The sequence below is a fragment of the Artemia franciscana genome, chromosome 5 (assembly GCF_032884065.1).
Source record: "Artemia franciscana chromosome 5, ASM3288406v1, whole genome shotgun sequence".
Classification (NCBI taxonomy): Eukaryota; Metazoa; Arthropoda; class Branchiopoda; order Anostraca; family Artemiidae; genus Artemia; species Artemia franciscana.
The window spans coordinates 40,482,596-40,626,774 of NC_088867.1; the positions used below are offsets into that span (position 1 = coordinate 40,482,596).

The 144,179-nt window shown below is 35.2% G+C and overlaps 2 protein-coding genes across 3 annotated transcripts; one reads left to right on the top strand and one right to left on the bottom strand.

Moving 5' to 3' along the window:
- Nucleotides 1-6,287: 6,287 nt before the first annotated feature.
- On the top strand, nt 6,288-60,256 carry LOC136027405 (uncharacterized). 2 transcript variants are annotated; one of them, XM_065704644.1, is made up of 4 exons: nt 6,288-6,380; nt 24,906-25,039; nt 26,812-26,982; nt 60,118-60,256. In XM_065704644.1, the coding sequence occupies exons 2-4, from the start codon at nt 24,997-24,999 to the stop codon at nt 60,216-60,218; spliced, it is 315 nt and encodes a 104-aa protein (XP_065560716.1). In that variant the 5' UTR covers nt 6,288-6,380; nt 24,906-24,996; the 3' UTR covers nt 60,219-60,256. The 2 variants fall into 2 exon arrangements, with proteins under 2 accessions (XP_065560716.1, XP_065560715.1); XM_065704643.1 differs by lacking the exon at nt 60,118-60,256 and adding an exon at nt 44,948-46,202.
- LOC136027403 (uncharacterized) lies at nt 50,502-116,089 on the bottom strand. The gene is made up of 14 exons (XM_065704633.1): nt 115,971-116,089; nt 109,760-110,346; nt 107,267-107,407; nt 105,418-105,574; nt 91,558-91,743; nt 85,111-85,298; nt 81,649-81,832; nt 79,988-80,065; nt 69,727-69,821; nt 64,893-65,055; nt 63,036-63,174; nt 59,480-59,657; nt 56,455-57,006; nt 50,502-51,056 (listed from the first exon to the last, which is right to left on the bottom strand). Exons 2-14 carry the CDS (start codon nt 110,333-110,335, stop codon nt 50,637-50,639), a joined length of 3,057 nt encoding a protein of 1,018 aa, XP_065560705.1. The 5' UTR covers nt 110,336-110,346; nt 115,971-116,089; the 3' UTR covers nt 50,502-50,636.
- Nucleotides 116,090-144,179: the final 28,090 nt, after the last annotated feature.

The following is a 144,179-nucleotide window of genomic DNA, read 5'->3' on the forward strand; positions in this document are numbered from 1 at the left end:
GGCCTCCCTATTCTCTGTTTCTCTTATTTTGCAGAATAGAGTTCCTCCCCTATTCTCTGATTTGGCAGACATGGTCTCGTCACTTAAACAGTTCCAATCATTGATAACCCTTTGGCTAAAAAATCTTGTCTAATTCTGTAGCTAATTCTGGACTTATGAAGCTTCATATAGTCACATCATATTTTTCTTTCTTTAGTTAACTGAATAAAAGGCTTGTTTATGGATTGGTTCACATATTTTTGTGTCAGTAGCATGTCACTGCGCCTGTGTCAGAAGGTCAAAGATTATAGTTTCAGTGTGGATAGCCTTCCACTATATGGCTTCTCGCCAAGTCCAGAAATAAATTTGATGGCCCTCCTTTGCACACCTTCAATCAGCTGCATACCACTTATCTAAAAAGAACCAAGAATGCAAGCTTCGAAAATAAAGACTCTTCGTGATCGGCTAGTAATATTTCCTTAAGTCCAGGGCTTAACTTTGGCCTGGAGAAAGTTTGTGCAGTGTTCGTGGAACGTTAGAAGGTTAACGGTAGTGACTCCTAGGTCTTTGCCACTGTTCGAAATTAGGAATGGAACGGGGGATGATGCCTGGTTATCATTCATAGTGCATTGATGCCGGGGATTATAGTGACCAAAATGAGTGGTAACACATTTGGATATATTTAAATAGAGAAGTTACCTCTTCGCCCATATCTGTATCCGACCAAGGTCGGATTGTATTGAGGGTTTGTCGAATGCACCGAATCATCGGTGCAGAAGGTCAAGTGGTTGCTGACATGTGGTACCATGTCAATAATATAAATAAGAAACAGTGTGAGTCCGAAAACTCTACCAAGGAGAAGTGGACTTTGCAAGATTACGAGTAGGTGCATTTGCCATCTCTTGCAGAGAATCACAATCTGAGATCTGCAAGCCAGAATTCATTAGTCAATCTACTAATTCTTGGTGGATTCCCGCTGCTATTAACTTAGAACGGAGCTGATAATGTGGGACCTTGTCAAATACTTTGGCTAGCCAGAAGACAGGAAGGTCTTTGTCCAGCAGCTGGACAGCCTGTTCGGAAGTATATAGAAGGTTGGTTTAAATTGTAGGTTGAAGATTTTTCTGGGACACAGCGTGTTGCTTGTTTTAGATGATACCGTTGTTAACAAGATGTTGAGGGGGTGCGTCATCAAAGTCTTCTCAGGAGTTTCCATGATAGGAGATTTGAGACTGATATGTCTATAATTTTTCTGAATGTATCCCCTTTTATAAAGATAGGCGTGATGTAAGCTAGTTTTCATTGAGAGAGGACATTCTTATGATCAAGGTAATGTTGAAAAATTGTAGCATTACAGTGTCAATTTCATCAGCAGCTTCTCTTGCCAGGTAGGGATCGACGTCGTCGGGACAAGTAGTCATATTAATCTCCTGGCTTTTGAGTTGTTTTTTGACAATAGATGCAGTAACATTAATACAACTCATTTCTTGGATGATGTGCTTTATGTTTGGGGGGGGGGGCATCCGGTTCAGTAAAAACTGATATGAATTGCTTATTTAGAAGATCAGCTTTACTTTAATTGATTGTCACTTTGCTTCCGACACTCCAGGATAGAATCAATGAGCAGTGAAAGAAACTATGGGTTATAGTCATAGAAATTAGGCAACGGAATACGACAGAAATATTTCTCCTCATACTTAAGACATTACCATATATGACGGCTAGCGCAAGACGGCAAAAAAATTTAAAGAAACGTCATTTGGGAAAAAAGGATAAGCCTGTTGACTATGAAAAATATGTCAACGCCCGGTAAAAATCAAAAAACCTCATCAAACAACTGCACCTTAGTCTCGAGACAAGACTCGCTGAACAAAGTAAGTTGAACTCCACGAAATTCTGGAACCGTGTATCTAATAGAGATCCCAACTGGAGATCCATAAAAGGTTACAATCCTCATTTCGGCCTTAATCACCTCAAAGTCCGTACATATTTCTTTTTTTCATGCCAGTTCCTTGCTTCGTGCCGATGAGTAACTAGCTCAACAGCAAGGTGATCATTTTTACCAGTAGATGGGAGATAATTTATCCTTTGCATCATTTCGCTATTATTGACACAGACTTGGTCAAGTCATATTGGTCGCTGGTGGGCTGAAAACTCGTGGGTTAATTGATTGCTAGGCAAGAAGGGAGATCATGAATGCAATCAATAAAGGGATTAATGGTGGGTGAACAACAAGTCAAAGGGTTATACAGGAGCTCTTCCTTCTACAAAAATTAAAGGTAACTGCAATAAGAAGGTTGCGTTTAAAATTTTCTGTGGCTGTGTGAAACATATTGAGAGTGTATACTCGGTATCTAAACAAAACGGAGCTGAGGGACTACGTTAAACACATCCACGTCTGTTTTGGCGTTGGTCCCCGGTATGAAACCAAATATTCTCTACAGATGGTGAGCTAAATTCTACATTCGTTTTCTGGACAGTATATGTAGCTTTTTCATGAGCCAGGTCCCTGCGCTTAAATTTTTTTTGACGAGAGGTTAAAGACGATTTCCTAGCGGTGCATTTGATTGTGCGCATCTTCTAATCTGCTCTTAGTATCCTTAAGGCATACTTCAGTAAATAGAACCAGATCATAATTTTATACCCTAAATTAAATTTTTGAGTTCACTTATTTTGTTATTAAGTTGACCTACGTTGGTAAGATAGAACCCAAACCAGCCCAAAAGACTCGACTTATTTGTAAGCAGTCATTGGTACCTGGTCCCTGTTCCTCATGTTCTGTATGGGTAGAATATGTGGCTTGGCAAAGAGACTCGTCATTGGTACAGGACATACTACTCCAATTTTTTGACACATCACACGGGATCTTTGTCCCCATCGGTAGTTTTGGCTTTGAATTCTTCTACAAGTGCCTTATGGCTAGTTCTTTCTTCTCTCAACATATTATTATAGAAACAGATTTCTGACTTCAGCCCGGTCGAATTTTTGATGATGGCATGTTTTCTGAGGACTTTAGATACAGTAAAAATGGCGGGGGAGGTCTTTGAATCGATTCACTGTTGATAGGGAGCCTGGAAGGTAGGTATTTCACATTTGAGATGGGAACATATGGTAGGCCATACTGAGACTCCCAATATTTACGAACCTATGTGTTGTCGTCCTTATTTTTAAGAATAACATAGGCGACTAGTTTTTTTTCTGTTGCTTTCTGTTTCTTTAATTGCGCACTAATTTAATCAAGTCCGATTGCACTTGATGGCTGATAGTTGTTCCAGCCCTTTACTGAGGATACAGAACCATTGCCCAATCTATATTGGACGTCATTTTATTGAGTAGGTCATATTCCTCAGCACTTAGTTTTGGAGAGGTAGCACACAGTCATATACCATACTCATCACATTTATTATCTAACAAGGAAACAACATCATTTTTATGAAGAAAAGAACTTCATAATTTAAAAATGAAAGAATATAAAATTTAATATTTTTTTTAATGAAATACAATTTAAAAATATTAAACATTTTAATGATAAAGGACTTAATAATAACACTAAAGAAACTAAATAATAATTTGTGATCAATCATGCAACTATTGATAACCTTCAATTGACTAATGGTGTCCATGATGTTTAGTTTTGTAAATCTCGCACAAATGGGTTGTTTTTGTGCTTTTATCCTTTGTCCAATGAGCTGCTAAAATCGGTACCCGAAAAAAAAACACGTGTGTAAAGCGCTTAAAGGCAATGAATGAACGCGAGCAAGTTCATAAAAGGAAGCGGAAAACTGCTGCTTGTAGTATCGGTCTTGATAATAACGCAGATGCAATCCTAAAAAAGGCTTATGCCAGATTTGCCTATGACCCGGACTATCTGTCTTGGCTTTTTCTACAATTTGTCATGGCTTGATGCCCGCAACTACTTGATTATAATTTTAATTACAATTACAGCACAGTTGTCCGTTTCCTTGTATGAACTTGCTCGCGTTCATTTATTGACTTTAAACGCTTGATACACGTAGCTTGTTTATGAGCACCGATTTCAGCAGCTCAGTGGATAAATGATAGCAGTACAAAAACAATCCATTTGCGCAAGATTTCCAAACTAAAGATCATGAACACCATTAGTCCATTGAAGGCTATGAATAGTTGCATGATTGATCTCAACTTATCATTTAGTTCCAGTACTGTTATTGTTAAGTCTTTTTATCATTAATATTGTTAGTTGTGTTTCATTAAAAATTTTAATTAAATGTTTATATTCTTTCATTATTATATTATGAAGTTCTATTCTTATTCAATATTTAATTATTATTGTTATTATTTAGTTCTTTTGATTTTCCAGTTGAAGAAAGGGAAATGAATTCATTTTACTTTTGGATGATCACGATGAAATTCTGCGCCTTTTTTGTAAATCGACACCGAAAACTCGAACATTTTTAAAGTTCAAATCGGTGCCGTTTTCATTGCAAATCGGCGCCGATTTGGTAAACCCGATGAGTTTCATGGGAATTCTAAGGCGAAGTATTCAAAGCTGGGCTGTCAAATTGACACATTTTGTGTCAAAATGACACAATTGGACACAATGACACATTCAGTCGAAATGATGACACAATCAACCAAAATGACACATTTAAAAAAAAAAATGACAAAATCGACAAAAATGACACATTTTTCAAAAAAATAGCACATTTTTTTCATCCAAGTCTTGTTTTTTAAATGGTAATAAAAGAAAAGCAAAATTTCAATTTTCTACCTCCAGAAAAGCTACAAATTAATGGAAAGGAATAGCGCTACCTAACTGTGACATAGCACTCCCTTCAGAAAGTGGTATCATTTGCTATCAGAAAGTGGCCTAGAAGACCTTGAAACAAGAAGAAGTACTACAGTATTAAAATATATCAAGAAAATATGGGCAGCTGACAGAACACATCCAGTAAAATCAAGAATAGTAAAACCAGGTATCTTTATCACAGATAACAGCCAAAAGAAACGCAATCAGAAAAATATTTTTGAGAAAGCCATTGAACTCTGCTCTCAATTTGATTACTGTTTAAAAATAACAGATATGCTAAAGGTCCCAGAAAACAGGCCATTACCTCCTTGGGAACAGAGTCATCTTGAGTGTGTAAATAATATTGGTGAAGTATCCTGGTTCAATCTTGCAATCAGCTTTAGATTACACATGGCCAACTTATATAGCGACTTTGTACATATATATACAGATGGATCAAAAATTCAACATGACACACCAGTTGGGGCTGCATTTGTAATCCCTAAGCTGCAAATTACAAATCAATTTAAGTTACCAGTTGAAACATCTGTATTCCAAGCAGAAGTTATTGCCATTAAGAAAGCCTTGGAATATATAGGAACCAATCTTCAAAACTATCCAAAGATAGTTATATGTTCAGATTCTAAAGCCTCTATTGATGCCATTAGTAATGCAAATAGAAATAGGATGTCCATAATGGAAGTAATTGCTTGTTACTCTATGTTTACATCTGTCTGCAAAAAACACAAAGTAATTCTACAATGGGTACCAGCTCATGTTGGGATTGATGGTAATGAAAGAGCAGACAGAGCTGCAAAGCAGGCCACAAAAATGACAGGCCCCTTTACTGAATGTGATTCTCCCATGGAAGTTAAGATGATTGACAAAGTAATAAAGAATCTAGATAAATTTTCTTTTGAGGAAAACCGGAATTTGTCAGGCAACTATTTTGTCACCAGCAAAACCACAAGGAGGCATGAATTAAAAATATACGACAAATTAACAAGAAAAGAGGGAGTTATTTTGTTTCGGCTAAGATCCCAACATGCAGGGGTTCAATCCTATCGTGCAAGATTTTTTGGAGAGGATGAAAATTGCAGATGTTGTAACAACGAAGAGACAATTGCACATGTTCTTCTAGATTGTGATAATTATCAACATCAAAGACAATATTTTGTAAAGTTCCTTACTCAGAATTCTATGCAATGTAATATAAATCTTCTTTTGGGTGGAGTGGCTGACGAAAAACTTAGTATACAAATCTTTCGACTAGTAGTTCAGTTTCTACAAAATATAGGAGTAGACAAGAAGATATAAACTAGTGTGTTACTTAAACCTGTTAAATGATGTGTATCAAGGCGAGACAATATTAGTGAAATGTTTAATTACTGTTGACCAATCTTAGCTTTGGGAGGCAAATCCGCCTTCCCTTGTATTTTCAACCTTCCAGGATGATTTATTTAGAACCATTGAATGAGGACCTAAGTGACATCTGCAGTCAAGAAAGGTCCGAAATCTGCTGCTGCTGCTGCTGCATAGGTGGAAATTTCAAATCAAAATGCACGTTGAATACCCGAACTTAGTTGGATGCTTGATTGAGTATGTGATGTAGCCAACTAGCACGTACTTAATGGTAAAAAGTAAACAGCATGCAGTTTACCGAAGCTGTATGCATAAGCAGCGACTCCCATTTTTAGGAGTACAGAATTTCAGGGCTCTAGTGGGCTCTGAAATTCATCTACATGACAGGTCTATACCTATTGAAATTTTGACAAAACAACATTGTATCTTAATTTTTAGCTACCAGTTGCTTTTTCTCTGCCTTTAGTTCTGAAAATGCAATTCCTGTTATTTGAGTAGAATTCTGAGCCATAGGCTATCAATGTTTTTTTTTTCAAAATTAGGAAATATATTTGCATATATTTAAAACCTTATAAATTGGGATTGAGCAAAGTTGTGAAGCTGAAAACAATTTTGTTGTACTTCATTCAAGCAGAAGGTCTATTTTGCAAGGTTTCACTTTTATAACACACATATTTTTAAAGGTCATCAAAGGTCAGGACCCTCTAGAGGGAGAGGGAGTAGAGGTAGGTACTTCAAAATACCTTCCCAGGACATACTTTAGCCTGTAGACCCATCCCTGAAAGTTTCATTTTTCTAACCTAACCCCTTTCTGAGATAGCCTAGTAAGAAGTCACTAAACTAGAATTTTATTGCTTATGGTTATTATTAAAACTATTCAAGATTATATATTTGAGACTATTAGTTTATTAACTGTCACATGAAAATCTTTCCAGGATTACCAACAATCCTATCTTTATTTATTAAATAAATAAAAAACAAGTTTTTGTAACGGAAAGTAAGGAGCAACATTAAAACTTAAAACAAACAGAAATTACTCAGTATATGAAAGGGGCTTTTCCTCCTCAATGCCTTGCTCTTCACGCTAAAGTTTGACCCTTTCTCCTAACTTTACTTTTTAAAACAGTAAGAAACTTTAGTGTAAAGAGTGGGCATTGAGGAGGAAAAGCCCCTTTCATATACTGAGTAACTTCTGTTTATTTTAAGTTTTAATGTTGCTCCTTACTTTCCATTACAAAAACTTGTTTGTTTTTTTATTTAATTTCTGGATGTTTTTGAATTAATGCATGTTTTGATCTTGGCTCTGCATATAAATAATTAAAACAAAATTTGCATATTAATTAATTGCAATTAATTGGAAGATTTTGGGAAAAAAGAAGCAAAGGAGGAGGCCTAGTTGCCCTCCAAGTTTTTGATTACTTAAAAAAGCAACTAGAACTTTTAATTTTTTACAAATTTTTTCATTGGTAAAAAATACATGTAACTTACAAATTAACTTAAATAACAAACTTCTATATTTGTATGTGTTTATTGTGTATATGAGGGGGTTCAACCCTCATCAATACTTGCTCTTTACACTAAAGCTTAGATTGTGTCCCAATTCCTTAAGAATGACCTCTGAATCACAAAGGCTGTAGAATAAATAGTTGAAATTACTAAAAATACTTTAGTGTAAAGAGTAAGGTATAACAAGGAGGTAAACCCCTAATATGCGTAATAATTTTTGTTTGTTATAAGTTTTAATGCTGCTCCTTACTTTCAGTAGTAAAAACTTCATATTTATTTTTTCATTGTTTTTTTTTTTCAAATAAAGCTAGAAAACCCTGCTAATTCTCTTCCCCCATGAGAAGTCCTTCCATGGAAATATCCTCCCACATACCCCCCCCCTCAATTTTCCCCCCTAAACCAAAAAAATCCCCCTGAAAACGTCTGTACACTTCCCAGTAACCATTACCATATGGAAACACAGGTCAAAGTTTTCAACTTGCAGCCCCTCCCGTGGGGACTGCAGGGGAGTAAGTCGTCCCTAAAGACATAGATATTAGGTTTTTTGACTATGGTGAATAAAATGGCTATTTCAGAATTTTGATCTGGTGACTTTGGGGAAAAATGAGCATGGGAGGGGGCCTAGGTGCCCTCTATTTTTTTGGTAACTTAAAAGGGCACTAGAACTTTTAATTTCCGTTAGAATGAGCCCTTTCGCGACATTCTAGGACCACTCAGTCAATATGATCACCCCTGGGGAAAAAACAACAACAAATAAACATGCATCTGTGATTTGTCTTCTAGCAAAAAATGCGAAATTCCACATTTTTGTAGATAGAAAAGGTTCTCTGATATGCTGAATTTGATGGTGTGATTTTCGTTAAGATTGTATGACTCTTAGGGGGTGTTTCCCCCTATTTTCTAAAATGAAGCAAATTTTCTCAGGCTCGTAACTTTTGATGGGTATAACTGATCTTGATGAAACTTGTATATTTAAAATCAGCATTAAAATGCAATTCTTTTGATGTAACTATTGGTATCAAAATTCCATTTTTTAGAGTTTTGGTTACTATTGAGCTTGGTTGCTCCTTACTACAGTTTGTTACCATGAACTGTTTGATATATCCTTTCAGTTTTATTCACATAGGCTGATTACCTTATGCTTACAGAAAATTAATCATTTTCCTATTTCAAAAATTTCACTTTTATTGCTTGTTATCTCTTCTATAAATCACATTTCAATTATTAGCCTACTTTAAAATGACTACAAAAGACAGCCCAGAAAAATCCATAGGCTTGTTCTGAAAGATGAACGACTATTACCCACTGAGTGAGATTGTGGGTGGTTTTTGGATCTGCCCTGAAATAATACAAAAAATGTGTTATTGACAGCAAGTAAATCAGTTTGACTTTAATCTCTCAAGAAGTATATGATTCATTTCATTCACAATAATCAAGAGAATGGCTACACAATATATATATATATATATATATATATATATGTATATATATATATATATATATATATATATATATATATATATATATATATATATATATATATATATATATATATATATATATATATATATATATATATATATATATATATATATATATATCAACATCAGGGGGGGGGAGCAATCTTTTCATTGTTCTATGGAAATAGTTTAAAAAATGCATTCTTCAATAGAAAAAAACAAATTAAACGTAGGTAAGGGGTGGGGGCAAAAAAATTTAAGCAGTACCATGGGAAATTCTTTTGGGGGAGCTTAGGGTACCCTACCTAGAATTTGAAAATAATTTTAGAGTATTTTCATTGAAAAATATCCAATATTGGTAATTATACTGAAAAAATTGAATAAAAACCAACAAATTTGCTTCCAAACAAATTTAGCCTATAAAAACTTTTCTTCCCTCATGCATTTCAGCTGAGCCAAAAAAGTTTTTTTTAATTAGATCCCAAAACTGTGTTGGTTCATTGACAGTACACTGTCAATGAAAGATGTGCCAGCACAAAGAAAAATATTTGCAGCATGCCATTAAAATTTTTCCCCTTTAAGGATTTGATAGATTGAAGACATTTCTAAGTGTTGTTGCTTGTGTTGTGTTTTCCTCAAATTTATGTGTGTCATTATATAGTACACGCCCTAGCAGATCTAAAGGATTTTAACAGACTTGTCTTGTTTTTTTTTTTGTTTTTTTTTTATTTGAACAATATGTACAAATATTTACTAAAAAAAACTTAGGTTTTTTTTAGTAAATTTGAAACTCCTCCCTAATAAGAAAAATTGGCATCAGCCAATGGTTCTCTGCTGGAGAAAAATTTTGGAACACCACCAGAAAACTGAAGCACATTTTAGTGTAATATATTTTACTCTAAATGGTATTTTCAAATTATATGAGGAGGCAAAAACAAGGTTTGAGTAGAGGTGCCTCTGTTCTCTCCCAAAGGGTTGCTTATGACAGTCCTAAAATTATAGAATTGAATTATAATTTTGAAGTAGATTAATATATCTCATTTGTTTTAAATTCAAAAATGAAGATTCATAGCTGTTGCATTAAGAGCTTCTACCCCTTTAGCATGTGAGATTTAGATAAAAGATTAGCTTGAAGGTTTCTCACTGGTAGGTCATGACACTTCTTATTGCAATACTGTAGGTCAGAGTCATGATGACAGGATTCAGACTATGGCATACTTTTGGAAAATTAAATTTAGTATTCAGTCCTAACTGGTGCAATATAACATAGTAAATTAGCAGAAACAAACAGCTTGAGTTCAATCTGTAAGTAAAAAGCAGTTTGACTCAATAGTAACCAAGACTGAGTAACCAAGACCAATAACTGAGTTTCGATACAAATTGTAGAGTACGCAGACATTCTTTTCTTGGGAGGGGGGAGCTCCATAGAGAGAGAAGTTTCTGGGGGCAAGCTTTCTAAGGAATTTACAGTTGTGGAATATGCTAGAATTTTTATTCAAAATTATTTTTATTTGTCTTAGTCTTAGCTGACTAAATTTAATATGTGGAAATGTTCCAGAGGAAACGTTTGATAGGTTTACAATAGTCTGAAGGATTCTTGAAGTTTCAATTGGAGAAATTCTCCATAAAGAAATTTTCTGCTGAGAGATAACTATGAAACTTGTTTTCAGGCATTTGTAAAATAGTTGCTGTTTTTCATATGGTATTTTAAAGAATTTTTGGTATGTAGTAGTTATATAATAAACACTTAAAAACTTTGACACAAGAAACTGGTCAAGTAACTTCTTTACACTCTCAATCATTTGGATGGCAAAGATCAAATAGGATAATAACCGGTTAGTTTGCTTTGACTAGTAATAGAATATAGTGTCTCACCATAGATGTTAAGTTAAAATTTGAGATTTGCCAGGGACCAAAGAACAGGCATTTATATTTTTTTCCAGTATAAGAGGTTGTTGCCCAAAACAAAAAAAAAAATGCGTCAATGGACACACCATGACTTTGTACTCCTATGAGAAGATACACTATTGGCAGTGTACCACTAGGCCATGTTTGAAAACTGTCAATTTGCATGTCAATTGTTTTCATCATATTTTGTTTTGTTTCATTAGCTTTATCAAAAGTTCACTTTTTGAGTGTTTATTATATAACTGATAAGTATCAATTTTTTTTTATCAGAAGGTCTCCCCCAAATTTGTCTATAAATACAAGATATATACAACAGTATAAGTATAATTTCTGTAAATGCAGTTCATCACTCATAAGGTCGAATCATTAGGTTCATGCTCTAAAATCTCCATAGATACAATTAAATCATTGTCATCTCTCTGGTCCATTATTGTTATTGAGTTTAGCCTTTCATCCATTTCAAATTACAGCTGATAGCCTATAATTAACTTGTTATATCAATTTTTAGTGCACACACTTTGCCTAATTGGCCTACTGTCCACAAATGTATGTCACTGTGCAAATGCAAAAAGTTTGATTTGGTATGAGGGGGAGGGTAACTAAGAACAACAAAATATACTAATTAAACTTTTTGGTAAGTTTGTATTAAGCACAGAAACATCCAGATACCAATTAGCCATTGATGTCCAAGAATCAGCCCTAGGACAAGCCATAACATCCACCCTTGCATTGGTGTGGTTTGAATGACTATTTTTTGCATAAAAAAAAATGTTAATAAACTATTCCAGGGTTAGGTCTCTGAGATTTTGGACCCAGAGAACAGCTCTTCTTTCATTTTGGAAGTTGGGACAATCCCCATTAACATATATGGCTCAGGATGGATGTACAGATATAGACATGTCAGAGCCCAGGGCAAAAATTTCATTGGTGCCCCTGGTCAAATTACTCATTATAGATACCAGATTGTGGTTATTTTTCTTCTCTAAAGAATATATTTATTTGGTATGTTTATGTTATTGTTTTACTATCATTCAAGACTGTATCTAGGATTTTTGTTCAAGGGAGGGGGGGCCCAAACCCCATTCCTGGGTAAAATGTTGCTATCATGGATATATTTTGTTATGTTAATCCTAAAATTTACAATAATGTTCAACAAAAACTCAAAGGTTCAAGATTACAACATTTATTGACAGTACCGAATATATACAATTTAGCTTCTATAGAATTCATCTTGCCCTGTAGATTAAACTTAACTTTCTTTCTTCGAGGAAATCTTACAAGTCAGACAAAAATTTTGGAGAGGGGAAGGCACAAACCCCCTAACCCTCCCTGGATATGGCCTTTAGCCATATCAATTTCTATGTGAATTGTACTCAAGTTTGTTAACTGCTACTTGGACATCAGGTTTCTAAGATAGTTTTTAATTAACTTTAATTGTGAAACCTCTTTCAAACAGTTTGTGGTAACAAACTGTAAGTAAAAGCAACTTGACCCAATAGTATTAAAGCTATAAAAAAAAAAAAAAAAAAAAAAAAAAAAAAAGAAAAAAAAAAAAAAAAAAAAAAAAAAAAAAAAATTGTAACAATATATGTAGTCTATCCGAAGAATTGACTTTTTTATGCATATTCCAAATATATAAAATTTCTTAATCATGTATCAAAAGCTACAAGCCTGAAAATCGCCTGATTTTCAAAAAGGAGGAAAACTCCTCTATAAAGTGAAGAGATCTTAATGAAAATTACACTGTCAAATTTAATATATTGGAAAACCCTACTATGTGGGTTTCATCTGCAAAAATGTAGAAGAAAGGTAAGAAATGTGAGTTTTTTTTCTTCTGAGGAGAGATTGTATTGACAAATGATTCTATTTGATTGGGAGAGGGCTCATTAAACATAAATTCAAAATTCTAATGTTTTTTTTTTCAAGTGACCAAAAAGATTGGCAGGCGAATTGCCCCCCCTCTCACGCCCCTTGTTATCTAATCAAATTTTTGTGATAGCCAATTTGTTCAACACTGTTGAAAGATCCAATAACTATGTCTCTGAGGATGATATGACCACCCACAGCCCTTGTGAAAAGGGCTGTAAGTAATGAAACTTGCCCATTGCTTATGAAAAATATTTTTAATTGAGCAGTATACAAACATTTTATGGAGTAGAGAGGAGAAAATTTTCTGTAGTGTCATGGGAGGTTTCTCACATGGATAACTTTACATGGGGCGGATAGCTTCCATTGGTGAATTTCCTAAGGGAAATTATGCATAGAGAGATTTGCCATAATCCCTCTTCAATTTTCTTTTTATTTTTCTTACTTTCTCTAAGGTGACTCAATTTTATATGTGAAAATGTTCCAGGGAAATATTCTGCAAGGTCTGAATTGTTTGGGAAATTTTTGGTGTGGGTGGGAATTTTGCACAGAATGAATTCTCTACATGGGAACTTCCTGGAGGAGAAACTGTCCATCAGAGGAGGGATGGATATGTGGATAAATTTGTCCTTAGAGAGGGGAGATGACTTCTAGTATGATTGAGAGAGTATCAAAATTAAATATAAACAATTCTTGTTTTCAAATGGAATTCATTAGAATTTTCAAGGCAAAATTGTCTGCAGAACATTTTCACAGACAAAAGGAATTCCAGAGCGAGGAGTTTTATGTTTAGGACTTTTATATAGACAAATTTTTCATGGATGTGGAGGGAATCTTTTTATAGAGGACAAAGGATGATTTTCTGGGATTATTTGAAAAACAATTGGAAATTAAATAAAAAAAAAGTCTGTTCACCTGAATATAAGGAGCATCATTAAAAGTTAAATAAAACAGAAATTATTTCCAATATAAAGGGGACTGCCCTTTCATCAATACCTTGTTCTTTGCACAAAAGTTTTGCTTTGGCCCAATTCCTTAAGAACAACTCCAGAAACAAAAGGGCTATATAATTGTGATAAAAAGGTTTTTTTTACAAAAAAGCTAAAATATTAGCATAAAGAGCAAGGGATTGAGGATGGGGCAGCCCCCTTCTTATGCAGATAATTTTTGTTTGTTCTAAGTCTTAATGTTGTTGCTTCTATTCAGTTGAAAAGAAATTGTTTCTTTTAATTTAATCATTAGAAGGAATGAATACAAGTATAGTTAAATATATTTTTAAGGTAGCTAATGGCTCACTCCAGAGCTCGAAAATTAGGGTTCAAGTTTCGTATGATCACATCAAAAGTGCATTACAATCCAGCACCCCTTACAAGCAGTGTCCAAGACAAGTTACCCTTTCCCCCCTAGATATGTCCCTATCACAGTGTACATGTCTGCATATTAGAAGAATATTAGGGGGTGGATTATAGTATTTGTATCTATTGTCCTTGTACTTTTGGTGAATTGCTGGTTTTTTTTAGCAAAAGCAATCCCATATTTAGCTCATTAGAAGAACATTCTTTCTGTCAATGATTGTTATTTCTCTGAAAACACTGTTGAAATTATAAATCAAAACAAAAATGGATACAAGCTCAATTTTGCTTTTGGTATGACAGGTGCAGCTAACCTTCATTATTTGTGTACATTGCCAATTATCCATATTTATTTTTATTGCCAATTATATTAATAGGCTATTTCTGTACAGATTTTGTTTCATTGAATGACAAGTTTCTCCAAGAAAGGTGTAAACCTGTTACTCTACTCGTATTAAATCGTGCTGCTTAAGGGTTTGTAGTAACATAGGGCAGTCTGAAAACTCATCTCTGTTTTTCTTGAATGCAGTCTTTTTCCTGACAAAGCAGTCTTTCCCAAAAAGATGTTTTTACCATATATAATAAAGTATATGATTAGTCCAAAACAAAGGGGCACTGATATCCTGCTACCTAGTCTACTTCTCGGTATTCCATGTGCACTGCACACTTCTACCATGCTTTGCGCAGTTCCCAAAATTCTTGGCACTCTTCCACCAAACAGCACACACCACCTGGTGTACATGGTTTTCAAGAGAGCAATCACATAAATAAAGCAATGAAGTTATTACTTTATAATATGCAGCATGTTTCTTTTAATCAGATTATCATGTTCCCTTCCATTGCCATCAACTTTTTAAAATCCTTTCAAATAATATGTATATTTACAATTATACTGCTCTTATTCAGGCAAAACTAAATTTCATCCAGTTGAAACTGCAGTTGCATTTTGCAGTTGAAACTGCAAAAAGCCTATTTCATGAAAGAATAAATGGCATATCATGAGATCAATTAAACAGGATGTGTATTATTAGGGTGATATCTAAGATCTTCAGGGGGGGGGGAATTCTCAATGCTATTTCTGAATAGTATAAATTAGGGAAGCTAATGGAACTACTTTTATTTGTATAGCAAGTTTTAGAAAACTCTTATAGAAATTGTAGCCTGATTTGGGCTATATATTTGAGCATTAGGGAGGAGTTGGGCTCTTAAAATAAAGTGATATAATTTTAGGAATGATAAAAAAAATATTTGTAAATAGTCTTCATAATTGACAGTGTTTCTTTCTGGAGAGGTCAACCATGATTAGATGTATATCTGACTGCAATAGAATATCAGATATGTTGGATATTGAAAATTATTTTAAAATGATTTATGAATCCAGATAATAATGAAAGTATACATAATAAGGAATTACTAAAAATATGCTGCATTTTACAGAGTAAACATTTTGTTGATTGAGTGTTTTTTTTTTGTTTTTTTTTAGAGTTATATATGGGATCATCAAGAGATATGGGGCATTCTTCCCCACCACTTTATAAAAATGTGGCATACCAAACAACATGTTATCAGTTTCAAAGTTACAGTGAAAGCGATTCCCAACTTGATCCTTCAGTTCTAATCAAGTCAAGAATTTCAGATGAGCTTTGATTTTCCCTCCTTGTCAAATGCTTTTCCTATGTTCAAAGCCCAACTCCCAGTGTTAGTTCTGTTTTAAATATTATGTTAGTCCAGTCAACCAGATTTAGAGCTACCATGTCTGTATATAGTCCTTTTCTGAGACTAAATTCGGATTTTCTTAGCTTGTTCTTCTTTTCAGTATAATGAACTGAGCACGAATTATTATCTTTTACCTTCTTGATTTTCCTATCCTTTATAAAAAGAAGTTATTTTAGCAATATTTATTGGTTATGGGAGATTATAAGGCTGAGGGATACACCAATAAGAAAGAGGTAAGAATTCTTTTTCACTTAAAAAAATACTGAATCAGTTAAACTATTTTTATGGCACTTGGTATTAACCAGTGCTGTCACTTACTTGAAGTACTTTTACTTGAAGTACTACTTAAGTAAAATTTTCCATTACTTGTACTTAAGTAAAAACTCTAGGGTGTACTTATTACTTAAGATACTTTTAATGTACTTGTTTTTCAAATACTTTTCAAATACTTTTGTGTGCGTGTGCTTTGGCAATGTACAAAAAAACACTGCGTAATAGACACATCTATTATCAACAAGAGCTAAGAGCTCATATGGCACTTGTGACGAGGTCGGAAGAGCCGAGAGCTCATATGGTACGAGGTCGGAAGAGCCAAGAGCTCATTTGGACGAGGTCGGAAGAGCCAAGAGCCAAGAGCTCATTTGGCACTTGTGAGAAGGTCAGAACCTAAAGTTAAACTTTATAGCACAAGATCCTTCTAAATATCAAATTTCATTAAGATCTGGTCACCCTTTCGTAAGTTACAAATACCTCAATTTTCAAAATTACCTCCCCCCTCCCAATTCCACCAAAGAGAGCAGATCCGGTCCAGTTATGTCAGTCACGTAGACAGGTTTCTATTCTTCCCATCCAGTTTCATCCTGATCTCACCGCTTTAAGTATTTTCTAAGATTTCCGGTCCCCCCAACTGCCCCCCCCCCAATTACGTTTGATCCGGTTGAGATTTAAAATAAGATATCAGAGTTACGAGGTCCTTCTAAATATGAAGTTTCATGAAGATCCGATCACTCCTTCGTAAGTCACTCCTCCCCCCCCCCGCAATTGAGCGGATCCGTTCCAATTATGTAAATTACGTATGCAAGACTTTTGCTTATTTTTCCAACCAAGTTTCATCCCAATCCTTCCAATCTAAGGGTTTCCCATCATTTTAGGTCTCCCCACCCCAAACTTCCCCCAATGTCACCAGATCCGGTCAGGATTTAAAATAAGAGCTTTGAGCCACGATATCCTTCTAAAAATCAAATTTCATGGAGATCCAATCACCCATTCGTAAGTTAAAAATACCTCATTTTTTCTAATTTTTCAGGATTAACCCCCCCCCCCCCCCCAACTACCCAAAAGAGAGCGGATCCGTTCCGTTTATGTCAATCATCTATCTAGGACTTGTGTTTATTTTTCCCACCATGTTTCATCCCGATCCCTCCACTCTAAGTGTTTTCCAAGTTTTAGGTTTCCCCCTCCCAACTCACCGCCCCCATCACCAGATCCGGTCGGGATTTAAAATAAGAGCTCTAAGACACGATATCCTTCTAAACATCAAATTTCATTGAGATCCGATCACCCGTTCGTAAGTTGAAAATGCCTCATTTTTCTAATTTTTAAGACTTACTCCCCCCTCCCAACTACCCCAAAGAGAGCAAATAAGTTCCGATTATGTCAATCATGTATCTGGGACTTGCGCTTATTTTTCCCATCAAGTTTCATCCCGATCCCTCTACTCTAAGTGTTTTCCAAGATTTTAGGTTTCCCCCCTCCAACTCCCCCCAATGTCATCAGACCCAGTCGGGATTTAAAATAAGAGCTCTGAGACACAATATCATTCCAAACATCAAATTTCATTAAGATCCAATCACCCGCTCATAAGTTAAAAATACTTCATTTTTTCTATTTTTCCGAATTAACCGGCCCCTTCTCCCCCCCCAGATGGTCAAATCGGGAAAACGACTATTTCTAATTTAATCTGGTGTCCCTGATACGCTTGCCAAATTTCATCGTCCTAGCTTACCTGGAAGTGCCTAAAGTAGCAGAACCGGGACTTTAGGTTTTCCCCCTCCAACTCCCCCCAATGTCATCAGATCCGGTCGGGATTTAAAATAAAAGCTCTAAGACACAATATCATTCCAAACATTAAATTTCATTAAGATCCAAATACCCGCTGATAAGTTAAAAATACTTCATTTTTTCTATTTTTTGCGAATTAACCGGGCCCCCACTCCCCCCCAGATGGTCAAATCGGGAAAACGACTAGTTCTAATTTAATCTGGTCCGGTCCCTGATACGCTTGCCAAATTTCATCGTCCTAGCTTACCTGGAAGTGCCTAAAGTAGCAAAACCGGGACCGACAGACAGACCGACAGACAGACCGACAGAATTGGCGACTGCTATATGTCACTTGGTTAATACCAAGTGCCATAAAAACCGTTTTTCACGGTTTTTGATAATGAAAAAATGAGTTTTTCATATAATTCAGTGCAACTTGCGAATGGAATGATGGATATCAATGAAAATTGAACCAAAGATGCCCAAAACCATGAGACGCATCAAGTTTTGAGATGAAAACCCTAGCGCAAATAAAACGAGGGTGAGTGGTTTTTAAGTTCTGAAAAATTGAGGTTTTTGTTTAATTTAGTATAACTTGCAAATGGAGCAACGGAGCCAAATGAAAGCTAGACCAGAGATGCCTAAGATTAGGGATTATACCGAATTATGATATCACAAACCCTATTTCAAACAGGGCGAGGGCGGTGGTCTCAAGTTTTAAGAAAGTTGACTTTGCCTTCAATTTAGTAGGGCCTATAACTTATGGATGGAGTGACGAATCTGAAGTCAGGTTCGTCTGAATACCTGAATTTGCAGGAATGACTTTGACACACTACCATCGCATTGGATCCCACTAGAATTCACCAGACCTGTTGTTCTTGCTCTATAGAATCTTTTATTTTCAGGCAGGTCATCCCACCGCATACACTGAGTTTAAAGCTACAAATTCAAGAAAATCAGGGAAGCGAAAACAAAGTGAAATTCGGGAAAATGTATCAGATGAAACTGAAAATGAAACTGTAAAAGGGGAATTCTTTGGAAAGAAGCTAAGATGCACGAAAGAACAAGCTAACCAGTTGATCATGGACTATGTTGTGACGGATATGCGACCATTAAGCACTGTGAATAGTGAAGCTTTCAAAAGCATGATTTTAGGCCTCAATCCGTATGTTGGCCCAATAATGTCTAGAGAGACGTTAGCAAAAAAGATCGACCAATCGCTGTTCGATACAAAGAAAAGAATTACTGAGATTTTGGAGAAAACCGATTACGTCACAATGACTTGCGATATCTGGTCTAGCAGCAACCGGAGTTTCATGGGTGTTACTGCTCATGTCTTAGATGATAACAATCATTTTTTGCCAATGATTCTTGCTGTTAGAAGATTTACAGGTTCACATACGTTTGACAGAATAACTGAAATGATCTTCAGCATTTTTCGAGAGTACGGTTTGGACACCAATTTAGAAAAAGTGAGAGCTATTGTGACGGACAATGCATCAATTTTGTGAAACCATTCAAACAAAATGCAAAGCTTACCATTGAGCCACAGATTGAAGAAGGTGACTCGGATACAGACATTGATTTTCAAGAGGGAGAGCCATATAATATCGAGACAAATGATTTGCACAAAATTTTAGATGGTGACACTAAACCAACACAGTATGTGTTGGTTTAGTGTCACCATCAGTCAACATAAGTGAATTTGCTACCACAACTTTTTCCCTTGTATGTGAAGATAGTGGCATTGTGAATCACGCTTTAGCTTCTGAAAATAAAACAGGAACGGAAACTATGAGTGACAACAGTGACCATGCTCATAAGTTTCCAGGTGAAGGGTCTGAGTACGAGCTGGAGATGTATTTGCCACAGTATTTTTTCTGTTGCAGCCGCACGCTGAACCTGTTGCCAACAACTGATGCAAAGCACGCCTTAGAAAAAGACCTTGACTTCAGGAGAGCACTGTTAAACGTCAGAGCAAAGTTTCAATCAGTGTGGAATTCATTAAGCCACAGCTCAAAGATAACGGTCTTGTCATGGATGTTTTTGAGAAAAAGTTGATTCGCCCTAATACTACAAGATGGAACTCTGAATATGATGCACTGAAAAGAATTCCTGAATACCAACAAGCTGGAAAACTGACCGCAGTTTGCGACGTACTAAAGAAACCAAGATTTAAGCAAAACGAGATAGACTTTCTAATCGAATATGTCTCTGTACTGGAACCTATAACAATAGCCCTTGACATGCTCCAGGTAGAAGACAAAGCTTTCTTCGGGATAATTTTCCCTACCGTTCGGTCACTAGAAAGAAAGCTGCAAAAGCTCCAGCTATCTGTCAAGTATACAAAGGCACTGGTTGGGACCCTGTTAGAAGGACTTAAGCAAAGGTTTCCATTCCTCGGTGGACCTCCATCTCTTTATGCTGACTACCACCTGGCCACCAGTTCTCATCCCTATTTTAAAGATAAATTTGTAAGAGATGAAGACAAGGAGACTGTTGTGAGAATGCTTGTGAACGAGGCAAAGGCATTAGGAAATAAACAGAGTACCAGCAAAGACATAGTTGGATTTGAGTTACTGAGATTTTCACAGAATTTCTTTGAAATGTTTGACGAAAAAGAAGCCACCATTCAGTCGGATGAAATGAAAACGACAAGAGTTGAAGTCTTGCGTTATCTAAGTGACTCTAAGATGTGTCAGTTTTGTGACACTATCCTATGGTGGAGTTGGTTTTTCGGAAGTTCAACTGCATACCACCTACATCAGCGCCAGTGGAGCGTCTTTTTTTGAAGGGGGGAGTGATTCTCTGTCCAAGGCGTAGCTTCTTGGAAGATCACAGGTTCGAAAGCCTGGTTCTTCTCAAAGCTAATAGGAGCCTAAAAATTTGAATGTTATGTGCCAACTTTTTATTCCTTCTGCATTAAAATTCTTCAGTGTTAAAGATTTCTCAGTTGACAGAGGGGCTATTGTGGTATTGGCCTCTTACGTTCGTTTATACAAATAGGCGGGGGTTAAACGTGAAGAAGAGCTCCTGATTCGCTTGGCTCAAGTATTAACCACGGGGTTGTGTTTAGTTTCTGAAAAACAGATACATGAACTAAAGAAATACCTGCATGCCGGCTTTCAATAAAGACCTGGCACTACTAGAAAACAGGGGATTACCTGGGATGTGTCAATAAAATTAGACTGTCTTAGTCAGGAAAGATTCAGTCAGTAGATTCCCAATTTCTAGAACAAGGCTTATTATCTTACATACAGTTTACCCATAATCTGGAAAATCAGAAGCAAAAAATATCCCTTTTTCAGAATTGAAAAGCTGTAGTGGAGCTGTAAGATTTTTTAGTCTGGGTCTCATAATTTCATGATTTTTAATTCTACCCATGGCTTGCCCAAAGCCTAGAAATAATCTTTTTCCAAAATGAGCCATACTGAAGCCAACCTTCAACCGAATATTCCATCCCCAGAGAAAAACTACTTTTTTATTTCTTTTTTCTCGGGAGATTTTCGACTTAATTTCATGGTTTTTGCCACTTCGTGGTGTGAAAACTGCTCCTAGAAATAGATAAGTTGCAACTTCTGCAGTTTGACCAACCGTATGGAATGCGTCTGAATCAGTGGGCTTGCTGCAGGCCAGTGATTTACCAATATACGTTTGTAGGGAGTTTTACTGACCATCTGAATTGACTACGCAGCATGCGGCTTGCTTGATTGAAAACCAGACATGTAGCATGTAGATGCCATACATTTTCATTGCGCGTCTGAAATGTAACTTGAAAACTTGAGGCAGTTTCCTTGCAAAGGCGCCGAGGGTGATAAATGCCACAGAAGTAGTAGTAGTAGTAGGCAGGTTCAATAGCAAAACTTGACAGCTACCGATGATTTGCGTTTCTTTAAAACATATTCAAAATTAAGCTACACTTGTAAATATAAATCAAACCATAAACATTGACTCTTATTGCACATATCGACGAAAACCGAGACGAAAGAATTATCATATCAGTTTGTTCTTGCTTTAACGGGAGCTAACTTATTTGCTTTCTCGTTCTTGATGGTAGAGGTTGATCAAGTAGAATGTCATGGTGCTAAGAATTAGAAAGCAAGAACTTTCCAAAACTCATTATCAGTGTTTCATACCGATTTTGGAGTGACGACAGTCCAAGCACTTTCAGAACCTTTTCGTAGGGAACCTTTTTGTCACGGCGGCCCAAGATGATCGATACCACTCACTTCTGAACCAATTTAAGCTCCTGACAAAGATACACTGTTCCAAGTGCTGAGGGCGCCCAAACAGGGCAAGTATATTCCAGAATGGGGCGGACGTACTTTATGTATGCATACTTGATACTCTCTGTGTTCGCACTGAACCTAAGCATACCGTTTAAAGTCAGTAGACTAGCATTTGCACTTTTAATCACGTTTTCGATATGTGCAGCAAAGCTGAAGTCGTATGAATCAAGACTTCATTTTCGTACTGTTCTTTTCTTTCAGCACGCTGACAGCCAGTGACCTTCAGCTAGCTGCCAAAAGTGTGAATTTTTGCTGCTCTTTTTTATTGAGCTTTGATTTCTCTAATTAAAATAGTCTGCAACTGATTCAATTGACTCCTTACTTTTAAATTTGTGTTTTTTTTTGCTAAGGTTTTTGCTTATTGAAGAATGGACTACGTTATTACCTTTTATCTGTTTTAAAGCCAATCCTAAGTTTGTTTTTCTATTTTCCCGATTTTTTCAACCACTCCCAAACGTTTCAAAATAACCCTGTATTTCTTCAAACGCGCCAGATTTGACTGAACACTAATCACCAGAAGTTTAACTCTACATGCACTCTGGTAATCCTGTCATGTGATCTGTCTGATCCAATCAGGAGTTTTTTTGACTGCACTTAATTGTTTTGACAGTCTTTTGCCTTTCAAGCCGTTGTGTTGAAAATCGGTTCAGATTATTTTTGGACTTTGTTGGGTGTGTTGCCAAACGAAGAAAATGGTTAAAAACGACAAAATTGAAAGTCTGGTTCTTGATTAAGATTTCCAGGAGAGGAATGGCGGGGGGGACATGTTATAGGCAAGGGAAAGGGCTAAGAAGCCTTCAGAATGGCTTTAACAAAAAGGTAGCATCGGCTTGATTTCAAATATATATATATATATATATATATATATATATATATATATAATATATAAGCTATGTCAAAATACATAGAGTAAGTACTTGAAGTACTACTTAAGTAAAATTTTGGCATGTACTTGATACTTGATACTTAAGTAAGAATTGGGAGAGTACTTATTACTTGATACTTAAGTAAAAAAAACAATGAGTACTTAATACTTGATACTTAAGTAAAAATTTGGAGTACTTGTTGCAGCACTGGTATTAACTAAGTGACATATGGTAATCACATTGCTAGTTTGGGCACTTCCAGATAAGCTAGGATGATGAAATTCGGCAGGTATCAGGCACCAGACCAGATTAAATTAAAAATAGTTGTTTCTCCGATTCCACCATCTAGGGGGGGGGGGGGGGTGGGGGATGGTTAATAAAATTTTTTTTGAAAAAATGAGGTATTTTTAACTTACCAACGGGTGGTCAGATCTTCATGAAATTTAATATCTAGAAGGATATTGTGTCTCAAAGGTCTTGTTTTAAATCCCGACCGGATCTGGTGACATTGGGGGGAGTTGGAGGGGGAAACCTAAAATCTTGGAAAACACTTAGAGTGGAGGAATCGGGATGAAACTTGGTAGGAAAAATAAGAACAAGTCCTAGGTAGGTGATTGGCATAACTGGAACGGAACCACTCTCTTTGGGAGAGTTGGGGGGGAAGGGTTAATTCTGAAAAATTAGAGAAAATGAGGTATTTTTAATTTACGAAGGAGTTAATGGATCTTAATGAAATTTCATATTTAGAAGGACCTCGTAACTCGGATCTCTAACTTTAAATCCCGACTGGATCCAGTGTCATTAGGGGGAGTTGGGGCAGGGGGAACCAGAAATCTTGGAAAAGGCTTAGAGTGGAGAGATCAGGATGAAACTAGGTGGAAAGAATAAGCACAAGTCCAAGATACATGGCTGACATAGCTGGACTGGATCCGTTCTCTTTCAGGGAGTTGGATCCAGTCCAACTGTCTCTACTCTTTTCACCAACCCAGACAAGTCGGTTTGAAGACTTTAATTCACCTGTCTTTGCATTTTTTGTCCGAGGGACGAGGGTTTGAATTTTACTGTATCCGAGCATTTGGTTTAGGATGGGGTTCAGTGGCATGACTCTCTAAGCTCAACCTGAGTCGACCCAGCTCTAAATGGGTACCTAGAGAAATCTTGGGGAGGTAAGCAGGAAGGGTGTGCAAAGGCACAGGATGACTGCCCCCTCATTGCACTTCCTGGCTGAAGGGCCTTGAGACGGAGATCAGCACAACCAGTTTGGACTTTATGGGTCTAGTGCTGTAAACTTTACTTGTTTTTCTTCCCATTCCTTTCGCCATGAAACATCAAGTTCACATAATTGTAATGTTTGGTCCAATCTGTTTCAATTTGGAAGAGTTCATTCCGTTGTTAAGGGCAAAGCTAATTCCATTTTCTAAAATTGTAGCTTCTGACACAGTGTAAAATTCTACTAATAAAAGGAAATATACAAGGAAAATTATAAAAGACAAGCAAAAGTAAAAAAGTATAAAAGTAAAATATAAAGTATATATGAAGTAAAGTATAAAAGCATATATAAAGTAAAAAAGTGTAAAAGGAAAGCCAAGTAATCTACACAGGAGAATGCAGGTAATCTACCCAGGAGAATAACACAGCATTGAGAATGCTGGGGAGGTAAAGGAATGAAGTTACAGGACATGCTAGGAACAGTAAGGGACTGGTCAGAAATATTTCATATGTCAAAATGACTTGCCTAGTCAGCGGTTGTATTTCCAATAGGAAAATTGCCTTTTTTATTCTTTGTTTTCTAGGACAGAGAATCTTAAAACTTTGTGGTACAATCACCATGAGAAGTTACATACCTACAAGATTGAATGAACTATTCCTCTTGGATGTGAAACAATGGGTACACCTGACCTTTTTGATGCAGCCATTGTTAAGCAAGGTAATTAGTATTTCTAAGAATTTACCAAGGTTATCATGAGAAGAAATAACATTACACGCTGGCTTTCTTTTAGAAAAAAATGTAAATGATTCATACATTATCAATTTCACCAAAAAATACAGGAATAGACTTGCTTTATTTGTGAGTGGGCTTATTGCCAAAACATAGAAACAGGGTCGAAGTTTTTTTTTAAGGAGGGGGTATAAACACAAAAATAATGCAGGTTGTTCTAAAATTTTTGAGGGAAAGCAGGATTCTTGGAACCTAGTTTATAACTGTAGGGCATATCTGTTGAAGGTAGTGGAAACTCATGAATGTACTCGAGGAGAGTTTTGGAAAGTATTCTTTGTCTCTTTTAAGTTTTTAAAACTTTAATTGGGTATAAGTAACCAGAGTGGCCAAGTTTTTTCTTCTTTTTTAGTCGGAATTTCTTGTATAATGGTTGAAATGGTTGCATTTGGAATCGTTCCAAGCGGGACAAGAGTGCATTATGGAACATGTCTGCAGGCATTTCTTGCCTGCAGGTATGATTAATTAGTGGGATTCTTCAGTAGAGTTTTGAAGTCCTACTTTTAAGTTAATCTATCTAAAGATTCAGTCTTAGAAACATAGATATTCCTATGAATGAAGGCATCAAATCTGAACAGAGCATAATTTAGATTGATTGATAATTAGGATATATTTAAGTTGGGTATTTAGTTTTAATTGATTTAATTTACAAAAAAAAAAAAAATCTAGAAATATGGAAAATTAGAACCTAGGGAGATTTAGTATTTTATTTGCTAGTATTTTTCAAAAAGTGTTTCCAATTAAATGCAAACGGTCAATTCCTTTTTTTTGAAAGAATGACTGAAAGATCTTGTATTCATCCCTAAGCTCTGTACAAATAATTTTTCTGTTATTTTTACTTATATGATTATATTTGCAAATCTCTGGCCTATATTGATTTCAAATCACCTACGGCTAACAAAAATCGCCCAGGGAGGTGGAGAGATAATTCTAAGAATCATTTTTCCTTGAAATTGGTAGCTAAAAAGGCCATTTAAGCCAAAGGGCACAAACGTTTTCATTGCTAATTTAAATTTTAAATCTTGTAGTTTTGAAAAGAAGCAGATTTGTTTTCATAGGTCGATTCTTATTATACCAATTTATTTTGCAATTTTCTTTCAAAAATTTAACTTATTTCCATGTGAAGATGAGCTTATTTTAGGGATTACCTAAGCAGGAGGGTAGCACTTTGATCATTTCACCCAGCATAAATACGCAATTTTAAAAGGATTTCTACTCTCCTAAATTAGATTTCGCTACTATCAAGAACAAAGGTAAACAACCAACAGACATCTATATAATGAAAGTCATGTGTCCGTGTGCGCGTCTTTACACTTTTAATGTGCATTGAAAGCAAAATACTAATCCAGATAGGAACATACAAATTTATAATGTTTCAATGCTAGCGTGTCATTGACATGCTCATTTAAACTTAAATCATGCAGTTTTAGAGGAGTAGCAAACTCGTTTCCTTACATTGGTCTGAGTGTAAATTTGTCTGCAACCTCATTTCAGAAGTCGAAGACTTATTTCCAAATGAAGATGAGCAAGTTTTAGGGATTACAAATTGCGATGTATAATCTAATCAGGATGACAATGCTTTGATCATTCTACCCAGTATTTCTACAAAACTTGAAATCGATTGCCATTCTCCTAAATTTGATGTAACTGCTTGCATGAACGAAGTTAAAAGCTAATACAATTTAAGTGTACTTTTCTTTCAGAAATTGAGAATTCTTTTCCAAATGAAGATGACCAGGTTTTAGGGATTACTTATTGTGATGTATCACCTAAGAAGGAGGATAATGCTTTGATGTTTCCACCCAGTATTTCTACAAAACTTGAACCTGATTTTCACTTTCTTCAATTGGATTTAACTAATTGCAAATGTGAAGGTATGTTTTCAAAATTAAGAGTTTAAGGTATGTTTTCAAATATATATATAATATATATTATATTATACAAATATATATTATATTATACAAATATATATTATACAATTATATAATTACAATTATACACATATATACAATTATAATATATATTATATTATACAAATATATATATATATATATATATATATATATATATATATATATATATATATATATATATATATATATATATATATATATATATATATATATATATATATATATATATATATATATATATACCCTTTAAAGGCGGGTCAGTTCAAAGTTCAAAGAGTGAAGAGCTAAACCAGTTTTCAATTGAATTGGATATAGTCCTTGCTAAGAATTTGATGAACTTGCGTGAATAACCAAGCACATATTACAAACGTGAGTACTTTTGGGGCGGCAAATTGGAACATTCTGTTCTTGAAATTTGTTACCTGTAGTGTTCACCCCCCCCCCCCCATTGTGACTGAAGATTGTAAAATGGCAAAATATAAACCGTTTGATCTTGTCCTAGCTTCATTTCAAGGATATCCCTTATGGCCATCAGTAGTTATTAAAACCACCAAAGACCAGAAAAATCAAGCGAGATATCTAGTCTTTTGCTATGGCACCCACTCGGAGCATAATATAGCTGAAGCACACATCCGCAACTGGAATGACCATTTTAAAGAAGCTTGTGCGAGGACAGATAAAGATGTAAATAAGGCTTTTGAAGAGCAGCGCTTATCCCCTGATATTTTCAAGACTCTAAGTAAGTCCTACTTATCACTACCCGCTAAAACTAAAGGAAAATCCAGCCTAGCACCATTAACTCCAACTTCTGCAGCAGCATCAAATTTAAAAGAAATAATAAATGAAACTCAAGAGGAACTAATGAGCACTAAGTCTAACCTAATGAATGATATTTCTCGTGTCGTATCAAATACAATGAAAGATCGCCGAGCTTCGGAAATTATAAGTGAAGATATTGTGAACGAAGTTTATAATTCGATTTCCCTTGAATATAATGCCAAATTTGAAAAAATTGAAACAACCCTTCGAAAACTTTATAATGCCGTGAACTTGCTTGAAAATAAAATCTCTAACTTAGAAGACAAGTTTGACCAACTAGAGCAGGATGCCTTACTTGATAGCCTAATTTTCTACGGTGTGAAACCAAACCCCAATGTGGAACTGAGAGAAAATCTTAATGGAGTGATAACACAGATAATGGGCTTGCAAGATTTTAAAGAAATGGACCTCTTAAAGGTTAATCGATTCCGCATGCCTGCTAATCAAACTGAGAATGTGAAAATCGCCCCAGTTCTAGTAAAATTTTCAAGCTTAGATACTGCTCGTAAAGTGTTTGCAGCAAAAAGTAAGTTGGCAAAGTCAGGTGTATTTGTTTTAGAAAACCTAACTAAAAAGCGTCGGGATCTATTCAACGCGGCGCGTAGCACCTTTGGCCCAAGAAATCTTTGGTCTGATCATGGTCAAATTCTAGACAAAGTTCCTGGTGAAACTCGTATACACAAAATAAATTATTTGCATGAATGTATTAATATGTGACTGGTTATTATTTTCTTGATGCGTATCCTTTCCTAAGTCATTCTTTTTTACAGTTTCTTTTTATTTCGTTTCATTTTTTTTTCCATGCTTATGGTTCATCCCGATAGTACCTTCTGTGCTATTAATTATTTATGTGTTTATAATCCTTTGACAGGTTTTTCTTTCGTAATAGATTTAGGTAAAGATTTCTTTTTTGTTCATCTGGTGATTTAAATGGACTCCAAGTAAAACCTGCTTTTGTCAATATTTTAAGTCGTGAAAGACGCCTTTGCGAGCTTGAAAATAATCCTTTTGATCTAATTAGTATTGTGAATAATTCTGTGGGTCAGGTTAATCAAAACCTGACTAATATAAACCCTGTTTGTAATAGTAAATATGTTTCGGAATTGGGGGGAGAGGAGGTTACCAAAGGAAATTATTCTCTGACTGCACTTCAGCTTAACATTCAGGGTCTTTCCTCGTCAATAGATAATTTAAGACAAATAGTTTCGGATGGACAGCCTGATGTTGTTGGTTTGTGCGAGACATTTTTGGATTCTGGCAATGAAATGCTATTGGATATCCATGGCTACAAAATGGAACATATAAACCGCTGCAAGATGGCTAAAGGAGGTCTTGCCATGTATATATCTAGTAATTTGCATTATTGCTTACGGGATGACTTATCAAGGAATTTTGAAGGTATTTTTGAGTCACAATTTATAGAAATTAGAGTTAATGGTATTGATCTAATCATAGGCAATATTTATCGTTCTCCTAGTGGCGCGGTTTCGTTGTTTCTTCGGAATCTTGAGGAAATACTTGATTTAATATTGAAACGTCCGTGTCAGTTAATCATAATGGGTGACTTTAATATAAATTTGATGGATTCAAATTCTTCGGCTTCAGTTGATTTTCTTTCAACCATGCTTGCCGCAGGAACTCTACCAACTACATCCATCCCCACACGAGTAACTAATGTTACAGCTTCTTTGATTGACAATATCTTCTCTACGCTTTGCTTGAAGAAAAACTCAATTTTAGTTACTGATATCTCCGATCATTTTCCCATATATTCTCGGTTCAGTTTTAATCGGGGAAGGAATAACCGGGCTCAAGTGTTTGATTCCTATTCTATTAGGTTTGGTAAAAATGAGTTATCTCTTCTTGGTTCTAAATTAGCGAAAAATTCGTGGAGCTTATTTGATAATAACAAGGATTTTTCTTGTTTATTTGAGTCGTTTTATGGAACCATAAAAGTGGCTATTCTTAACATTTGTAAAGTACCACCTTCTAATCGCAAGTCTAAAAGGATTTCCTCTAAACCCATGGATGACATCCGGACTTCTCAAAAGCTGGAGAAGGAAAAATAATCTCTGGAGGTATTATAAATGCGCTACACTTTCAACGAGTGCTATTCGTCTTTGTCAATTCAAGATTTACCGGAATATATATAATTCCTTGTGTAGGAAAGCCAAATCTCTCTATTATCTAAATAATTTTGCTGCGTGTAATAAGGATATTCGTAAAACTTGGAAGGTAATAAATTCTGTGCTTAAACCTGGTTCTCAATATAGCTCTTTACCTATGAGTCTGGTCATTGGTGATGAGACTGTAGAGGGTGAGCTTAATGTCCAAGAAGCATTTACTTCATTTTTCGCTAGTATTGGTAATAATATCGCTTCCACAGCTACTTTTTCTCGGTCTAAGTCGGACTTTAGATCTTACCTCGGGCCGTCTTGTGTTAAGTCTATGTTTCTAGAGCCAGTAACAGAAATTGAAATTACTAAAATTGTTAATGGCTTGAAAGACTCATCTTCATCTGGGCCAGATTCTATTCCTACTAAGGTAGTTAAATCTATTCTTCCATCAATAGTTGTGCCTCTTACAAAACTTGTTAATCTTTCATTTAAATATGGGGTTTTTACAGATCCTCTCAAGCGTGCTCGGATTATTGTTCTGTATAAAGGTGGACCAAGAAATGATCCAGCAAATTATCGACCAATTTCAATTTTATCAGTATTTAGTAAAATCTTCGAAAAGGCTATGCTTTCTCGCCTGCTTAAATTTCTTAAATCTAAAGAGTTTCTTCATGATTTTCAATTTGGTTTCCGAATGAAGCACTCCACTGAGCATGCCTGTATGACCCTTTTGAATTTTATACATTCTGAATTGGATTTGGGATTAATTCCGGCTGCTATATTCCTGGATATTCGCAAGGCATTCGATTCCTTAACCCATGAAATTCTTCTATCGAAGATGTCTCATTTTGGCATTAGGGGTAATGTATTTTCTTGGTTTCAATCTTATTTTAATGATAGGTTAATTTCTGTCAATCCACAATTTAATTTCTGTCAATCACAAGTGAATTTTGGCGTCCCTCAGGGATCAGTTTTAGGGCCAGTGCTATTTTTGATTTATATAAATGATCTTTTTTACGCAGTAAAAAAGCAGAAACCTATTCATTGCTGTAGACTCTGTCATCCTAAACCTTCCCTTGCCCATAGTGCCAGCTATAGTTCACCATCTTCTGATGTCCTTGTTTGTTTTGCTGATGATAGCACGCTCGGTACTTCGGGGAACTGTGAATCCGAGCTTCGATTAAACTTGGAATACTTGTTTGAGAGAGTAATTTCATGGCTTGATGCTAATTTTCTTACCCTAAATTATTCAAAATCCAATTTTTTGATATTTTCGCATGTTTCTCAGATTTATCCCAAGTTATCAGAAATTCATCAGCCAAATGGGATAATTCACAGATCTAAAGATCGATATGTTCGTTTTTTGGGCATTCTTTTTGATGAAAATTTGTCTTTCAAGCGTCACATTGATTTGATTAAAATGAAGATATGCAGGAGTCTCGGTATTTTAAGGAAACTCAAACATATTTTCCCTGGATCAATTTTGGAAATCCCTTTTCACTCCTTGATCCGATCTTACGTTTCCTACTGTCCAATAGTATGGATGTCAACCTTTCCTTCACTGTTAAAACCACTTTCTAAGGTTTATAATAAAGCTAGAAACCTCATTAAGGAAACTAACCGTTCAAGAGTTATCCCATTACTTGATCTCGAGTCACTGTATATTCTTTCGTGTGCATGTTTTACTTTTTCTCAGCTTCATGGTGACCTCCCCCGTCCCCTAAGTGTTCAGCCATCTTTCACCTCTGATCAGAATAATTATAATCTTCGCAATACCGAAAATCATATTCAAGTTCCTTTTACTCCTTGTGTAAGGTCAGACTTTAATCCTTTAATTGCGAGTTACATTGTATGGAATAAGTTGCCCGAATCAGCTCGAAGGTGCCACTCATTCGGTTTGTTCAAAAAAATTATTAAAAATTCATTGGCTTCTTAGAAATTATTTTATCTCTTTTTATATGTGTATATGCGTGTATGTTTGCATATATATTTCCTGATTATTTCATTGGAGTCTATTTTATCTACAGATCTACTTAATTAATTTAGTCTGTTCAATCTATTAGTCTATTTAGTTTTGTTTTCTATAGTTTTTCATTTTATTTATACTTTCCTCTCTTCTCCTTTTTGCTCTTCTCTCTGTGAGTAAGTGATTATTTTTTTCTTCTCTGAGTAAGTGGCTCGTTCATTTTCCCCTTTTTTACAGGCCAAAGAGCCTTTGGGGAAATAGTAAAATGTAATATTGTATGCGTGTTTCGTGATGAATAAATCTTATCTTATCTTGTCACTGCCTTTAAAGGCGGGTCATCCCCTTTTAAAGGGGATCACCTCATAAGAAGCAAAGTTGGCTCTAGTAGAGTTCCTGATAGCCTTTTGAAAGCGAATATCATCTTATCCCTTATCAATGTGAACAAAATCAAGTTATTTATTTGCAAAAATTATGTGAGTGTGTTCCTGGATCTGTACCAGCGACGTAAAGCCCTACAATCAGTAAAAGTTTATGCTGCTTGAAGTGAAAATTGTCGTTTTTGCAACCCGATTTCGAAATAATGTAAAAACCTCTTTTTCCTTGAAGTATTGGTTACGTTACCCAATAATTATGACAAAAAAATAGCTTGTTAAGGACCAACCGCTTCGTGATTAAATAAAATTGGTGACTTGTTTCACAAACAGATGTTTGTTGCATTACAGATGTTAGATATATGTTCCATAAATTTCATCAGAAGACATCTTATAAGTAAGATAAAAAGAATTCGTGACATGGTGAAACCGCGAATTCGTGACATCCTCATTTAGAGGGAGGTCAAACGACTCAGAGGGAGAGAGGGAGAGGGAGGATAACAGCGAAATATATACGAGAGGACAGAAGGATTTTTAATCAGTCCAGAGTTAGCATTCAGGACGAACTTACGCTATTTTTCATACAAGGCCTATTTAAGTGCATTTGTCTATCAGATTGTATTTAAGCACCGAAATAAAATTATTGTTTATAGTATTATTTTTGTTTATGATTAGGTGTAATACCCGGCGTGTATCACATATACAATATACCAGGTGTAATTCTCGTGACCTCTTGGAGCTCTAAAGAAAATCCATGCCCTAAAATAACATAATAAGACCCATCTATCTCTAAAATGATTTTCCTGTCGAACATATTGGATGTTATCTACATATGACTACTACATTAATCATTGCAAAACAAACCCCATACTATTATTCTTACAAAGCGAATCCCCCCGTAATGTCTGGCACGGCCTGTTTTAAAAATAGAGGCGATCACGGGAAATTTGAACATCCAGATACCTGGTGACGTAAACAAGTACAATCGCTTTTCAGTCTATTTGCTCTTCAATGTATGTTTAAGTGCCATGTATTATTTATTTATGTTCACCTTGTTCTAAAGAAATCCAATTCTTTCAAAAATAAATCCCCTGAAAACTTCTACATTTATTTTGTGATTTTATTGTTACCTTTTAATTTTTTCAGAAGAAGGGGTGAAATTAAAATTTTAAAATGGATCAAGATCAAAAAGAACTCCTACAGGCTTAACTATTAGTTGCAACTTCAGTAGAAATTGCAAAATCTTTGCCAGAATATGAAGGAGATATAGACGTTGATCAATTCAATATCAACTTAGCCCAATTTGTCCCGATGACGAAAATTGATTTAAAAGTCTTAGACAAAATGTTACTTTTAAGATTGAAAGGTTAAGCATTGACATTTTTTAAACAAATGGAAGGCACGATATGGACAGAAGCCACCTTCACAATAAATTCAATAGAGCTACTCCAACAGGCATTTCCAAAAAGATTAATGGATACCAGGCTATTGAACAAATTGAAACACGGGGCGGCTACGTTTGAACAAACGCAAAACAAGAGAGAGTATTTACATAAAATTAGAATCTCAACGGAAGCGCGATACGGTCTGGGCGAGGGTCCAGACTGTATTATTTTGCAACATCAAAAACTATCAGTCAATAATGTAAAAACAAAACCCCTAAAACCTCAAGAGATACTTCTCTGTGATTTTTTTTTCACGGGAGCCCTCGCCAAAACCAAACCTAAGTCGAAGTCAAACCCCGACAAGACCAAGACTAGTACGTTTAGCCCTCCCCAATAACCAACTAACAACAGCAACTAGTAATAAACCCATAAGATGTTACGCATGTAACCGCTTAGGTCATATAGCTAAAACCTGTTTCTCAAACAACAATTACCGGCCCAATTTTCGCGGGACAAACAATCGTTTGTCCAGGGGGCAAACTATTGTGGGTATGGCACAAGAGGTAATCAAGGGAACACCTCCATAACAAGAGGTAACTACCGAAACACGAATCGAAATTTTCAACGCAATACATTGCCGCATCGTGGGAAAAAAATTCACCCTGTGAGCACTTGGAATACCAGAGTTGACTACGCGAACTGACGGGATCAGTATAACAATTCCAACTGGAATAATTGTCAAACAAATGAAAGTAGAACGAACAAACGCTCTACACCAAACAGCTGGGGAAACGATACAAGTCTCCAGAGCCCGTAGGACACAATTTTGGCGGTAGAATTTTTTGTAAGTCCCAACCAGTGATTATACCATTTTTAAGTGCAGCCAATAACAAAATATTACAAATATTCAATGATTTTAGTATAGCCAATGTTTATTTTACCTCTCTAGATCCGGGAGCAAGCAGCAGTAAATGTAATAAATGTTCAACAAATTGCCAATTTATATTAAACAACGACAAAGAATCATGCGCCCTATCTTATCAACTATAACAGGACATAATTTAGACGCTATAGGTTCCATATATCTAACGCCACGCAAAGAAAATAGAAAACTTCCCTACTCGGTTCATTATTTGCAAAGACTTCCATTATAAGGCAATAATAGGTTCCAATTTTTTAAAGACCGATAAAATATTATTAGATGTCGCCAATACGAAATTCATCCACCCTTCGGAAAAAAGAAAAAAACGTGAATACTATACAAAATAACTCAGTGAAGGTAAATTTAGGCAATATAAAGGAATATAGGGAAAAACAAATTTAGGAAGTTACCAAATTTTGTAAAGAGACAGTACATGTAGAACCCACTGGTAAAGAACAAAATGATATTGTTTTAAGTTCAATAGATAATAACCCTGATAAAAAAAATACTATGGATTTTTAGCACGCAAAACCGAAATCCTCCCAAAGTCAATGCAAAGGGTTCAAATATCGCAAATGCTTGAACCAACTACAGAAATGAAATTTGAGTGACCTCACCATTAGAATCCCAAAAACTTGGCATGTGAAGAACAGATTATAAATTACGAAAAGGGAGAAGGTTACATTTGTATAACCAATACCCATGAAAAAAAAGGTTACCTTGAAAAAGGGACATGCTTAGTTGAGATACAGTAGTATCAGAAATGGACATAAATAATTCGAAGAAATCGGGGGAAAACTTAGTAAATAATATAAATCCCCAAAACAACGAGTATCCCCCTATCCAAGACTCAATTTCTTCAAAAATTTGACTTAAGCCATATCACCGATATCCCATTAAAACAAAAAATTATGCGAGCTACTCTGGGAATTTAAAGATGTTTTTTCCAAATCGGAATATGACCTAGCCCTAATCCTATTCTACGAACACGCAATCCAAACTACAGGGATACCTTTGGCGAAACAGCTTTGTCCTATCCCATACAAACATTAGGACTGGCTAATAACTAAAATCCAGGAATTTGAAAGGAATGAAATAATAAGACCTGGGATAAGTCCCTATTTCACATCCATAATTCTAGTGCCTAAGAAAAATAACGACCTTAGATTAGTTGTAGATTATAGAGCATTGAACAAAAAAGTGGTTAGCGATAAATTTCCGCTTCCCAGAATAGACGAAATCTTGGACTCGATTTCAAACAAAAATGAAATATGTATCTCCCTCGACTTAACTCAGGGTAGCATCAGGTAAAAATAGCTGAAAAAGATATATATAAAACAGCGTTCTCTACAACAGAATGTGGTCTTATGAATATTTAATTGTGCCTTTGGACTCGAGACGAGTTCAAGCGTATTATGTAGGCCCTTACTTCACTTATTAAGAGACCTAAATAACATAATTCAATTCGTTGATGACGTAATTTGTATGGATAAAAATGCCGAGGACCACCTAATTACCTTGGCTAAGGTATTTGAAAAATTCAAAGAAGGAAATTTGAAATGTAGACCAGAAAAAGTAAATTTGTTACAACCTGAAATTAAACTTTTGGGAGAAGTAATAACATAAGGCCAATTATCACCAGACCCCAAGAAAGTAAGATCATTCAAAAATCCTGAACCCCCTCAAACCATTAAACAATTAAGAGGAATTTTGGGACTAATGGGCCATTTCCGTAAATTCATTTCAAATTACGCCCAGGTGGCGAAGCCCCTGACTGGCATTACACGAGGAAACCCCAAAAAAATAACTTGGTCAAAAGAAGCTAAAGATTCGTTAGACTACCTAAAAAAAGCACTTATTTCGGAACCCATCTTGTCATTACTGGATTTTCAAACTGGACAACTTGTTGTTACCACAGATGCGTAAACAAAGGGAATGGGAGCTTTTCTTTCCCAAGTTATAAACGGGAAGAAAAGTTTATAGCGTACGCTAGTCGTACCCTAACGCCAGGAGAAAGCAATGATTTAGCCACGCAACTTGAATTATGGCAATAGTTCATCACCTGCACAAATAAAGGTGATAAAATCACCTGCACAAATGCAACAGTATGAGAGAAATATTTGTTAAAGCAAATAACCCCCACACTCTGAGGGAGCTGTTGGTTTTGGGTGCAAGTTCTATGCACAGGTATCTAGAAAATAATTGCATCTATCTAGTAATTGAATCAAAGCATAAACTCCGAAGTATGTTACTATATCATGTAAGCTTACAAAGGGAGTGATATTGTCCTTTCCAATTAAGAATTTATTTCGGAAGTGTCTACCATCCGATAGACGAAGAATAGTGTGCCCTACCAGAATACATAAGGAATTTATTATTATTAAATCCTAGCGTTCAAAACAAACACACGGATCCAGTGGTCATGATAAGAAAAACAATTAAAACATTTAAAGTAGTTGTAAGGTCATAACTAAAATCTGCCTATATGTCAATTGTTCACTTATATTGCGTAACTTCAATAATATAAAAATCCCTCATCTAAAGAAAAACCGACATTCTTACTGTGGCAACTGGACCCTCTCAAAATTCTAATGGATCAGGGGTTATAACTATCGAAATTAAATCAGAGAACTCAATGGGATATATTCGATCTTCTGTCAAATCTAAAATCAGCAAACCCGACATACCAGAAATAATGTCCATTAAAATCCACTACTATAATATCTTTAAATTGCTAATACAAAAATTATATAATGAAAAATAAAAATGTCCCTATCTAGTCAAGCACAGTAAAGTCATAACCTACGAAGAAGACACTAACGAGCATTCGGTAGCCCTTAAAGTCATACAAGACCAATTGGTCTTGGATAAAGAAGGGTCAAAACCCTATCCGAATTATGCCGGAATAAAATTAGGATGTGCGTGAATCATTCTAATCTAAATGAGACTAAAAGAATTGCCCTTGCCCTCGAGTGTCAAAAATATCTGGTTTATTTAAGAACAAATCTTTTTGAGTCTCCCGATAATGTTGAAACCGTGAAGTTTCAAACTAACCTAGAGGACCATCTATATCCAATATCTGATTTTGAAAGCAAACGGAAATTTGAGAATTAAGAAAAAACCACAATCCCATAATACAAAATTAGTGCAAATTATCAGTTCCATACATCTAAGTACATCCTAGAATGTCGCGAGGGGGCTCATTCTAACGGAAATTAAAATTCTAGTGCCCTTTTTAAGTGACCAAAAAAAATGGAGGGCCCCTAGGCCCCTATCACGCTCATTTGTTCCCCAAAGTCACCGGATCAAAATTCTGAGATAGCCATTTTGTTCACCATAGCCGAAAAACATAATAGCTATGTCTTTAGGGACGATTTACTCCCCCGCAGTCCCCGTGGGAGGGGCTGCAAGTTACGAACTTTGACATGTGTTTACATATAGTAATGGCTACTGGGAAGTGTACAGACGTTTTCAGGGTGATTTTTTGGTTAAGGGGGGAGAGTTGGGGGGGGTAGGTGGGAGGATATTTCCATGGAGAAACTTCTCATGGGGGAAGAGAATTTCAATGAAGGGGGCGCAGAATTTTTCTAGCATTATTTGAAAAAACAATGAAAAGTTTTTTCTACTGAAAATAAGGAGCAGCATTAAAACTTAAAACCAACAAAAATTATTACGCATATGAGGGGTTTACCTCCTGGTTATACCTCACTCTTTACGCTAAAGTATTTTTAGTAATTTCAACTATTTATTCTACGGTCTTTGTGATTCAGAGGTCATTCTTAAGGAATTGGGAAAAAAATTTAAGCTTTAGTGTAAAGAGCGAGGTATCGACGAGGGTTGAACCCCCTCATATACACAATAAAAACATACGAATATAGAAGTTCGTTACGTAAGTTAATTCGTATGTTACGTATATTTTTTACCAACGAAAACGTTTGTAAAAAATCAAAAGTTCTAGTTGCTTTTTTAAGTAATCAAAAAATTTGAGGGCAACTAGGCCTCCTCCCTCGCTCATTTTTTCTCAAAATCTTCCGATTAATAGCAATTAATTAATATGCAAATTTCGTTTTAATTATTTATGTGTGGAGAGCCAAGATCAAAACATGCATTAATTCAAAAACGTCCAGAAATTAAATAAAAAAAACAAGTTTGTTGTTAAATGAAAGTAAGGAGCAACATTAAAATTGAAACGAACGGAAATTACTCCGTATATGAAAGTTTTTTACTGTTTCAAAAATATAGTTAAGAGAAAGATTCGCCAAAAATTCGAAAGAAAGCCGAAAATTCGTTAATGACGTCAGAAATCGTAAAACATTTGGTGTGTCTATCCAGTAGGGACGAAAACACAATAGTTTGGGCACTAAAATTTCTATCGATATTAGTGGATCAAGGTCATAACTTGTTAGAACTAGAAGATTTGCCCAAAATTTTATTTAAAAATTACCAAGGCAACCCATCATATTTTCAAAATGATCAAAATCAAGCAGCCCCTGGAACAAGGCAACTAATCTGTGATGTTGACACCAATACATATGAAGATCTGAGAAATGTTGCACTAAATCTTTACCGAAATTTGCAATAATTTGGTCAGTATAATGGCTATGATGTGCCGAATAACTAATTCCATTCAAGGTAGGACTCAAAACCCTCGGCCAATTTTGAGGTCGACCATTTTTTTCGTATCTTAATATACTTAAGATGCTCTTAAATCCATTGGAAGCACTCCTGCGAGAGCGGTTACTACATGCGTTTGAGCTGTATTGAACGATTTAGAAATCATGATCATAGAAGATCTTTGCGCCGACCGCAACATTCGCTGAATATTCTTTTTTCTCAGTGCAGAGATCCAAATAGGACACGCGTATAAAATATGGCTTTCGATTACTGATTTATATAGCATCCTCAATGCATGTGGATTCAGGTTCCAAGTACTCTTGGCAACCGTTAAAAGACGAGCAGAATATTGTTTTGCAGAGTTAATTTTATGTCTAACATGGTCAGTCCATAATAACTTTCTATCAAGAATAACACCCAAATATTTAACCTTATTTTTAACAGGTATCTCAATTCCATCATACATTAGCTTTACAGTCGGAAGCTGATGCTTCCTTGAAAATAAAATTGCTTCAGTCTTGGATTTGTCAAACACGAGCTTGTTATCTACTGACCAGATTCGGAAATACGAAAATACCCTTGATGCCAAGGATTCTAAAGTTGATATTTTACTTGATGTGATAATTGCACAAACATCATCAGCATGTGCCTGAATTTTTACATTAGGAATATTTATTTCTAGAAGATCATTTATATTAACCGACCATAGCAGGGGGGATAATATTCCACCTTGAGGACATGATCGCTCTAAAATGCATGAATATTCACCCTTATACGTAACAACTCTATCAGAAAAGTAACTATGAATTAAATTTAAAAGCCCATCAGGGCACGATTTAGCCTTTAACTTTTTCAGTATTCCAGGGTGCCACGCGGAGTCAAATGCGCCTTTTATATAAAAAAATATGCATAAAGTAAAGATTTTTTCTGCATATTCTCCTCCGCCGTGGCAACAATACCATCAATTGCATCAATAGTACTTTTCCCACTACGGAAGCCAAACTGCAGGGGCGAAAGCCAACTATATTCAGTGCTAATCGCAGTCATTCTATTCGCAATGGCACGCTCATATATTTTACCAAGAAATGATAGTAGGCTAATCGGACGATACGATGCTGGATTACCATCATTCTTTTTACCATTTTTTTTAAAAACCATTATATTTGCATTTTTCCAACTTTTCGGGAAATATGAAATTTTTAAGCAAATATTCACTAACTTTACTAAACTAGGAGCAAGGACATTGATGTTTTTAATTAGGGTTAAATTTAGAATTCCATCTGGGCCTGGTGCCTTTGATGGCTTTGAACCTTTAATTATTTCTTTTAATTCATTCAAGGAGACTTCGGTAACACCTGATGTGCTATTAATAAAAAAAATCTGTAAGTTCTGCTCTAACGTCACCATGGTAATTACTGTCAGTTGAATGATCGTCCTTTAAGAACCACTTATTTAGCAATACCTCCCCGGCTTCCGTTACAGAGTTAGTCTTACTGCCGTCATCTTTTGTTACATGTAGTGGCTGAACAATGGCATTACTATTTTTACAAATTTTGTGGATTGTATTCCATGGATCCAAATTCGGTTTATCTGCACAGAATTTATTCCAGTCACTTTTTTTAGCATTTAAAATACCCAGTTTATAATTCTTTTTTGCATTCCTTAAATTAACCTCATTTTCGAGAGAATTGCAGGATTTAAATATCCGTAGCAATCGTCTATACCCTTTCCTAAAGTCCGATAATTCTGAAGTCCACCACCGTGAATACTTTTTGGGAGAGCCACGACTCACTGGAGTTGATTCATTGGTAGCTTTTTGTATTAAGAATGTTAAAGCATCTACAACTTTATCTATTTCTTCAGCATCCGTAGTAGGGAGGGAATATAAACTATCTATTTCATTTAAAATAATGTTGCTAAAAACATTCCAGTTAGTTTTCCTGTAATCATACTTGATTTTATTACAAATTTCCACGATATCTGCCTCAAAAACTAGGTTGAACTTGATATACAAGTGATCAGATAAGGATGGGGGGTCATTTGTCACTTCGCGGCTGTCAACAAATTTTAGTAAATTTATACTTACTGCTGTGACGTCGGGACTCGAATATGAAAATTCATAAGTTGGCATATCTGGGTCATTCAGTACTACTAATGATTTCCTGGCAACAAAATCCTCAATGGATTTACCTTTCAAATCGGAATAAGTGTTATTAAGCCACAGTGAGCTTTTGGCATTAAAATCTGCCCCCAAAACATAATTTGAATAATTTTTAAGACTATCTATACTTTCTAAATAACTATCTACTGAGCACAGAGATGGAGGGCAATACATGGATGAAACTAGAATAGTTCTACTTTTAAAGATAAACAGACACTGTAACACATTCATTGGTCGAGATTTCGTAGTGTATATCATATTTTAGGGATTTATGGACAAGTATAGCAGCACTATAGAATCTTTTCTCAAATGTTGTCTTTGAGAAGGTATTGTACAAATTCAGCACACACGAAAGTTTACCAGATTTATTAATGTAAGACTCTTTGATAAGCACGACATCTGGGCTCAAGTCAACCAGTGTTTTTTCTATTAATGTGACTGATAAGCACGACATCTGCTCAAGCAACCAGTGTTTTTTCTAATTGTGCAGCATAACAATGTTGTAGGTTAATTTGTAGAAACTGTAAGTTATTCTTATACGTATTTACATGGGACGTGTTCTGCATTCATGCTACATAATCAATATTCTTTTTTAATTGTTGGGTTATTTCTCTAGCTGTTGGACAATTTTTGTAATCGTACGATGCGTGTGGCTCACAATTGAGCTGTCGCTTATTGCAAGAACGGCAACTAGGGCGACTACTGAAGGATTTAGTACATTCATTATAGTCATGATTACCCATACACCAAGAGCAGGTTAAATCGCCCTTACACTCAGACTTCTTATGGCCGAAAAGACAACAGTTGGTGCATCGTATAAGGTTAATGTAATCTTCGCATTGTAGGCGAAGAAATCCAAAATTGAGGCCTCCTCTTTTTAAAATTTCTCCTCTGATTTTTGGACTCATTTCTAATATGACGCTGCAATTTTTTCCTTTTTCAATAATAGTTACCACTTCCAAGGTTTCTCCAGCAATAACAAGTTTTTCCATATCTGGATTACTGTGTTCTATAAATTATTTGCACTCTGATTTATTTTTGATTATAGGAGCACCGTTCACAAGCATTCGTGGCAGGCATTTTTTTAATCCCTCGAAGTATATTTTAGTGCTACTGAATTTTTTTGAAAGCACAAAGAGCATTGTTCAAATCTTGTTTTGAGTTAAATTCAACAATGATTTTGCCTTCTCGCCCATGTTTGATATCTTTAGCAGAAAATTTGGTGGAATCTTCTCTGATTATTTTACTAATGTCTTGCACTATTTGTGCCGGTGGTTCTCTCTTTTTTTTTATGATCTTTTGCTTCATTGCTGCTTGGCTTAAGAATAATACTAAAGGTTTCAGGACCTTTAACAACACTAGAGTACGGTCTACAATTTTTAATAGAGGATGGGGCCATTGTATCTTTATTTTCCAATTTTTCGTGTAATTTGATTATATTTTGAAGGTTATCGTTCTCGTTGCGCAAAAGTTTTGCATTTTCTTCTAAATGGTAATGATATAAAATTTGAATTCGCTCACAAATATCGAATGCGTAATCCCTTCCTCCTGGGATTTTCTTTACCTTGGCAAGAATTCCGTTTAAGGCACCGATTAGAGTGCTAAAACGCGTTGCGTCTTCTGTGCTTAACTGCAAAAGAGTCTCTTCAGCACCTTCGGAGTATTGCTTAACAGAGCCCCCGAAATTGCTTACCTCTTAATCACAACCCTAATTGGTGAAAATCTATGGCATACCTACAACAAAGAAGGTTTACCATCACGTGGCCCTTAAAATTTGTGTCAATATAAGTGGAAAGGATTTACAATCTGTTAGGAGAAGAAAATTTGCTCCTTATTTTGTATAAAAAGTGTAAGCAAAAAACGTGTAGAATCAATCAGATCAAGCAATTTAATATTTTTATGGACACTATTAAAAGGAACTAAAGAAAATAACAATTAGCTTGTATCAAAATTATGAGAATTTCGGTTCAAAAATAATACAAGGTGATATAATCGTTTACGAAAAAGGGATTGAAAGTGCGAATTCCTTATTTTACCATAGACAACTACTCTTTAACACAGTACTTGTTAGCGCATTATACCTTTGAATAGTGTAGGCCAAAGCTGAATAATAATAATGGCAGTAATGAATAAAATCATTTAAGTTAAAATAGTTTGTTAAGCATCAAAACATGTCTTAGAGAGAATTGCTAAAAACGAAGAAAGTTATATTTGTAACAATACTTTTTGCGTGGTAGGGAAAAGTAGGGGCGTGTACAAGCATTTTTTGAGTGATAGATCATGTGAGAATAAGAGGAAAGGATGGAAAGTAGAGAAGGTATGAAACTAAGAATTAAGTAAATGTGAATTGGACACTATGTAAAACATTCTCAAGGATTTGGAAGACATAGTGAAACATGGTAAATTATTGTATTGGCATTTTCAGAAATTGACAGAAAGTAGTCAGTCTGGACTTGACCCCGTTAAAGACAGGGGAAATCCTCAATTTATAACCAGAGATGGGCATAATTTTCTTGGAATATGGCAAATCATCTTAATGTTGTATCGATTAAATTTCCAAGGATACAAGGGCTATTTGAGGGGGGGGGGGATGAAGCCAATCATTTCAATGGTGAACCTTATTTATAAATCTTGAGTAGTCTTGTGATGTTATTTCCTTCTTGTATTTTTGTGACACATAAAAGCGAAAAACTTTAAATCGGGTTGGAACATTAATTAATGGATAATTTTGAACAAAACAATACTCAAAGGATCTGATATTAGAAGGAGGTTCGTAGGTCGCACAACGGGCCATTTACCCTACAACTCTTTCAAACTTTCGGATGGGCGCCATAAGTTTTAATTTTTATTTTCCTAGCACACTCCTAAGCTTTTACGACCATCCCCTCCATATGGAACTATTGCGAAAAATAGTTGATAGGATGCATAGGGCTTATCACTTTGGCTGCATGGGGAAATGGCTCTGATTTTATAATCTCATTTTATTTTTATCCTCAACAATATTCTATCAAGTCAATCTTAGGTTTCAATTTGATAGATTTTTTTATGAAACCTGACAACTTGAGAAATTTTTTTTCAAGAATAGACTACAATATTAAAAAATATACAAAATCCTTTCCTAACACAAATTTTTCAATTCTTCCTTTTTTAATTTATCCTGTGGTATTTGGTCGATATTGAAAAATCCTGGAGTTAGCACCTTTCCTCGTTTCCTCTTTCTTTTCATTTTCTAGAAAATAAATTTATTACCTTCATATATTTCTCACATATGTTTCCTACATTCCTTTCACTACTCTTTCTTTTCTAATATTAAGCTACTCTTTCTTTTCTATTATTAAGCTACTCATGTGAAATCTCAGCTTAAAAACATAAAATAAGACATTCCTACCACTATCAAATACATCACCTCTGAGTTCCATAGTCACCATATCCTTTTATTTTTTTTCCCTCTAACCTTTTACCCTATCCTTTTTTATATGACATTTTCTTTGAGAAATATTTGTTAACGAGCTATTGCCTCTTTATGATAATATGTTCAAATTTCAAAAATTTTAACTACTTTCTGTTTTAGGAGCTGAATTCTCCCCGCCATTTTACCATAATGAGTCTTTTGAAGCACAAACCTCTAATATAAGATCAGAACTGGAAACAGGGTCAGCTTACCAGCATAAAGTGGGAAGTAGTACTGAATTAAGTAGAAGTTCTAACAATAAAAATGCTGCATATTCAAATAAGAGAGGGTACACACACTCCTTTTCTGCTATAAGACAACAAACTTGTAAGGAAAAAGTTGGGGTCATTCTAAGTTGAAAACACGTCAACGGACTCCCACCCAAGACAATGTTTTTAAGTGTTTAATTTGCAATAAAATTTTTACTCGGGCTTATAATTTAAAGGCTCATCAGAGAATCCATACTGGACATAAGCCTTATGAGTGTGGTATATGTGAGAAAAATTTCTCTACCAGCTCTAGTATGATTGCACATCGAAGAATCCATACTGGACATAAGCCGTACGAGTGTGCTATATGTGAGAAAAAGTTTTCTTGCAGTTCCAATTTGACTGTACATAGAAGAATTCATTCTAGAGAGAAACCATTTGAGTGTAACATTTGTAAGAAGAAGTTTTCTCACAACTCTGATTTGATTACACATGGAAGAATTCACACGGGACATAAACCGTTTCAGTGTCCTATATGTGAAAAAAAATTCTCTACCAGCTCTAATATGATTGCACATAGGAGAATCCATACTGGACATGCTCCATCCATGCTCCAATCCATACTCCAACCGTATGAGTGTGGTATATGTGAGAAAAAGTTTTCTAGCAGCTCTTATTTGATTGTGCATAGACGATTCCACTCTGGAGAAAAACCCTATGAGTGTGATATATGTAAGAAAAAGTTTTTTAGCAACTCTCATTTGATTGTACATAAAACAACTCATTCTGGAGAGAAATCATATGAGTGTGGTATATGTAACAAAAAGCTTTCAAGTAGTCATAATCTGAGCAGACATAGTAAAATGCATATTAATCCATAATAAAATGCAATTTAGACGCTAAAAACCTATTGAAACGTGTCCCATGCGAGAAAAAACTTTCTTTTACATTATAGAAATTTTCTTAATGGCTTTCATCTGAGTTTTCCACCAACAATATACAAATGCAAAACACTACAAAAAAAACGTGAACAGTGATACTAGCGATTACTAGGGATACTACTGATAGTGTTTTTAAATCTGTGAGACTTGCGTCTATGCGTAATCCAGATGTCAGGTGTCAAAGTTTTTGGTAAATCTCATTTGATTATATATAGAAGAATTCAATCTGACTTGTGATATATGTAAGAAAAAGTTTTTAAGCAGTTATAATCTGAGTAGACATAATAAAATGCATACTAACACATAATGAAATACAAATAAACATGTTTGAATGCTTAATCTAAGTAAGTAAGTAAGTAAATTTATACCCTGCAATATTAAAAAAAATGAATGAGGAGTAAAGAGTGTATATTGATTACAAATCGGGGGAATAAAACCGAGAGGATTAATGGTGCTCATCTTTTTCGGAGCATCAGCCATCAAATCTTAGGTGATGTCGTCAAGAAGCATAAGCGAGTCGCCAAGTCCAAAAGGAAAAATAATATTTAGGTTTCTATACTATCTTCGTACAGAAAATTTATTGTATTTAAAATAAACTCTTCTTAACTTATTCCTTATTAAAGGATTGAAACCACAAAGAAACAAAATTGTTTGAGAGTAAAAACAGGTAAAATTTAAAGTTTCTCAAAGTTTGCACCAGTTTTGGCAAAGTTTACATAAACATCGGTGGCTATCCATTTGGAAAGATTTTACCATACGAGATACGGATACATGATAAAAAGTAATACCAAGCCATTTCATCTTTGAAACACAGTCGAGTAGTGTTGTATCCACACGTAAGTGAGGAGCAAGGTTAGAAAAATTAAAACAAAGAAACTTGCATTTAGAAGTATTTTTAGAAAATCTAACCTTACTCAGAGTGTGAGTGCAGATTATCTTCAAGGTTAGGATGCACTAGTCCTTTATTTAGAAGAATAAGAATAAAGACTTTAGGGGTACAATTGGAAATAGTATGCTTAATCAGCCCCATGGCTAAGCTAGCCCTAGCAGCAGACCTCTTTGCATGAGTGCTGAATTTTAGTTCATTGTTAATAGTGACACCAAGATCCTGGTCATTATTTACAGAGGGAAGTGGGCTGCCTAAGAAAAAACAAGAGGGGCAAGGATTCTGTTTACCAAAGTGAATGATATGGCACTTGGCAACATTGAATTCAAGAAGCCAGGCCTCACCCCATTGATCCAGCAGATAAAGATTACTTTGTAGCAGGGCATGGTCTTCTCAGGACAAAGCTGGTTCAAGGAGCTTCAGGTCATCTGCTCAAAGAATTGGTTTACTGCTGATAGTGGAAAGAGTATCATTGATGAAGATATTAAATAGTGTAGGACCCAAAACACTTCCCTCAGGAACTCCACTTAGAAAAAATGTAGTGGAAAAAAGAATAAGATTACCATAGTCATCAAATAACTGCACATATTGAGATCACACAGGAAGAAAATCAAGGATCCAAAGCAGGGATTCCTCTTCAAGCTTGACTGAATGTAATTTAATTGTAGGTTGCTTATTATACACTTTGTCAAATAGCAACAATGTAACAATTACTTTGGAGTGAATCTAAAGATTTCCATCCTTGTAATGCTCCATTATGGCTTCTGTAGCGTTGTTTGATGCAGTTGCTTGCTATATTTGGATTGAGGACTCAACATCTTCCCAGTTGTACAGGAGCTCTTGCTGTAGCCATTCCTTGTCACAAACAATCTCACAACCAACTCGTTTCAGGGAAGGTCAAGTCTCCAACATTCTTGATCTGGTTATTCTCAGTAGCCCTGACGTTCTTATTAAGAATGTAATAACCACACCTGTTGACAATAGCAACAATGTAGTAATTATTTTGGAGTTATGTCTGTCTACCAAACAACCCTCTTCTAAGCAACAAAAATATGTAAACTACAAATCAGTCTCTAAAAAACTTGCTAATGTCAACTGGATAAGGCTTATTACTGATGAGATTTAGTCAAATGTAAAAAAGAAAATTCTGCATATTGAAAAGTCTTGCACTAGAATTTTTTAGGCAAAACATGCAAAAAGTTTACCTTTTTTAACAACTAAAGTAAGCAAGCAAATCAACAGAAAACACCAAGCATGGAGTTGCTATAGATAAAATACGACTACAGAAAATTATCAAAATCTTCAAATCTTTTCATAATCAAACAACCAGCCAAATAAAGGAGATGAAGTGAAGGTTTGAGGGAAAATTGGCTGAGGAAGTTAAGGATAACCCTAAATCTTTCTGGTGTCGTGCCACTCAAAGATCTAGCAGCACATGCACTGTCCCACATATCCTGCACAATAGTCAATGAGTTGCTGATCCTGAGCTGCAAGTTTAAATTTTCAACCAATATTTCTCATCTGTTTTTTTTCTTCCAATTCTAGTATTATTCATATCACACCTCCTTTATATGCTGTATCACATAAGATGGAACCAATACTGATTACTCATAAATTGGTTCTAAAGGAACTACCTCTTTCCCTGCTGTTCAAGCTATCATTTAATCTTTCCTGACTATCTCTGGATTAAAAAACTGCACATATTATTCATAAATTAAAAAAAAATAGAAAGGACCTTGCTGAAATTTATTAAATTTTCATTATAATGAAAAATATTAGCATGACATCAGTAGTTGTTAAGGTTCTTGAAAGAATAATCAACCATGCAGCTGTTAGACACCTTGAAGCAAATAATTTTATTCTGATAATTTTATTCTGATAATTTTAGTCACCATTTTAGTTTGAATCTTTTTACTCACTGAGCTTACGTTTAGCACTAGCTGCTCAAGAATTTTGAGCTGGCTACGAAGAGGCGCTAGTCCTCTTTTCTTCATGCTGCCATCTGTGACAACAATCACTATGCTGTGGTTAGTCACTTTATTCGGTAGGCGGGAACACGACCTTTGAATTCACCAAGAAACGATGTAGCCTCAGAAAAGCAGCATTCTATATCTCACTTGCAGACGCAGGGTCTGATGTTGAAGTGAGAAAAAAAGTAGAAAAACATCGAACAGCTACATTCAGTTTAATAGTGGTAAGCACGCAAATAACGAGGATTATCAGTCTTTTCAGTAAAAAAAAATCGCAAACTTTCAATACATTTAAATCGACTAATTTTACCTCTTTTCGTCAAATGAAGATCAACGCTAGTTGTGTCAAGGTTCACCTTATCTATAAGCTATGCATGTTGTCAAAAATACCCAAGGCTTTAAGCTGTTTTAATTATCTTACTAATCTCTTAACAGGTACTTGCTGGATTAAAATTATTTTCGTTGGTCATGGATGTTGTATATATAGCCTTAAAACTCCTTGGCAACTGTTTTGATCCCTGTTTTTGTAGAAAGCTGTTTCTGCTCCCTATTTCCCCTTGTTTTTTTACTCCAGCCCCCTTAATACTTTTTCTTAACTATCTACTGACTGAAATTAGGGACCTGAAGGTTGAAACCCTTGAGTATAAAAAGGAGGAGTTTTAAAACGCAATTTATTCGTTCCTACTTCTTTAATGATGAAGTAGTTTTAGCCTTGTTGTCAGTCTCAAAACTCTGGTGTTTTTATTTTTTCTCAAGTGTTTTCAATTCCATATTCACTGCTATTCCAACGGTTATCTTTTTTTTGTATTATTTGAACCTCCTGCCCTATTTTTTTGTAAATTGTCTACTGACTAAAATTAGGACCCAACAGGTAGAAATCCTTGAGCACATGTAGGAGGAGTTTAAAAAAAGTAGTTTATTTGTTTCTTCTTCTGCAATGGCAAGGCCAGCATCCTTAATATTTCTTATAGATTATCTATTGACTGAAATTAAAAGTCTGAAAGCCTTCAGCATTAGTACAAGGAGTTCCAAAAATAAATTTATTTGTTTCTTTGTCTGCAATGTTTCAGTGGAGTTTTCTTTATTATTAGGTGAGATCCAGGCGTTTTTTTTCTTTTTTTTGAATGTTTTTGATTCTAGGCTCACTACTATTTTGAAAGTAATGCTCGCATTTATTGTTTGCTCTGAAGTATAAAATAAATGAATTAACAAGTCAGAGGTCAATTCGATGCATCCATAGAGGAAATGTTGTGTGTTAGACAAAAAAAGATTCATTGCTGGTTTCGATTTTAATGCATTCGATCTCAACGCATCGATTATCAGGTAGTAAAGATTTGACTATTTGTTCTTAGTTTTTCTTATTCGCTTTAGTATATAGAATCCTACTAAGTGCGTAATGGGAAGGACTTGGTTAAGTTGGCTTCTAAAATGAATCACTTAGTGTTATCCTTACGTGTTTATATTTATATTTAAGGAATGTTGGACTTGGTAATATTGGTTTCAGATATTTTTAAATATCCAAAGAGCAGAGTAAGCACCCTCTGTTACAAATAGGATTGGAAAATGTCTAAACGGTTGAACAGTTTCGCCAGTTTCAGACTTAATCAAACTCAATTTTCTCTTTCCCAAAGCAATACTTATTTCCAAAATTCGAAGATTAGTATAATATAAGAATATTACAAATATATATTAAAAAATAATAACTTCTTACAAATAAAAACTTGTCGAAACAATAACTAACTCAATGAGGTAAATATCACTGGGATATTCACTGGTGTAGGTAACGCGGTTTGTAATCACTTCTTAACCATATGAGGAAATAAAATCACTTAATTGTCCACTACTTTTTAAACTTGAATATACACTTTGAAGGCTGTCAGATGGCAGGTTTCGAGCAAATGCTTGGAAGTGTGGTGGCAGCTGCTCCAGCACCGTCATAATTTCTTCTGGCGTTTCTTCTTGTGTTGGCTTGGGTATTACTGCTGTTTGTGGCACATTAGATGCTAAAGGGCTGAGATTGATTGCTCCAAATTTTGGTGTAGATGACTTTTCACTCTGGTGAACTTTGCCGTAATACATGTTCATAGGGGGAGAATAGCCGCTTTGTTTAGCAAGTGCGATATGATCCAATGAGTTGGGTAAATTTGAAGTTGCAATAATTGGTTTAATTTCAGCTTGTGCTTGACTAGATTTACTTTCAAAAAGCTGTGGTTGAACAGGTTCCTAGAATGAAACAAAATTATAGAAGTGTTTCTGCGCTCCCGAAAAAAATTATAAGCCACATTTCTTATTAACATAGGTTCCCATGATCTCACTGAACAAAACCACTATAAAAATTGGAAATTTTGCTTGATAACACTCTTAGTAGATTTCAGGTGAGTTAACGTGGACTAGACTTTCAACGCAGGTTTTATTTTTAACTTTGCACCAAACCTTATGTTTCAAGAAGCTATTTGTTTTTCATATAAACATTTTTTTTTCTGTGAAATAAAAAAACCCTTTTAGCAGCAAATTGGACGGTGGGGACTGGCCTCATATAAGTGATTATCCGCTTAAGTCTGACAAAACATGCTATTATAAAATGAGGTCGGACTTAGAAGTAGAGTTTTAGAACCAAATACTACATTCAGAACAAAGTTCTTTGATTTAAAAGCCGACCATATTTAATTTTCAAAACCTGCATTAATTGGGGCCATTATCAGAACAATAAAAAGAAGAGTTTGACAAAATTCTTAATGGATTTCGAGTAACTTAGAATGAAGACACGACTTTCAACGTAGGCTCCATTTTTAACTTTGCACCAAACCTTGTGTCTCAAGAAGGTAATTTTTCAAATCAGCACTATTTTTCTGTGAAGTAAAAGAACACTTTTAACAACAATTTTGACGGTGGGAACTGGCCTTACATAAGTAATAATGCGCTTAAGTCTGGTAAAAACACGTGATCATAAAATGAGTCAGATTTAGAAGTGGATTTTTAGAACCAAATAATATTTTCAGAACAATGTTGTTTGATTTAAAATCACACCATATTTAATTTTCAAAACCTATTTAATTGGGACCATTTTCAGAACACTAAAAAAAGCTACCCATCCTATAACAAAGAAAAGTCCCTATAATCCCTCATACATCTTACTTACGGCTCTTGCCAGGGTTTGGCATAGAAACGATGAGACCAGGTGCGTCTGGGTTGATCTATCGCTTGCCAGGCTCGCGACTTCTTACACTGGGATGCGGACTTCTTCCACAAAGTCCTCGCTTGGGCGAGTTTTTTAGCCTTGTCTTTTCACCTAGTGGGAGGGAGCGTCATCTGGGATGTTTCAATTCATGGGGAGGGGGTCTTAAGTTAAGAAGAACCTGTACTGGGGCGTCATGTGGCACATGAAGGAAGTGGTCGTACAGGTGAACAGTGCATCGGATAAGCTGCGTTGAGAAAGGACTTTGAAAAGTACATGACAAGAGGGTCTGGTTGGTAGCAAGTCAGTCCAGTGAAGATCCTTGATCCTCCAAATACGTTTGGTCTGACCAACATCGATGGTGTTAAGGACAAACTTTATGACTCGTCACGTCTCTCCTCCATACAGTTGCACGGTGTTGATTGAAGTGTTGTAAATGCGAATTTTATTATGGGGGCTTAAATGCTGTTCTGCCTCCCAACCCTGATGCTTTGGCTATTCGAGATGTAAGCTCTATTGTGATCGAAATATTTCTGGACCGGGTGGATCCCGTGTAAGTCAAGTGTTCAACCAAATTTATTAGGAAACTCCCGATGTTCACTTGCAATAGAATCACATAAAAGGGTCGATGGGCATAAGTTTGGTTTTCTGACAGGTAATCTACAAACCCACTTTCGAAGCTTCTTCTGAAAGAACATGGACAGCTTCGGTGACTTTTTTGACGATATCAGTGAGTAGGGATATATCAACAGCTAAGTCAGCATAAATAAGTACTTGATCTCCAAACTGAAGAACAAATCAAAGACGATTTTTCGTGCAAGTCATAAAGTAGTTTATCACGCAGTTGAAGAGCTTGGAAGCGGTGTTCGCGCCATCATATAGCTTTTCAAAAGTGAGCAATATTTATTGGGTAGGCCTGAGGTTCTCAGTATTAGCCAGAGTGAAAGGTGGTTTGCACAATCAAAAGCTGTCTTGAAGTGTACAAATCTCAAGCTCACTATTCGCTGAAACTCTCCCGTCTTCTCCATCAATTGGCACATTATGAAGAGTTGCTCCGCAGTCGAGCTTCAGGGACTGAACCCGGCTGACTAAGCTCTTCTGATTCTACCCATGAAGCCAGAGCATCTGTCCAGTACTGCCAAGGTGAAAAGGTTGCTGGGAACCGAGAGAGGCTTAATCCTGTGATTGTTAGAGTAAATTTGGCGACTGTCCTTTCGGTTCTAGAGTGGCAAAATAATGTCAGCACGCCAATCTGTCATGCCTTCCATCGTAAGTATTACTGAGAAGATGAGCTGGAGCTAGTTTCATTGCTGCACCTTCGTACTTCGGAAGTTCTACAAAATACCACAGACGCTAGAGGCTGGATTGCTAATTTAGACGTTTTATGGCATTTCGGATATCAAATGTTGTAAACGATTGCGATGAGGTTGGAAGTCACCTCGGAGGTGGCTGTGGCTGCTTGAATCAGGTTTTTGCCATTGGATTTGCTACAGCATCAGTGTTTAGAAGCTTTGAAAATCGGCTGCTCAAGGCAGAGAATTGACCTGTATCATCATGCAACATGCTATGATCTGCAGATAGAACACGATTCAGGGTGCAAGGAATTCCCTTCTGTCAATTCGCGGAGGAGTTTGTACAATGAAAAGGTGTCTCTCTTCCTGTCAGAACCTTCAAGATCGTAGAGTTTCCTATCAACACAAGTCTTCCTATCTATCTAAAGTAGACTACTGTGCATGCCGTTAAAAAGTCTGTACTCTACCACGTTGTTCCGACGTAGCTCGATTACAGAAAGGGTCTCCTGGGATATCCAGGGAATTTGTTCGCTTCCGGCTCGCTCGATGGTGCTTCCAGCAGAGTCAGGTACACTTTCCAGACAACCAGAATTCCGTTGTCACAATTACTGCGTCACAATTTTCTGAAAACTGTCATTCTACCATTTAAAGATTTAAAAACCGATCCAAATGGACATGATTCCGGGTTAATTCGTTTTCCCTTCCCAGTCCCCTCAATATCGTTCATAAATCATCTATTGACTGAAATAAGAGACCCTGAAGGGTGAAAGTCTTGAGCATAAGGTTAAGCAATTTCAAAACGCTATTTATCTTTTGATAAATCGGTTAAACCCAATCTTTTAGAAATTAAATAAAAACCAATTTTTCTCAACTGAAAGTAAGAGTCGACATAAAAATTAAAAGGAAGAGAAATTATTTTGTCTTCGAGGATGTTGCTATCTCCTCAAACCCTCGCTCTCCTCAATAAAGTTTGACTTTTCCTCTCCGTTTCTCAAGAACGACTTCTGAAACACGAGGACCTTTTAATTGGCAGAACAAGCTTTTTTAAACACTAGAAACTTTAGCATTACGACTAAAATAATTGAAAAGGGGCAGCCCCCTCATATACTAAACAACTACTGTTCGTTTTGGATTAATTTTTTTAAAGAGGGCTAACACCACCCCCATAGAAAGCTCCCCCTGTGAAAAATTTCTTCCACAGAAAATCCCCTGTGGAAAAATTACCCAAGACAGTTGCCCTCGAATGTTTTCTCCATATATAAAATTGACCAGCCAAATAGGAAGTAAGAAAACAAAAGAATATGAATTTTGAAAAATCCCCCTGTGTAAAGTTTCCCCAAAAAAGCTCCCTCCATATGAAAAATTCTTCCTGTGGATGATCCCCCCCCCCTGTTGGTAATTCCCCTGAAAAAAATTATATTGCACAGTAGCAAATACCATGTATAAAATATGGGGGCAAATTGGATAAATTGCAGCTCTCTCCTCAGGATTGTTAGAGGTATAATACAGGATTATACAGGATTAGATACAGGATTAGATGATATACAGGATTAGAGATACATATTAATCCTAATACAGGATTAGAGATATATACAGGATTGTTAGAGGTAATATCATCCCCAGAAATATAGTTATTTTGCGTTTCAACCATGTTGAACAAAATTTCCCATCTCGAAATTTTGATGGATTTCGTTAATGAAAAAAGGCGTAGAAAAAATCTAGTTGGCCTCCAATCTTTTTGTCACTTAGAAAGGACCCTATAACTTTTAATTTTTGTTCGACTGAGCGCTCTCTCGGTCTTAGTACCATCGATTTGATAGTATCATCCCTGAAAAAAAAGCTCAGAATCTTTAAGTGGGCTTTCTGATATTCTGAATCTGATGATGTGATTTTCATTAAGATCACTTGTTTTTTTATGCTGTTTTTGTGGGGGAGGGGTGTCCTCCCTTTTCAAAAACCCAGTAAATTTTCTCAGGAATGTAGCTTTTGATTGGTTATATTAACTTAATGAATTTTATATATTTTGAATGAGCATAAAAAGGCAATTCTTTTGTAATATTAACTATTACCCGAATTTTCTTTTTTAGAATTTCAGTTACTATTGGCCTGAGTCACTTCTAATTTACAGTTAGTTTCCACCGAAGGATGTTACTTATTGCGGCAGAAAACTTACAAATATTTGAATACTAGGGGACCAAATATGCATATATTCACTTATTTTTCGTTTAGCAAGACTGTTCGAAGAAATAATTGTTCCTTTTCCGATGCAAAAAAAAAATGATCTAGAAAGATCATGACTTTGGGAAAATTTGCTTAGGGTTTTGATTAACTTTGGAAAAACTTTTTCATATGAACGACGTCACAAACCCCCACACGTCCATTATCCTAAGCCTAAAGGGTTTTACTTTCTACACCGAATAAAATAAAAGTGCAACTATCGAAAATTGTACCCAAAGAGGATACTCCAAAAAGTAACAACCAAAATACACCCACAAAAGATTATTCCCAAAGGAAATGAAATCTAAAAAGTATTTTTCCCTCAAATAGTTTTACCAATTAAATATTTTAGCCTACAAGAGTTGTAATCATGTCAAGCTGAATCTGCTTAAAGTAAAATTTACACTTATGGAAGATTGAACCTATTTAAGATCAACACAGAACAGCGTTAAACCATGCTGACATTGAACAACACAACATTTCATATGCTCAGTATTGTGTACACTATAATAATTGCTTTGGTAATTAAATTACAGAATCTCTCTCTTTTTGTATTTCCAACCTTTCTCACTTTTTCTCTCTTCTTCTACTTACTCTTCTATCCGTCTTCTAACTTGATTTCTTTCAAATTTTAAGCAGGACTTATTCTTTAGCTGTTGATATAGATCTGAATTCTTGACAAAACACGAAAGTCTAAGCGCTTATTGCGGCCTTTTTTTGGTCATTATATGCCTTGATTTTAACTTTATTCTTTTTTATTACATTTAACTTAATTTTATCTCACAACAAAGATTTTATAGGATGTAGCTGTTTGAGATAGATCAACAACTTCATTCCACCCAATTAAACAAGCTAGTCACAGGGCTATTCCTGTTACAACTTCAACTTTTTAATGAAACCTTTCAAAACGCAACAACTTAGACTCAAGATTACATACCTTTGGCAGATCTTCTTCTATTTGTAGCAGCATGACCTCATCTTCATTTGGAGTCAAAGCATGCGATTCTTCTGACTCATAGACATACTCCACAGAGGAGGAATCTTCTGTCGATACCATCTCAGGTAGAGCTTGTGCCCCTTGACTCTGTTTATTAATCACTGCATCCAGCAAAGGATTGGATTCAACAACTAAAGTATCAACAGATACTCCTCCAATGCTCCCTTTATTCGCCAATGTAGCTAAAAGAGGGTAGGATTCGACAACTGTAGCATCAACGGCTACTGCTTCAACACTACCTTTATTTGCTAATGCAGCTAACAGAGGGTTAGATTCGACAACTGCAGCATCAATGGCTACTCCTCCAAGACTCCCTTTATTTGCCAATGCAGCTAACAGAGGGTTGGATTCGACAGCTGTAGCATCAACAGCCACTGCTCCAAGGCTCCCTTTATTTGCTAATGCAGCTAACAAAGGATTAGATTCAACAACAATGGCGTCTGCACTATCAACAGATTGTGTGAAGGTCTGAGCAGTAGGTAAACTACAGAGCTGTAAAAAGAATAGAAGAAAATCAACGTTTAATCATTCGAAATTTAAAATAGAAAAAATATACCCAAAGATAGAAAAATTGAGCTTCACTCCTTTTAAAGTCTGAGTTACCTTGAGTAGCTCGACCAATTTGAATAATGAGTCAGTGAATAATTGATAAATTGATTGTTCATAAAAACCCAAGGATATATTTAATAGAACTATGTTTTAATTATATTTAAACTCGGAATTTCCCTAAGCAGCTTGAGCACTGAGCAACATTAGTAATGACAATGATTAACTGAGTTTACTGAAAACTCGATTATTTCTAAAGGCTCAATTATAGACTGACCAAAATTACAATTAAAAGACATTTTAACTCTTGGTTACCTTGATTAGCTTCAGTACTAGGCAAATTGAGTAAAGAGTAACTGAGTTAATGGATATCTCAATATTTATGAGGGCTTAAGAAAACAATGACTAAATTACGGCTACAGTACATTTCAACTCTTAGTTACTCTGAGCAGCTTGAGCACAGAGTAACCTGAGTAATGAGTAACTGAATTACTCCAAATTTAACTGTATATGAAGGGTCAATGCTGAACTGTGGGACATTATGTCTGAGCCACATCTTTATTCTGAATTACCCTAAGTGATATTAGATATTAGAATTTTTGTTGATATTAGAAGATCTTAATATTAGACGAATTTCAAGCTCTTGAAACGATGAGTTCATTGATCGAATTACCTTTGAACATGGAAATCAGAAATTCGAGAACAATAAATATTTATTTTCAAAAGGGTTTTAGGAACCTTCTCTATTTACATATACCCCCATACATCTTAATTATTGCTGCATTTGGATGGTTCCGTTCCTACAACAATTAGACCAATAATTTTTTTCAAAATAACTAACTTGTCTTTTTAAAAGTAAACAAACACAAACAATAAACAATTGGAAATGATTGTGAATATCTAAAAGTACTACACTCTTCTTGGTTTAGTAATTTCTACCAGCCTTTGTTTCAATTTTGTATTACATGTTCTTTTATCCATCCTCAGAGTACACGTTTTCAGTTGCGTCAATTCCAAAAATTGGGGCGGGAACAACATATTTTTAAAATCTAGGGGGGGGGGGGTTAGTTTCTTTTTTTTTTCATATTTTCAATGAATTACAAAAAAATTACCCCCCCCCCCCCCCCGAAAAAGAGATATTTTCAAAGTTTAGGGGCGACAAAAAAATCTAAGAGAAGAGTGTAATCACCCATCCTCACCCTAGTTGACCTCTCTAAGCAGGGTAGCTTAGATCTGTGTGTACCTGGACTCGAGTCAAGTCTTTCTTTTTTTTGCGTTTTCGCCACCTTTCTTTGTAAATCCCTACTGATAGGCACTTTTTTTAATAAGAATTTTTAGGGCTTATCTATCCCTCATTTTCTAGTGAAATTCTTTTTCGTCAATTTAATAAAAAAAAACGCTTAGATTTACAGTTGGGATTTTCGGACTTGGAAGTATAAACGTCAGTCTTGAAACAAATGTCTTATCTAAGTTTTCGGAAAGAATATATAGTATTTCTCTCGCAATCAAAATTATCAGTTACATTTTTCTTTCTTTTAATTTTGTTTTCTGAAATAAATTTCAGTCTTATTTCTCCAACACCATTTTTCAAAAGATAACCTTGAATTATAAATGTGATAAAAATAAAAATATACCGTTGAATTGATTCTTTGAGATTTCTAACTCTGAAGTTTAATGTTAGTTTTGAATCTACCGTTAAGATAATGGGCCCCATTAAATTTTTACAAATAAAAAATTCGGTTTATCTTTTCTTGAACTAAAAAGTTTTTGTTTACAAGGTTTCCATTTCAATAGAAACCTTTTATGGATGATACTATAAGAGGTCAAAGAACTTTCAGAAATAATTTTTTGCCTCATGTCTTCGTTGTTGTTTCTCCAAAGCCATGAAAAACAATTCTTATGAAGAAAGTATGATTAAATTTACTTTTTTGATAATCTGGCTCTGAATTTTAAACGATAATTTTGAATCCATCCTTATAATATATAGGATATGTTAAATTTATTAACAAAAAATATTGTGTCTTTCTATTGAAATGAAAAATTTTATGTTCGATTTCTCTTTTTCTGGATTTTGTATTCAAAATTCCTATAGCAATAGAACCTTGAAATTAAACCTAATTTCAATCATTCCCTTAGTTTTCCTGAGTGATGTCTAAATTTTGAATTTAGCGATAAGGTATATAGGTCAAGTTCAATTTTCAAAAAGAAAATATCGTTTTTTTCTTTAAACAAACGCTTTCTGGAAGGTTTTCATTTATTAAATTCACTTAAAATCAAAACTGAGTTTGACATCAAACAGTTTCTATGTCTTCATTTTTAACAAAATATTTCAAAGTCATCGTAAAAACATTTGATGAAAGTATATGTTGTTCGATAGACCACTTTACCGTAAACCGTATAGTTGTATAAACGTAGTTACCTTTGATGCTAATATTAGTTTTGGCATAACTTCTAATAAGAAACGCATCTCTCTTGGTCTATAGCTTTCAATCAAAGTGGCTTTAGTCGGTGGCTCACTAATTTTCATATACCGTGGATTTTTTTCAGAGAAAGGTAGCCAAGATAGTTCACTCTCTGCACCTTCTGGGGTCGGATTTCTGCAAAAATAACAAATTTGTCATACAACTGATGTCAAATGGTAAACAACCTACTCAGTCAAAAAATTACATTTTCTATATTATTTTTCTGATTATATGCGGTGCTATAATCAGTAGAATATAATTTTTATAAATTCAGACAATACAAGTTGAATAAAGCTTTAATATTAATTTCAGAAAAAAAATTTCTGCAATAAGAGGGGAGAGAAACAATTATAGCACCCTTATTCAGACTTAGTCTAAACGAAGAGAAATGAAAGATCAATTCCAAGTAAAAATAACTAATACGGGTATTTTCTGTTGTCATATTCCATTCCTGGTTTTGCAAATATGAAACTTGGATAAATTTAATTTCAAAATCAAATTTGGATATCTTGGATATCTAACTTTGGAATCAAAACTTGGATAAATTTAGTCGGGTCTGTTTCAAAAGTTACTTATCAATTTTTTTGTGTTTCAGGGGCTCTAGCGACGGCACAGAGGGAAGGAGATTGGCACACACGATTATATGATTCCTGGTCAAGTTCACATCCATTTTCTGATGATTTCAATGGGTATTAACGTAATAGGAAATAAAAGCAAATTGACATGTTTGGGCATATATTTGTCAAAACCCCAACGCAAGTTTAACGTTTATCCTCAAACGATGAAGGTTGGATTTACTGCAAACTACAAGTACTACTACTAATAACTTATCAAGGCACCAATTTAAGCCACCTGAGGCCAACTCAGCTACGCGTGCTCCTCTGCCATACCAGTCTATTCAGATTTTTACTCCTTCTGATAAGATTAACTCTGGGATAGAATTGCGCTATTAGACCTAAAACATGAAAACTAAATCATTAGGATCTTCAATATCTTTAAGGGGAAGATAACATTTATGGCATATCATCTAAAACTGGCATATCATTAAAGGGTTTGGATTAGCTTATACGATGTCATTAGCTACCTTGGATCCTCAACCGCTAAAAACCAGTTTTGACATATCTTGCGCCCGGGGAAAAATCTTGATTAGCACCCTCCCTCCTGTCTCCCACAAAATGTTCATTCAAAGTTTTAACAAAATTTTCCACTTATTAACAAAATTATTTTCAATTTATTAAAAATTTATATTTGATTATTTTTAATGTATTATTTCACTATCCCTTATTTATTTTGTTATCATTATTTGATTATTGTTTATTTCTTATTTTATTATGTATTATTTTATTAATCAATTAACAGTTTATTAATTATGATCATTTATTAACTACGTCCACCTTATTTTAATTGAAATTTAATTTAAAAAATACAAAATGATTATAACCATTAGATTATTTATAATAAATTTTGCGCCATAAAAATTTCTGCACCCAGGACAAGTTTTATGTCCTCCGTAGATTTGAGTCTTCTAAACAAGATGAACCTTTCGACAGAACCACTTGACACTGACTATCAATGGCGATGTCCATCATCGATGAAACACTTCGGTGGTATTTTAATGCAAGCCTATGCATTTCGAGCCTTACCAGGAGATCTGAGCGCAGTTGATCTTGGTGGGACGTGCGATACTTAACTACTACGATTCGTGCAAAGATTTGATTTGATTTTTTTTTTTTTTTTTTTAAGAAAGGTTGTCCTCCCTCACCCCTCAAGAGGCCTTCCGCTCCCTTGCTAAGGCATTAGGACATTAAATGATGTCGAATACATAAATGTTTACTTTCAAGAAGCAATTAGAAGATATTACCCTTAAAACAATTCACTAAGCTTCTCGGGTTATTCATCAGTTAAAAAGTCTAACATATTTTTGGAAAAGCAAGTTCGACTTATACTCAGCGTTTTGATAAAAACTGTTTCGATGTACACTGCTAACCGACACGCTCTAGCGTGTTAAAGGAAGCTTTAAAGGAAAGGGTAAAGAAAGTAGAATCCCGTTCCCAGTAAGGCTGTCTGTTCAAATTCAGCTAACCTTCTCAACACGCCGATCCTTCCAAGAAAACATAGGCCTACTTTGCACAGACTATATTTTGACTCAAAGCAATTCTCGAGAATAGAAAAGGCTGATTAGTTATCAGTTAAGAAATAAGTTGAAGCAACCATTGCATTGCAACGCTGATAATTATTCCAATTATCCTATTTTCCTTTAAGCCTTCTATGGAGGCAAAATCGCCAGACACTACTCGGTATGGTGACAAGGCTTCAAAATAGACATTAGTCCCCAAATCTTTTGTCTGAAGTTTAAATCCTCTTTGTACAAGTGGATTAAAGTCTTGAACTTGGCATTTTTCATCAATATGTGAAAGTTAAGAGCAAGCTGAAAAGTTCAAATCTTCGCCTGAAAAGTCAGTGTCTTACCGCCACCATCAAATGACTGCTTTTCTGACCAAATAAATGCCATTGAGATCAAATGAGTTCTGAATACTGTTCAGATCAGTTCGTCCAAACAGTCAGTGTCTTACTGCTACCACAAATGACTGCTTTTCTGACCAAATAAATGCTGTTGAAATCAAATGAATTCTGAATGCTGTTCAGACTAAAGCCCGTCCAAAAAGTCAGTGTCTTTACCGCCACCATCAAATGACTGCTTTTCTGACCCAATAAATGTTGTTGAGATCAAATTAATTCTGAATGCTGATCAAACCAAAGTCCGTCCAAAAAATCAGTGCCTTATCACCATTATCAAATGACTGCTTTTCTGACCAAATAAATGCTGCTAGGATCAAATGAATTGTGAATACTGTTCAGATCAGTCCATCCAAAAAGTCAGTGTCTTACCGCTATCATCAAATGACTGCTTTTCTGACCAAATAAATGCTGTTGAGATCAAATGAATTCTGAATAATGTTCGGACCAAGGTCTGTCCAAAAAGTCAGTGTCTTACCGTCAATATAAAATGACTGCTTTTCTGGCCAAATAAATGCTGTAGAGATCAAATGAATCCTGAATGCTGTTCAGACCAAAGTCCGTCCAAAAATCAGTGCCTTATCACCGTCATCAAATGACTGCTTTTCTGACCAAATAAATACTGTTGAGATCAAATGAATTCTGAATGCTGGTCAGACTAAAGTCTGTCCGAAAAGTCAGCGTCTTACCATCATGCTCAAATGAGTACTCTTCAGACCAATCATATTAGAAGGTTTGAACAAAATGGTGGCATCATTGACTTAGATAAATAAGAGATATTAATAAAAAGCAATAGATAAATAATAAATTTTTAAAAATGTCATGGAAATATTAAGAAAACAAGGATATTCTCGAGGCTTAAGCCTCGCTTAAGCAGCGACCCAGAGCATTTTTTTAATGCAGAAGCTTACTTTAAAGTTTCATTTTCTTTTTTTTCAAATTTAAAATACATCAGAGATCCTTCCATTGAATTTAAAATTTAAAACTATTGCATACTTAGTCTTGGCGAAATTTGTCCAGAGTTCTGAAACTAGCTCACGGATTTGTGCGTCATTCTCTGAAACAAGTCGTATTTCCTGGGGCCCACCTCGAATTGGGAACAGCATTGGTAGATCGTCACCATGTTCCACTTTGGCTGAAATCATAATTTTTTTTTAATAAGTAACATTCTAATAACAGCTGTACAAACATATGCTGTAAAACTATTCGAGCCTATTCAAAGTTGTTCATTGTGTCGGTAATTTGTATTTTCGTCAGAAAAAAACGTAGTTCTTCAGAAGATTAGGCGAATTCTAATTTTGTTGTTAACTCGGTAGTATCAATATTTTCCCTTGGCATACTTTTTGGTATGAAAAAAGAGAGAGAGAGAGAGAGAGATATTAATTTCTAAAAGAGATTGCAAAGGATAGAGAGGGACAGGGAGGGAGGGAAAGAGGGCACATCAGAAGATTGAGAAAATTCTATATTTGTTAATAACTCTTCACTGTTAGTGTTTTTCCTAACTACATTTTTTAGTTTGACAATCAGGGAGATAGCTTCGGGAAGAAGTTCCCACTTCTCTCTAACTTGAAAAAAGGGGAAGGGAGGGATAAAAGAGAAAGGGAGAGGGGTAACCTCTTCAAGATATTGTGTAAATTCTAATTTTGCTAATACCTCGTCAGTATCAACATTTCCTTAAATTCATTTTGTATGATAATTATGGAGATGCTTTAGGGGGGAGAGGACTGTCCCCATTCCTCTCTAAGAATTAAAATATAGTAGAAAAATACAAAGGAGATTTTACTTGAAGAAGATGCATAAAAGCGTTTCCTTCATCCCCCAATCCCTCCCTGAAAAACTAGGTCTCGGGCTCGCGATCCCCGAATCCCTCCCTAAGAAACTAGGTCTAGGGCTCGCGTGCCAAAAAACTGCTGATAAAAAAAATAGCCTGGAATGAGATAAAAAAGATGAGTAACCTGCAATTTGTAAGTTTCCCAGAAAGAGGGAAATCCTTAAAAGACGAGAAGCAATTTTTATGATAGGGCCAAGATTCTCTTGCTCCTTGCTAGTGCAACTTTTCCCCTAATTATAATGCAAAGTATACAGGCAAAAGAAGCTCTCACTGGTACTTCTATTTCAGTGTTATTTTTGTCACCAGAATGCTGTTTTTTGTAGTGTAGTATTGAGCTTTGTAGTGACATCTATTTTGAAATAATTAAAACTTAGATGGTAATATTGCTGACATGAAAATGTTGAATTTTTAACGATGTTGTAAATTTTACCAATTTTAATTATAAAAAATTGTCTGCGTAGTCTCTAGAAATACTATAGCTGCTTGAAACCATCAATAAATTTTAATTGGGTGCTAGAAACTAGTTAGAGATATTAGGAGGACTAAATCCAAATAAGACTAAAAAATAAAGCAATTTTAATTAATGGTGATCCTAAACTGCGTACTCTATTTTAAAACTGTAGTGATAAAACGTTTCCTATAGAGCGTGAAAAAATTACTAGTACAAATGGCACATACGCTAGATTTTGTTTCGAAGGGGAAATACTTTTCAGTCTAGGGGGTAAAACTTTGAAGAGAGCGCCAAAAAACTGGTGAATTACATGGAAAGTGCAAGAAAATATAGACAATTTCGTAAAGATTTCGGAGGGCTGCTCTAAATATTATATAACATATGCCTGTATTTAAGGCACATAGTTCATCTTGTTTAGTCACATGAGAAAAACAAAGTTCTATCATGAGTTACAACTAAAATTTTTTTAGAATTTTAGAATTGTGCTTCTTTTCACAGTAATTTTGTTTCAACATGAGCATAGAGAAATATAAAACAAAATAGAAATATGAACGAACTGAAAATGGCATACCTCTTCCTCCAACATAGGATTCGTAGATACCAAACACATTTAAAACTTTTGACAGTGTAACATCAGCGGGATATTCATAACTGAAAAAATACACAGGGGCTGTTCTTGAATACAATGAGGCAGTTTGAAACGCAGCTGATCGAAATGTGAAGTCATTGCTGGCCTGAAAAGATGAAAAATCCCCATATGTAAACAGTAGACACATATAAACCTATGTGAACACTATATTATCACACATAAACACATATAAACACTATACGAGACACATAAACACATATAATTTAGAAGAGAGTTTCTTCGATTAAATTTATTGAATCCTTAATCCAATTTTGCTTCAGTAGATATGAAAGAAAAACCCCTGACCTTTTAAGCAAGATGATTAATCTAGTCTATTGTCTTTTTCTTAGTAAAAAGCCCATTTTCTGTAGCAATATGATACAAATTAGACTAGGAGTGCTACAGATGAAGTTTTAATGGAAGAACAAAATGGTTTTTAGAATGATTTGCTGACAAAATCTGCTTAATTTGTCTGAATTTATAAGTCCTGAGATCATTAACAGGCGGTTGATGCAGCAGACGGATGATTTTAGAGAAGGCTCTAACCTTAGGACCAGTATTTAGCCATATGTTTATTAGCTATAATGGTCCGTTCACGCAACAGCATAAAATCTTTCATACAAGCTATAGCTTAAGACTTTATGTTACGTTATGTAATTTTACGGAGCAAATTTTGCCCGTAACGCCTTAGACTCCATTTCTTCTTAGAATCTTACGCCACATCAGTTTATGTTACGTTCCGGAAAGGTCAACAGCCAAAAATCAACAGCAGCAACAAAATGGGATTCCTAGGTGAGCAGTTAATGAATTCTGAAAAATTTTCTTAGGAAACCTTTAACACTTGATCAGAGCTTAAATTTTAGTCTCCATTCTGCATTTTTTTTTTCTGTGAACACTTTGCTTATAATGATAGTGATGATTTTAAATAATGATTATGATGGTTTAAATTATCCTAGCGTAAAAGGACCTGTTTGTGTTTTCGATACAAGTCGAAGCATTTCCAGTAGCGGTTTAGGGGAGGAACAAAGGGGGCACTTGCCCCGGGTGTAGAAAATTTAGAGGTGCAAAATTTCAAACAAATCATGTAACGGTTATGATCATTTTTTAATTTTTGAAATTTCCTTTTTATTAAAATAAAGTAGAGAGCGCAGTTAAGGAATGAAAATAATTATATAATATTCATTAATGAATAAAGTAAATTGAAAAATAATACTAATTAAAATAATTAATTCATAAAAACTTATAATAATTAAATAATTCAATGATAAATTAAAAATAATTAAAAATTAAACTATTAAATAATTACCGGATGTAAAATGACATTGTTAAAGAATGAAAATTTTGTTAACATTTGACCTGAAAATTTGTAGGAGACAAGGGGGTGGGCGTGAATAAAATTTTGTAGAGGCACAAGAGAGGCTAGAATCCCCATCGAGTATTTCTGGACGGTTTCTACATTCTTTTTTTCTCTCTTTGTATCTTCTGCTTTTTCTCAGAAAGTATAACTTACGATGTAAGGTAAATTAAAGTCGTTTTTGGTGCTAGTTTTTATTTTATATGTTTGTAAATGGTTCATTTTAAAAATCAAGACCAGGCTTTGATAGAATTAATCTCTAATTTTAAATGAATATAAATCCAATAACAATACTTGGCTTTGGATATTTAAGCCTGTAGATGATTGGAGGGAAACTTGTGCTTTCGTGTTCGCCTTATCAACCTCACGAACGATAAGAGAATGAGCCTCAGATAGAGGTGGACAGATGTGATTGCTCAAATCCAAAAATGTGCTCACCCATAAATCCCATTTTGTTGCTGCTATTCACTTTTTGGCTATTGACTCTTTTGCAACGTGACAGAGACTGGTGTAACGTAAAATTCTGTCATAAAATCATCATATTCATGGTCTAAAATCATCACTATCACCATAAGCAAACTATTCAAAAAAAATGCAGAACGGAGATTAAGATTCAACAGAAAATGATCTAACGTACAATTCTAAGAAGAAATAGATTCAACTTAGCACTATCTACGTGGTGGCAGATGTTTTTACACGTGCTAAGCCTGTCTGGCTAGTTCTATTCTGAATACTGTGAATGTGTTAAAAAAAAGTTTCTAGAAAGCCAGCATAAAATAAAGCAACTATATTAGATGAAACACTTCCAAATGAAAGGGTGTTAAGATCTGAAAACAGTCTTTTTGCCAGAAAAAGGCAAGGTATTCAAAAAATTGTTCTGTATAACATAGATAGATTAGGTGAGTACAGGGCAAGTTCTCTCGAGAAACTGTTGAACAAAATAATGGTTTTCTCATAGTTATTTGCGAGCTGGTAAAAAAAAAATAGAACTACTACTACTACTAACAACTCACCGTAGCACCAACCCACCTTGGACAACCCAGCTGCATACGGTCCCCTCCGTCCCAGTCTATTCAATGTCTCCCTCTTTACATTCTCCTAAGAAGTTCCCATTTTCCTTAAATCTTTCCTTAAGGTATCCGAACACCCCGTTCGGGGACGATCTGTTTTTTGTTTGGCCCTAGACGATTAGCCAGAAAGGACAATCTTTGGGAATCTGTCAACCCTCATCCGCAGAACATGTCCTAGCCATCTAAGATGCTTAAGCCATCAGTACAATCTAATTCATGGAGAATTTTACTTCCCCAGCAGATTCCATGGCCTCCTATTACCTTTTCTGTGGTCCTTCAGACAAAGTTAATTAAATAGATCCGTTTAAATGGGGATAAACCGCAACCCTGCTTAGCTCCTGATCTAATACGAAACCAGCGACTAACCTCATTTCCTACATTAACCATAGTAACGTCGTCTGGTACATAGCACAACCATTTTTTTTTTGTTTTTGGTATACCGTACAAGGATGGGACCTTCGTTAAAGCTCTTCTTTCAGCTGAATCAAACGCTTGCTCATAATCTATAAAACAGAAGACTGGGGCTTGATGACTCCATCACTTCTCGATTTTTAATATAAGAGACAAAAATCGGTCGAGGTATCCCCTCTCCTTCCTAAACTACACTATTCTTCACTTAGGTTTTTTAATAAAGATGCAAAAAATATTTTTCAAATGTAGGGATTGGATTTTGTCGTTTTTTGATTTTTTTAAAGTGAAAATACTTAAAAAAAAGTATTGTTCAGAATGCCATTATTAATTGTGTAACTCTTATGAGTTTCTTCTGTTATTTAAAGGGGAAATTTAGAAGGGATTTTTATTAATTATTATAGATTTTTATAAATTTTAAAGGGAAAGGGAACTCTAAAAGGATTCTTTAATTTCACTCTTACTCCTCCTTCAATGAAAAATATTTGGTACTTATGTATTATCCTAACCACACTGTTGTTCTTGATCTGTTTAAAATTTATTTCTCTTAATGTACTCAGAGATAGTCAGCTTAGCCTGAGTGAGATAAACTACCATGCAGGTATATTTTAATTAAAATATTCAATATATAGATTGGATAGCTATTTAATATAATGCATTCTGGGCGGCCTGCTTTCCATAATTCTTAGTTTTAGTTTCCATAATTTTCATACTAAAGTATTATATTTTCATCATATTTTGGTACACTGTAAATTCGAACATTGTAAAAAGCTTCTGAAAAAATGAAAAGGTTGCAAAAATTGTAGTAAATTGTGAAAAAAATACAAAGGTTGTAAAAATTGTAAACTTTGAAAAAAATATAAAGGTCTTAATAATAATATAATAATAATAATTTATTCCAGAAAAAGCCCGTGGGCCATAGGAAATTTACTTAACAAAAAACAAACAACAAATTAACTAAATTAAATTAATACTATTTAAAGAAAACGCTCCCGATGTGCCGCTGCAATCCTTACAAATCTTGCTATCCTTTTAATACTCAGGAAATTTGTCTCTTTCATTCTATCTACCATCCATAACTCATTCAATTTTTCTTTACCATTCATCTTTCGCCTCCGATCATTCAATTTGACACATTCACACAAAAAATGTATTAAACTTTCATCCTGAGATCCACACATAGGACATAGGACATACACATATATCCACACAGCAATAGATTCTACCTTCTCCCCTTTTCTCCCTTGATACTTTCTTTTCTCCCCAATCAAAAATCCATTTCCCCTCCAATCCAAATAAGCCTTCAAATCCTCTCTACTTAACCCAGCCTTCCAAAATACCTCCTCCCCCCCAACTACCCTTTATCTGTCTATACAATTTTAACGACCCTGAACGATCCAGACTTGCCCACCATATCTGTATTTCTTGGTTCTTCAACCTCTCTTGTACCTCAATAGGTCTTAATACAATCTTTTTATTTGAAATTCGTGTAAATGGCAACTCTGTTGGAACACACATTAGATATTAATGTAAATTAATGTATTTTGTTTACATAAATGGACAACATAAATGGACAGCAGCGGGTGTTTTCCCGATTATAACTGGTTTGTACGAGTCTGTTCCAAGAACCTAGTAATAGGTTCACTGAACTCATATTTAGAATAGTGTTCACATAATTCTCGCGGCTAACAATACAAATCGTATGTTAAAAGTACCCAGCTCGAAGGCTAAAACTGACAGTTGTGGCTCACTATGCTATACAGCATTATTGAGGTAAGACACTGAACTTGGTTGACCTTGGAATTTTGTCATTCAACCTGTTGCAAATTTGTTTAGTAGATATTAAGAAATTCAGACTAAATACAACTAGATAACTACATACATTGCTTGTCAGATTAAACATGAAAAAGATAACATTTTTTATAAAGGTATTATTAAGACTCACATCAAGTGCAATATCAACAGGAACTCCATCTTTTGCCAATCTTCCGTCAAAAAATTCATGATCCAGAAGGTCAATCAAGAGGTCAGGAATATTCTCTAATAAAAAAAAAAATACAAATGAAATATATATATATATATATATATATCAATTAGACATGAATAAAAAATGGAAAATAAAACATAAAGTAAATTAACACCTTCCAACACAAAAGATTCTAGAGATTTATTAGATAGCAAGTCAAATTTTATATATGTATATATATATATATATATATATATATATATATATATATATATATATATATATATATAACAAGCGATGAATTGGCAAGTTAACAATGAATACGAAACAGTAGGAATGTAATTTAAAGAATATAATAAGAAAAACCGTTTAAAATCGTAAAAAAAGAAACAGGAAATCGAAATAATTTAGAGTAGAATCAAATTATTAAGGCTAATAAAATTCAATATCAAAATAATAAAATCTACTAATCAAATAAATAGTAATACGATAATCAGATTAAAATTAAATAATAACAAAAATCAAAATAATTCATCTCGCTCATCTTCTGGGTTATTTTTATTCTCTTTGGAGTTTCTTGTTCTCTCTGAAGCCTTTTATAGCATAAAAGATTTTCGATCGTTTTAAAATATTAGATGTCATTTTCATAAAATATGCTTATCACCGTTGGACACTGAAACCTTGAGAAATGTAATAAGTGGACTTGGCGAGATGGCTCCTGAAAGGTTTACTATAGAGGCTTAACAATTTCTCTTATTTAGCTTTCAAATTATTACATGATTTAATAACCATAATAAATAATATTTAGTAATACAAAATAATAATTATGTAAAGTATATAATTAAATATAATATGTAAACATTATAATTATGTATAATAAGTATATAAATAATATAGGCTATAATGAATATAGTGAATATAATAAATAATAAATAAATACTATTTAGGGACAAGAGTCTGCTATGCGTTTACAGGTCATTCATTTGATCCTATTATTCTCAGCATACTGTATAAATAGAAGCCTAGATCATTTTCAGATTATCTAGGTTTATCATTTCCAGGCTTATCTGCTGCTCTAGTAGCTTAATAGTTTTTTTCCACTCAGTTCTTCATTTAAAAGATCTAAAGCCGAACTGGCCTATCGTGACAAAGAAAAGTTATAAATCTGGAGAAGAGAAACGGGAAAGAAGAGACAATAAGGCGAATATTTCGCCCGTATAAAACAAGGCGTCTTAGTGCTAAAAGAAAAATGAGAGAGAGAAAACAACAACTAGAATATAAAACTAAAAGAATATAGTGAAACGCAAAAATAAAGTAGCCAAACTAATATATGTATAAAATTAACATTAACATATATAAATTGTGAGCTACCTACATGAACCTAAAAAAGTAACTGATAACATTATTTTTTTTACGGCTTTTTACTTTATATGTTATATATATATATATATATATATATATATATATATATATATATATATATATATATATATATATAGAGATTTATATTCTTTTATTTTTAGGTTTTTTTAAATTGTATTTCTCTCTTGTTTTTTTTTTTTCTTTTAACGCTGAAGACAACTTGTTGTGTACGGGTGAACCATTCGTTTGATCGTTCAGACTTTGTGGGGCCTCTAAATTAACAAAATTTTGCGTTTCTCATATAAAGAAGACAATGCTATTAAGATAAAGAAGCAACTAAGGATTGAAGAGGCGGAAACAGGAAGTGGGGTGGTAAAATTTTAATGACCTTGTTTTTCTTTCAGCCTCAATGATTATGGATATAACACTAGGTCACCACATGCAGTTGTAGTAACGTAAGCAATAGAAGCAGTACTGGAGGAAGAGTGGTTATTTAATGGAAAACTAAATTATGGTAGTAAAAATTTGAACGGATGCAATAGAATGGCAATTTAAATTACCAAATGGCGACGAATTACGCATGTCTCAGCACTATTTTCAATATTAACTTAGTGTAACTGAAAAGTACACGAAAGTAAACTACATCAAGCGAGGGAGGAGGGATTGTGATTTCCGTGTATTCGTTCCTGGAAAGACCCTGAACGAAGGTCACTTACATAAAATACAGGGATTTGAGTGAAAAATTGATGGCTCTTTTGCTCTTCGCCGTGAAACCTTTTACACTACCATAGCTTGAGAATTATGTCACCTTATGGAATCATATGGAGCAAATTTTGTTAATAATCTAGGCAATGCTGTTCACACTCTAGTACTGCTTAGAATCAGTGGCGTAATTATGTCAAAATTCTAGGGGGGGGGCAAAGTTGGACCAAATTTTCACAAATCAAGTCAAAATGACGTGAAACTGAAAAACGAGCCACATAGTACCATAAAGGTAAATATATAGTAAAGAAAACTGACGCGTTTCTCTGGATGCTTGAATTATGCAAACGTACTTGATTTTTAGCAAGATTTTTGAAGAAAATAAATTTCAGCTCGGAGGCAAACTGAGGTCGGAAGGGGGGAGGGGGAGCCTAGGTCTGGGAGTGCAGTTGCGCTCACTGGCCCCATAGCAAATTACACATTTGTCTAGAATTTTATATTACATCCGTTTATGTTACGTTGTGTAAAGGTCAATAGTCAAAAGATAGTAGTAGTGACAAAATAAAGCTTATAGATGAGTTAACAATTTTTGAAAATTAGTCAATAAACTTTTTCTAGAAAGCCTTTTACGCTTGACCAGATCTAGAATCTGTTCCACATTTTAAATTTTGAATAGTATGCTAATGATGACTGTGATGATTTTAGGCAGTAAACATGACGGTTTTATGAATTTTTACATTAGCCTAGTGTAAAATAGTTTATGTAAGTGTCAAAGGTTGCACTTGCCCTTACGTGAAGATTTTTATCATGGGCTCAGCATTGGAGAGTCCCCCATGCTTTTAATATTGCATTTTTTATATGGGACCCCGGCCGAGTGATGAATTTTGAGCCTTGAAAATGTAAAGAATAAAATAAAAATAAATAATTCAAATAATAAGTATAAATATAATAGTATAAGTATATTATTAATATACTTATATAGATATACATAAAGAAAATAATATAAATGAGAAAGAAATAGTATGTATAATAAAGAATATATAACGATAAAGTATAAGTAATAAAAAATATATACTAATAAATAATAAAGAAATTATATAAATAGTCAATATAAATAATAATAATAAATATAAATAACCCCCAAAAATATAAAAGCGTTTATTCTTGGGATTTAAAAATCAAGTTAAATAGGCGTTAGAAAATTACAGACGGATGTAAACAGATTATTTCCTGTGTCACTGTTTGAAACGAATCATATGGATGTAACCAGAGCAACTTTGTCTCCATCATCAAATTTCAGAGTGTTCTTACCTAAAATAATTAGCTATATTTAACTAGATATAATGAGCTGGTAAAATTGCCGGGTTATGCAGGATTTCAAAGCATTTTATCTATTTTTTGAAAAAAAAAACTATTTATAAACCAATACCCGTCAAGCCTAGTTGTCAGGGAGATCAGTTTATGAAAATATAGTGATGAAGGCAAGGAGTTTCAATTTTAAATGAAGATACAAACAAAAATATATTTTCAAAATCTAGAAAGAAAGGTTTCTTTTTTATCTCTTTTAACGAAAATAACAAAAAAGGAATTCTAAAGTCTTGGAGACCAGTTACGCCCTCCCTCTGCCACCACTATTCAACACCTTGTTTGTAGTCCTTAAGCTATAGCATATGCAAATCTTTTCAGTAATATGCCCTTGGATCGAAGTTTATTGTAAACTGATCTCAAATAAATTAGCCCAATTTATTTCTTTTATGTCTATGCATATAATTAAAAAAAGTGTTACTAAATGGCACATTAAAAGGCTCGCTTTTGCAGTAAGGGGTAGAGTTTTATAAAAATCATTATTTCAAATGTTTCCTGAGATACAGTTGATGCGCTGAGGATGGCACAACATAATTACTTTTTTATTTATTTTAAAATAAACTGTTTGCCCACTTAAACTTTCTAAAAAAAAGAAATTTCTACAGCTTCAAAAAATTGGAACTTCAAAAATTTCGAGAATTCAAAAAAACTCAAAAAATCTCAAAATACTTCAAAAATTGAGATACGATTTATATCTTTAGCAAATCAGTAGTAGCTCTTGTCTACCTCCAAATGAAGCTGTTAAGAGTATGTCAAGGATGAAGAGTTAAAAGTCTCCACCCCAACCGCTCTTTTTATATACACTGCAGTGTTAACAAACTTTATTCATTCTTAAGTTACAAGATCCTTGATAAACTTGATGATTTTTAGCAGTCCGCCAAATCAGGCTTAACAGATTCCTTAAGTTTGCCAAGCGTAAGATAATTTGGAAAAAGATCAACATTCCTGTAGGTAGTTTTTTTTTTGTTTTGAAACTGAAAGTATGTCATAAACCAAATTCATTTACTAATAATTAATAAAAAAGTGTCACTAAGCTTCAATGAACTAAAAATCCGAAACCACACTCCCGCCACGAGTTGTTAAGTATTAATGATTTTTACCAGAGCTTTACTTTAGTTCAAAATGTGAAATCCGGACACATAGCTTAGTGTTTCTGCTTTTAGTTTTTACTATATGCAGTATTTCCGTCCAAATTACTGGCGAAATATCCTTTCACATATTTCAACGCTGCCTGTTTTATCACTATATTACTTGGAATTCCAAATTATGATATGTTCTAAATCAGGGAGGTATGGAAGGGGTCTAAGAGAGCTTATGGTATTAATTCTGGAAAGAGAGGGGAAACTTGGAAGGATTCATTTAAGTGTCTCAAATGTATAGGGTTAGTGACTGTGTTCTGATTCACCTACTGGCTATTTGCCAAGAACTAAAGAAGTTAAGGCTTGGGTTCTTTTCTCTTTTAAATAGAGATAATAATTTTGGGTTCCAAAAAAGGGGGTCTTTGATACGCGGGTTAGTGTTCATTCGAGATTTAGAATCGTAGCAGCAGTTTTACTAATTTCTTGACCGAAAGCCATTTAATGTCAGGCTCGCAGCCTACTAATTTCAGTACTTAGGCAATCCAATAAACTATACGGATATCATGATATTTTCTCCCTTCGTATAAAAGAGATAAATCTTATATAAAATTTCTTGTTCCTGATATTACTGAGGAACTAGAGTTACTACACAGAAAGCTCTCAAACATGGCTTCCATCTTCATTTCTCCTGATTATCGGTTAATCGGGCTATTTCAGTTGTGAGTTTTCTATTTTGTTTCCTTTTGTTGTTGTTTTTTCTTTTATTTGTTGCTCGATTCCTGTGTTCCATTTATGTTTTCTAATTACATTTTTATATTTTTTGTTCTATATTACAGCCCTTTTATTAACTTGGTATAATGAGGGTGAAATATTAATAATAATGATAATAAGAAGCTCCTGGGGTTTCCTTGTAAACAGTATCAATTACGAACGATTTTAATATAGTTCTAAAAGGTAGGACATCTGAAAAATTTTCTGATAAACATCTGAATTCAAAAGTAAAAGCTGAGAAATCTGAAAAATCTAAATATCTAAGCCTAAAAGTAAAATGATGAATTTGATTTTGCATTAGCTCTCCACGCTTTTGAATACCAAGATTATTTAGTCATTTTTAATAAAGCAACCTTAGTGTCCAAAATAATTAGTTTACACAATCTTTTAGGAAAGCAATTGAAACAAAAATTTATATACAAAGACCTGGATTTAAATAGATACAATGGGGATATACTTATGAACCCAAACACATTCTAAGACCACACTGGCTATACATGGCGCATGTCAAACAAGAAAAAAATAGTATAATTAAATAACCAAGAAAACGAGGTAATATCAGAGAGTGGACAGAAAAGACACGAAAGGAGCAAAAGCAAATACTTCGGCAAGAACCCCCCACTTTTCTCTCTTTTAGGCACTGAAGACGGCTTGGAGGAAGTCCTTAGCGGAACATCTGATTTTGTTCTTTTCTATCCACTGGCTTATATTACTCTCGTTTCTCGATTATTTAATCATATCATTTTTTCTTGTTTGTCACACATACTTATGAATCCTATTTATGATAATTAAGCAAAAGTTTGCCACTGAATTATCACAGTCAGTCTTCCTCTTTTTTCTGTTTTTCTGTACGTCTTTTATAGCCAGTGGAGTCTCAGCGCCTAGATAAGATTCTTTGCCATAGCTGTTTTATACATGGTTAACATATTAGCCACTAAGGTCTTCTATCTTTCGTCAAATTACAGTTCCGAGCGTTGGCCAGACTTTGTGGAAACGTTGGCCATGCTTACTTGCTTACTTAATCCAACATTGATCAGATTTAATAGCCATTTCTTACTTGTTATCCATTTTCAACCTTCAATATTAATTACATACTTAGACTTAGGTCCTCCCACACCCTTAGGCACACTAAGCAGGAACAGTGGCATATTTTACTGGGGTACATTATAGTATCATCCACTACCAACTAATTTTCTGAAAGCCAGACGATGTCCAGCTTCAAACTTCGAAAGACAGACTTTCTGCCTGTGCTATGCGAGCCAAGTGTTCTCAATATCTACAATGCAAATCTCTTTGATTATGAAAGACTGTTTTTTCTTGCTCTAATTTCTGTAATATTTACTCTTTCAAAACTGCAGGTTATTTTATTATCAAATACGAGTCTCTTTTCCACTGTTCTAGATAAAATCAATTATTCACAGCCGTATAATACCACCGACAGTACATTGTTATTCAGTATCCACAGTCTCACCTTTTGGGAATGCCTGGAGAACACCATATACAACAGAGTTGAGAGAAGACTACCCTTGTATATGCTATCCGTGGCATAATTTCTCCATCACAATCAACAAGATTGAAAAATTCACTTTTTAGTCTTCCTGGCATTTATTTCTACACCAGTTAAGAAAGATATCACTGTTAATCTTTTTCTGCCCGTTCTGCAACCAAACTTTACTTCGTGTGTTAGCAGATTTTTAAAGCAGTTGGTCAAGTAATCCAAACTTACGTAGCGGATTATATTTCCTAAGAAAAGCAGACTAAATTCTCCCACGTTTTTCTCTACTTTTATTCGTATGTTCCCACCTAACGATTGATTAGCCTATCCAAAATATGCTATAGGCCTACTACAAGACACAAACACTGGGAAAGAGCAGAAAAACTGAAAAAAATGAGTTCCACATCTTTTTTCTAATATTATCAATAGTCTATTGTGGTATCTAATATACGAGAAAAAAAATGATACATCAAGAGCTCAAAATCCAACTCTTTACAAAATTAGGAAAAATGAAATATGAACACTAAAAATCATTCCATTGGTTTTACACATGCTGTTTGTTTGCGTGTTTCACGCATGTTTTGTTTACATATTTTTTTTTTTTTTTTTTTTTTTTTTTTAGTGATTAACAGCCATTAGTTTTTTGTAGGTAGCCAAGGAAGAAGATTATATATAAAACAAATCCAGTTCATTTTAGAAGTGGGAAAAGGACACAAGGGTATTTTTGGGGAAAATGAAACGCTTAAATATCTTCAGACAAAACACGAAATACGAAGGGACATATTGAAACTATCAATCGAGCTCCTTGAGTTTAAAGGGGTAAACTTGCAATTGGAGACCATGGAATCAAATGGGGAGGAAGAACGCTCCTGGACTTAGATTATGCTGATGATTTAAGCATATTAGATGAAAGTGTGAGCAAAATGAATGAATTTTTAGAGGTTTTACGAGTTCAGGGTGCTAAAATAGGCTTGAAAATTAATGTTAAGAAGACTAAGTCACTAAGGTTAGGAATAAGTGAAGATGAACAGGTGACCTTAGGTAACGAAAAGATTGATCAGGTTGGGAGCTTCAGTTACCTTGGTAGTATTATTAGTAAAGATGGTGGGAGCAGTGAAGATGTTAAAAGTAGAATAGCTAAAGCTCAGGGTGTTTTTTCACAGTTAAAAAAAGTTTGGAAGAATAGAAAGATAAGCCTACAAACCAAGATTAGAATATTGGAAGCTACAGTGATGACAGTGGTCAAATATGGCTCTGAAGCATGGACACTCCGAAAAGCAGATGAAAATTTACTAGATGTTTTCCATAGAAATTGCCTACGGATTGTTCTGGGTACCCGGCTGACTGACCGTATTTCAAACAGTAGGTTGTACGAAAAGTGTGGTTCAATCCCGCTTTCTGGGGCTATAATGAAAGAAAGGTTGAGATGGCTAGGCCACGTTCTACGGATGAAGGATGACAGATTACCGAAGATTGTCCTTTTTGGCCAACCGTCTGGGGCTACACGGAAAGCAGGTCGTCCTTGTCTGGGTTGGGAGGATGTCATAAATAAGGATTTAAAGGAAATGGGAACTTCCTGGGAGGGTGTAAAGAGGGAGGCTTTAAATAGATTAGGTTGGAGGAGGAGCGTGCGTAGCTGTGTTGGCCTCAGGCGGCTTGGTGCTGCAGTGAGTTATTAGTAGTAGTAGTAGTAGAGGTAAGAGGCTAATATTCGATTTGAAAAGAAACGTCATATAATTCTTTTCGTACAGCTGTAGACAAGGCCAAATCATTTACATGAGGGAGGCTATGCATTAAAAACCACGTACTGTATTCGTTTTAAAAGGTAATTTTTCATTTTCTGAATGGTAAATTAATCCTTCTTACTTTATGAGCTATACATCTGATATCTTTACAATCTGTAGTTAAAAATCTCTTGAACAGAGCCTGAGTACAGTACAATATTGTCTTAAGCAGAAAACAATCTCGGTTTCAAAGACTTTGGACCGGGAATCATATTAATTTACCTGATTGAAGCAAAAAATAACTGAAAGCAATTGAAGCAAGTTTTTTAATGGTTCAAAAGTAGAACTGTGACAAAGACGCAAACTTTAGCGTAAAGACCGGGCAGTTGAGAAGGGGACAGCCCCTTTTACATACGGAATAATTTCTCTCCTTTGAAGTTTTAATGACGCTCCTTACTTTCAGTTGAAAAAAATAGTTTTTTTTTTAATTACGAACCAGGACTAACAAAATCAAACAAATATAACCGTCAAAAAAGACTACTACGAACCAGGACTCGAAAGTTAAACGATCAGATTGGTTGGCTTACCCAGTGCTTGAAACTATTCCATATTTCTCAAACATTTCACGAGATTGCGCAATCGTGATTTTTATTTCTGTTTTTGAAACGTTATAAATAGATGAAGATACACAATTTCATTAATAGGCTTTCAGAGCTCTGTTTTTTCTAGTCTTTTGTTGCTTCGGTCTCTGCTGGACACAGATACCTATGCACTGTTAGTACGTACATCCGTGTGTCTAGGTGGGGTTGCCACCCGATAAAAAAAAACACTAGATTTTAGCAATTTTTAGTGTTTTCTTTTTTCACTAATTTACTGATCTATGTGCCGATATAGGGATTTATTTGTTTAGGCAATGTAAGAAATTACTCGAAATAGTGATAAATCACTAGAGGTGGCAACCTTGTGTCTAGGTGGTGGCTTCAAAAAACTGGTGAAACTATTCACATTACTGTAGATACAAAGTCGAATGTCAGACAGTGTATCAGACTAAAAAAGCCTGACTTAACTATTATATTTATTGATTCAAGATCGGAAGTCGTCCTTTCTTAACTCAGAAGCGAGTTTTTTTTTCTATAGTTACTAGGGTTGACAAAGGATAGCTAACCTTCAATAAGTCGTCAAGTAGGAAAACAAGCGTTCTTCGACTCATAAAGATTCATAGTTGATCTAATTTAATCAGTCATGGTCTCCAAAAGCATTTACAATTGACCTGTTATATCAATAAATTGTGATACCGACATTATAGATTCAGAAAAAACTCTTCTTCAGCTTCAGTCTCGCAGTACAGAAACCTACGGCACTAAACCCTTAAGGTCCTGACCGACGGTGCTGATATCCGTCTCAAGGTCCTTCAACAGGAGGTGCAATGGGGAGATGGGGGACGTCCATCCTGTGATTTTGCACACCCTTCCTTTTTACCTTCCTCAGATTTCTCCAGGTACCCATTTAGAAGTGGGTCGACTCTGACTAAGCTTACAGAATCAAGCCACTGATCCCGTCCCAATCCAAATAATTGGGTATAGTAGGATTCGAACTCTCGTCTTCTCGGGCAGAGGATCCTAAATCCAGCGCGTCTATCCACTCGGCTAGGAAAAGCTTAGGAAAATAAGTAAAAAGCCATAAAGATCATAAAGTGTAACAGTTTTGATACCTCTTAGTTTGTACAGAAAAAGAACATTTACCTATTTGAGTTTTTAGCAGTTCGATGACAATTCCACGTGTGAGCAACGGATTATTGTTGTTCTTTGTCAAGACATATTCTGAAAAAAGAATAATACGTCTTAGATTGTTGTCAATTGTAGTTGCGTAAATTCCAAAGTTGGATTACGCATAAAAATTTCACATGAGAGCAGAAAAACAGAAAAATATTTAGATTTTTTAGTCTGTTATTACTAAATACAAAGTTATTTTGATTTTTTTTTGCTTCAAAATTTGGCAAAACGATTGCAAACAATCCAACTTCCAACTATTTTTGTAAGCGATAGAAGAAGAAAAAGCAGATTTTGGGAAAAATTCAGTTAAATGAGAATTTAGTTCCAGAGGAGTTGAGTTGAATGAGGGTTCAGTTGAATGGGGTTTATTTAAACAGGGATTCAGTTAAATAAGGATTGAGTTACACCGGTTCGAGATTCCTATTGTACCAATAGCAATCAAAACTCTTAGAAAAAGGAGTTTTAGCCGAAAAAAAAACGTTTACATCAAAATTCTTGTTCAAGGTGATTTGTTCAAGTTCATTAAGTTTAAAGTGAATCATCAAAAGTTATCAAAATAATAAAATGAGCAACAAGCAGCACTTATCCACTCTTGAATCCAAAATTGTTCGGTGGAAACTCCTTGACTAATCTACTTAAAGCTTCACTGGCAAATGGAGCTCAGTCTAGTGATCAAACAAAAACGTAAGTCTCCTACCCAATTGCAAAACCAAACCAAACACTTTTAAAAACCAAATATTATATCTATCAGAAATACTGCACATAATTCAATTTTTCTTAGTCATCGTTTTAGGGACTTTCGACCTTTCACAGGCTTAGATAAAAAATTATCAAATTTCTAGAGCAGTAACATATTTTTGTCACTGTTGCCTCGTGGAACTGTAACATTAAATACGCAAAAATAGCACTTTGACCTTTTTGAAACATTTATAATATTGATTTATTCCCGGTTTTTTGTCCGATGACAAGAGATTTTCTTTCCCTTGTATTAATAGTTATTTCGATTTTTTTGTCTTTTCTTGTATTAAGATTACTTTCTTTTGTCCATGATCATATTTAGAAATTTATTTTTGGATTTGAACCTTGTTTTCGAGGAGGGAGGGTTGGGGTTGCCAAAAATTAAAAAGTTCCTTGATATTTGAAATAAAAAATGCGCTCAGATAATTTTAGGATTTAGGGGGAGCACCTGTATACTAATCCCCCCCCTCTCCTGTTTGTGTCCGTAAAAACATGGGTAAGATTGACAAAATCCCAAAACACACATAATTTATACAACATATATAGAACAATAAGGTATACCACTGTAATCTGGACATTTCTTAGGAGGAGGAAGGGGTTCCGATGGAATTTTATGCGTACCTGTCTGCCCTAGGGCGTATCAAAGGTCCTAAACTAAATTTGTGTTTTTTTTATGTTCGGTTTTTTATCCCTTAATTCTATCCAATTCGTCTTCTCTCCACGCTATTCTTTTCCTTATGTATGTGTTCAGTTCTTCTAGCTTTACCTGAAGCAAAGTGCTTCAATATATTTGGCACAAAACAAGCCCAATGATCTTTAACTAAAACGTGATGGATAGTCCAAAAAGGGTTAAAAAGAATCACGGTTAGAATAGGTTCAACACATTTCCTTACTTCCGATATATCCAACGGTTTCATCTCTTGTAACACCCATCATCAGTGGCACTTGTGCAGTACTTCCAAGTCGAAGTGACAAAGATGGTTCTTCCGAGACAAAAGGGGGAAGGGACTGGTCGTAAAAAGGATTCTGAATCACGGGACCAAGGAAATTAAAATTGCCAAGTGCATTGTTTTCTTCCTAAAGAAAAAAAAACAAATAAAATCAGATTTTTCTCAAAGCAAGATTCGGTGCAAGCAACCTCATCAGCCGTATGGTAAGGTAGCACAAGTGGCGTAGATGAGTTCTCCGGGCACAAAACTTCCCTCCCAACGCAATGGTCGGTGATTAGCTTATTAAAATATTTATTACAAAAAATTGGCAGCATTGTCTCTTTCTTCATGGGGTTGTGATTATAACCTATAGGGTTGTATATGATTGTATTTCTTCATAATATATTACTAAGAGAAGCAAAATACGATTTTGGGTGGATCTGCAATTTTTTTTCTCCCATTGAACTTCATGAACTTGTATGACGTATCTTACTTGTTAATAAACTACCTAGGAAAGAAAAATGCTATCTTGGGTAGGGCAATATTCATCGACTTTAATGAATTGTCATGAACTTTCATGAATTGTCTTGCTTGTTAAAAATAAACTACTTAGAGAAAGAAAAATACAGGCTTACCTAGGGTCAAAAACATTTTTCTCTCTTTACTGAATGTTTCATGAAGCTTTGAAGTTTCACAAGTTTTATCAAGCATCTATCTTTTAATAAACTACTTAGGGATGAAAAGCACAATTTGGACAGGGTTGCAATTTTTCTCTTTTAGTGTTCATTGAACTTCCATCGAAGTTTAGCCATTCAGGAAGTGTTGGATTTTTTCTAAATCCAATATTATTAGTGCCCCTGCTTAGAAAACCTACTATGAATAAAAACTAACTCTTAGCTTTCAGGTGGATAATTACTGTTAAGACCACAAAGTGGCTACAAGTCACCAAAAGTGTTTATTTGGACACTTAGATTTCGGGGGATTAGCCTTACCTATTAATAAATAATGGTTTGCAGTCAAGAATCAAAACATATTTCGCACATTTGTTTCCCGTTTCGCGTCAATTTTGAAATAATCAGTAGTATTTTGTCAATTGGTGACGCGTGAGAAATAGTTAAATATACCATTTTTTTTTCTCAGCTAAAAACACAACATATACAATGGATTCGGGTGTGCCTATAACTCAACCTCATTCAATCCAACCCCTCCTCGTTGCAACCCTATGCAACTCAACCCCCATTGAATTCAGCCCCATTCGACTCGTACCCGATTCAATTCAACGCCATGCAATTCATTTCCCTCTCAGATCAACCTTCATTCAGATCTTGGGTTAGCTTCAATTGAGTTAGGGTTGAAATAAATGGAGGTTGAGTTTAATGGAGGGGGAGCAGATATTCCCCACAACTGACACTTTTCTAAGTGGCATATTTCTCCCATCGAGTGACATCTAGTGGTACCGATATTCCCCCTCAAGTGGCATTGTCTACTAAGTGGCATATTTTCCCCTTCAAGCCACATTGCTCGCCAAATGGCATCAAGTGGGACAGATAACATTGATTGCCTAAATCAAGATTTCTTGAGTTTCTTGAGTTGCAATTATTTTACTGTAGATTTATGCTTTAATCCCAAACAAGGCCAAAATCTTGAAAGAATCGGAAAGCTTAAAGCTTTTCAAAATTTAAAAGAAGACAGGTGAGAATCAAACAGCCATAAAAAACATCATGATTTGGAAGTAGAAATCTGTGTGCATAAGTAGCTAAACCACTAAAGCCGAAAATTTGCCATTTCAAAATCCTAACCTGAAAAGATAGATACTTATAATAAAACTGAAACTGGATAAAGGTAAAACTTCGGTACAAATACAAACAAAACAGTTTTAGTGACACCTTTGCACAAAAAAATTATGCCAGGTCAAGATATGGACCTAGCATACCTAGCCTTGCAACCTAGCCTAGGGTGAGAAATACAAATCCGTAGTTATTTTTACTGTCCCATCCAGAGTTCAAGTTGGGTTAATACTAGATAAAAAAAATAGGCGTTGCCAACTCTTTTCTAATCAAAAATATTACACAGAATGTGCAATCGAGATTTAAATCACAAATTCGACCGTTTCAAGGGTAGCCGAATAAGGCTGTACTTTTGTTATTATAAGTATCCTTCTTATCAGATACTCAATTTCCAGATTTCACATTAGCTCATCTGCTACAATGCCTTGCATTTTCATTTCTTTTCGTAGTTTTCCAAAAGAAAACTGTCGAAAAAAGTTGGAGTTTGATGCCAAGTTATGCTGCCATTAGAATTAAGCTACAACCTTGGCTGAGATAAGCCTATTTATCAGTCAATTCTTGGCTACTAGCCAGAATATCTCGAGCCACGTTTCAATTAGAATTTCTTGCGACACGACAGGAATTTGTAGTTTTATTTGATTTTCTGTCGACACGGATAACGTTTGATTTGTAAAACATCATGTCGATGTTTTGTCGTACTTTGACGACAGAAAAAAAGAATATCCGTTAAGTTCCTCGTCAATATCGACAGTATGAATTCAAGTGGCAAATTCAAAATGGAATGTGCATTGATGATATTTGGTGAACAAAACGGTAGTTTATCTGTGTTTAAGATAATTAAGGAGCACTGAAGTCAACTGATTAACAGAATAAATGCTGACAGTTGGCTAACTTTGTGTTAAACAATTATATTTAAATTTACCTCCACGAAAATACATTATAATTCATACTAACATTTAAAGAGTTAATATTTATACTATCGAGCGGTATTAAATGAATTCAAAAAGTAAAAATTCAAGCAATATTATTGCATTTTCTATCAAAGTAACATTATTTTTTATCATTTGCATAGTCGAATGGGTTTACAAGGCCGCATCCGGAAGGGGGAGGACGTTGAACCCCCCTCCCAAAATATTTGTCCAACTCGTAAAAAACATAGTAAAAATTTTTATTGTGATAAACAACCCCCATCCCCCCTTAAAAATACTGGATGTGGCCCTGTGGGCTTGCCAGTATTAGGATTTGTTCATTTCGTCGGTTTCAGTATCAAAATAATATGTAATGGTTGAGTATGTTACGTACGTTATCTCGTTAAGAATGAAAGTTGTCCTTCTTTCCTTGATAAGTTTTAAAGACTTCAAGGCTAGATTTAGCGTTATTGTTTTTATTTATTCCAAGTCGGAATAAAAGGCACCACGAAACACTGAAAATCAAAATGTATTACGAATTCTTCAAACGATTACCTCGACGGTGGCTTTGATGTAAATTAAATTGGAAGTGCGATTTTAGTGCTGGAGTAGCCACTAAATCCGTTGAAAAGATGCATATTAGCTTAAAAAAACTAGTAGGGTCAAGCCCAAATAAAGTAATAGATGTCATTAAACTGAAATTTAAGAAGTAAAAACATAATATAGCTTACCCTTAAGATTCTATCCACCTGAACAATCTTCTCAGCAGGTAAGGCAAGCAAACACTCCTTAAGTTCGAGAGATGTTTCTGCACATCCAACCTTTTCTGCTAGCCGGGCCGTAAAATTCTTTCCATCTCTCTGGATGGCCCATTGATCTAGTGCTGTTCCGCTGTGAGTAATTGCTCCGTGGAAAAGTCCTAGAACGACCCAGTTGGTTAATGATGCAAGACACTAAAGCAAGGATTGGATCTTATCAACTGACACTCACCCCTCCCCCTTCCCTGTCTAATTGCAATACAAAATGCACATTTTTTGTTTCATTCATTGCTTATTGACATCAACTGGGATTGAATTTTTCCATCAATTTAAGGCATGGTAGGTGTCATCAATGGCTAGGCTGAAAAGTTGTGCGATGTTTGTGAAATAAAATCACAATAAGAAGTGATTTCAACATGTCCAGCACTAAATCAGGTGCAGCAATTCATAGGATGGTAAGCTACACAACTGGTATATTATATAACATAAATTTGACTTGCGAGTGGATAAGTTATTGCGTTTTAGGATGCTTGACAGTTACCACAGAGTTATAAAAAAGTTGTGACTCAAAATTTTGTCCTTTTCACTGGAGTATAATTTTATCAAAAAGAGCCAATCGGGTTCTGTCTTCTTTTATTAAATTTAAAAAGCATGAAATATGTGAATTATGATGGCAATATAGCAAGAATAGTAAAATTAACAAGATTAGGGGGGCAAAAACTATCCTCCGTTTCATGTGTCTGTCCCGGTATGGTATTAGGTTTTTATTTTTCAACTATGTAACTTGGTGACAATAAATTTCGGGGTCATTCAACTTTTGGGCTTCACCATTGAGACCCATACACAAAAAAAATTGAAAAAGATTTTTTTCAGCAAATTAAACTACCCACAAGGAGAGGTACATACCAAGAACAAACTGTCCTGAAAAGAGTTAGACTTTTCACAGTAATATTAAAAATGCTTTAAAATACAACCTTAACCGAAAATACAGACCCCACCCACGCAGTTTTTTCATAATAAACGATCTTCTAGTTCCCCTCCTCCCTGAACTTTTAAAGTTTTAGTGGTTTGGACATACACAATAACTACATAAAAATAAACCAATGCGAAAAAAGTAAACTTTTTAACACAGATTTAGGACAAAATTACCCTTTTTTTTTTTTTTTTTTCCTATAAGTTCCTAATAAGTAGTTATTCGTAAAGTGGTGATTGCAGAGCCTGGATCAGCAGGTCATTCTGATTGCCATGGAATTAGCACCAGTTGATGATCATCAGCTAAAATCTTAATTTGCCATATATTATTAGAATTTTAAAAATCTACTGGTAGAAATATCGTCTACACTTATTGCCATCTGGTTCCTCACAACATGAGCTGGAAAAAGCATAGAATTTGGTATAAGAGGGCATGTTAAGAGGGAAGAGACAGTGATTCGTGCCTTCATATTGGTAGTTACACAAGTGACAGCCCCTCGGACTCAAGAAGTATCTCCTAGGGAGAGGTGTCGGCTGGATGGTGAGGGCCAATATTTTTATCCTCTCCCCTTTCCAGATTTTGAGAAATACTTTTTTTGTTTTTGTTTTTTTCAGAGGGAAACACATTTTTTGTCGTTCCATTGAAAAAAAAATGCCTCTCCTACATTCTAAATAATACATTCCCCCCTCCACTATATTTCTGTGAATTGGTATCACTGTCCCTAGGGCAAATAATACTCCGAGAAACCCCCTTGAGAAAGAATAATAGACATCAGACCCTAGTCTTTAAAAAATTGCATCAATATATCATCAATGAAACAGAATTTAATTGAAATTTTATTTCTTCCCTCCCTTTTTAAAGTTTTCTAAACTATTTTTACCGGTCTGGCAATGCGAAAATTTTAAGTTATTTAAACAGGAAAGTTTTAATTCATTTTTAAGTCATTTTTTTTTTACAAACTCATAAAAAAAATTGTGATTCTAGATACACGGCCTTAGTGTTTCAGGAATCACTCTTAAAGAATTGAGACAATTGGTTAAACTTTAGCGTAAAAAGCGGGGTATTTAGGAAGGGGCAGCTCCCAAATACTGAACAATTTCTATTCGTTTTAAGTTTAAATGTTGCTCCTCACTTTCAGCAGAAAACCAGTTTTTTTTTTATTTCTGATCGTTTTTCAAATAATCCCGGGAAATTCGCCCCCTGCGTAGATCTCTCCCCCCCAAAATTCCTCCATAGAAAGTTTCTCCTGCATCAATTTCTCCACCAGGAAGTAGCCTCTGGGAAATTCCATCCTCGCTGCGAATTCCCTCAAAAATTTCTTGCTTAGGATTCCGCCTGAAAAATACTCCTTAGCATACTTTCGTTTGAAAAAAAGACTTGTTTTTATTTAATTTCTGATTTTTTTAGGTCAAGGGGAATCCTGGTGAGTGGACAAAATTCCTCAAAGCCCCCCCCCCCCCCCAAAGAAAATTTCTCCATTGAGAATTTCTTCTGGTGATAGTTCCCCGATGGAGAATTTCTCCCATGTGAATCCCCCCCACGTAAGAATCCTCCACATAATTACAATTTCCTCCAGACAATTCCCCCAAAGCCTCTGCACAATTGAAAGAGGGTTGCCAACGACAAAGTAAGACAAATAAAACGAACTTCGTATGTGAATTCTGTAAAATTGCCCCCGCGTGAAATTTCACCTGGAAAGTACACGCCCAAAACTTCCATCCCGATGAGAAATTTTCACCGTAGAAAATCCATCCCCAGAAAATCTCTCCCCCCTGAAAAATATCGGTATACTACCCTATAACAAATACTATATGTAAATAATGGGCAAATTTCATAGCTTTCAGCCCCTCCTCTGGTGGTTCTGGGGGGCCAAGTCATCTCCAAAGACATAGTTATTGTACCTATCAGCTATGCTGAACAAAGTGGTCATCTCCAATTTTGATCAGATGACTTCTGGGAATAAAGGGCGTGGGAGAGAGGCTAGTTACCCTTCAACAATTTTTGGTCACTTATACTACCAATTTCTAACAAAAAGGCACTATAACTACCAATTTATGTTCGAATGAGCCCTATAACGATATTCTAGGACCTTTGGTTCGATTTGACCGACCTGAAGAAAAAAAAATTAACACGCATCCCTGATCTTTCTTCTGGCAAAAATATAAAATTTAACATTTTTGTAGACAGGAGCTTAAATCTTTAACAGAAGGGTTCTCTGGTACGCTGAATCTGACGGTGTTATTTTCAATAAGATTCTTTTACTTCTAGGGGGTATTTCCCTTGTTTTCAAAAATCTGACAGATTTTCTCCAGCTCATATCCTTTGATGGGTAACACTAAACTTAATGAATATAATACAATATTTAATTACAATAAATACAATATTTTAAATACCAAAAGTTTTGACAAAAAGTTTAGTTTCGATAATTGCGCAATTAATTACAATAAGCTATATTGAACGTCGGGTAAAAGTAGATAAGAGGGAAAATAGTGTCATCTATTTTAATAAAATACTTTTTACACAGGGTCTCCCAGAATTCGCATCTCCTTTAAATTTGAACAATTTATCGTTTAACCTCTAATACGCGGTTAAAACTGAGCACATTATTAAGGTTTAGTGAATGATTAATGGCTTTTCACAACACTAATGGAACAAATACAGCATTTTTGTGGTTTTTGCAATCATTAATTTATTTGCTACCTAATCGCATTTGACGTCATTTAACTCAGTAGCGGCATATGAAAGGTCGTTGGTAAAGGGAAGATAATCATTTTGATTTTACTTGCTCGAATATGGCTTTTAAATAGGTAGGTGTGTGTGTAGGAAGTGAGCCAAGAGGTTTGACCATTTGTGTTTGTTTTTTTACCCGAAAAACAAGACTATATTTTTACTCCCAAGCTTTATTATATTTCTACCAAAATGCTTGAGCATTGCATTCTGAATTTTGTCAGAGATGAATGGTAATACTTTACCACAAAGAGTGGGGGTTTCATAGGGCTTCGTAGCACCCATATGTAAAACATCATTTACTTTCAGGCTTTACTGTGATTTATTTAGGGGTTCTTCAATTCATGAAAATAATGGGATGGTAAGCAAAATCAAAGGGGGAGGGCAGTTTTGCTGTTTTTTATTTTTAAATATACATTTCTCTATTCTTCTAGGAAATACAGAAAAGGGTATTTTTCAGAAAAATACCAAAAAAGGTATATCAAGAATTTAGGGGAGTGGCAAAAAGTTTGGGAGAAGCCCCCTCCCCATTTTTTAATTCAATATAAAAACAGTATATTTCATATTTAGGTTCCCTTTGTTTTAATATCTTATTCACGGTTATCCTAAATCTGATGAGACGCTCTGATCAGCTGGTTTTTTGTGTTGCTGTAGGTGAGTTTATAATAAAATAAATAAAAAAATTAAATTAATAGATGTGCGTCGTGGATATGGGCCAATGAAAACATACGACCATCAAAGCCTAAAATTAGTATTTATTTTGTAATTTATTATTATTTTATTATATTATATATATATATATATTTTATATTATACTTTATTATTTTATGTACTTTATTACTATTGTACTTTATTTCTTACTCGTGATTCTGTACTAGAGAGTTTTTCTAACTTCATTTCGTTACTTCTTTGACTTTTCCGTAATTATTAGGCCGATTTCAGTGATGATAATAATGCAAAATTAGGTAAATTAGCATTAAATGATGGTTATGATGGAGATTTAAGCGAAACTTCCACTTGAGCACCATATTATGCTTTGATTTAGTTCAATTCTCCCTCAATATTTCCTGAGAAGTTAATTTCAATATCTTCAGCCTTGGTAGTAGTGGTAGTAGTAGTAGCAGTACCGGTAGTAATAGTGGTAGCAGAAGTAGTAGTAGTAACAGCAGTAGCGGTGGTAGCAGTAGTGGTAGTTGTAGTAGTAATAGTAGCGTGTAAATATTCTCTTTTTGGTCAATTGATCATCTCCACTATGATTTCTTGAAAGCTCGGAATTACTCAGTCATTTCTGAGCTAAACCGTTTTGACAACCTGTATGAACACGGCATGTTTTGATTTAGTTCAACGCTCTCTTCAACATCCCCTGAAAGGGTCACCCGAAGGTCCTTTGTCTTTTTGAAAAGTAAAGGTCAAACATACCCACCTTTCTCAATAAAATATACTGTATGTAAAAAATGGACGAATTACCTAACTTACACCGCTTGATCTGAGGGCTGTGTGTGTGGGAGATATCCTTAAGACATAATTACAAAATTTTTCGACGATCCTGAAGAAAATAGCTGTCTAAAAATTTAGATTGTATGTTTTTTGGGGAAATGATTGGGATTGGGAGTGGGAGCTGGTTGCACTTTTCACTCTTAAAAGGGTACTAGAACTTTCAGTCTCAATAAAAACGCCCTGGAGGCATTGCTATTTGATCTTTGGACTATTTTGAACAAGATAGCTACCTCAAAATTTCAATTGCATACATTTGTGGAGAAGAGGACGTTGGTAGGGGGTTAGTTGTCCTTCGGTCACTTTTGACACTAAAAAAGGGAACTAAAACTTTCAATATCCATTGAAATGAGCCTCCTCCAAAGTTTATACGACCTCACCTTCCGTAAGAACAATATATACCTCTAGTGCATAACTTACAACCCTTGCCCCCAGGCTCTGAGATGTATTGTTATATGGAAGGTCTTTGAACTATTTTGAACAACATGGTGGTCTAAAAATTCCATTTATCGATCGGATAAATTTGGGAAAAAGAAGGCGTGGGAAGGGGGCTAGCTACCCTCTGATCATTTTTGACTCTTAAAGGCGGTTCTAGAACTTCCTCTTTCCAATCGAATGAGCTTCCTCCAAAATTTATAGGGTCAGCCCTTCAATAAAAACCTTATATGTAAACAATGGGCAACTAGCATACCTTATAGCCTTTACCCTGAATGTTGTGCGGGGAGGGGGTGAAATCCCCAAAGACATTATTGCTGGATCTTTCAACTATACTGAACCAAATGCCTGTCTCAAAATTTTTATTGGATGGGTTTGGGGAAAAAATGGGCGTGGGGGGATGCCTTTGTGAAACAAAATAAAATAATAATACATTGTGCCCATATTGCTCTTTACATAGGCTGTTATATTGTACTCCCTATCAAAGGCATTAAAAAGAATCTACTCCCCAAAATGTTCACCCCAGAAAAAGTTATATTTTTCAGGAATCTGAATCCCTCCTTTCCTTTCTTGTGTCTCCCTATCTCCCGCACTGATGGAATAGACAATGGATCCAGTTGATCGAGCCAATCGCACTTGAAAGAGAGCAATGGAGAGACGCATGTCGACAAATTCTGGATGCCACGATGGGCCTGGACAAGGCTCGAACGTGACCCAAGTAAATACAAGTAAGTACAAGTTTCTTGTGTCTATACTGCTACAATACTGCTACAAAACAGAATAGAGGCTACCCTTGCTTAACGGTGAAATAAGATGCATATGCACTGATGATGCTCCAGCGCTTTGTCCAAATAGCGTCACGTCATTAGGATTACCACCAAATATGGAGATGTGTCGCTTAATCCAATCTAAAGCCATAACTTGATCATACATCCCATAGTTTCCTGTAATTTGTGCGTCTTGATTGCTTAGGAAACCTAAAAGAGAAATCATGTGACAATACTAAAAGGACGTTGCACAATAGCATCAAGGACTACTAAACGATTTTATCTTTTTTTATTTAATAAACAAATTTTTATAGTGCATACAATGTTGTAATTTCTTGTTGATATTGTTAACTTTGTGTGGTAATCGTGATCAATATATCGATTTGGGCCAAATGGGTGAAACTTCGATAACTAAACACGTATCTACAAGGTTTTAGCTCCTGTCAAGAAAGTTGGAAATATAGTGACCTATTTGGCTGTAGTGTTCTATCAGGCTCAGGAGACTATTTTACATAGACAGTTCAAAGAAACTAAAATGATCATCGTAGAATGTGTCCTTTTTAATGTTCTATAGAGTAAAAAAAAAACCCAAAAGCAAGTAATAAGGTAACTTAAACTTATCAATAAAGTTCATCTCATCCTAGCAGAGAGTCTGCCGTTAAATAGGCTCTTACTTCAACTCTATTACTGTCACTTGCACATTTTGAGGTACGAAAGATGCACCTCTAACAATTGAATAATCTTCCAGAAAATACCTTTCTATTTAAAAAGTCCAGCCCTCTAAAATTTGGTAATACCATGGAGGTCATGGAGACCATAGAACTGGATAATACAGAGAATCTCCAAAAGGCTGTGTTTGAGAAAATGCACTACAGATTCATAGGTGAACCTTACGAGGTTTTCCAGTGACATCTCAAAATTTTCAAAAATTTAAAGATTACAACTGGACCACGGAAAGTCTTGAGCTCAGCGATTGTTGATCGTACAACCAAGATTTTATTAACAAAGATAGCTAAGGATTCAGATGAAATGTCTTTGTAGTGGCTATTAGCTAATAAGATAGTCAACGGGACGCCAATTTCGGCAATCCAAACTATGCTTTTACAATCCAGATAGCCGATGGAAAACGCATTTGATCAGTTTACAGTCATCAAAATTGGAACATAACACTATCCATGTTTCCAGAAAAAGTGCAATTAAACGGAAAATATTTTCTGAATTGAGGATGAAATAAAAAGGGAAGCTAATTTGGCCTTGATTTCAGCCATAACTCCGGTAAAGATGCAAGTCATTTTACCAGAGTGACTGCAAGACAGTCCTGACAGGCTAAATGCAAGCTTACAGCATTTGTCGCATGACAAAGCACTTCTTGTTAATTCACGGCATGATTTGGCAGCTGTTCAATCTATCATGGCTTTAAAGGTCTTTATCAGAGAGTTTCTAGTCCTCAGGGAAACCAAGTAGTGCGGAACTTGTGGCAAGGCTTCGCCAAAATACATGTGCGAGTTTTGCTACTGAATGGATGTTTGCAGCTAATACAGGCACGTGTACAAACGGTGTCATCGAACTTTCTTTCTGTTTTTTCTTTCCCCCATTTTATTTACCGCACGCTCACACTCTTGGCACTTTTACTCTCTTAATCACATAATTTCGCTTTATCTTTCTCACGTTTATGTTAATACCTGAACACAGAGAGGATTAGGATAATAAAATAACGTCTTGAAATAGTCCCAAGGACCCCCTTTAAAATAAACAAGAATTATTGGCTAAATTTAGTATTGTTAATGTAAATAAGTTGTGCATTAAGCAAGAAATAATAAAGAATGTATTACCAGTACAAATGTTTTCGACCGTTATGTTTTGATTTTGTATTATCAAGGCGTCCAAATCTAGATTTTGTAGATTTTAAATTAGCTTGTATGTTTTTTATCAACATCAAGTGTTCTGAAAGATATAATTCAAATATTTGAAAAGACAAAAATAAAAAAAAAAATCAAAAGCATATTATCAAACAGTTCGTGGTAACGAACTGTAGTAAGGAGCGACCCGGCTCAATAGTAACCAAAACTCTAAAAATTGAATTTTGATATCAATAGCTACATCAAAAAAATCACATTTTAATGCTGATTTTAAATATATAAGTTTCATCAAGTTTAGTCTTACTCATCAAAAGTTACGAGCCTGAGAAAATTTGCGTTATTTTAGAAAATAGGGGAAAACACCCCCTAAAAGTCATAGAATCTTAACGAAAATCACACCATCAGATTCAGCGTATCAGAGAACCCTACTGTAAAAGTTTCAAGCTCCTATCTACAAAAATGTGGGATTTTGCATTTTTTGCCAGAAGGCAGATCACGGATGCGTGTTTATTTGTTTTTTTGTTGTTTTTTTTTCCCAGGGGTGATCGTATCGACCCAGTTGCCCTAGAATGTTGCAAGAGGGCTCATTCTAACGGAAATGAAAAGTTCTAGTGCCCTTTTTAAGTGACCAAAAAAATTGGAGGGCACCTAGGCCCCCTCCCACGCTAATTATTTTCCCAAAGTCACCGGATCAAAATTCTGAGATAGCCATTTTATTCAGCGTAGTCGAAAAACCTTATAACTATGTCTTTGGGGACGACTTACTCCCCCACAGTCCCCATGGGAGGGGCAACAAGTTACAAACTTTGACCAGTGCTTACATATAGTAATGGTTATTGGGAAGTGTACAAGCGTTTTCAGGAGGATTTTTTTGGTTGGGGGGAGGGGTTGAGAAGAGGGAGATATGCTGGGGGGAACTTTCCATCGAGAATTTGTCATGGGAGAAGAAAATTTCCATGAAGGGAGAGCAGGATTTACTAGCATTATTTAAAAAAAAACAATTAAAAAATAAATATGAAAAAGGTTTTTTCAGCTGGAAGTAAGGAACAGCATTAAAACTTAAAACAGAAACAGAAATTATTACCCATATGAGGGGCTCACCTCCTTCTAATACCTCGCTCTTTACGCTAAAGTATTTTTAGTAATTTCAACTATTTATTCTACGGCTTTTGTGATTCAGGGGTCATTCTTAATGAATTGGGACAAATTTAAGCTTTAGTGTAAAGAGCTAGGTACTGACGAGGGGGAGAACCCCCTCATATATGTAATAAAAACACGAGAATACAAAAGTTCTTTACGTAAGCTAATTTATAAGTTACGTAAATCTTTTACTAATAAAAGGATTCGTAAAACATTAAAAGTCCTACTTGCCTTTTTAATTAACCAAAAAATCGGAGGGTAACTAGGCTTCCTCCACCGCTCTTTTTTTCTCAAAATCATTCGATCAAAATTATGAGAAAGCCATTTAGCCAAAAAAAAATAAAAAAAAATATGCAAATTTCGTTTTGATTATTCCTCTGCGGAGAGCCAAAATCAAAACATGCATTGATTCAAAAACGTTCAGAAATTAGATAAAAAAAACACGTTTTATTAACTGAAAGTAAGGAGCGACATTAAAACTTAAAACGAACAGAAATTACTTCGTATATGAAAGAAGCTGCTTCCTCATCAACGCCCCGCTCTTTACGCTAAAGTTTTTTACTGTTTTAAAAAGAAGAATTGAGAGAAAGAGTCAAACTTTTTATGACTCTTTTTTATGTAATCACACCATGGCATTCAGCGTATCAGAGAACCCTGTAGTAAAATTTTCAAGCTCCTATCTACAAAAATGTGGAATTTCGTATTTTTTGCCAGAAGACAAATCACGGGTGCGTGTTTATTTGTTTTTGTGTTTTTTTTGTTTTTTTTTCCAGGGGTCATCGTATCGACGAATTGGTCCTAGAATGTCGCAAGAGGGCTCATTCTAACGGAAATGAAAAGTTCTAGTTTTGGGGGTGGGGTTGAGGGGAGGGGGCTATGTGGGAGGATCTTTCCATGGAGAAATATGTCATGGGGGAACAGAAATTCAATGAAAAGGGCGCAGGATTTTCTAAAATTACTATAAAAAAAAACAATGAAAAAATAAACATGGAAAAGTTTTTTTTTCAATTGAAAGTAAAGAGTAGCATTTAAACTTAAAACGAACAGAGATTATTACGCTTTAGTAAAAATACTTTAGCATAAAGAGCGAGGTATTTAGGAGGAGATAAATACCTCGCTCTTTATGCTATAGTATTTTTAGTAATTTCAACTATTTATTGTACGGCTTTTCTGATTCAGGGGCCATTCTTAAAGAATTGGGACAAAACTTACGATTTAGTGTAAAGAACAAGGTATTAACGAGGGTACAAACCCTCTCATATACATAATAAAAATTAAAGAATATAAAAGTTTGTTACGTAAGATAATTCTTAAGTTACGTATATTTTTTACTAATAGAAAAATTCGTTAAAAATAAAAATTTATAGTTGCCTTTTTATGTAACCAAAAAATTGCATGGCAACTAGGACTCCTTTCCCATCCCTTATTTCTCAAAATCGTCTGATCAAAACTAAGAGAAAGCCATTTAGCCAAAAAAGGAATTAATATGCAAATTTCATTTTAATAATTTATGAGTGGAGAGCCAAAATCAAATATGCATTAATTCAAAAATGTTCAGAAATTACATAAAAAAAAACTAGTTTTTTTTAACTGAAAGTAAGGAGCGACATTAAAACTTAAAACGAACAGAAATTACTCCGTATATGAAATGGGTTGTCCCCTCCGCAATCCCTCGCTCTTTACGCTAAAGTTTGACTCTTTGCCACAATTCTGCTTTTTAATACAATTAAAAATTTAGCGTAAAGAGCAAGGGATTGCGGAGGGGACAACCCATTTCATATACGGAGTAATTTCTGTTCGTTTTAAGTTTTAATGTCGCTCCTTACTTTCAGTTAAAAAAACTAGTTTTTTTTATGTAATCATCTTTATGTTTTGAATAAAACCTCTAAAAAACGAGGAAAATATACTTTGGTAGTGAATATAGACAAATTCTTTAGAAGAAATGAGCTATTAAAATTACAAATACAAAATCCTAATTACAAATAAAACCCTAATTACAAAATCCAAGGATTTTTATTTGTTTTTTGGTAGAATAGCATCCGCCTTCATTAAATTCCAGCACGGTCAATTAATTGCATTTTCTTAAACATGATACACGAAAACAAAGGTCCACAACAAATAAAAGGCTCTGATAAAAAAAAAAGGTCCTTGGATAAAATAAGATTTTGCTTTCGTGAATTATATAGCATGAAAGGGCATGACAATGATTTGGAAACTACTAACAAATGGACCTTAATTTTTATTTATTTGTCGTTGTTTTTTAATATTGCATTTTTTAAGCATGTTTGCCATCACCTGGCCCATCAATTATCCACGTCATTTATGCCATTTAATCACCTGCTTTTAAGCATATGCTGAACCTTCACTTGATGGAATCACCAAATAGCTTGGATGGGATAAAACGCTCACGGTCAGTCTTGGAACAAATCATCCCCTGATAGAGGTTTTGTCGTAACTAAGGTTTTCAAAATTCCGAGAAAAACGACTTTGAATAAATTTTCACCTTTGCTGGAACTTACACGGTACAACCGATTTTCTTCGCAAATACATCAAAAAAAGATAAAAAATGACTAGGAGGGTCTCCCGAATATGAGATGAAAAAGGTGAAGGTTTCATTGTCAAAACTTGAAATGAAATACAGATACGACAATCCGACCTTGCCGAAATTTTCGTAAACTTAGATACGACAAAATGGTGTGGGCAGCCTATTCTTTTCACCATGAAGATAAGACAAACGAGTTCTGATGCAGCAATGCTATTTGAAAAAGTATAAAAAAAAAAACTCAAAACGTTCATTTCTGTTGAGTTTCTTTGCTGGCCGCCGTTTTGCTTCAATGGAATCCTCCTCTCGACATGGATCTCGTGCAGACGAAGAGGCTTCCAAACGTTCAGTATCCCCCTTGGCCTTGTAGTACTGTTCAATCTTGGTTTCAAAATACTTCTAGTCTTGGTTGGGGATGAACTTCAGGAGATACTTTGATCTTTGATTTTCGCATCAGGTAGATCAATATTTTTGCCACAAAGTTTGGGCAAAACAAGACGTTCAACAACACGGAAAGCCGAAGTGTTGGGACACTTTTTAACCAAAGCACATTCTTGTGATATAGTAGCCATTTGCAAGTCTCCAGAGAGGGAAGTTTTGAACCAAACTCTCTTAGCGTTATCCTGACGGGACTCAAGTTGTTTTAACTTTGAATACGGTACCAACGAGTACTTGTACAGCCTTGCTGGCTTTTGAAAGTCAAAGAACTTTGACTGGGTAACTTGCAGGACATTCAAATGACGTGTCTTTCTTACTTTCAGTAACTTCCTCACCAGATCTAGTAGAGAAAACAAATCAAGGTGCTTTAGCCCCCATTCAATAGTGATATGTACAGCATCAGCCTTCTGTATAGTCGAATGACCTGTTTCACAATACTTCATAACCACTTTTTCTAAGCGTGGAAATGTTCTTAAAACATCTTGGATGGCGAAGCTTATAATTGAGTTTCGGTTCTGGGACACGCAGGAGTCCGACCAAGTGATTAACTGACAGTTATCAGGGTAAGTATCAAGATTTTTTTTCCAGTATGGCCACTAGTCCACTAGCTATATCGTTTGCTCCACATCCCGCCTCAAAATTGGACCAAATGCAAAAGTATACCTCATTGATTTTCTTACTGTTTCAGACTGTTTGAGAAACTTACTGTTTCATTATAAATACCTTTTTTTAATGTTATATTATCCACAAGCACCAATTTTTAACGATTAAGTTGGATAAATCAATTTTATTTTGCCGTTTATGCCGTTTTCTTTTTCCTTGACGCCAAATTTTCAATTAAAGTATGCGCTTTCGGTCGTTTTTGACAAACTACTACTACGTTTTTTCAACGCCAAAATTATTTATATTTAGGTTAGGTTAATTAGGTTGGGTAAGTTTGGTTAGGCTGGTTTAGTTAGGTGAGGTTAAAAAGTGCTTAAATTTGAATTTGCGATAGAAGCGATTATCGTATTCGTAAAGAACATAAAAAAAGGCATCGAGTGGTATGTTCACTTTATTTGTAAGTCAATAATATGAACTGCGAAAAATTTACCAACAGGCTGCTGCGTTACAAGGAAGCACTACCAAAATACGATCATAGCCAACTCATCAGGTATTTGATAATATTAAATTATACTCTGCATGTGCACAATATATAATATAATATATATAATATAAGATATAATATATATTACATTCTTGGAACAAAATATTAGTCAATTCCACAAAAAATGGGGTACTGGATTCTTGTAAATATTGTGCAGCTTGTGCAGATGTAAATAATGTCCGTTTGAAACTCATTGTGAGTAGACACCAAATCATTTCTTCTTCAAAAGTGTAAGTAGACGAAGTTACGACAAAAATGCTCATGTAATTTTCCCATGTGAGATACGACAAAACTGCTCTTAATGAAACGGCAAAATGTGAGATACGATAAACGAGAAACCTAAAATTGAGGCACTTCTAGTTGAGATATAATCAAATGGTTGACGGAATCGGATAGAGCAAACAATTTTACATTAGATGGCAGTTTTAACTCCACTTCCCGAAAAAGTTACAACAAAACCGCTCTCAAGGGACGAAATATTACTTTTGACCACCCTTGCCTATGTTTTTCTTCCTTCAACTAATCAGAGTAATATTTGTGCCTGCGCTTTAACCTTGTGACCGTGAAAAATGGTGACGTAAATAACGACGAAGACCACACTACCTTTCCATCATAAACACCAAAAACAAGAAGAACAATAAGGAATTTCTCAAGACAGTGGGAAACAAATTAGAATGAATATTTCGGCCCTATGTCCAAGGACCGTCCTTAGCAATACAAATAAGAAAAAACAACTTAAAAGAGGATAAAATCAATAAAACTAAAATTGACATTTTTTCAAAACAGTGCCAATAGATATTAACACAGAACCTGTCACAAATAGACCTATGAGATCAGCAGCGAAAAAAGCTAGGCTGGCATTGAAAACGTGTTTTTAAATCATTTTCTTTCATTTCAATGAATTGCCTCGTTTCATCACAATTTATTTATCAGTCCTGGTTGAACTTCACTGAAGTAAGGATGCTGGCACTGTTTTGAAAAAATGTTCGTTTTAGTTTTATTGATTTTTATCCTCTTGTAACTTGTTTTTTCTTATTTGCATTGCTAAGGACGGTCCTTGGACATAGGGCCGAAATATTCATTCTAATTTGTTTCCCACTGTCTTGAGAAATTCCCTATTGTTCTTCTTGTTTTTGGTGTTTATAAAAATGGTGACACAAAGAAAGAAAGTGCCGCAGAGGGAGGTGAATCGATACACTTGTATAAGACATTCATTAACACCGCATCAAGCCTTGCCTGTAAATAAAAAAAAAAAAACTAGTTTTTTTTAACTGAAAGTAAGGAGCGAGATTGAAACTTAAAACGAACAGAAATTACACCGTATATGAAATGAGTTGTCCCCTCCGCAATCCCTCGCTCTTTACGCTAAAGTTTTCAATTGTTTTGAAAAGTAGAATTGTGGCGAAGAGTCATACTTTAGAGTAAAGAGCGAGGGATTGCGGAACGGACAACTCATTTCATATACGGAGTAATTTCTGTTCGTTTTAAGTTTCAATATCGCTCCTTACTTTCAATTAAAAAAAAAACTAGTTTTTTTTATTTAATTTCTGAACGTTTTTGAATTAATGCATGTTTGATTTTGGCTCTCCGCACACAAATTATTAAAATGAAATTTGCATATTAATTCTTTTTTTTGCTAAATGGCTTTCTCTTAGTTTTGATCAGACGATTTTGAGAAATAAGGGGCGGGGAAGGAGGCCTAGTTGCCCTCCTATTTTTCGGTTACTTAAAAAGGCAACTAGAACTTTTAATTTTAACGAACGTTTTTGTTATTAAAAAATATACGTAACTTAAGAATTAACTTACGAAACAGACTTTTATATTCTTATATTTTTATTATGTATATGAGGGGGTTTGTCCCTTCGTTAATGCCTCGCTCTTTATATTAAATCTTAAGTTTTGTCCCAATTCTTTAAGAATGACCCCTGAATCAGAAAGGCCGTAGAATAAATAGTTGACATTACTAAAAATACTTTTGCATAAAGAGCGAGGTATTTATCTCCTCGTAAATACCTCGCTCTTTATGCTAAAGTTTTTTTAGAACCCCTCATATGCGTAATAATCTCTGTTCGTTTTAAGTTGTAATGTTACTCCTTACTTTCAATTGAAAAAAACTTTTTCATGTTTATTTTTTCATTTTTTTTATAGTAATGCTAGAAAATCCTGCGCCCTTTTCATCGAATCTCTCTTTCCCCATGACATATTTCTCCAAGGAAAGATCCTCACATAGCCTCCTCCCCTCAACCCCACCCCCAAACCAAAAAAATCCCCCCTGAAAACGTCTGTACACTTCCCAATAACCATTACTGTATGTAAACAATGGTCAAAGTTTGTAACTTGCAGCCCCTCCCCCAGGGACTGTGGGGGAGTAAGTCATCTCCAAACACATAGTTATATGGTTTTCGACTATGTGGAACAAAATGGCTATCTCAAAATTTTTGATCCGTTGACTTTGGGAAAAAATGAGCGTGGGAGGGGGGCTAGGTGCCCTCCAATTTTTTGGTCACTTAAAAATGGCACTAGAACTTTTCATTTCCGTTAGAATGAGCCCTCTTGCGATATTCTAGGGCCATTTGGTCGATACTATGACCCCTGGGAAAAAAAAAACAAATAAACACGCACCCGTGATCTGTCTTCTAGCAAAAAAAATACGAAACTGCACATTTTTGTAGATAGGAGCTTGAAATTTTTTCTATAGGGTTCTCTGATACTCTGAATGTGATGGTGTGATTTTCGTTAAGATTTATGACTTTTAGGGGTTGTTTCCCCCTATTTTCCAAAATAAGGCATATTTTCTCAGGCTCTTAACTTTTGGTAAAAAAGATTAAATTTGATGAAACTTATATATTTAAAATCAGCGTAGAAATCCGATTCTTTTGACGTATATTTTAGCATCAAAATTCCGTTTTTTAGAGTTTCGTTTACTATTGAGCCGGTTCGCTCCTTACTACAGTTCGTTACCACGAACTGTTTGAGAGGTAGTAGTTGATACGTGGTTAGGCTACATTCTGTCCTACTACCCCGTTTCTGGATCCTCCGGGCTGATGTCAAGTCAGTTTTGGCAGCCAGGCAGCCTGATTCAGCAGAAGGTTATAAGTAGAACCCATATAGAGGAACAATCGAATTGATAGAAGAACGGTTTCAAAATGAAGATTTTTATTAAATTAGTTATGATAATTATTAAATCCCAATATTAGCGATCTTCAACTTTTTTTGTTTTCTGTCCTTTTACGGAAAATCAGTCCTTTTTCTTTATCAGTTCTATCCACGACGTTATTTCATCTTTTACTTCAGGTGTCTTCAAGAAATGAGAATATTTATGAGAGAAAGGGGTTAAACTAAATAAATAGTCTTTCTTATCCCTCTGTTGAGTGGTTTAGTTTCCTTTTGGTATGTATTTTGAAAATTTTTACCTTAGTAGGGATAATGGAGGAGGGGGATATGACACTCTTTGTCCCCACATGATGTTTCTGCTTTCTATAGTGTTGAAAGGCAGTACAGTCTTTGCAATTCATTTTATCAAAATAATATTCAATTTTTAAAAGTTATAAAAGTCAAATAAACCATTACTATAATATTCTACATGATACTTCTCCCCCCCCCTACCATCCCAAGAAAAAATTAGTTGTTTAGAAAAATATTCGTCAGACTCTTAAAATTCCTCAAATTCCCGAAACTTGTCTCTTTTCTTAATTAGAAATAAACAAAAGGATACAATTACAATGAGGGGGGGTCCCCTAACATAATTACCGTTTACTGTCTACAATGCGGGTGTATTTTTTACCGTTTGTTTATTGTCTTTCTCGATTATTATTGTTGGTTGCAAGCATTTTTTTAGGCGTATTTGTTAAGTTATTATCATATATTATGATACCCTTTTGTTAGTTGTACTAGGGCTAGGCATATTTAAAATTTCATATTCCAGATCCCCTCCCTCAGTTATCTCTGTATGCACCACATTTACCCCTTCTGGATTTTTATGCTAAATGGCTTTATCTTCAAATAAGATTATAATCGAAGACAAGCCCCCCTCCGGGTTATGCCACTGATCAAAGATCATTCAACTCAACGGTTTGAGTATTTGTGTCCTCTTTGAGGAAAGTAGGTGAGGGTAACTGAGTAGAGGTTTCATTACGGCAGTCGGACAACTGGGAACAGGCTATTCTCCTTTCCTAATAGACTGTAGTTCTACTTCTGTAAATAAAAGTTTAAAGAAAGTCTTATGTTGTTTTCTTAAAGTTCTCGATTGCAAAATGTTGAAATACGTTAAATAGGGAATCCTTTATCTCAAATTACCTTTCATGAATTTATAAAATTTCAATGTAAGTAACATTTCTATTGAAGCAACATTGAATGATTAATGAATTGACTTCAAGTTATAACTCTAATGTACCAAAAAAGAAACAAGCATAGTTTAGTGGAAATGGGACCGCAGGAAAACAATAGAATTGGCAAATAAATTTTGAAATGTAACTTAATGAAAACCACACCATCGAATTCAGCATATTAAAGAATAGGTATCGAGCTCCTATTCCTCATACCTCGGCCCTTCCTCATTCCTCCCTCTTTAAGCAAAAGTTTGACTTTTTGTAACAGCAAGAAAGATTGATAAAATACCAGGGCCATTGAATTTAAATGAGAAGTATTTTTAAAGAACATCAAGACTTTAGCGCAAAGAGTGAGAGACGAGGAAGGTGCAGTCCCCTCATACGGAATAATTTCTGCTCTCTTTAAGTTTTAATGTTGCTGCTTACTTTCAGTTGAAAAAACTGTTTTTATTTAATTTAGCGCCTGAAACGTCATCAAAAACTGACAAAGTCTAAAATATTTTCAATTGACGTAAGTTAAAAGAATTACCTTTTTTTCGATTTGTAGATTACTTTCAATTAGGTGTGGCTTTGCTGGGCGTGCGACAACATTCTTTTAAGTAGGCAATATCAGCGCTCACACACATATGTATATATGAAGGGTGTATCCAGGATTTTTTTCGGGGGGAGGGGTTACAAAAAAATTAAACGCATCAATAATTTGTTTACATGTATTTTGTTACATTCTTCTGAGTCGGACAGAAATTTCAGGAGGAGGAGGTTCATATCCGATACCCCCCTGGATACAGCCTTAATATATGTACATAGATATGTATTATGAGTGGGTATTGAAATAGCTATAACGTACCAAGTTCATGTTAAAGAATAAAATGAAGTTGTCAAGGACCGGCACAGATTTCCGTCTTTACTTTATATTTAAATTCTGAAGGTTGCCAGTGGTGTGTTACAAAAAAGTTTCAAGCATTCTAGATACCTACCATTAATGTTGATGATTATAATATATGTCTTTTTCTACATAATCGTTTGAAAGAACAGATATGTAAAAAGTAAGCAAGGAGACAGATTGTGTGGCATCAATTAATACCCTCTGCATACATTTATATGCACATCAGGATTACCAACCTTCGGGATTTCACCCAAAATCTTAGATCTTCAATCCAGAGTTTGGGATCATGAAAATTATATATACTTGACGGTATCCTCAAAGTATATTAAGTATTTATTAATATTATAAATATTTATAAATATATCTATACATATAAATATTTATAAAATCAAAAAGAGGGAACGCCAGGGATAAGAACTTGAAAACAGTTAGGACTAGTGCTGCTCGTCCATTTATGGCTGCCCTCTTGAGAGTTATTCAATCAAACTCATTTGTTAACTACCAGAGTGAAGGTGTAACAAGAGTGATTAAAGTGGGGAAGAACCCGTGGAATATTGAGCCCTTTTTACATACCTACTGCTACTACTACTAACAACTCACTTCAGCACCAAGCTGCCTGAGGACAATAAAGCTAGGCACTTTCCCCCTCCATCCCAATCTATTCAAAGCCTCTTTATACCTTCTTAGGTATAAAGTTCCCATTCCCCTCAAATCCTTCCTTACGACATCCTCCCACCCCAACTGAAGACGACCTGCTTTTCGTTCAGCCCTGGACAGTTGGCCGACAAAGACAATTTTTTACCAATCTGTCATCCTTCATCCAGAGAACGTGCTATAGCCGTTTCAGCGTTTCTATAATTATAGCCCCAGAAAGCGGGATTGAGCCACATACATGGATTTTTACGTACCTGGCACCACAAAATACTCCACAAAGGTGCCACAAGGCACCACAAAGCAATTCTTACAGAAATGTTTGCTTCCCTCAATGTCTATGAGAGATGGACATGGGAAGGGAGTTATTTCTAAAAACTGTCCGAGTATACCTTGATATATGCTCTCGTTCTGAACAAATACTCTGCTCTACTCCAAAGATTAGCACGCACATGGGACAGAGGGTTGGCACATTCCCCTCTTGAAATCTCAATATTGTCGGAAGTTTTTCCATTAACTCTAATACTTTTTAAATATTTTTGTATACTTTTATCTTTAGTTATTTAGCTACTACGCCCTCGTCAAAAAAATTCGAAGTATATGATTGGTAATGACATCTAGTTCAACTTTGAGCGATAAAAATATTTACCAAACATACAGCAGAATGAATAGGTCTGGCAAATTTGGCTAATTACTTGCCAAACCGATTAAACTACAAAGCAAATAGCGACAAAAATTAGAAATAATATATATTGTTGAATGCATTTTGCCCTCAAAGGTAATGGCAAGTAACTTCAAAGGTGGCTAGTATTCTCATACTAATAATTATTCACGAGAGATCTAACTAATTTGGCCTGGGACCTGATTACACAGTCCTTGGAGTTTAAGCTTACCTAGAGATCCAAGGCGGTATTGAACAACTGCAAGCACAACATTCCTCCCGACAAAATAATCTGGTTGATAAATTGAGGCTCCTCCCGAAAAGAATCCACCACCGTGGATGTAAACCACAACCGGTAGTCCTTCAGACGATGAGGATCCATCCGGAAGCTGAAAAAAAATAAAGGTGAAATGGCATACATAAGCACAGGGTTCAGCAACTTCTGACACGTGGATCACCAAGTTACCCATTTACCAATTTAAAGAGGCGCGATTTAGCTAAAAAAAAGTTTAGTGCACAAAAATGCAAAACATGGAAATAAAATTATGAGAATGAAAAAAGGTGAAAGCACTAATGACAACACCTTACCAAGCATGTTAAGTTATGCAACGTAAGGTGTAGCTAATAGCCCCCTTTTTTGCTCCATCAAAGTGCTAGGATCTTACATCCAAATTCTTAGTTTTTTTTCTGCTCGGATTGGCATTTTTGCTCCGTTAGTGCTAAAATTTTACAGCTCACTGATCATAGCAAAAATCAAATATTTCTGCCGCACAGAATACTGAAGAGAGAATTTTGATGATAGTCTTATCAAGGTACTTAAGCCACTGATCAGAGTAGAGTGAAAAAAGATATTTGCAACAAAAGAAAACACCCTAATAAGTAAGATCAGAGATCTTAAATTTTTAGAGATCCTCAAATTTTTGTCAAAACCTTTCTTGCGAATAGATGAAAGACTTTAAAGAACTTTGATCTGCTAAAAAAAAGAAGAGAAAAATTGGGGCTGATATTTATCTAGAGTACTTTTATAATCATAGTCAAATTGGCCTTTGATCATCACGATACAGTATATCTTGTTTTATTTTATGACGGGGGGTCGATTTAAAGCCTCCGGAAATCTTTCCTTCCTTTTTTCCCTTCTTTCAATGGCATGGGGGGACTCTTAACTTCCGGTGGGGGAATATTGAAAGAAGTTTTTCTCCGATTCTTCACTAAGGAGATTCCTGTCGCACGACAGGTTCTTTGACCATTTATTTATTTTTCTTCTTTAAAATGTACAGACTTTTCGACGATTTAGGATCTACCTTACTTCGCGTAGTTAACACAATTCTTTTTACGCGCATATTGAGAATAATAAGTCATTCATGCTGAGCTTTTGTTAAAAAGAAAATTCATAGTATTTTTCCTTATAAAGGAAAATAATTACAGGCGTAGCTAATATAGTTTTTTCAACCGCTCCCACCATCACCACTTCAATATAAGTAAATCATTGTATTGTGGAAAAAAATCAGTTTGGCGTCCCCTCAGAGACTACAGCTGGAGATAGTCTTCCCTTTTTGCCCCCTCCCCTAGCTATGCCACTGGCAATGATATGACTCGCTCAATATGGGAAGAAGAAACTCTAGAACATGAAAAATTTAAAAAATGTGTTCATTTTGAGCCTTTTTGAACAATTTTTTTCTAAAAACCATAATATAGTTTCCTCCACACGTTAAAACGATTATTATGTGCAGAATGGGATTAATTCGGTCACTATGAGCTTTTTTTCAAACATACTGCTTTTATTTTTAGAGAAAGGATTTTTAGAGAATGCCCTGAAAACTAAAAACAAGACCGTCCTTTGAATTTTGAATTTTTTTTCCGTGGAAAATTATAAAAGGAGTTTCTTTTTGGACTGTAAATAATAGCTACTTTAGAAACTAACATCCAGCTGTCTTATTAAACAGAAAGCAAACTTCTGTATAATTTAACATTCAAATTTGATTTCTAATATCAACAATGGGACGTTTAAGTGAATAAATGCAAAAAAAAAATGTAAACTTATACAAACAATAGGCTATTGACAAGTGACAAAAAGGACTCACTTTTGGGCTGTATATATTCATTGTTAGACAATCTTCATCTCCAATTATTTCCGAGCTATTGAACATACTGTACTGTGGGCACCACGGTTTCTCAGTAGTGACATCTTCAATTCCTTGCGGTTGTGTTGCTACACGAGGAGGCTAAAAGAGAATGTTGAAGCTAAGTATGCTTTTCCTCTTTTAAATTTTTTTACGAAGATGAAGCATGGGTCGATAAATTAGGTACATTGATAAGAAAGTCTTGTGAGGAGGGGTGTAATTTGCTAAGGGGGAGGGGGGTCAACTGCCCTCCCAGACCCGAATTGACCCCCTCCCAGCTGACATTTAGCGTCAGCAAGAATCTTACAAAAACTGAGATGGGTCTACATAATTCAAGCATTCACAGAAACAGATCAGTTTTCTTTAGTATAACTTTGCCCAGTGGCACATTTTGGATTTTGGGTTTGGGTTTTTTTTTTTTTTTAAATAAAGAATGTGCAGATAAAATCGTCTTCTGTGCCAACAAATGCTGACGCATAAACTAAATTAAACTTCATACATAAGCTAAATTCCAAGGTGCTTAGAATTTTGGGGGGAATGCCTTTGCATTTATGGTACTATATAGCTCATTATTCCCTTTGTCATTTTCACTTGACAAAATCGGCCCCAACCTTGTCCCCCAGGATTTTTACGAACGTCACCCCTGCTCGTAAGCAAAAAAGCAGCCACAAAAGTGAAAAACAAATATTGGAGTATAATAATAGAATATTGTACTGTCCCCGTAAAAGAGAGGAAACCCACCATTTTCTACTAGAAATGTCATTAAAATTCACCTCGGGATTTTTTCTAGCACATGAAACCAATCGAAAATTTGGATACCAAGACAGAAGGCTCAACTGTTTTAAGCATTGCCTCCCTGTCAAGCATTTTATAGCAAGGAAAAATCTTCCGAATGAACCAATAAGACTTCTGCGTCATACCTGCATCAAGAGAACTACAAGGAAGGGTACCATCCATGGAGCACTAAGTAAGTAATCATGAAAAGCGTCGTTTTCTTTTTTTCACAAAATATACGACAGTTTTTCAGCAAAATAATTATTTTCAAATCTTAACCTCCCTCCCCCTATAAAAATCTGTTTGGCACCCATTCCCCTACGAAAAATTTTTCTTCGGGAATGCTTGAATGATAATATTTCTTTTCTTTTTTCTAATATTTTTCTAATTCCATTTTGACTTCTCACTTCAATTTCGGGTTTTATTGCTCTACTGACAAAATTATATGGAACGCACCCTCAAAATAAATTGTAAAGAATGCAAAGAATACGGCACTGAACATTAAAGTCCATACCAGTGGTGGTGATCTCTGTTTTATGGCCCTTCAGTCGGGACGTGCGAAGGAGGTTAGGGGGTCAGTCATCTTATGCTTTTTTGCACCCTTCCTATTTACCTTCCCCAGAGTTCTCTTGAGTACCCGTTTATAGCCGGGTCGACTGTGGCTGAGCTTACAGAATCACGCCATTAGCCCTCTTTCCAGACTAAAAAAAAAGCGAAAAGTTTTGGTATTTTAAATTTTTGTCTGATTTTGGGTAAGACTGTCAGTCTTAGAAGTAAATCCTGAGTAATTTTTATATTTAATGTATTTTAGTCAATACTATATTACTATACAGACCAAAATGGGCGGATATTTAGGACCCCCGAGCTTGAAGGGCATACTCATAGTTAATTTTCTCAATCAAATAGATCTTCGAGAAATAGAATTATGTCTTAAAATTTCGAATTACCAAATAGTTCACCCAGCTTAAGGTAAAATTTGGATTTTAAGCAAAAAGGTCCATGTGCATGAACATAAAATGGGAAAGGGGGGGAGATTGGGCCATCTATTTGAATTCTGTTCTTAGAAATAAATGGTCTCTACAGGAAGTCTAGAATTCTATATCGCAATCTGGGTCTTTCACATGCTTCGTTTAATATTTTGGTGATTTGTACTCCATCTAATGGAAACTCGGACGTTCTAGTAGCCCAAGGGCCCTGTCAAGTTTAAATAGGGACTGAAGGCATTTTTAAAATTCTGTGATGTCAGATGTACAACTTCTGGCTTTTGAGCTCAGAACAAAGAAATTAAAAGAATAAACACAAAAATTCCAAGACTTCCAAAGGTGGAGGGAGTAATGATTTACCCCCTAGTAATCCTAGAAATGCTCATCAAATACTTTTAATGTTCTAATGAAACGGGACACTTTACTGACATAAAACCCAAAATCTTTCCCCCCTCAAATTTGAAATATTTAATTGGAAAGATCTTCTACACTGACGTGATGCCAAATTGAATCTACCTGATCACTAAACCACTAATCACTAAGTGATCAGTAATACTGACAACTAAAATGTGCTGCTAACTCGAAAGTCACACAATCCAAACGATCTGTAGGAATTATTTTGCATAAATTAGAAGCTAGGGGGCTTTTAGGAGTAGCTTTTCTCCACCCCAAGCATAAAAAAATCTTTAAGAAGTACCTGAAATCGGTGTTCATTTGTAGGTGGGTCTGCATAACGAACCCCGTGAAAAGCATTATAATCAAATCCATCCAATGAGGTTTTCTTTAATCCTCTATATCCACTAGTTCCATCTATCATCACTGTAACTGGCTCACCAACAACTTCATCACTCACTTCCAAAACACTGGCTGATAGCACTTTCAAAGCTTCCGGGTCGTCAACCATCGGCTGACCGAACTTTAGCACCATTTTTGCCAATTCATCATCGGGATTCCGTTCTGCTCTTTTTCGAAAGTCCCCTACAATATTTTCAAGCTGATCAGGTGGGAATGAATTAGCTAGACTAAGAATTTTTGCAAGGTTGGGAGGTCCTGCAGATTCAAGGTTATTCATTATCATCTCAGCAAGAGGGTCCTCGTCATTATCACTTATGTCCCGACCAAGTCCGAATCTTGAAAAAAATGCACCAACATCTACACCACTGGCATCACTTGCTGTTATTTCAAAAGCATCCGCGAAGTCCGTGTCTTCATCAAACAATTCCTCCGCTTTTGCAAAAGCAGCTAGCGCAAATATAGCTAACTTCCCAAACATTTCCAACTAACCTGCAAAAAAGAGAAAGAATAGCATTTTTTCTCTGTAAAGACAAAGTTGAAAAGTGTCCATTTTTAAGCTTTCGCAAAAACTGTCAGCACAAATAAAGCTAACATGTCAAATATTGCTAACTAACCAGCAAAAAGGGAGAAAAATGTATTTTCTCCCTCAAAAGAAGACTAAGTTTAGCTATTGTCAAAGGCGAATAATTAATTTATATTTCACACGAAAATTAGCACAACAGTAACTCGGTTCACAGTTGTGTCCGCCCCAAAATTTTTTCGTTTGTCACCGAATATTTAAATAGGGACCCAGTTTCAAAGACCCAGAATTACCTACATCCGGTGTGCTTTCGTCGGCGGGTCTGCATAAAGAACCGCAAGAGATGCATTAAAGTAAACTTTTCGTTATTTATACCTTCGCCAAACGTAATAATGACGTCAGAACCAGGCTCGTTGGTACAATTTTTACAAAGGAGGAATTGGTAATTTTGAAAGAGCAGTAGTAATAGACATTTCTTAAAGTAACACAAAAAAAAATGCAAAAACTGTATAGAGATTATTTGGAAATGAACATGGGCACTAAAATCCTATATTGCAGATACTCTTACCCCACGCTGCTGAAATAAATTGTATAATTATCAACTCAACAAGAATTAGGAGAGTCAATGGGGCTATTGCTCTTTAATGTGAAGAATTGATTCAAAAAATACATAAAACAGGTGGAAAATCAATTGAAATTGTTTAAAAACAAATTTTTTCTTGTTTCTTGGTTCAGGGGGTAACAATCCACATAAATGTAGGGAGAGAAAAATGTATTTTTCACGATCTAGGGGGGAGGAGGAATTTTGCTGTTTTTGTATTTTCTTTTTCCATGAAGAAAAACCAAAAAAATGTAATGTCAATGAAAATACCAAAAAGGCATTATACAAACCATGGGGTAATCTAGAGGAATCTCCCTTAATTGACGCACCTGACTTGTCTATTGCACCTTCCAAAATCTGAAATTGGGCCTTTTACATGTCTAAATGATCACAATTTGTATTTTAAATAACGCTGTTTTTAATATCGATTTTATATTTTATCATATCTTATACTGTATATCCTAATTATTTCCTAATTAATATATTGATTATCATCGAAAAAGTGTCACTTTAATTTCTATTTTGATAATCTGTGATTGAAAGCTCTAAAATTTCTGGTAAACTTCCATACTCTGACTCTATCCAAATCCAAAAGTTAGGCTCTGAATCTAATTTTAATTCCTGATGAAATTTCTTACTGCATTTTAATTTCCTGATTTTAGTTTTTGAAAAAAAAATGATTAAATGTCTTACTCTTTTTCTTGATTTTAGAAATTTTCTTTAGAAAAAAGATTTAAGAAAAAAACCAGAGGTGAGTTAAAAATTTAACTTCGTAGATGGTGAGTTTTCCCAACCTGTTGATTTTTTTTCTAATTCCGGTCCAGGCTAGAACCTACTTTGGTAAAAAAAAAACAAAAAACATATCACATCTTTTATATTTTCACACAGACAAAAAATAATCATTTGTCTAAACGGTGAACTTATCAAACTTCAGGGTATAAGTTAAAAGGCTGTGAATAGGGGGAGGGGGGGTTGTTAACAGGTTTAAACCCCCCTAACTTTCTGTTCAACTAGTAAAAACGTAAGAAAAATGCATTTAAAATTGTTGTTGATGTGTTTTAAAGTTTTCTGTACCCCCCCCCAAACAAAAATCATGGATACATACCTTATAAGCTATAATTTCTAAATAATTCAAAATTTATAATTTTCCTATGTGAAGGTTTTGGCTATGGTGATTCCAATGATGCAATTTTCATTTCGATCCAATGCCATTTTCTTGGGATTTCGGGCAATATTGCTAAATACCCATAAACTTTCAATTAATCGAAATAATACCTGTCATTCCTAAATAAGCTTCAAAATCTCAAAAATCAGTTCAAAGGAACCCCCGGGAAAACTTTAAACACACTTTCTAAAAATAAGCATTCATGAGATATGTATGTTAGGGGGGATGCAGCCCCTTAAACCCTTGAATACATAAAGTGCAAACCCCTTCAGCCCCTCAATACAAAAATGTAGAAATTCTATTGCATTCAGTAGTATAACAATACTTGCTTGGGAGGGATCACACTTTAACCTCTTGTGAAATTCTTTTGAAGGATCGGACCCCCTCCTCCCAGTGACAGATCCAGGGGGAGAAATGAAATTGGATATGTTCTGCTAATATCCGGATATCTGATCATAGTAGAATTCTGGAAGTAAATTAAAACAATGCTTATATATCTTATAAATGTCAAGCTTTTGGCAACAGAACTACTGCCCTTGGCCCCACTACTGATTTAGTCGAATGATTTTAGGCGAGTTTTTTCACTTTTTAAGATTCTCATTTACATAAAATTATCTGGAATTTTGCCGAGTAAACCAGCTAAACCAGACACATAGAACTTGTTTCGAGCAATTTTTTATCATGACGAAAAAAAACAAGTCTCGTAATAATTATTCTATTATGTTGCTTTTAACATTGGAAATCTGTTCATACGTACACAAGTGTCATCTAAAATGTACAAGTTAAAGAAACTGACAAAGGAAGAAGAAGAAGATAAACAGCGGTGACGCCGAGTGAAGATTCAAGTAGAGGTCAAAGTTATTGTTCAAAAATCATGAATTGACGCATCTTCGCTTTTATTGTAACCAAAGACATATTTATGGCTATTGCCCCAAATTGGATCTCACCAAATCCGATTAAGTGCCATATGCATATGCGAATCATACGACATTTCATGCTCAATCTTTCGAATCCTTTGAGATGCTTCAAAAAAAAAAAAAAAAAAAAAAAAAAAAAAAAAAAAAATCTTTTCCAAGTACAGTGCCAGCAAAATTTATGATGGCATCAGATAAACACAGTACATATATTGGTTCTGCTTGACGGAGATAAAACTTCCCAAAAACATATTTCTAGCTTTCTGCGAAAACTCTTGCGATTTTCACTAGGAAGTACAAAAATAACGCTTTAAAGGCGCGAAAATAAACGTTTCATGAATTTTCGACGCCTCCAATATACCAAACTCTGCACACATGGTGCCATTCCCCTAATTCAATGCGAAAAATCTGTTGCGTTTGCGACTACGAAGGTAAAGTAATTCAAACGCCAAAAAATGGTGCAGTGCGATATTCGTTACTTACTATTGTTTTTAGAAGGGCAACAGTATTTTAGTTCAGAGATAAAATCTAGGCGCATATAAAATACTTATAACTCAAAATCTAGTAAATACTCTTAAGTTTATTCTATTCTAATCTATAGATTAACGACACTTATGGACTCCAAAGGTCCTTACGAATGCCCTACATCAGCACTAGGACCGAACCCTTGGGCCCGTATTGCCATGCGAGATCAATTCACTCTTCCATTTCGATGCACAGTAATTCAAATCAAAACTTCTAGTTCAAAATCCAATGTCCAGTTGGTAGATTATCGGTTTTCTCTGTTATTTCGGTTGCAAAAGATGAACACACCGTTTGATGTGCCTTTTAACGCGATTACACATATACTAATTGCTACTCTTGCAAAGGCAATCCAGTATCCTTCCCTTCCCATTCAAGGGGTCTAATACAGCCCTAAGTTATATACACAACTTTGCTGATTACAACAAACATATGACCAAGATATATGGCTAAATTTTTCGTCGTTAAAATTATTGACTTATGAATAAAGTGAACATACCACACGATGCTTTTTTTTTAAAGTTCTTTACGAACATATTAATCACTCCTGTCGCAAATTCAGATTTAAGCACTTTTTGAGCTCTTGAAAATGGCCAAAATATTTCTAGTTTTTGGGTATAAAAAAGGCTTCAAACATTGTTCTTAAACTTACTGTTTCATCAGGAATCCATTTTTTTATGTTATATAATTCACAAGCACTGATTTTCCATGAATAAGTTGGATAAATACATTTTACAATATTGTGCCGTTTTCTTCTTCCTTGACGCCAAACGTTCGATTAAAGTATGCGTTTTCAATTAAATATCGAAAATATGAAAGCCGACGGAAAAATATCCCACGAAATATATCCCCACGATATGCAGATAAATATCCCACGATAAAGGTTCCAATTCAAAGGTTAGGTTAGCTCAAAAATAGCTTAAATTTGAATTTGCGATAGAAGTAATTATTATACAGATACGCACGCTCCTCCTCCGTCCCAATCTATTTACAACCTCCCCCTTTACACCGACTAGGAATTTCTCATTTCCCTTAAATATTTTTTGTGGCATCCTCCTAATCCAACCACGGACGACCTACTTTCCGTTTAGCCCTAGACGGTTCGCCAAGAAGGACAATTATCGGCAATCTGTAATCTTTCATCCGCAGAACGTGCCCTAGCCATCTCAACCATTCTCTCATTATAGCCCTAGAAAGCAGTATTGAGCCGCACTTTTCGTACAGTCTATTGTTTGAAATACGGTCAGTCAGAAACATTATAAAACTAAAAGACCTCTACTGAAACTAAAACATTATAAAACTAAAAAATATATAGCCCTACTAACACATTTGTCCGTTGTTTTACTGCTCGTGATGTTTTATGTCTTTTTTTATTAACGTTGCTTTCTCGAATTATTGACTAATGTTACATTAGTGATCGATTGCAATAATGGAAAAAAAAATATCGTGAAATGACTTAAAAATATGGATGACAAGGGAAGGAAACATGATAATCTGATTAATAGAGATACATATTGAGGTAATGTTTATATTAACGAATTATTCAGTTATGTAAGAAACAAACTTACCTCTATAGTCAGAATTGCATCCTCAATCCAAATTCAACATTCATTTGCGTCCGGAAATGAACTTTGCCCCCACCCTTATATGTAAAACAGTTCAGGGTTTTATTTGCACATTAGGGGGTTTGGGTAAAGTTGAGAATCACCTCTATAGTCAAAATTGCACCCAGAATCCAAATGTAACATTCATTTGCCTTAGAAATTAACTTTACCCCCACCCCACCCCCTGATGTGCAGATATAGGCTTCATTGGATATAGGCCTATACCCTTCATTGGAATATACCCTAAATTGCTATATAGAGATGGTGTAAAGTTCATTTCCAGCGAGATTGAATGTTAAATCTGGATTCAGGATGCAATTCTGACAATTGAGGTAAGTGCGTTTCTTAGCTATCTGAATAATTCGTTAATATAAACATTACCCCAATCAGAGAGAGAGAGGGCACATTGTCAAAAAACAATCAAGCTATTTTGGCAAGAGCACAAATTATGGAATCTAATCCTACTGCTCTTTTTGTTTTTTAATGTTTCCTTCAGGAGAGCTGTTCAAACGTACATTTACTAGCCTAAGCGTTTTTTGTTTTTTTTTTAACATTTGAAATTCAATCCAAGACTATAAGTCGACTTTTCTTTGCGTGTACTGGGAGATAATCAGCTTAACCTGGGCGAAATAAAACTACTATGTAGGTATATTTTAAACAAACATTTAATATATAGAGTTGGTTAGGTATTTGCGTTCTGGATGGCTTGAGTGCTGTACTCAACAACCACCAAAACTAAATTACCACTGTTTTTCCAAACTCTTTTTTTGTAAATAAATGCACTCACATTAATCTAATCCTTAGCAGCCAAACAAATATTGGCTCTCATGCGTCACTTACAAGAAGTCTGAAACACAACTGATACCTATTACCCGAGCCCATTGATTCAACCTTAAAGGTTAATGTCAGCCATTGTTCAGGTGAATACCCTTAACCGGCAGACCAAGTTTTGCCCGACTTGTACACTTGTTTTACCTACTCCATGTGTCCTCGTTATCATCATACGAGAGAAGAATGGGGAGTGTCATGAAAAGGAGTTTGATATCCTTTGAATAGAACTGCATTTTGACCACGGTTGTCATGTTTCTTGATTCTTTACTAGAACAGATGGCAAAAGTTATTTGCCAACCAATGCTAATTTTCAGCTAAATTCTTAACCATTTGAGCTAAAAAAAATTATCCTATGTGCCAAACTCAATTTACAATCTGAGATGGTGGAAGCTAGCCAACTGGGCAGCTTTGATTATAACTTACACATTTTGTGCCATAAGTGTGTACCTATTAAAAACTTGAGGATACAACGAGAATAGAGGCAAGACTTACGCTTTTTTTCGCTATTTTTCTCTAATTTCCTTTTAAAAAATTGATTAAAAACACTTTTTCCTAAAACAACTTTTTCGAAAAAAGTAAAGAGCTGTATTTAGCCAAAAATGAGCAGAAATAAAGTCAAATAATCTTCCAAGCGTAAAACTAAAACAAACAATGATCAATACATAAATGAAACTTAAAATAAACAGAAATTACAATAAATGGCTGAGTCAAACTCAAAACAAGCAAAAATTAACATGAGTTGGTCTGATAAACCCCATGCCTTCTTAAAGCTAGAACATAATTTGCGCTATACTGAAAAACAAACCAAATAACCGTAGATTGTCAGTTTAGTGACATATACTGATATTTATTCCATAAGGTTAATGTACTTATATTCTTAATACTGAAAAAATAGACCAAAAATTTGAAACACACCCATTTGCAACCCGCTTGCTATTAGATTCACCCCATAGGGTTATTTATTCGTTGACTGTATTATGAGTATTTGGACTGAATTCTTGATTGGGGAAAAATGCCAATAAGTTATATAACTTTATTTGAAGCTCAAATCTTGAACAAGCTCCATTATTTTGGGAGGGGGGGGCTTTAATTGGTAGAACGATTGTGCACGACCTCTTTTCAACTAATTACTGTAGCAACAAAAGAACAGGCATTGCACCGATCTATTACCCATAGTCACTAACGTTACTATTGCGTCCCAACCTATGAGCCAAGATATAGCCCTAAGTTATATGCAAATTTACTGATATTCTTTTTCGAACTACATTTTTTTAATCTCAAAATTTCTATTAGATGCATTTTGGGAAAATACGAGGCGTAAGAGTTCATCCGCCTTTCGATCACTTTGAATCTTAGAAGAGCGCTATAACTTCTGATTAACAATCTAATGAGCCCCTCCGAAGTTCCTGCGACTACCTTCTGTAAAAAAAAACCTTATATGCCCCCAATGCTTAACTTACAACCCTTGCCCTGAGGGCTGCAGGGGGTGTGTGTTCATCCTCAGAGACATAATTTACGGATCTTTTACCTCCGCCAAACAAAATGGCTATCTGAAAATTTTGATTGGATGTGTTTGGTGAAATGGTGGGCATGGGGAGGGAGGCTAATTACCCTCCAATAACTTGCGATTATTAAAAAGGACATTATCCCTTTCAATTTCTAGTCAAATGAGCCATTTTAAAAGTTTCAACAACATTTCCTTAAATACAAAGTGCCCTGGTCTAAGATAACCTCCAAAAAATTAAATAAATAAATATTACATTGTACCCACATGACTCTTTACTTAGGCGGCGCTACTGCGCTGTCTATGATAGCAGGAATTCAGATAAGCGTGGACGCGATAAAACAGATCTTATAAATAGAAATGAATAAAATGTAATTAAGTTCAGAAGGGTGAGGGGTGATCTTGGTGCAGGATTCCTATTCTGAATCACAACAATAAAATAATGTACAATCATAGGCAGCGCAATAGCGCTGCCTAAGTAAAGAACGATGTTGCCACAATGTATATTTTTGTTTTGTTTTTTTGGTTTGTTTTAGACCACGGCACTTCGTATTGAAGGAGCTGTCGCAGAAATTTCAAAAAGGGCTCATTCGATTGGAAATGGAGAGGGCTACTGCCATTTTTAATAGTCGAAAGTGATTGGAAGGCAACCTCCCATACCCACCATTTCCCCAAACACAATCAATCAAAATTCTGAGATAGCCATTTTGTTAAAAGTAGTTGAAAATTCCAGAAATGATGTCTTTGAGGATGACACCTCCCCCCACATCCCTCAGGGCAAAGGTTGTTAGTTATGCCCTGGGGATATATAAGGTTTATTATAGAAAGGGCTGTCGTAGAAACTTCCAAGGGGATCATTTGATTTGAAACTGAGAAGACTAGTTCCCTTATCTATAGTCGAAAGTGACCACAGGGCGAATAACCCCCCCCCCCCCCCACACACACACCCATCATTTCTCCAAAGACTTCTGATCAACATTTTGATGCAGCCATTTTGTTCACCGTAGTTGAAAGGTTCGGAAACTATGTCTTCAGGATGACAACCCCCCCCGCTACAGCCAACGGGGCAAAGGTCGTAAGTTATGCCCTGATTGGAAATTGAGACGGCTAGTGCCTTTTGTAATGGTCGAAAGTGATCGAAGGGTGAATGTTCCCCCAGGGGCGGATTCCAGGATTTTTTTTAGAGGGGGCACATAATTGGTTACTTCGACAAACTTTCGACCAAAGAAATACCTGTAATTCAAAGGGAACATCTACAATTATGTGTCGTAGGTAGGTAGTGGAAATGGTTGTAAATTTAATCTAAAATCTGGTGAGGGTAAAAGTTTTAATAAATCTGTTGAGATTAAAATAGTATAAACATATTGACACAAAAAATGGTAAGTTATAAAGACCACCCCACCATAAAAAAATAAAAAGTTCTTCGTCATCTATGAAAAAATATGATATTTAATATTTTCTACATAATTTTTTGCCTTTGCACTTCTGACCGCTATTGCGAGTGAGCTAAGCTTTTTATTGTAAAAAAAGAAAGAAAAAGGATTGGTCTTGAACCATCTTTTGGGGTCATGCACTCTTTGTGACAGTTTGTATAGGTCAAACCATTTAGCATGTCGCCTAACTTTATGGCATCGCTTACTAACTATGATAGCAATGAAGAGTATGAAGTGAGGATAAAGATACAACTTGTATATTCGTAAAAGATAAACTAAACACTAAATACTAGTTCTTTTAGGGGTGTAACAAGAAAAACAGAACGAAATGATAGAAATAAGTAGAAGACATTTAAAACGATGGTTTTAAGTATAGGTAATAAATCATTAACTAATCACAGTTTCTTTTTAAAAATGGTGTTTTAATAAACATTTTTAATTTCGACGAAATCTTAAGAATTTACTAATCAAAATTTTACTTTTCATAACAACGTAGCGTATCTTTCCACTTTTTAAAGTTCAATATATTTCGCTTAAATTACAGAATTCACAATTTTATAAGAAAAGTGTATTTCTGTATTTCCACAACCGCCATATCTATTTATTACACTGTCGATGTCTACCTCAATATTTTGGTGAATATTTATAATGGCTAGTCCTGAAAGTTTACAGTCCTGTCAGGTTAGAGCTCTTCGTTAGTATTTCCTCTTCTATTCATCCTAAAATATTCGATTTAATTTAAATATTCGATTTTCGAAAGATATTCCAAAATCGTCAGAAAAATAGGAACTCTAATAAAAATGCACGTAGGTATGTGCTTCAAACTAAGTATATGAGTCGAAATACTCCTTAAAAAAAATATGTGTTTGTTATTTTTGTATTTGATAGGATTAGACTGGTGATTTAAATTCTCATGATTTCAAGCTGTGGTATATTTCTGATAATTTTTTTTTAATCTTGAAATTTTCATGTATTCAATTCAAAGCTTAAATCTCGATATGTCTCTTGAGCACAAAAATATAAATTTGAAATTTGACTCAGATTTAACATTAAGCAAGAGAAATGTTCTTTAAAATCTTTTATTTATAAACAACTAGTCGTGGAAGTATGATTGGATGGCATGTATAAAAATAAATATAAAAATCCTCAGCGGTATATATAGCTGTATAATTCACCATATAATATATAATTCACAATTTTATCGACAAATATATGCAACCCCTGTACAAAAACATAACTATATTTTGTGACTGGTTGGTATTGAGAAGGTGAGAAATTCTACAGTAATTGTGTTGCGAGAGCAACACTTTGGTTTTGTCCCGGTTTTTTGTTTTGTTTTGTTTTGTTGTTTTTTTCCTATGCCGCCGATGTCGGTTTATTCCTGGAAACTGGTAAGGGTCTAACCTGTGCGGTTTTTACGGAAAGTGTGGACCTAAAGCTGGATTGATGAATATGACATTGCATTTTGGAAAGCTCCGCAGAACTCTTGCCTGGGGCCAAAAAGGATGGTTTTTGCTTGTCCACGAGCCAGAGCCTATGGTGCGCGAAGTGAAGTGGAGTTATGCAGCCTATGTCAGAGAGGAGTATCTGAAGTTTTGCAGTCAAGCTTTTGTTTCATCAAACCATGTTTCTGCTTTGGAGTGGAAAGCTCCGTTCTAGCAGGCAAGCAGGCAGGCACCACTTTCAAATTGAAGATGGATTAAAATCTATAAGTGTTTAATATATCCGGCAGTTACCCGGCCCCACAGCCAATATATCTTCTTTGGATGATAAATAGAAAAATTTACAGAAACAAAAAAAGGGGCATTTTCCCACGGGTCCGAAAGTGCTGCCGTGATTTTCGCTGGGTTTATCATTTGTTTTTTTCGGACTTGGGATTGAGGTAGAGAAATGTTATCAGATGTACCTCTCAAACCTTAAAAGTTCTGTCATTGCTAAAAAAAATTTGAGCTTATCCTTTGCTCCTTTCTAAGTGGTGAGGTTAGAAAGTTGGCCTACGGCAAAAAAATCAACTTTTGAACTAAGACTGATAGAATTTTTTTTTCGACGGCAATCAAAGTGTATGTCATCCATTTTTTGATACAAAAATTCCTTCATGAGATATACTAGTTTGAAAGTTTCAAGGGGTTGACAACTTCAGTAGTAGGGTACACACTGAGACCAAAAACAAGCCGATACCAATTGTGAGACATGTAGAGGACTTGTAAGGAAAGGTCAGTTGTTAGCTCATAATCATCTTTGGCAGTGAGGGGTTTGCAAATTTTGCTATTTGGTGTACCTATTATTTGTTTCCAGTGTATCAAACAGTTCGTGGTAACGAACTGTAGTAAGGAGCGACCCGGCTCAATAGTAACCAAAACTCTAAGAAATGGAATTTTGATACCAATAATTACATCAAAAGAATCGCATTTCAATACTGATTTTAAATATATAAGTTTTATCAAGATCAGTTATACCTATCAAAAGTTACGAGCCTGAGAAAATTTGCCTTTGTTTTAGAGAATAGGGGGAAACACCCCCTAAAAGTCATACAATCTTGACGAAAATCACGCCATCAGATTCAGCGTATCAGCGAACTTTATTGTTGAAGTTTCAAGCTCCTATCTACAAAAATGGGGAATTTCGCATTTTTTGCCAGAAGACAGATCACGGATGCGTGTTTATTTGTTTTTTTTTTTGTTTTTTTTTGTTTGTTTGTTTTTTTTCCCAGGGGTGATCAAATCGACTAAGTGGTCCTAGAATGTCGCGAAACGGCTCATTCTAACGGAAATTAAAAGTTCTAGTGGCATTTTTAAGTGACCAAAAAAATTGGAGGGCACCTAGGCCCCCTCCCACGCTCATTTTCTCTCAAAAGTCACCAGATCAAAATTCTGAGATAGCCATTTTATTCACCACAGTCGAAAAACCTAATAACTATGTCTTTAAGGACGACTTACTCCCCTGCAGTCCCCGTGGGAGGGGCTGCAAGTTACAAACTTTGACTTGTGTTTACATATAGTAATGATTACTGGGAAATGTACAGACGTTTTCAGGGGCATTTTTTTGGTTTGGGGGGAGAGATTTGAGGGGGGGGTTACATGGGAGGATATTTCCATGGAGAAAATTCTCATGGGGAAAGAGAACTTCAATGACGGGGGCACAGAATTTTCTAGCATTATTTAATAACAAAAAAAATATGAAAAGTTTTTTCTACTGAAAGTAAGGAGCAGCATTAAAACTTGATACGAACAAAAATTATTACGCATATGAGGGGTTTACCTCCTGGTTATACCTCACTCTTTATGCTAAAGTATTTTTAGTAATTTCAACTATTTATTCTACGGCTTTTGTGATTCAGAGGTCATTCTTAAGGATTGGGACAAGATTTCAGCTTTAGTTTAAAGAGCAAGGTATCGACGACGGTTGAACCCCCTCATAAACGCAATAAAAACATACGAATATAGATGTTCGTTGCATAAGTTAATTCGTAAGTTACGTATATTTTTTACCAATGAAAACGTTTGCAAAGATCCCGAATCCAGCGCACCAACCAACTCGGCCAGGACGTTACTGGCCTGATATACTGGCCTGATATGGTACGATATCAGTAGACGTTACTAAATCGACAATCCACATCCATTTTTTTCAATAGATTATGTTCTGGTTTTGAGAAGGTACGGAGGTGGTCAAAGACATAATTTCCAGACTTTTTAACTACACTGAACAAAAAAGTTATCTCAAAATTTTGGATTAGAAGTATTTTGGGAATTGATTGGCGTAGGGGGGGGGGGCTGGTTGCCCTCCAATCCCTATTGACTAATAAAAAGGGCACTAGCCCTTTCAATTTTCAATTGAATGAGCCTTTTTAAAAGTTTCCATGACAACTAATGGCCATCTCAAAATTTCTGTCAGAAGCATTTCGGGAAAATACGAGGTATGGTTATCCACTCTCCGGTAACTCTAAATCTTAAGTCTAAAAAGAGCACTAGTACTTCTGGTTACAAATCTAACAAGCCCCCTCTGAAGTTCATAGATTCCCCTTTCTATACATACCTTATATACCCCAGGGCATAACATACCTTGTCCTGAGGGCTGTGAAGGGGGGGGGGGTTGTCATCTTCAAACACATAATTTTCGGTCCTTTCAATTATGTTGAACAAAATGAAAATCTCAAAATTTTGTTGGATGTGTTTGGGGAAATGATGGGTGTGGGACGGGGGTTAGTTGGAGGGACTGTCGAATATTTAAAAGGGCAATGGCGCTTTCAGTTTCCTATCGAATGAGCTGTTTTTGCAGTTTTTGCGACAACAACTAGCCATCTCAAAATTTCTGTCAGGTGCATTTCGAGAAAATATGAGACGTTGAGGGAGGTAGTATTCATCCTCCGATCACTCCGAATCTTGAAAAAAGCACCATAACTTATGATTACTAATCCAATGAGCCCCCTCCATGTTTATAAGATTACGCTTTCTATATATACCATATATATCCTCAGGGTATATCTTTCAACCTTTGCCCCGAGGGCTGTGGAGAATTTTCATCCTCAAATACATGATTTCTGGACCTTTCAATTACATTGAATAGTCACGAGAGAATTCTTTGCCTTATGAAAGATTTCATCAAAAGCTTCGTCAGTTCGAATGTATATAATCTATCTCGCGTAGCTGCAATAAGACCAGCAGCTCTAGAGAAAACTAGGCCTACCAACTCCAGCTGCTCAGACAGAGAGTTCGTGGTAAAAAAAAATCCTCTAGATGGAGTGTAAATAAACATCCAAATGCCTGAAGTCTGGTTGCAGGTCCTTGGGCCTGAGCTGCCGATTCCCTTTACTAGATGTTTGGTGATTGATAAAACGACTAAAATACAGTTGAATCTATTCAGTACTTTGTGCGCCGATCTACATTAGTATATCCATCATGTAGTGGGTGATTTCTCCAGATGAAGAAAATTTATGACAGCAGCTTTCTCAGAATCAGCAAAAAGTTGGTAGCGCTATTGCTATTCGCGTATCGCGTATTGCGTATTGCGTATTGCTATTCGCGATAAAACAGTACAGCTCTTGAAGAATGGAGAAGAACTGTCTTGGTATTTTCATAGAAAAAATGAAGAAAATTTAAAAATTTTCCCCTCCCCCTCGCTCTCTGTATGTTGAAAAACAAATTTACACCCCCCCCCCCTACCACGCTATCATAAATTTTCTCGAATTGACAACAATTGATAGGTCTGAGTTTTTCCTTCAATGCTCAAGTTGTTCTTGCATAAGTTTTATTTGTTTTGTTTTCATGTTTTTCTCACCTTTGTATAAGTTTGTTCAAGCTACCCCACCCCCAGTTGAAAAATCCTTGGAGTCAAAATATTGGGTATTTATTGGTAGTACAATTTCTTTTGAACTGTCCTATTAACAAACCTTGTTTTTTTCCATATTCACGTTTTGCTATAATATTTAGTGTCTGAGATTAGGTACTGTGCCTCAAGGTCTTTATCGATTCTTTGAAATTGTCGTTCTATCTATATATATAAAAATAAGTTGTCTGTGGATCTGTGGATCTGTGGATCAGGTGACGTCATGTTTCGGCTGACGTCATGAAATTAGTTGCCATCATTTTTGCTTTGAAGGTGACGTCATTCAAGTTATATAAGACATATGTTCGCGTAGAATTCTATTAATGTTTAAGTTTACAATGACTGATGAAGATGCTCAAAGAGTCTATGCCAAAAAACTTGCTGCTGATAGAGAAAGTCAGAAAAGAAAGCGTGCCGAGGAACTACCAGAGCAACGCGAAAGCAGACTTGCTGCTAAAAGAGAAAGTGAAAAAAGAAGGCGTGCCGAGGAATCAAAAGACCAGCAGGGAAACAGGCTTGAGGCTGATAGAGAAAGAAAGAACAGAAAGCATGCCGAGGAACTACCAGAGCAACGCAGAAGCAGACTTGCTGCTAAAAGAGAAAGTGAAAAAAGAAGGCGTGCCGAGGAATCAAAAGACCAGCAGGGAAACAGGCTTGAGGCTGATAGAGAAAGAAAGAACAGAAAGCATGCCGAGGAACTACCAGAGCAACGCAGAAGCAGACTTGCTGCTAAAAGAGAAAGTGAAAAAAGAAGGCGTGCCGAGGAATCAAAAGACCAGCAGGGAAACAGGCTTGCTGCTGATAGAGAAAGAAAGAACAGAAAGCATGCCGAGGAATCACAAGAACAGCAAGAAATCAGGCTTGCTGCTGATAGAGAAAGTAAGAAAAGAAAGCGTGCCGAGGAATTACAAGAACAGCAAGAAATCAGGCTTGCTGCTGATAGAGAAAGTAAGAAAAGAAAGCGTGCCGAGGAATCAGAGCAATCTGAAAGTTATCGCCTGGCATTCAGGTACAACCCAGTCGATGATTATAGCTTGAGTAGATGTGTTCAAATCGGGACAATGTCTAAAATTTGTCCCTATTGCAAGGCCTTGAAATTCAATGGTGAAACAATGGGAATGTGTTGCGCCTCAGGAAAAGTTAAACTTCCTCTATTGGCTGCACCACCAGAGCCATTGAAGACTTTCCTTACTGGAACTACGTAAGAATCTAAGCGTTTTTTGTCAAAAATCAGACAATACAACTCATGTTTCCAAATGACGTCGTTTGGAGCCCAAATCGAAAATCCAGATCAATTTATGTCTACTTTCAAAGTAAAAGGGCAAATTTATCATAAAGCAGGGTCCCTTCTACCATTCTCAGGCGAGAATCATAAATTTTTACAATTGTACTTCATCAGTGATAGAAATTCTGAATTGAATGCACGTTGCGAAATTTCTCCCAACGTTGAAAGGACAATCGTTTCCCAATTGCAACATCTTTTCCACGAAAATAATAAGTTAGTGCGTCTGTTCAAAACAGCCATCGATTTGATGCCTACTGATACTCATAAAATTGTTATTTCCGCTGACAAAACGCCTCCTGGCCAACATGTGCGTAGATACAATGCTCCGACTATCGACGAAGTGGCAATCGTTATGGTCGGTGATCAGTTTTTACCTCGAGATATTATAGTATTGTAGTTGCATTCCATTTCCGTGGTAAACTCAAGCTGTGTGAATTTCCAATTTTTATTAACATTTTCTTAGTAAATGTTTGAAAAAAAATTGATGCCATTCCACTGATTCAAACTGAGAATTCAGAGACCCATCTATACCAGCTAGATAATAAAAAAATAAACATATAATTATTGTCCTTCTTTTATAACAATGTTTCGAAAATCTATTCTTCTTAAATGGTTACTCCAGCCTTTGAAGGAGTATTTTGATTCATATACTTAATTTTAAGTATATATTTCTACGAACCTTTATTAAAGTTCTACTTTGCAAAAAAATTAAACCCAAAACAGACAGCCAAAAAGAGAAATCACCTATCAATTTATTCACCTCACTGCCACAGCAAGACTCGAAAACAAACTTTTGACAGTAAAAAGAAGTGAATATTTTGCTTTTAAACCCCTTGGTGAAAGCAAAATCCTGAAATATCATTTTGGCAGCATAAAGAAATTAGGATTTTAAATTTCCTCTCCCTGTTATTTCAAAATGAAGATTTTGAACACCCAGTTGGCTTTTGTGGTAATACGGACAGATTCCCATGATAAACCTAAACTTAATTAAATACTTTTTGGTGGTATGCGTCATTATTGAAATCTAACAGAGACCGCACAAAGTAACTGAAACCTTGTTTCAAACCTGTTTGCAAAACGAAACAGTCGTAATAATTAAAAACTTGTTAAGAAATCTACTATTAAAACCAATTACACAAAATAACTTTCGTCTTAACCCAAACCAGAGCAAGTGGTCCCAACCACAAATCCAACACTACGTCAGGGGGCGCGCCCCCTGGATCCGCCACTGACCCCCCCCCCCACGGCCATCATTTACCAAATACTTCCGATCATAATTTTGATATAGCCATTTCGTTCAATATAGTTGAAAGGTCTTCAAAAAGGGCTCATTCAATTGGAAATTGAGAGAATTGGTGCCCTTTTTATTAGTCAAAAGATATCTGAGGACAAATGGTCCCTTCTCCCACCCATCATTCCCCTAAACACTTCCAATAAAAGTTTGACATAGATATTTTGTTCAACGTATTTGAAAGGTCCAGAAATTATGTCTTTGAGGATAACAAATCCCCCAGCCCCCAGGGTAATGGCTGTAAGTTATGCCCTTGGGGCATATTAGGTTTTGTAGAAATCGTGGACCTATAAGCTTCTGAGGGGGCTCATTTGATTGATACTGAAAATTTCTAGGCCTCTTTTTAAGAGTCACAGTGATCTGGAGGAAGCTACCCCCCCCCACACACACACGGCGTATTGTCCTGAAATGTATCAAATAGAAATTTTGAGATAACCATTTTATTCAAAATAGGGTAATTATTATATAACAAGGCTTTTAAGGTTGAAACAAACCCCTAGAGCTTCGGGCAATGGTTATAAGTTATGCCCAGGGGGTATTTAAGGTTTTTATGGAATGGATGGTTGTATAAACTTCTGAGGAGGCTCATTTGGTTGAAAATTGGAAGTTCTAGTTTTCTTTTAAGAGTCAAAATTGATGAAGGGCAGCAAGCCCCCCCCCCGACTGCCTTTCTTCACCACACGAATCGGATTAATATTATGAGATAGCAATTTTCCTCAAAATAGTCTAAAGAACATATAACAACTGAAATAGTTGTGACAGATTTTGAAGTAGCCAGAAGAAAGTATGTGTATAATTATGATACTACTTCTACGGTTACTGTAGCTAATGACACTAAAGGCATTAAAATGAAACGTTTAGAGGGAGTTTCAATAAAACAAAAAAAACTATACACATGCAAGTATTAAAAGGGCATATAAGCAGTATCATAGGCACAACTGCTTTGTCATAGCAAGTAATATCATTGATATTTTATGAGCTAATTTGATTGGAAATTCATAGTTCTAGTACCCTTTTTAAGGGTCAAAAGTGATTGTAGGGCAATCAGCCATCCTCTTTAGCTCATAATTTTTCAAACACTTCCAATCAAAAATTAAAGGTAGTGCTTTTTGATAAATCACATTTATCAAAATTTAATAAAAAATCAAAAAGCACTGTGTGTATGTTGATTGCCAATAAGACATCTCAGCACTATCCCAAGAACGACTGAAGGTACTATGTTCAGGCTTTCGGGGCTACTTTTATTGCTGTTCTGCTCTTAAATTTAACTAAATCAAAAGAGTGTAAGTGTTTCAAAGCTTTCAAAGAGGATTGATGGATATTTTTGCGAATGATAAGAAGTTTTATTTTTCAGGTCAACTAGAGGAGTTATAAGACTAAATTAAATAATACTATTTGTGTCCAGATTTTTAAAAGGGTGTATGTTGTTAAAAACTGTTGAAAAATTTTATTCAGCTTACAAATAGCAGGCCAATCTATAAATTCTTAATGAAAAACCGAAAAGATTTAAACTATTATTTTCTTTTTCAATGTAAAGACTATGTTAATATAAAACGAACAGAAATTAATTAAAAAAGCTTTTTACAGAAAAAAGTTTTGCAAAGAAAAGTTTTGTTATGGTAAAATGAATATCTCAGTAACTGATGAGTAAAGAACTCCACTCAACCAAAAATGAGCGAAAATAAATTCAAGCCTCAAAGACGTTGAGCCCGGGACATCTAGTACGAAAATTTGCGCTACAGATTTTTGGTTTTTAAGCCTATAATCGAAGTATTTTTTCCCAATTTTTTATGCCTTAATTTTCCTCTGCAAAGAAAGATTAATATTGGAGCCAGGCACATCAGCATCACCGATTAGTTAGCCAATATTTTTTGTTATGGTAAAATAAACATCTCAGTAACTGATGAGTAAAGAACTCCACTCAACCAAAAATGAGCAAAAATAAATTCAAATAATCTACCAAGCGTAAAACTACCACAAGTCATTATCGATACATAAATGAACCCAAAAACGAAACAGAAATTGCAATAAATAACCAAGTCAGACTCAAAACAAACAGAAATTAACATGAGTAGGGCACAAATCCCCTATGCCTTCCCTAGCCCAGAACATAATTTGCACTTAATTGAAAAAAATAAATTTTAAATGGTTCGAATTTTATAAATTTAATAAATCAAATATTATTAACATTTTAAGGAATAAGCATCAGCACATGTATATTAAACGGACAATGCACATTCATTTGTATTTCATTTGTTTTGTACTCAGATTACAATGCAAATATTTCAGTCAAGACCTCGGCTTGACCGTCCTCAGTGAGGACGGTCAAGTGGAAGTCTTGACCGAAATATTTGTATTGTAATCTGCTTTATTTTCACTAGCAGTTTTTATCATCATTTCTCTCTTCTTTACGGATTTTTATCATTTTGTCATGTACAAGAATACCCTCCCTTTGAAGAAATCCCGGTAATCCGACTTGAAAAGACTTTGTCTTGTTCGCTCTTTATCTATTACCACGTCACGTCAATAGATTCCATAATTAGATCCGACAAAAGGAAGAGAACAAATTCCCGAGGCTCAAGCCTCAAAGACGTTGAGCCCGGGACATCTAGTACGAAAATTTGCGCTACAGATTTTTGGTTTTTAAGCCCATAATCGAAGTATTTTTTCCCAATTTTTTAAACCTTAATTTTCCTCTGCAAAGAAAGATTAATATTGGAGCCAGGCACATCAGCATCACCGATTAGTTAGCCAATATTTTTTGTTATGGTAAAATGAATATCTCAGTAACTGATGAGCTCGAAAACTATAGTCTGTCACTCCCTTAAGGTGTCTAAACCCTTGAGGGAAGGGGCATAATTTTCTATGGGGAAGGAGGGAGGGAACTGCCCCTCTAGACCTCAGTTTGACATTAAGTTTCTGAAATTTAGTTTCTGCAAAAATCTGTGAAAACTAAGATAACCCTGCATAATTCACGCATCCATATAAACAAGTCAGTTTTTTTTTATTATATTTTTCCTTTATGATATTATATGGCTCATTGTTTTATTTTTTTACTGTCATTTTCACTTGAGTTAGAAAATTTTCTTTAACTGCGCGACCTGCAGGATTTTGATGAAATTACGGTTTTTTAAAATGAAGCTCTCAAGAGGTCCCCGAAGAGAAAAGAAATAAATAAACAAAATACACAAGAAGTGCTTGGGTAATAGCTTGGAATTTACAAGAAATATTAAAATTCTAAACGATTAGATTAGTTGAAGTGGATAGAGTGAAGCCGTGAGAAGCCCAATGGTAACTAAGTAAATCCCACCAGGTATAAAAACTCCGAGCATAGGATCTAGTTGCACTCCCAATATAAAAGCCATTGATCCTTATTGGTGGCAAATATTTAACCCGAGATGCAAGCCACACCATGGTTCTTCAATTTATCAGTAGTACACCCCGAAAATACAATTACTCGAGAGAAGCTAAGCACACGTTTTCAGTTAAGAGATTGGAAGTGGTTGTTATGAATGGGTCTTCATCTTCAAATAATCGATTTTAGATTCTACTTATCCTGTGTTTGTGATTTTTCAACATTCTAAGTATGGTTTTCCGCTAGCGTTCTGTGTTTTCCCGCGTCAAAAAGGCGTTTCTTGATTCGAGGTTTATCCAAGACGCAACATAAGGGAATTAAAGAGCCACATATTGATCTTGCAGGATTGGTAGTATTTTATCAATATACCCTAAATTACTGAACTCTAAGTTTCAGTGAAGTTGCATAAGGAAACCCGAGACAAGTTAGATTTCCCGTGGCCGTCATACTAATTTAAATAGTGAATTATTTAAAAAAAAAACTTCTCAATAAAGGTAAGACCAATAGAGATGATATAGGCTAGTGGAATTTGGTCTCAAATGTAGAATATGTGCTTCTATCAGTCTCTGCCCCCTTCTATTGGCAATCATGTCTTCACACTCCTTCCCAATGATCAAGGTCTTCCATGAAAATATGGCAAATTTTTCTCTGTAGGTACTTGATTACCGGTTCTATTACAACAAATCGCAGGTCAATACCCTGAATCTTACGCACCACGTGTGGCTGAGCTGAGAAGTTGGAGACTTGTTAATTATAACTGGAAGGCTTATTTGTTTAGCCTCAATGTCTTCCTGCTTCTTCATTTCGTATTCTCGACAAAACATGATTAATTCAAAGAAGGGACTAGACAGGATTTTCTTTTTTAAAATGATTTTTATGGGGGGGGGGGTGGTGTAAACAAGGTATTACGCAGAAATAGTGACTTATACAGAAAATATTATTTGAAGATGCATAGACTTGATGACCCCCTACATGCATGCTTGAAGTTTGCTTCAGCATGCTTTGAAGATTTCAGCAGCATTGAAGATGCATGCTTTGAATGCATCACTGAAATGCAGCAACGACCAATTTCAGTGAGGGTTCTAGGCCTGGGCAGGAGACAGCCTCCCCCCCCAGTTTTTATGACATCTGACATTAAAATCATTATATTTTATATTTTTACACTCTTATGAAAGGTCATATCCGGCAGGAAATAGGGTGTTTTAACCCCTCCCCCGAAACGTTTTCAAGTATTGTAAAAATATAACGCAAAGGTATACAAATAAAGTTGTGGATGCGTTTTCAAAGTTTTTTGTAAGCCCCCTCCCCTTCCAAAAAATACCCCGCTCCCGGAACAAAAGTTTATGATATGGCCCTGATCCTAAGATTTATCTTACCCCACCCCCTAATTATGAGGTCTTAAACCGCTACTGGCCAACTTCCACTAACGTTCTGAGGTCATCGGCTTTCTGGGGGGGGGGTCACGTTTTGCAAGCGTGCAACAGGACAGAGGGAGACTCTTTTTCATAGATACCGTTTTTTTCTGTAATGCTAAGGACCAACCTCGCGTTTTTTACGTACCGAAGTCTGTTAAATGTGCACACTAATAAGAGACTAAAAAAGGAAGAGAGAAAATACATAGTTTGTTTATTCATATACTAAAAAAAATTAGAAAACCAAAAGAAATTATTTTAGTCCTTACGTGTTATGGCGACCACACTGTTCTTGGTCTGTAATGAAACCGGTTTTCTGTGTCCACTCGGAGGTAAACAGCTTAGCCTGAGTGAAGGTATTTATGCAGGTATATTTTGTATTAAGTATTTAATATATAGAGCTGGTTCGGTCAGGCATTTAATATAATCCGTTGTGGGTGGCCTGCTTCCCATAATTCCCTGTTATAGTTTCCATAACTTTGTTAATAAAGTGTTATACTTTCATCACATTTTGTATATATCATTACGATTAACCTAACTTCACTTCCCTAGTGTGGTCACTATAACACGTAAGTACCATAATTTTGGTTATTCAAAATAAACAAGAAAAGTTTTGTGTGTGTGTTTTCTTATGTAATTAAGCATAAACGATGTTCTCATATCATATGCATTTTAGAATGAAGAAAATAAAATTTAGTTCTGCATAAATTACTTAGTTTTTCTGCCTATTTGTATCGAAAAAAAAATTTCCGCGTTTTTGTATCGATCCTAAATTCAATATGAATATAAACATTAACGCACGACTACGAAAGGAAAAGAAAAGTATAAGTTAAAAGTAAAATTCAAAACCGGATCAACTACTCAGCAGTAATACAATTCAGATTTAGCGGACAAATTCAAGACAATGTTTTTCACAAAGCCAAAAATTAAATATATGTCCTTTTTACCACTTTTACTCTCGATTAAAACGTAGTAAGGCTATCGGAAATTGTTCTCACGACTCGTATTATGCAATATTTAATGTAAAAATGTCGTTATATAAATAGGCATACCTTAGCCTTAGAAGTTTAACCTAAAAAAGTGCCTTTGATAAATATTCATGTGCAATTCAATCTTGCTAAGGGGTTCAAATTAAGATAACTTTTCATTTGGGGTTAGCAATTGGGGAGGGGGGGGGCTTTAAAAAAAGAAACTTGTATAGTTTGAAAGAGGACCTTTAAAAAATGACTGGAAAATACCTTCTTTGCATCTTCATAAAAATTTGAAAAAATTCCTGTGGTCCCTAAAAAATTTTCACCACGCTGAGCCTCTTCGTTTCCCGCATAGCACGCTTCGTGAGACACATGACATATTTGCGCCAAAGGTGAAACACGGCCTTGTCTCCATGACTTTTTTAGACAATGAACAAATCCGTGCATTAATAAACTATGAAGGTTGTGTAACCAGGGAGGGTGATGATGAAACTTGTAAGGTAATCTGAATTGATCTGCTTGGCGGTGATGAATTTAGAATATTGTCTGTAGGGTGTTTATAGAGAATGGCTTATATAGTGTCTTATATAGTGTCTACAGGGAATGGCTTATTTACAAATCCCTTAAGTCGTGCCACATTTCACAATTACTGCCCCTTCTTGTTCTCAGCATACAGTTTTGACAAATTTGCCTCTGTCTTGGGCTAGTACTGGCGGGTTAGTGGAGCCTTTCTTAAACTGCGAAAATATAGTGTTATCCCCCTCCTTGGAAAATCTTCTTCATGGAACAAACAAAAGAAAAGCAGTAAAAGCTAACCGTTAAGCAACTACAAATTTCAAAGTGGTAATTTTTAACTTTTTTGTCAAGAAACAGAACAGACTGTTGAAAATAGGAATGTGTCTTGCTTCTGCGGTATCAGCACACTTCTTGGAAACACAAGAGTCCCTTCGTGGAGTGTCAGAACTGTAATCCATCTCCTAATACTGTACGCCATATGGCGTATCCAAGCAAACCTTGCATAACCGACCTTACCCAGTCTATATTATTGCTTAAAAAGTTTTCCAAACTAGAAGTAGTAATAATTAGATTATGTACTATTTTTTCATATATTTTATTCATTTTAAGGGCCTCCATTGCCCTGATGGGGTTTCAGTTTCTAGGTGGGGTGGGGGCTAGGGGGAATTTTCCACTCTTATACATTTTTTGCCCACTCTAAATTGAGAAAAATATTATTTTGCAAATTGCGTTGGAAAATCACTTTTCGTGGCAATTTCGTTAAAAAATTGAAAATATATCAAAATTGCCGTCCATACATTTTGAAAAATATATATATTTGCTCCCTCCTACATTTTAGGGAATTGAAGCCACTGTTGTCCTGCTGTAGTCTCAAACGCATCCACGGACGCATTGACACTTATTTAGCGACTTTAGAGACATAATCTTTACGGCAATCATTTTCAGAGCAGTCCACTTTAACTAACTAGGTACGAATGTATCCGTGATTGGCTCCTTTACCCAGGTCTGGTCCTTTTCCAGGTCCTTCTCCCAGGGCTAGCTCCATTTGCTTAGAATTATACCTTACCTACAAGGGTGTACAGAGGAGACAAGGTCTACCGAATTACAGTTCCCTTCCCCTAAGACATGAGGAATCGCATTGAAATTCCAATTTTTGCTTTTATTTCAATAAAAAATCTTTTAGATAGGTGTCCTCCTTCTTCGCACCAAAATTGCTTGATTATCTTCTCAACACTAAAAAAATTTCGACAAGGAACAACTTGTTTTTTCGTTATTATTATTTTTCTTTTTAAACCACCTTTGAATGAGTTTTTATGACACCTGCTCACCCCTCCTGTCAAGGCATGAAAATAGAGTAGAGATATACATTTTTAATTGTTTAAGTAACAAAGAAGTCCTTTAAGAGGGATGTCTCCGCCTCACGCAGAAATAGCTGGATTACCTTCCTTGCCCTCTGTACAGTAATTACGACTAACGACCAAACTCACATGAATGATTTTGAATTGTCCTTGTAAAAGTTATGTCGCGAACAGATAATAACACCCTATTACAATTGAACGCAAGCAAATCATTAACACATTTAGTTTCGGTAAGTTTGTTGACTTGTTACGTATGAAACTTGTTTCAATACAAGGAATATAGACCATTTTCACTATCTAATTGCTGTTTTCATTTGTGTAATGATGGATATATCATTATGTATCAATTTACAATGTTACCAATTTACCATTTACCATCCCACCGCTTTACCATGGGAGTAAGAATTTGTAACGGAATTTCTTTATTTTTTTTCTGCTTCTTGCTTTCCTTTTCTCCTTAATCCTCTTTCCTTTCCTCCTTATACTAAATTTAAGTAGAGACACTGCCACAAGTCTATTTCAGGTTATGGGAGGTTTAGCCACTTTAAACAAGCCTGGGCGAAATGAAAAATCTAACCTTACAATAAACACAACCACTGAGGCCAAGATTTCATCCTCATTATCAAATAGTCATAGGAGTGTTCAAAAGACAGCACAGTCTGTCATAAACTTTACAATTGCTTTTTCTATTATGGTATTTTGTAAAGTATTGTGTTGGTTCAGTCTTATTGGTTGAAATTTCGCAGGAGCTTAGCTATATATGGATAGAGCTGTTTTGGGGGGATTTCTCTAGGGCGGATTTTTTAGAGTGTGGAATTGACCATGGATAGAGTTTTGCTTCGGTTGAGCTTTACCAGGCTGAGTTTTAATGAATTGATTTTTTTTTTGGGGGGGGGGTCATGTTTACCTGGGATGATTTCACCACATTAAGCAAACCTTAGCTGAATTTTAAGTTTTTGGTTTTCGTTGGGTGAAATTTGGCAGTTAGATTTTCTACGCATTGAAATTTGCTTAGCTGAGTTCTTCATGGTTTGTTATCGCTGGGTGGAATTTCACGGGTTGAGTTAATGTAACTCCGTTAAAATCGTCATCTAATTTTAATAAAATAAACTGTCTGCAAAAATTCATTTTCAGTCTAAAAATGTAAAATTATGTGCCTTTGGTGTCACCTTCCTTTGAATCGAGAGTTTTGCAAATATATTGTCCAAATTAAATATTTCCCATCTGTTCTGTCTCTTGTCTTTGTCGTGTATCACACTACGCTGAAAGAAACTAACGAAAAAACCGGTTCTACAGTGCGTCAATGGGTGAAGAACTTAACATAGAAGCCATAATATATAAGTACCGAATGGTCTTTCTTGTTGCATAAACGTGTGTTGGTGTTCATTAAACAGATGACACTTTTTTGCCAACACCCTTAGAGCTGCTCTCAACAATAACTAAATGCGTAGTAAAATAAGTCCTTGAAAGATGGTTTCTTATGCAGTTCGTGTTGATGACTAATCAAACGCTCAATGTACATGCTCTTTTTTAATTATAATTTCAGCATTGTTTTGTTTGAACTACTAAACCGGAAAAATTCTGACGTAAGAGTTTTCGGTTCGTTCTTCGGTCATACGACCAATCTATTTAAACCAAAAATGATGATTTGAGTGTATCAAGTTCGATAAACCTAACATTAACAACTTCTGAAAATGTTAGTGGTAAAGGTTGGTAAATAAAGAGCATCCCTTCTCTAAAGTAGCCTAAACTCTAAAAACTAAATTTTTAAAACTTAGAGGGTGTTGAGGGGGATGTTAAACAGAAATCAAATTAAATTTTAAGAAGGAAGGTTGTCAAAAGGGCACAACGGAAAATCTTTTAAAAATCCGAGGGTATCAAGTCGAAATACTAGGGGTATATTGAAGGGGTGTTGAAAAGTGGGTGGAGGGCTGCCAGCACCACCATATCCTTTTTAGTTATCCTCCCTCCAAAACATTCAATCAATATTTTTGAACAGCCATCTTGTTCAAAATAGTCTAAAGGTCAAATAATCATGCTTATGGCGATGACATAGCCCCCAATAGCTTTTGAGATGGCTGCCGAAGACAATCAAAATGGGTCTAGGCGTTTCATGTGATGATGTTCATGAGGCGAGGTAGGGACGAGAGAGGGGCAGACCCTTTCCTATACGGAATTAATTCTGCTCATTTTGGGGTTTAATGTTATTCTTTACTTTCATAATAATAGCGTAGACTAGAAATATTCCCAGAAATCAAGAGGGATTAAATATCGATTTCAACTTTTTGACGCGTTTTTTAAAGTTTTTTGCCCTCCCCCAAAAAATAACCGGGAGAGAGGGTATCTCCATCCCTCCCTACTAGCCAAAATATTTTTAAGGTCTAAACAAATTTCAGTGTCATAGGTAAATTCCTTGTTGTTTCACAATTCCCAACATATATCCGTTTAATATAATCCGTTTTCAGTCAAATAAAATTGTAAAATATTGATTTAGGAGTCAGGTATATTTATCAGGTTATTTGATTGATTTAAATCAAATATTAATTTAAAACTTAAGGGTAAAAATGAATATTATTTTAGTAACCGTAAACTCAGTGAACAGCATACAGCAATACCACACAAATAATGGATTGATTCATTAGGTAACATTTTGGTCTTACCAGCTATAACATCAATAGTGCGTAATCAACAATTTTTAATTGTAAAACAAACACGCTTTAGTATTATTCAAAATGAAGATCAAATAAACCATAATATAAACTCAGGAAATCAGGTTAAATCTCTCTAAACAGCGGAATGTTTCAAGTTAGAATGTAAATTCAAAGCTAATCTATAGTCCTAAAGCTATCAAAATTCCTCCACTTCCGACTTGTCTACAAACTAATCATGAATTGTCCTTTTCAGAACCAAACCTAGATCCAATCATTGGACTGAGCTCATTGCGCAGAATTGATACCAAACTACACGAAAAAAGAAATACTAAAGCAACACTTTTAAAATGCTTTATTTTTTTGAAAAAGAAGACTTAATCGGTTTGCTTTTACTGCATCGGAACTTCTATATGGTTTTGTGTTTTCAGTAAAGTGCTATTTTTGCATAATCATTCAAACACAGGGAAATACCATTAGTTGGTTTATTTACACTAGTTTTATCGATATATGTTAAATAAACTGTGAAGCAATAATTTTTGTTCATTTTAAGTTTCAACTTTGCTCTTTACTTCCCTCGGGATTTTTTTTAATTAATTTGATCTGCGATCGAAGTGAAAAGAAAATTCTGAGCATGTAATCAGCACGATTTAAACTTATTCGCATCACTGGGTTGAATTGAGTCAAACAGGGCTTGATTTAAATGGGGGCTAAGTTACTTGATGGTTGATTTAAACAGGATTGAGTCAAATGAGGATGTGTTAAACAGGGGAGTTAAACTTAGGTTGAGGTAAATAGGAGCTCATCTGAACAAGGGTTCAGTTGAATGAGGGCTTGGTTAAATGGGGTTGACTTGCATTAAGTTTAGTTAAACGGTGGTTCAGTTGAACGAAGGTTCAGGTAGGTGTGTCAATTTCTGTGTTTTTTAGTCAAGTCCTTCATCACCCAGTGACGGATGCCGAGTTTTGTTCGAGGGGCACATTATTTCGAAGAGGAGGGTACAACTTGGGTACAACAGTTGCACGGAGTTCTTCTCCGTGCACCTGTATATGTGCGTGTGTTTAGCACCATCCCTTGCCAAAGGAAAACTTGAACCTCAGAACTAAATGAGTAACGCTTATTATTCCCAACATGGAATTGCGTGTGCCATGGAGTGAGCCTCAAAGTATCTACATCACTTCAAGAAGTCTTGAACTAACATATTATTGATCTAATATCCTCCACCCCCTGTCTGTGCGCCATTCTAGCGTCCATGGGTGCAAATATTTTTTGTCTTAAATAATGTTGAGTAAATATCTTACAAAATAAAATATAAAAATGAATAAATATTCACTACACGCGAAACTGCACTAATATATTTATTTGGCCACTTTTCAAATGGTCATGTGTTAGCGTCAATTTTTGGCTTATCTGTGCCAACACAGATTATCTGTGCCAACAGTAACATTCGTGAAGGACATTTCTATGCTTTACTATAGTCATACCCGGAAAATAACAATAGAAATGTTAGCAGCATGGACAAAATTAGTAAAATATAGGATCATGACTTTTAAAATTTTTTATCACATATTTGATGCTTAACTTTTGACTGAAGTTTGGAGATTACCATGATTTATATTTAGAAAAGCAGTCTTATAACATACCTGAATCCAGCTACGTTGAAATAGAACATCTGCCACAGGGAAGGATCTAGATTTGTTAGCCCCTGAGGAAACAATGGCATTTGGTGCCCACCAGGCAACAAACCCAATATTTATATCACATTATGGCTATTTCATTTCTCTAAAGAACATATTAATTTATTATATATTTATTTAATTATTTTAATATTACTAGTATATATTTTTATCTAAATCCTAGTATATATAATAAAGTTCAAGAAACACTCTAAGAAGATTTCACGTTATACCATTTTATTGATGACACAGTACACATTGTCTACAATCAATGCCATCCAGTAGATTTAAAGTTAATTTTGCATTATTCTCTCGAAGCAAATATCTTTGCAATATTTTTGTATGATCCTTTTTCATTAGATTAATATTAAAAGACAATTTTTTTTAAGGAAGTAAAGAGCGAAGATGAAACTTAAAACGAACGAACATTATTGATTCACAGTCTATCAAACATATATCAATAAAACTAGTACAAATAAATAAACTAATCCTCTTTCGTTATGTTTGTAGGAATATAGAAAACTAGCGGTTTACTAAAAACACAAAAGGGTCTTTCAAAATCTTATGAAGCAATGTTGCCAATAGATAATTTGGCTGCTGTCTGACCTATACAACTATACAGCTGGCCATTATTCAAAATAGAAAAGTTGATTTATTAGTTAAAATGAGAACGTAGCCTGACAACAACAAACTAGCCTATAAAACTTTTCATAGTTTTACACCAGCTGTGATATCAGTAACTTTCAGTATACAATTAAAATTACCTTAGAAACAAAAGGATAAAAATAAATACGTTTTTTTTAATAGCCATAAAGTCATTGAACAGCATACGCAAATATTAGATTGATTTATCAGGTAGTATTTTGGTCTAACCAGCTATAATACCAATAGTGAGTAATAAACAATCTTAAATTGTAAGAAACACGCTTTAGTATTATTCAAAATGAAGATCAAATAAGACGTAATATGAACTCTGGAAAATTCGTAATTTCTCTCTATACAATAGAGAATATCAAAGTTATGGTAAAATTTCAAAGCTTGTCTATAGTCGTATTTGAAATCATCAAGATGGTTTCACATTGAACTTCTACCCCCTGATAAACACCAAATACTTTAGACATACAGGTGTGGAATAGCAATTAACAAAAAAAGTTGGAAAGTAACCTGACAACTAGAAAAATATCACAGAAAAAAGAATGCACATAGGTTTTTAGTGCTAGGATCTCTATATATACATTACAAATAGTTTTATTATGTCCATCAAATAGTATAAAAAGTAAATAATATGAATAAATAAATATAATAATCAGTAATCCTTCTCTGAAGATACAACTTTGAGTGGTTCCAGAACCATATGCTTACACTTCTTCAACCCCTAAGTGGGAAGGGGTTGGGGTCCAGTGCGTATTTTATTCCAAAAATAGTGTATGGAACATTTCACAATTCACAAAAAAATCATAAAAATAGTGAATTAGCAGAAAAATAATAATATATTTTGTTTATTATTTATTGAACACTCATCATTCACATAAAATGATAAGACAAAGTAGAGGGAAAAAACGCACACACAAAAAAACAAACAAAAGAAAAGCACAAGAAGAAGAAGAGACCGATTACTGCACCAGCTCTTGTCATAGCAACGACATTTACGGATAAAAATAAACCATGACTTATCAAAAAAATTAAAAATTACTGTACGATATAGGCATAAGTTCGCGACACGGACATACAAAATACCAAGTTTTGAACAAGACGGAGCAAAAAAGAGAGAGAAAAAAAGGAAAACAAAAAAACAACAACAATATAAGCAAAAATAGTAAAAAATACGAAATAAGGAAGAAAATCATGATTGGAATAAGTACCCAATTAAGGATTAGATCCCTTGTCATTCTTATTCAAAGTGTAACGCGCTAGTAACTGAACTACGCCGGCAGATGATTGATTTACAATCAATTGGCTTTTATAGGATAATTAAATAAAAAAAACAAGTTTTTTCAACTGAAAGTAAGGAGTGACATCAAAACTTAAAACGCACAGAAATTACTTCGTATATGAAAGAGGCTGCTTCCTCATCAACGCCCCGCTCTTTACGCTAAAGTTTGACTCTTTCTCTCAATTCTTCTTTCTAAAACAGTAAAAAACTTTAGCGTAAAGAGCGGGGCGTTGATGAGGAAGCAGCCTCTTTCATATACGAAGTAATTTCTGTGCGTTTTAAGTTTTGATGTCACTCCTTACTTTCAGTTGAAAAAACTTGTTTTTTTTATTTAATTTCTGAACGTTTTTGAATCAATGCATGTTTTGATTTTGGCTCTCCGCAGAGGAATGATCAAAACGAAATTTGCATATTTTTTTTTTGGCTCAATGGCTTTCTCATAATTTTGATCGAATGATTTTGAGAAAAAAAGAGCGGGGGACGAAGCCTAGTTGCCCCCCGATTTTTTGGTTAATTAAAAAGGCAACTAGAACTTTTAATTTTTTACGAATCTTTTTATTGGTAAAAGATTTACGTAACTTATAAATTAGCTTACGTAAAGAACTTTTGTATTCTCATGTTTTTATTACATATATGAGGGGATTCGCCCCATCGTCAGTACCTTGCTCTTTACACTAAAGCTTAAATTTTATCCCAATTCATTAAGAATGACCCCCTGAATCACAAAAGCCGTAGAATAAGTAGTTGAAATTACCGAAAATACTTTAGCGTAAAGAGCGAGGTATTAGAAGGAAGTGAGCCCCTCATATGGGTAATAATTTCTGTTTGTTTTAAGTTTTATTGCTGTTCCTTACTTCCAGCTGAAAAAGCTTTTTCACTTTTATTTTTTAATTGTTTTTTTTTAAATAATGCTAGTAAATCCTGCTCTCCCTTCATGGAAATTTTCTTCTCCCATTACAAATTCTCGAAGGAAAGTTCCCCCAGCATATCCCCCTCTTCTCAACCCCTCCCCCAAACCAAAAAAATCCTCCTGAAAACGCCTGTATACTTCCCAATAACCATTACTATATGTAAGCACAGGTCAAAGTTTGTAACTTGTTGCCCCTCCCACGGGGACTGTGGGGGAGGAAGTCGTCCCCAAAGACATAGTTATAAGGTTTTTCGACTACGCTGAATAAAATGGCTATCTCAGAATTTTGATCCGTTGACTTTGGGAAAATAATTAGCGTGGGAGGGGGCCTAGGTGCCCTCCAATTGTTTTGGTCACTTAAAAAGGGCACTAGAACTTTTCATTTCCGTTAGAATGAGCCCTCTTGCAACATTTTAGGACAACTGGGTCGATACGATCACCCCTGGGGAAAAAAAACAAAAAAAAAACAAAAAAAACAAAAAAACAAATAAACACGCATCCGTGATCTGCCTTCTGGCAAAAAATGCAAAATTCCACATTTTTGTAGATAGGAGCTCGAAACTTCTACAGTAGGGTTCCCTGATACGCTGAATCTAATGGTGTGATTTTCGTTAAGATTCTATGACTTTTAGGGGGCGTTTCCCCCTATTTTCTAATATAACGCAAATTTTCTCAGGCTCGTAACTTTTGATGGGTAAGACTAAACTTGATGAAACTTATATATTTAAAACCAGCATTAAAATGCGATTCTTATGATGTAGCTATTGGTATCAAAATTCTATTTTTTAGAGTTTTGGTTACTATTGAGCCGGGTCGCTCCTTACTACAGTTCGTTACCACGAACTGTTTGATAATTGTGTAAATGTGCTTACGCATCATACCGCTAACACTCAAGTTCTTCATCCATTGGTGCACTGTGAAACCGGTTTCTTTCATTAGTTTCTTGCAGCTTAGCGTGAGACAAGACAACAACAAGTGACAGAATTGATGGGAAACATATAATTTGGGCTATATATTTGTGCATTAGAGGCGGTGGGGGTAAGGTATTTGGACAGTGTGCAGTTAGAAAACAATTCTTGCTTCACAATATGCATAATAATTGTACCTAACACATTTTGTATGCACACCCGCTATACTTTACCCCCATCCCCCTCATATAAAATACATAGCCCAAATTTGTTTCTAAAGTATTGTATTTTCATCATAATTAGGTATATTTATATACCTAATATAGGGAAGTAAGGAGGGAAGTAAGGAGGGGATATATACTGGAAGAGCTCTCGTAAATCAAAGCTTTTCCAAGTAAGAAGTGGCACCAAAAGTGTTGTTTTAGTGCTATATGGCACTCACGGATGGTAGAACTGATAAAAAGTACATAGATATGAGCAATAGCTTTCAAATAAGCCATTGAAAACCTCTCTAAGATGGTTTAATAGCCCACTAGTACTAGATTTTCCAGTGGAGTGCCATCTTTAGCGACATTTGGTACTTGCAGATGGTGGAATTTATAGGAATATGTAGACATGAGAAATAGGTTTTATATAAGGTATTAAACATCTGTCTACGATGTTTTGGTTGCCCGCTAGTCCCATCCCTTGAGAAATGGCACAAAATGCCATGTTAGTGCCATATGGCACTTGCAGATGATGGAATTTATAAAAAGCACGTAGATATGAAAAATAGCTTTTAAATGAGCTATTAAACATCTCTCTATGATTTCTGCTAAACCGCTAGCCCTGAAAAAAAAAAACGAAAAAAAAATAAAAAAACGGTAGACGGATCAGTGCTACCAATGCAAAAAAGTGTTTTTCCTTGTTGTTCAGGGTGGGGGGCTGCAATTTCCCTTTATTAGATGTTCTACTATGCTGCTTTCAACGGTACACTTTTCACTTCAATCTGACGCCGTTTTCGAGGGGTTTTAGGCTTTTTTCAAAATCACCATAAATTACTTTTCCCAATAAAGACGAACCGAAATAATAGTTATCATTCTTGAATCAGTGTCAGATGGCATTTTTTTCACTAGGTAGTTTACGGGCGATTGTTCGCTCTTTACTAGGTTGTCGCTACCGCAGCAACCCTGATATATAATTTGGGCTTTATATTGGTACATAAAGGGTGGGGGGGTGTAAAGTATTTGGCCAGTTTGAAGTTACAAAACAACTCTTTCTTCATAATATGCAGGATAATCGTACCTAACACATTTTTCATGCAGACCCGCTATACTTTAACCCCCCCCCCTAATGTACATAAATCTATGGCGCAAATTTGTTCCTAAAGTAACGAAAAAAAAACGGTTGTTCTCGAGTTCTACACTGCGTAAACTTGAGTGAGTGGCGCATAATACACAAGTACCAAAATTCCTTCTCCCTACGGAAATTAAAAAAAACTAAACTCAAATAAAATTCTCATATTTGGAAAGCCTTATTTTACACGGGGGAAGGGGGTGTTTTCCAGGAGGGTATTTACCAAGGGGTATTTTCCGCGATGGGGACAGTATTTTCCGGGGGTATTTTATGCGACGGGGGGATTATTTTCCGGGAGTATTTTTCGG

What these genes read in the sequence shown, in the direction of transcription:
- LOC136027405 (XM_065704643.1), top strand. Translation starts at nt 24,997, where the DNA reads ATGGGTACACCTGACCTTTTTGATGCAGCCATTGTTAAGCAAG. An exon ending in TGCAGCCATTGTTAAGCAAG is followed by an intron (nt 25,040 to 26,811) that starts GTAATTAGTATT and finishes CTTTTCTTTCAG; the next exon opens with AAATTGAGAATTCTTTTCCA. An exon ending in AACTAATTGCAAATGTGAAG is followed by an intron (nt 26,983 to 44,947) that starts GTATGTTTTCAA and finishes TTTCTGTTTTAG; the next exon opens with GAGCTGAATTCTCCCCGCCA.
- LOC136027403 (XM_065704633.1), bottom strand. Translation starts at nt 110,335, where the DNA reads ATGTTTGGGAAGTTAGCTATATTTGCGCTAGCTGCTTTTGCAAAAGCG. An exon ending in TATTTCACCGTTAAGCAAGG is followed by an intron (nt 85,299 to 91,557) that starts GTAGCCTCTATT and finishes GGGTCGTTCTAG; the next exon opens with GACTTTTCCACGGAGCAATT. An exon ending in TAGAAGAAGATCTGCCAAAG is followed by an intron (nt 51,057 to 56,454) that starts GTATGTAATCTT and finishes GTTTCATTCTAG; the next exon opens with GAACCTGTTCAACCACAGCT.